This window comes from Epinephelus lanceolatus, chromosome 6 (genome assembly GCF_041903045.1).
Source record: "Epinephelus lanceolatus isolate andai-2023 chromosome 6, ASM4190304v1, whole genome shotgun sequence".
NCBI classification, from domain to species: domain Eukaryota; kingdom Metazoa; phylum Chordata; class Actinopteri; order Perciformes; family Serranidae; genus Epinephelus; species Epinephelus lanceolatus.
The window spans coordinates 23,155,149-23,277,044 of NC_135739.1; the positions used below are offsets into that span (position 1 = coordinate 23,155,149).

At 41.8% G+C, this 121,896-nt stretch overlaps 4 protein-coding genes across 6 annotated transcripts; 1 reads left to right on the forward strand and 3 right to left on the reverse strand.

Moving 5' to 3' along the window:
- Positions 1-3,610: 3,610 nt before the first annotated feature.
- On the reverse strand, positions 3,611-23,787 carry ppp1r2 (protein phosphatase 1, regulatory (inhibitor) subunit 2). Of its 2 annotated transcripts, none has more exons than XM_033622301.2 (6): positions 23,437-23,787; positions 13,224-13,331; positions 12,749-12,832; positions 9,994-10,097; positions 8,553-8,747; positions 3,611-6,132 (listed from the first exon to the last, which is right to left on the reverse strand). In XM_033622301.2, the coding sequence occupies exons 1-6, from the start codon at positions 23,565-23,567 to the stop codon at positions 6,113-6,115; spliced, it is 642 nt and encodes a 213-aa protein (XP_033478192.1). In that variant the 5' UTR covers positions 23,568-23,787; the 3' UTR covers positions 3,611-6,112. The 2 variants fall into 2 exon arrangements, with proteins under 2 accessions (XP_033478192.1, XP_078024962.1); XM_078168836.1 differs by lacking the exon at positions 23,437-23,787 and adding an exon at positions 17,444-17,571 and having other exon boundaries at positions 5,689-6,132.
- A 1,847-nt stretch (positions 23,788-25,634) lies between these two features.
- Positions 25,635-30,410, reverse strand: LOC117254356 (protein ANKUB1-like). Its single transcript, XM_033622566.2, has 6 exons — positions 30,274-30,410; positions 29,834-29,974; positions 28,167-28,383; positions 27,860-27,974; positions 26,840-27,739; positions 25,635-26,495 (listed from the first exon to the last, which is right to left on the reverse strand). The coding sequence occupies exons 1-6, from the start codon at positions 30,361-30,363 to the stop codon at positions 26,414-26,416; spliced, it is 1,545 nt and encodes a 514-aa protein (XP_033478457.2). The 5' UTR covers positions 30,364-30,410; the 3' UTR covers positions 25,635-26,413.
- Positions 30,411-33,033: 2,623 nt separating this feature from the next.
- Positions 33,034-101,651, forward strand: rnf13 (ring finger protein 13). The gene is made up of 10 exons (XM_033622372.2): positions 33,034-33,251; positions 38,122-38,368; positions 38,555-38,635; positions 53,664-53,786; positions 83,630-83,717; positions 86,170-86,260; positions 88,246-88,351; positions 88,776-88,869; positions 99,145-99,225; positions 100,186-101,651. Exons 2-10 carry the CDS (start codon positions 38,255-38,257, stop codon positions 100,554-100,556), a joined length of 1,149 nt encoding a protein of 382 aa, XP_033478263.1. The 5' UTR covers positions 33,034-33,251; positions 38,122-38,254; the 3' UTR covers positions 100,557-101,651.
- A 2,023-nt stretch (positions 101,652-103,674) lies between these two features.
- On the reverse strand, positions 103,675-115,504 carry pfn2b (profilin 2b). Of its 2 annotated transcripts, none has more exons than XM_033621576.2 (3): positions 115,181-115,504; positions 111,285-111,477; positions 103,675-105,686 (listed from the first exon to the last, which is right to left on the reverse strand). In XM_033621576.2, exons 1-3 carry the CDS (start codon positions 115,307-115,309, stop codon positions 105,589-105,591), a joined length of 420 nt encoding a protein of 139 aa, XP_033477467.1. In that variant the 5' UTR covers positions 115,310-115,504; the 3' UTR covers positions 103,675-105,588. The 2 variants fall into 2 exon arrangements, with proteins under 2 accessions (XP_033477467.1, XP_033477469.1); XM_033621578.2 differs by having other exon boundaries at positions 103,675-106,123; positions 115,181-115,484.
- Between the last annotated feature and the right edge of the window lie 6,392 nt (positions 115,505-121,896).

A 121,896-nucleotide genomic window follows, 5' to 3' on the forward strand; every position in this document is an offset into this window, starting at 1 on the left:
CGACCACTTGCGTTAAAACACAGTTATGTGTTTGAATGAAACACCAAGAGGATGTGTTCATTCTCAGGTGTGAACTCACTCTACACTAAACAAACAGATTAATCCTCACAGGAAGAGCCTCCAGCTTTATCCTATTAGAGCTACTAGAAATCCAACGGGGATGGCAGATGTGTTGTGTAACAGCGCCGTCTGCTGGTCAAACAGACACACTCCACATTGCATGTGGAGCCAAACAATTATATTTTCTGTGCAATGGAGCAGGAGGATTTGGGCTTTTTATTGCATATTTTTTATGCATAAAACTTGTTTTAGACGCATCGTGTTTAGTCTAATTCTGTAGTTGTTTTATTTTACTGGTGTATATTGTAGTTAGATTTTCACACTCACAGCCTCAGCACAGTGACGATATATATTGATTTATTGATATATATATTTTTTTATATTTAAATTTTTATATCTCAAGTACTAGTGTTAAACACGCTAGCATAATGCACATTTTATTTCTGTTTTATTTCATTTTTTATTGCTTTATACTGACACTGTTTTATTTTAATTTAATTTCTATTCATGCACTTATTTAACTTATTTTATTTTATGTCTATTTTAATACCACTGTGTTGTTGTTGATGAAGTGTGGTTGTTGTTTTTTGTCTTTTATGAGCTGCTGGACAGTTGAATATCCTTTTGAGGATGAATAAAGTTCTTTCTATTTTATTCTATAGCCTATACTTATAATTTTTGGCTGTGGTTCAGGCACTTTATAATATTTTAACAATTCTTTATTTTTATTCATTTCTGTTTGAGAGCAAATTTCCTTCGGGTTTTTGTTTGTTTGTTTGTTTGTTAGGGAGCCAGCTGACTTCAGTCGTTTCCACATAGTATGTACAACAATATGCAGGGAGTTGAAACATGTTTACCAGCTTATGGAAGATTATCTGTTTCATATTAATGTCAGAGTGTTGTTTAATTAATTTGCACTGACAGTGATGAGCATGATGTCACTTTTAAAGTCATCCATGTACAACAAATTGTAACAAATTAACAGTGTAATGGGACGGGCCATCACTTTATGAGATGGATTACTTTACACTAGCAAGGATCAAATCCCTGCTTTTTAACTTCTATGTTTTATAAAAGGCTGAAGTTACAAAAAACACATTTGAGTTTAAATTGAACTAAATGAAGATTTGTCATAGAGCATATTTCTGTTTGTTGTGGTACTTCAATTAAAAGTCCAGTGTGTAGAAATTAGGGGCATCTGTTGGCAGGAATGGTATATAATAGTCATAACTATGTTTTCATTCAGTTTATTAAAGAGACATTCATTCATTTTCTGTAACTGCTTATTATGGGGGAGCTGGAGCCTATCCCAGCTGTCATTGGGCGAGAGGCGGGGTACACCCTGGACAGGTCGCCAGACTATCACAGGGCTGACACATAGAGACAGACAACCATTCACACTCACATTCACACCTACGGACAATTTAGAGTCACCAATTAACCTGCATGTCTTTGGACTGTGGGAGGAAGCTGGAGTAGTTGGAGTATAACCTGTTAATATAAAACTACTTCCACTAATACAAAAAAATTGTAAACTCACAAAAATATTTTGCAAATATAGAACAGATCTGCAAATGCACTAATTCCAAAAATTAAAAAAGACTCTATATCTGTTTGAAAGTTGTAAATGTTTTAAAGATATTTACAAATGTTATTTGTAAATTAATTAAATGTTTTCAGATATTTTTTTTTTATTGCGTGGAATTTGTCTTTGCACACCTGTTTCATATTTGCAAAATAATTTTGTGAGTTTCAGTTTATAAATTTTTTTCTGTATTTGTGGAAGGTTTTTATATTTACAGATGACACATTGACACACAGATCATCGATCTGTTCACACAAATAATATTGAGACAAACTGATCTCATCACAGTTTGAAAGACCCAGTTTGAGTCGACTGAAACAGAGTTTAAACAGTGGGCATTTCTCCACATAGTCCACCATGTTGTTTCCACAGTAGCCTGCCCTGCGTTCCAAATCGCACTACTACTATACTTTTAGTATGTACTGCAGCTGCCCTTAAAAAGTATGTAGTGTAGTACGCAGTATGCATGCAGTATGCATACTATTGGGACACACTACATCCGCCATCACATCCGCTCCCTGCTCTCCGACCCTCTTGCTCACTTCCGCCGCCGTCCGTAGCGCCACATTAGAATATTTTGTGTTGTTGTACTTCGGAGATGCAGCAAATCTCCTCTCGTGCAGTCGTGCATACCGTCGGAGGTGCCGGAGAGCTGTGTTGCTGTTATGTCATAATGTATGTTGTTGTTTCTAATAAACTGACGTGTTCACGTAAACAGTTCCAAGCCTACTATTAGTGACCTGTCTATTGAACCAGTCACCAGTAGGCTTATTAACCCCCTTCACACACAGCTCTCTGTTGCTGGCAGATGTTTATTGTTAAATATATTTACAGCTATGCAGCTGCTGGCACTATATTCTGTCTGCAGCCTTACATTCACATTACTTTTATTTGTAGTGTAACATACTTGCACATTCTTACTACATTACTTAATATGTATTTGACTTTTACTATTTATATATTTACTAGTCTATACTGCTCATACCTGGCCCATAGTGTATTCATATATAGTCATATTCATTATTTATACCACACTTACACCACTGCCTATACTGGTAGAATCTTCTATATTGTAGTCATAGTTGAACCCTAACACTGATTATACTATAATCACAATAAAGTTCAATGTTGTAACCGTGTTCTTGCAAAACTGTATGATATGTGACAGTATATAATCAGATCATTGCAGTCCTAATATGTAGTGTCTAAGTATCTCAAATTAAATAAACCATGTATGAAAGGAAGTGTGGGCGTTGGTTGTACACGCAGCTCAGTCAGTGCGACGTAACTTCCGCTGCGCAAAGGATTGTGGGTCAGAATGACCAAAGAAGCATGCTGACATGCATACTGCGAAATATGACCGGATGTAGTAGAACATCCTGGTACTTTTGGCATACTGCATCTGACATACTATGTATTGGGACACACTAATTCTTTTTCTGGCATACTAAATAGTATGGTAGTATGGGTATTGGAACGCAGGGCTAGAGTGGACAAATCAAACTGGCTCAAGATTGAACCCTTCATGTTTTCGCGTCGGCCATCACAGTTCTCCTACACGCTCGGCACATGGGAGAAGTTGCAGTTCTAGAACGTCACCTGCAGATGCCGCTAAATCCTACACAGTAGACCTTTAAAATACAGGTACTCAAATAGACTGGCTGCATAAAACTATGTTAACATTGTGTATTTTTTTTGTTGCTGTTGTTGTTTGGCACATGATGATCACAGACTGGAGGTCAAGTTCACCTGCAGTGGCTTGTCATTTTCGTCAATGAGTGACAAGTAAAAAGAAGAAAACAAAAATCAGGTTGTTGTAAAAGAGAGAAAGTTTGTGCAAGGAGAAAAACTGTACCTCCAGTCCTCTCGAGACTTGAATCATTCAGACAGCGTCGGACAGATTTTCTGCATCATTCAGCTTTTAGGCATCCGACTCCTCAGATCAAACACACACCACGACAGATACTAGTTCTTAACAACATCTGTTTAATGATCGGAGACAAAATCAAAAGAGAATACACACAGTCTGATGGTAGAGGACATGCAAACCGGGAATACAAAAACACGTGGATGTAGCACCCACGTCATTTTTGAGACAGACACTCAGTGCTTATTTAACAGTCAGTCATCGTAAGAAAACAAACCCAACAGGGCAGAGGAGGTGCACAAACAAAAAGCCAGACAGCGGACATGTGAGGCGAAAGAAAAAAACGACATGAAGCATAGCCTGTTCATTTTACACACATGTACATAAATACATAAGAGGCACATTCGACAGGTAATAACCACCTACGGGGTGATCATGTCAGTCATGTTTGGAGGACTGTGTCCTTTTGTCTTGAGTGAAAACATTAACCGATCGTCTTAGCTTCTCTGTTCAAATTCAGTGAACACAATGTCAAATCGGTATCTCCACACACACTCCTGTTTCTCTACAATAATGTGAGCTTGTCGGTTGGTGGAAATGGCCGAAAAGGAAGTTGCTTTATCCTCTATCACGGAGAGAAAAACGCCACTGAATGCTAAACTACGAGAACAAATTAAACTGCAAAGGGACATTTGCAGAAGTCATACTGTAGGTCTTTTTGTTATCCATAATACAGAGCTCAACACTTTCAATCACAGTGAGGAATTAAAGGGTCAGAAGAAAAATTAAGAGATCACAACACAAGACATACTCAGGGTTCCCACACACCTTTCCTCGCGGTGCTTCGTTCGACTCTCCCTCGAGACGCCATACAGTGTAGCCGAGGTAAAGCCCCCAGAAACTGACAGTCAGCAACTTTCAAATCCAACATTTTTTTTAAGACTTGTTCGTCACTTCCGACACTCGCAGGAACCCCGGACATCACAAAAATCCTTGAAACACCTCCAAAAAGCCATAGTGGTTAACTCCGCTGCCAACATCTGCTTGAACTAAAGTCAGTAGCATTAGTAACAACTCTTTCTTTGACATTCCCAAGCTGCGTCGTACAGGACACTTCAGTAGATCTGACAACGTTAAATCAAGCGTGATGGAGCTAAGCGAGGAATTTAACACAAAATCAATGACTGCACCTTCCTCAGAAAGGTCTGGTGACGTTTCCATGCGCTGACAACTCGACTACACAAATCACTTGAGCGAGAGCACAGTGAGTGGTTGTTTCTTTGTCAGATCTACAGAAGCGCACGGGTGCTTGTAACCGTAACTTGTCACAGACGGGACACTGTCCTGTTAATCAGTAGCACGTGCTGCGGGACCTCAACGCCGTCCCTCCTGCTATCTTCAAGACATAAAAAGGTTAAGTGCCAATTTTCGTTACCTTACAGCCAGGAAAACTCTGACTCAGTCTTCACTAAACATTTTGAAATGTTCATTACCAACATGTCCTGCAGTCTTCCTCCACAAATGAACTTAAACTCTGATTTTTTTCAACTAATAAAAATGTCTCTTGATAGATAACTTAAACGCCAAATTCATCAGTGGATTCAATTTTTAAAAAAGGCCTACGGTCTCGATCCATGAGGTATACATGTTTTTTTTTAATTGCCAGAATTGTAAATGAGGTTTGGTGTAGTGTTCTTGCTTGTAGAGAGTAAATAAGAAGCGTAATGCTTGAAAAATCTGTTGTTGACTTGAAGCACAAAGCCATGCAGTTGACTGCAAGTGTCAGAGTGAGACACCACAGCACACGTGTCAATTCATGGTTTGCATTGTTGGTTTATGATGTCAAATTTGGAATTTAGATCACGTAGGTCCAGTTGTTTCGTACTATTCCTACCTGAATTACCAGGTAAAAAGCAAAGACAACCTAACTGGTCGTCACGGTGTCCAACTTTTATGCACTCAAGCAGGAAAGAAAAAGCAACAGAGCGGTGGGTCACGAAGCAAAACACAAATAAAAGCCGTCTTTAGTGCACCCAGTATAGTGCTGTCGTCATGTCTCAGATATGCCTTTAGTGAGGCTATGGGGTTTCCCCTGGCTGCCTCCAGGGCTGACGTACTGGCTCTGTGGCCTGCAGACGGACTATGGAGCGGCCAGACGGGAGTCCTGGTATCCAGCAGTGTTTTATTTTTTATTTTTATTTTTTTTACAAGGCCTTGATCCTTCTTTCAGGGTCAGAATCACATATTCTTCAGTGCCATGGCAGTCCAGACGAGGAAGGAGGGGGAAGTTCTTGGCAACAGGAGAAGGGAGGAGGAGGAGGAGGAGGAGGAGGAGGAGGAGGAGGAGGAGGAGGAAGGAGCAACAGTCTTCTCTTGTGTGTTGTACTGATTCAGGGAGTTAGAAACCAGAGTGAAGGTTATATTGCACAGTCCTAAGGAACAGTGGAGACAGAGACAGGTGACCGGGAGTTTATTAACTGTTGAGTGGTGAAAGCGGTGTCTGCTGTGTGGCCCGGCATTAGAGACACAGAGCGCAGTGGCATTGTCTGTCTGGATCTGGAGCCGACACACCGGGGATGAAGGTGGGAGAGAAGCCTCATCTACGAGTCCAGAGAGTCAGCTGCAGAACAAACGAGACAAAACAGAGCAGACAGACGTGAGAACAGACAGACAGAAATGTGATATTCCCCAATTTCTCCTCTGCTCTTTGTACTTTGATCCTCCAAAGAGAGTAGCTGGAGGAAACTGAACAGATTTGTGATTAAAAATGGGTTACATCTCGACATTGAGCCTCATGTCTTCAGTACTTAGTCTGCTGCAGTATCACAAAGTTTGTTTTTGCCCTCCAGTGACGTACATATGTTTCATTCAATCTATAGTCTCACGTTATTTCCCAAACTGAAAACTCAGTCGTATATTTTAACTAAGGATGTTCCTAGTGACTAGTTTTCCTGATATTAAAGCACAAGTTTGAAAGTATGAACACTCTATGAGGTCAAACATTGTCTGAAAAAATACTGTGCAAATTATATGATTTGCCATTTGAAATCGTCAGTCACAATATTTAATAACCAAACTGTATCTTAAATGCAGCTGAAATGTGTGGCAACAACAACTCACTTAAAAGCACTTAAAAAGTAATTTTTATTTACTATATATATATATATATATATATATATATATATATATATATATATATATATATATATCACGTTCCGACTCCTAGATTCAAGAACACACTCAGACTTACGCTGTAACTCATGCATGGGTGTGCACATAGCTTTTATTTTGAAGTGCTGTTCAAAAGTGAGGAAAAATCTGGACCCTGTGGCTGGACCGGTTGAGAACTACTGGTTTAAGCATTCCTCGGACAGCTGTGGATTTGTATCGATCACATGCACACAGTTCCATCCATTCAGTTAAAGAGCTCATGTGTGTCTGTGAGTGTGAAAAAGAGAGAAAGGAAAAGCTGTTGATGGTCAGAGCCACTAGTTAGTCTTGAATTTGCCCGTTTTCCTTTTGGTATCTAAATAATAACTTCAAATGACTAGTATTTCTGGTACCAACCAGCAAGGGTAGCAATGTTTAATTGTTAGGTCGACTAATAGCAGACATCCCTAAAGAACTAATTAGTGCACAAAGAGTTATTACAGGAGCCAGTCTTTATTCTGACTATTTTTTGCTATGAAATATTAGTAGACAGACATGCCCAAAGAGGATCAGGGCAGATCAGGGTGTTATTTGCACCCTATAACTATAAATATTTGAGCATTTGGTTGGACATTGATCTCTACTTCAAACGTCAAATTGGAACTCTAACGAAGAAACTCTTTGAGACATATTTCAAACTCTACCTGACTCATCACTGCACACTGTACAATCTGGTCAGATGGTGCTCACATAATAAGTGCAGGATGCAGCACTGGTGTATTTAAATGTACAAGGCCATTCTAGACAGGTTACCCATGTACTATGCTACAAGTTTAACTTGTACTTATGAGTCTGCAGGCTAGATTCAATCTAGACTCAATAATTTCTCTAATCAGTTTTAAAGCAACGTTAACCGAAGTCCTTACCACAAACTTTTACTTAACTGTTGTATGTATGTAATCGTAACTATGATGCCTTCTTGGCCGGGTCACCACTGAAAAGAGATTTTTATCCCAATTGGTTTTTGTTTGTTTTAATAAAGGATAAAATTAAAAATCAAATCAGTGCGTCATTGTTAAAGACATTTCTGGCAAGTCATTTTTTGAGTCACTTTGATGCTCCACCTGACCCAGCATTTCAGAAACCTGTAATTAAAGGTGCAAGTGTTTAAGCAAGTGTGAAGCGTGGAAGATGCTTTAGGATTACAGTCTTTAACCGCCATATTTTTGGGTAATTTTAGTTTTTATTGTTTGATGAAGTCTATTGATAGCCCACTGAAAAGTCCTGTTTATTTGGGAAATGTTTGTTTGGGGATTTTTGTCTTCATTTGTTGAACGCGACACTCAAGACAATCAGTTCATAGCGTCATCTTGCAACTCTCCACACATCCTGCAAATCAGTCAACTCTAAAACCAACTGACACACCTGGATCATCAAACAGTGAGTAAAACTAAACCGAAAACAGTGAGTTCATCATATCTCCTGTTATGGCGTCTGTGGGCGGGTATTCTGAACATATTTGGAAGCTGCAACAGTCATTAATAAAGACACATCCTTCAGTATGACCCATTGTGCTCATTACAGGATGTGATGTAACAGTACTTCATCTAAAAACACTGTGACCTCCTGATGCACAGCTTTGGGAGTAACTGAACCACAGGGCGGCACAAACCAACAGCAGCCAACTGTTTAATCCAATGACATCCACACTGATGGCGTGCATCAGTGTGCAAGCCTATTATTTCTGAACCTCTTCACTTTAGCTGTATTTTCCAAGGTGTACTACACCCACTACGCCTCTTAATGCGTACTGGAAAACTGTTGGCCTGGAAACTGTCCAAATTATTCATCTGGTCGTGCGCAGTAGCGACACAGCCTCCCTGTCCTTACCTTCCTGTGGTGGGTCAACACTGATCTCCTCCGTCTCCTCCGCGTCCTCCCTCGGCTCTTCTGTGTCGTCTGTCATCTCTTCGTCTGCGTCCTCGTCATCTTCGAGCTCTCTGGCGATGAGCTGGCGGGCCAGTTTGATGTTCATGCCCTCGTTGTAGTGCATCTTCCTCATCATCTGAAAATGCTTCTTTTTGGCTGCAGAGGGGGACAAATTTGAAATCACTTTAATATGTCAAAAGCAACATGCAGAATTTAGAGTGGTTAATTATACAGCTGCTATACTACTATGACTCTAAAAACAAAGTATTATCTGCTCAGAGTGTGCCATTCCTACATTCTCATTAACCTGAATCATCTGCAGCTCTAAAGCTGATTTTAAAATGTTCCTTTGGGTAGCACAAGTTGGCATGTCTAAAACTGCTGAGGCCACAGCTCTGCAGTTGGATTATATCGATCAGATTTGCACTTTCCTGACTGTTCTCTTGCTTCTACCTGCATAGTTTGGATATAAATGTGAAACAAAAAAAAGCACAGAAACCTGTTAAAATTCTACGTGTGTGTGTGTGGCTACGCAACTCATCTCACATTTCTGTATCAGAGACAGAGAGAAAGAGGGAAAGGTGTGCACATAAACGGGCAAGGTCAGAGTACAGTCAGAAGCATACTGTGTCTTAAAAAGAGCACACAGAACACTGGAGCCCTTTCCAAAACAGATCCCTCTCCACCAGCACTTCACTGTGGGCTGTCACTCTGCATTTAGTCACCCTCACAGCTGCAGAGGACACTTTGTGTCAAGGTGGAAGGTAAAAATAAACAGGTGAACACTGGGATATCATGATATAATTATAATGAAGGGCAAGTTTACAAAGAACGGATTACGAACACTGACAGAGCCATTAACTGGGCATCACTTGCAACTGCTATCTGCCCTGTCCCGAGGTCCTTGACTCAAGGGATGTTGCGCTTACTGATATTACAGGGCAAAAAGACGGCCATTAATTTTTGCAGCTGAGTGCAATTTGTCCCTTTTTTGTGTCTAACATTATCCATGTGGCAAGGTATAAATGTTTCCTTTGCATAAAGAACACAGTAGGCAGAACAATGACAGAGACAAATAGAAAACAGGTCCTGACCAACAAGGTGCGGAGGCATTCCTCTGACTCCATTTAGTATTTAATATTCCCATCTGTCAGTCTACTTTAGGTACCATCAACTCACTGAAGATGCTAATAATTTCACTGTAATTGCATGTAGCTATTCCTGTAGCGCTGATCTTTGTATATTCAACCGTTTTGAGGCTAAGTTGCATTAAAAGGGGATAGTTTCTGTGCGTTTCACCTTTTTAGAATTGCAGTTTCTTTTTGCGTAATTTGTGCAGTTTTAGCGACTGCAAGAGCTGCACAGTCCTTTTGTGAATTAGGAAAAGCATCTCCATGTTTACCTTGTTCTTCAGGAGTCAGCTCCTCTTCCTCCTCCTCGCTGCTCTCTTCCTCTTCTTCCTCTTGTTTCATGAAGCGAGGCTCTGAGCCCTCAGCTGCCACCAGCCTTGAAAAGACGGTAAAAAACAGACAGGAAGGGACAAGAAATAAGTTAATAGGACATTAATTTATTTAATTAATACTGACCATGATAAACGAGCATGTGAACAAATAGAAACAGGAGATCTACAACAGCTCCTCCTGAAGTCAATATTAAAAAAAAACTTCTGAAAAGGTTTTTAAGGAGGGCAGCAGGAACAGGAGAAAGACAGATGGAGAGATATTAGGAGAGGGGGAGGAGAGAGTAGGCACAGCGAGAGTGAAGAGATGCAAGCGTGTGCGAGTACTCGAGCATGAAGACAAAAATAACAAGAGTTACTATCTCCATCTCTCACACTCGCAGAGAGCGCTAACAGCAGAGGACAAAACGAATAATGGTTTACGGCTCAGCGAATGGTAGTGAATCGGTGCAACTGCCCCAGGGAGGCTCCCATTTACTGTACTACTGCTCGCCAACCAACTGGCCCGATTCACCCACAAAGGAGACAGTCGATTTCCCTACAGTTTCAAAATGCATCAGTAATGGTATCAGACACTTGAGGCGGGTATAGACGGACAGGAAGGGACGGAGAAGGTGTAAGTGATGCTGTGAGTTTGAGATGAGGGAAGTAAATCCAAGAAAAGTGATGGATGAGAGAACAGAGTAAGAGTGAGTGTTGGAGAGATTAAACAACAAGAGGACAGAGGAAAAGAGCAGCTGTTTCACTGTCTGCAGGGTTTAGCGTAAAACAATGGAAGGCACTCTGTGTGGAAGTAAACAAAGGCGGCTAATTGACTTGCAAGCCTGGAGCTGATCACTAGCCTCTCTGTGGTGCACAAACTCAAACTAGCTCATCCCATGGCTGCATCAATGCACTTACGTAAGCGTGATGGCCCACAGCAAATTCACCTCTCAAGCTCCCGCTGCCGTCCAGAAGACAGCTCTGAGTGGCAGATACACATTTCTCTACACAGGAAGAGGGTCAAGCTGCCACCCAGAAACACCCTCAAACCCATTGTTTGTCTGTGGGCTAGTGTTGCTGAGAGTAAAAATGCAGGAAGCATTTCCAGGAAAACCAACAAAAACACAGTGAGCGTACCACTAACCTCCCACAGTAACAAAGGTTGCATCATAGTTATAATGTCTCTGTGTGTCTTATGCACAACACAAAATGGAGATGTGCATGGTGTGTACAGGTGTGTTTCCTACTTAGAACAAACTGAAATTAATTCCACAATCATATTAGGACATGTCCCCATTAGTACTTTTCCCACCACTGACTGAACAGACCTGCAGTGAGCCACACGACTGTCGGCTCAGAGAGCAGTCTGAGGACACGCTAAATATAACGTAGTTTGGGGCATAGCGCTGACCTTTACCAAGGTTCTCTCAGCTTGACTCTCTTTCAGTTAAAAAAAAGGAAGAAGTTTGTCAAGATGCATTTGGTAAACCCAGCCCGGGGCACTGTCAAAGGCAGCAGTGCAGTCTGGGAGTGAGTAAACTGCCCACTGTCTGTATCCTGTGTGTGCATTTGTGTCTGTGCGTACACAACTTTCTGCCTGGACAACTCTGTCCTGGAGCCTGCAGCTGAGCAGCTGCTCTATTACACCATCACCAACTGGGAAGTTACAACTAACTATCTTCATCCCAAAATATAAAAGGTAAGAATATTAAGTCTGGGGATAAACTGATTCATGTATTTCCTGCAAAAGATGCAGTGGCCAAAAGGGCAAACATGCTACAATGGTCCAAATCATTTTCATTTAGAGAAACATGCAGAAGGTTCAGAAACAACGCCAAAACAATGAAGCTGTGCTATGTGGAACAACTTGATTTCAAGTGGAGGAGAGAGACTAGACAAGACAGTGTGTGGGGAGAAAAGTGGAACAAACAGGTGATGAAAAAAGGTACATATTCTTATATATTATATATTCTTATACGTTTTGCCTTTTACAATATTATTAATGAGTGACAGATTTAGGTAGCTAGCATTAGCATCACGCTGGCGTTCCACTTAGCGCTCCCCCTAGAGGCCTGGAGAACTCTAGTTGTGGTGACCAGATATGCAGCGTTTTTCTGACGCATTTTTGGGGTATGTGTGTTTTTGACGTTGCATCATTTTTTGAATTTGCAGTGTGTTTGCTGTTAATGTATTGTTTTGGCTTTCTGCAGCACATTTTTTTCATTTTCATTTGCAGCACCTTTCTGTTATTGAATTTTTCTTTTGCCCTTGTCGGCCACCGTAGTAAAACTATGTTCCACATCCAACAGTATTGCAACTTTTTTGGCACTGCAGTCTTATAATGTGTTGTCCAAATGTTTCTCTGTGTCATGCTGCAGTCAAGTGGTCACTGCGTGTATTAAGGACGTCAGAGGCAGCACAGTAAATCCACTCTTATCAGTTACTGTTTCGACACATTCTTGATGGAGGACAAGGAAGTTGGTGAGTGTGTTCAGGTGTGGCCTATCTGGGCTACACCTGAGAGCCTGAATGATTTCTCTCCCTTTCCCAGGTTACATTTCCACTTCACTAAAAATCTAAAAAGCTATGCACTGCACCAGGAACTACAGCGCAACAAAAAATTAAAAGGTAGCAGAGCTGTTACAGCAGCCAAACCTAATCATCTTTCTTTTCTGCCTCTGTACTTGGTTTGTTTCCTTCCATTCCCATTTCTTACTTTGATGCCAGGTCGTCAGCCGTGAGTCCACCGTGGCCGTCTGAGTCACTCAGCGCCCCTTCATCATCGTCGTCGCCCACCATCCTGAAAGACATTCATTAACTGAATAAAGATAAGCTGAAAATGAGGTAAGGGACGGAGGATCAACACGGAAAGGACGACAGGAAATAAACAAACAGATAGCCAAGGAGATAAACTGACAGAGGGGATAAAGGGTAGAGAGGAAGGAGAGTACAGAGGGAAAATGTAGACAGGAAAGGGGACCAGAGAGAGAGAGGAAAGGTCTGTGATGAGGGTGACCTTCCCTGCAGCAGCCTGGCATATTGGATTACAAACCTGCTGAGACACGCACCAACTCAACTGTCCTACATTGGCACGGGTTAGAGCTCAAACTGTCTGCGATCATTTTAAGCATAAATGATGTGGTGTTAGAAATTAGAAAGTGACAAAGGGAAATTTGACAAAAGGGTCTGACCTGTTGTAAGGTGTGCTGGGTTCATCAATCTTCATCAGGCCATAGTCTTTGTCAGGCGGATGGTATGTGGCCAGGATGTTCATCTCATCCCATTTCTGGGATTTCTTCCTGTAAAAGGATCAGAGAAAACACAGTGAGAAGAAAATGAGGGCTAAATGGACAGACGCTCCATTTGGACCACCAGCCACCCACTCACAGATTCCTCCAGGGAAACAAGCGACCAGATTTAATCTAGGACTGAACCTGCCCCACTTTGCACTCCGACTGCATATTTTGGGAACACGCAGGCGAAAAAGCCCGGAAATGTCATCTGCACCGATTTCTGAAGACTTCCAGGATTTGCTTTCGTGTCGAGGTAATCCATCACGGATGTGAGTAAGGGTCTGAGTGAGGGCTAAGGCTGATCAGCTGTCAAGGTCAAGAGTCAACAACAGTCTCATTTGATATGATTGTTTTTTTGTTTTTTTTCTAGAGTTGATTTTTGTCCCACTTCTCTGAAACACACCTGTTCCAAATCCCCCAAATGGTGTCACCTTTGGTTGCTCCCCCCAGGCTTTCTGTTCAAAATTACTGTAATCCTTGCTGCCCTTTCAAATCCTTGGAGGAAATGAACAGAAGCAAAGACTAAATCAGCACAGAATGAGACATTTGCTCGAGAGGATAAAGAGATAACACCTGCCATTATAGTTCAGGAGAGACAGAGGAAATATTTGTTGTAACATTTAGTTTCTGTGGTCCCTTCTCTTTTTAGTTTACTGTAAGCCTGGGCAGTTTTCATTGTCTCATTAGGACAATGTTTACTTCTTCTTTCACACTTTTTATCCTTTTAATTCCACACAAACTCAGCTGAAACCTAAAGCTATAAATCCAAGGGCTCATGGGAGTTATCTGGGCATGGGTTAAACCACTTCTGTTCTCCCAAGCCTCTCCTGCAAAGATGCTGTACATCAGTCCTGACCTTGTTCTGTGGAACAAAAGGTCAGGTATCAGGGGAGACAGGCAAGGGGTGGGAGATGCTAAATCCACTGCCTGCAGAGCTCCCATACGCCTCTCACTCAAAAACAGACCTGAGCCACACAGACCCTGCAAAAACACCACATCATTCTCTCTGTCCCAAAACACTAAACGGGAGGGAATCATCCTAAGGTCCCACAGCTGCAAATCAGAGGAAGTACAACAAATTAATTCTCTCAAGTTAAATGTCCTATGTGGAAAAACCCTCCGCTAAAAACAACATCTTACAAAGGAAAGTAGGGGTGTGCAGTATGGGTGTAGCCTGCACAACCTCAGTACGTGCAGGAAACAGTGACACAAAGTACACGCATAGAAGGTTTGTCAGTAAGTCAATCAATTTGGGTGTGGATGCTGAGCTAAGTAGATTTCACTGGATGCTACCCAACTCTGGTTCTCATGAGTTGCCTTTGGTATTTAGCTTTATTTAACAAGCTTGCATGTGCCTTAAGAGCTACATAAGTGGATGAAAAGCCAGATGCACACTCAGTTGCCAGTGTTTAAGGTACACCTAGCTAAAATGAATACAGTCTGATATAAGAGTCTGGCAATACATCCTACATTCATGAAGGCTGTTATGTTCAATTTTTGTTTGATAGAGGTTTATACACCTTTATACTCTTTTTACCTATTAGAAGAGTCAATTTACAATTATGTCTGCTTGCAATATGGTAAAAGGTTTGTTTAAATGACACGGTAAACACAGCTTGAACAAATTACCCTTATATTTCCATTTTATTCTCCTTAATCCCCCAAAATCCCCATTGATTCCCATGTAAAGTTTATAAGTTGAGTATTCCTGGAATTTCGCAGCCCTAGTTGAGACTGGCATCTGGAAAAAAAAAGAAAAAAAGAAATGGGGTTGAGCACCAAATAATTCAGTCGAGTTTAAAAGGATTTGGCCAAGACTCAAGCACATTAGGTGACGAGAACTGGCACTGTAATGAGCTGCTGGCCTGCTTATGAGCAGCGAGGTGGCCGAGCAGTTTGAGAAACCGCTCTGTAAACAGACGGCAAATAGGCCAGTGTTGTTCATCCTGATAAAAATGACCTTGACCAACATTCTGAACATGCACACTCATTTTATTAAATTAGCAAACTTGCTGGATGGGGTTGCGTAACTGGAACAAATGCAAAACTAGAAATGGTAAAGAGAGTGGATTCCTTTGCAAATACTCCATACAGCAGTATAGTTTTGTTCAGGGAATCATAAGAATATATAATACTGTATAATCAATGTTAGGGCTTTGTTCAAGGATGATAGTTTTCCTTTCCATCAAGACAGGAAAATAATCTCTTTTGCAGAACGTTGCCTTCAGAGTAAAATCAAAAAACACTATGACAGTCAGTTTCATCAACGTTTGCTAAAGCAACCTCAGATCTGAGAAACACACACCACTCCAGAAACATCATCAGCGCAGGGCTCTGAGTAACATCTGGAAGAGTGTGTGTGTTACGATGCTAGGCGTTAATGAGTCTGTAGAGCTTCACTCTACAGAGCGTGCGGTTACACAACACAGAGGCAGCCAGTCGTGTTCTATTTCCGCCAAACTGCAATTGCCCTTAAATCCGCTCCAGTGCCCTCACTCATTCACAGCAAATCATCACAAAAACGGAAATGAAATGATGATGCACCTGCCACCGTGAGAGGAAAAAAAAGACACAAAAACAACTACTAGCAGACACTAAATATAGAGCTGTATCTCTTATGTGATGATTATCTGTCCAGGGTGGTCAATGGCCGGCGACATAACGCTTCAGGGAAACTCATTAAATAGAGTGAGTCATCATTGAGAGCTGAGCTGTGCTATCAGGTAGCATAGCCGGAGGGTAGTGAGGAAAGGTCCAGCCCTGTGCTCTCCGTTACTGACTGAACCCACCAACAGTAACAGCCCTCCTTGTTTTACAGTCAAGACACTGGCTGGTCCAAATGCACAGAATATACTCTTTCCATATACTGTATCAAGCCTGCAAAGGATATTGGTACCAGTCACCGGGGAGGTGCTTATCAATTTTAACTGTCTCTCTTTCCCAGCCAAAGAAAGTTAACATTATTAAACTCTGTCCCCTATATTTACCAAAAATTAGTAGAATGTACCTTGTTTTTTTTTTTTGTTTTTTTTTAACTATTTCATATTTGAGGTTTTCTGCTTTTTTCTGGCGTGCAAATCACTGCTTCTTTCCTTCCTCAGGCAGCAGTGGCTAGTAGTAGATTTAGGGTTAAAAGCAGTTTCTTAAGCTCCTGTCATGAGTCCAGACATTAGAAAGTGCATCAGTGGAGATTTGAAGCAAAGTAATAAGGAGGGACTGCACACTGAATTCTCTGGCAACATCACAGGTCATGGTAAGGTCATGATGTGGATAACAGGCGGTGTCCTCTATAAAAAATGCACGGGGCTTTCCACTGTTACACTTCCAAGTTATGTTACTGTTTGGTGCAGTGAATCCAAATCTAAACTGAGTAGTGATGGGAGAGAACCGGTTCCAAATTGTGAGACCATCAGAACACTATGGCTCCGACCTCCTCAGTTCCTTTTATCAATGCCAGCATGTTATTCTGACAGCTGCATGCTCCCAAACGATGTCAATCCGACATCTACTCTGCCAGGAATTTGCAACAAGGAGTCATGACGTAGAGGAATAAACAGTCCAAAGCACTGCTTCATATTATAAACACATACAGCAACAGTGTTGCTTGTAATGTCTGTAAAATGATAATTCTATATAAGGTGGAAATGTTAGCAAAGTGCTCAAACACCTTTCTACCAAACATGGGCTTAAATTCCAGGAATGCTATGGACTCTATGCATGAGTGCCACTGCTTCCAACCATGTAACATGTTCAATACTGAAGATGAATGTCCTGTGAAAATAACAGCGGCCCCAGGCAGGTAGAATTAGCAGATTTTTACTGTGACAAAGAAAACCTAAATGAAAATGAACGCTACACAAATATTCTCTCTTATTTTGTCTGTTTTAGATAACAGACTGTTGCAGTTATGCCTTTTCTCTGTTTCTACACTGTGTTCAGACTCAGGGACAGTAAAACGGTTGGTAAAACGGTTGGATTGATGCTGAACACCAACTGTGCACAGCCTACTGTGTTCACAGTAAAAGACAACTCTAAAATTTATCACACAACGCAACATGTTGAATGTCAGGAACGTCCACCAGAGCTGTTGCCTGTGAACTGAATGTTAATTTAACTACCTTAAGCTGTCTCCAATGTTGTTTCCGTTAATTTGGCAGTACATCCAACCAACCACATATCCTCACAAGTCTTTTACAATGACAAACTGCTGTCCGGTCGAGATCATAGTGAGGATGACGAGCATGCAGATGAGCTTCCCTGAGACGGTTTCTGACGGTTTATGTAGAAATTCTTCAGTTGTGCAAACCAATCGTTGCATCAGCTGTTCAGAGGTTTGGTTTCAGACGAAGTTGCAGGTGAAGAAGCTGGTGTGGAACATGGATTTTAAAAACTTTGCTACAAAATATTGAGTGCTTAAAAATGTCTTAGATCTTTAACTTAAACCTGTGTAAAATGGGAGCAAAAACAAAAGTGTTGCATTTAAATGATTGTTCAGTGTATTGTACCCTCCTCTGTACCAAGAATACAGGAGATAATAAAGAGGGAAGTAATAAGTTTTACTGCGCTGTCCTAAAGCAGTTACTGCTCTTTATCACTGTAGACCAGAGGTGTTCAGACACCTGTTGATTCTGACTATCAGTTCCAGACATTTCTCATCACTACAGAAACTGTATTAATAATCTGAGCCCACAGTTGACCTCATCTGACCCGCACTCAGGAGGGTAAAATGTCCGAGTGGTAATTTTCTGTCCACATTATGGAAAATCTGAGATTCACTGCCTGCCAGTCAAACTGTCCATCACACAGTCAGGATAAGGCTGGCAAGACAGTGAAGGAGAGATTACATTTCATGGAAGCATCCATGAATTATATATGGCTGGGTGTGAGGCCCATACATCACTATTAACTAAATAATAGTGGGTGATTGAAGGGATAACAAAAGTGACAGTCTTAATGGGTTAAAAAAAAGTGGCCAAGACCTTACAATGCCCAACTAGGCTTTAGTTACGCTGACTTCTGCAGGTTGGGGTTGTCTCTCCACTGAATAAAAGTAGGAAACATTTCAAACAGGCATCAAGAGAGTCTTACTCTGATGACTGTAACCAATAGCAACTACTGAGTTTTATAATCTGGGTTCATGCTCTTCCTATAAATCTATGGAGGGAGTCGAACTGTTTAAACATAGACAGGTGTTTGACCAAATTTGTAGAGCTGGTTTATAATATCATCTGGGTACTGTAGAACGAGCTGGGAGGGCAATATGATTAATTACACACAATTAAAGAAGATAAGAAGGGAAACATGTTCGGCTGTTGTCAAGCGCAACGGCCCTCATTTATCACACTAACGTATAAACCAGCACAGATCTGAGCACGGAAATAATGCTACGATAGGGTAGTGTAGTGTAGTTCTGATCTCACCAGTGATAGCGTAGAAATGATCGGGTGTTGATGATTGGCCACTGAATCGTCAATTACACTGTTTTTGTGTATTTATTTCTATTACACTCACTCAAACGTGCGTACACAAGTTGAGACCCGTCATGGAATTTGAACGTAGCCTCCACTCATGACCACATGCCGAGCTTTGCGTGGAAATGACCACACGCCCAGTTTTGTGTCGTACGTTTGTTCATAAATGAGGGCCACTGTGAGCACTGCTGTCCTGAACAAGGGGAGCTATAAAGCTTGCCAATCTTAAGTTATTCTATAAAACACAGAGGACATCGAGAGAGTTCATTAGTATGTACAGAGCCAGAGCGGTCAAGACCTATCAGAGTTTTAGCATAGTAGACAAAGGATGACATTGGAAGGTCATTTTTCTATCCAAAAAATGCTGACTTACACTGACATGGGGCTTATGAAAAAAAAAAAATCACAATCAAACTGAATGCAAAGAGCTAAAAAATCTAACTAAATTTAAAAGGAAAACAATAAGTTATTAAAATATTTGTGCCATTTGTACAGATTTTAAAAGCATGTAAGCCCTGTAATCACACAGACTGATGATTGTGTATGTATTTGCTTTAAACTCAGAGCTGACAGGTGCAGCGTGGCACAGCATGGTCGGCCCTTGTTCTCCTCTCTATTCAGTGCATGCCTGCACACAGGATCCTTCCAGAAAACTCTTTTTCCTCCACTTCCTCGTCACTCAAAGAGAGACTATTTTTGTATCAACACAGAAAAAGCTCGATTGACTGTTGGGACTTGAATTCACTAATAACTGCCGTCCCATGGCCTAATTTCTCAAGCTGACACTCAGAGAGGACTGGTACTCGTGTTTAGACCTGCTGGTATATATTCAACTTAAACCAAACAAAGAATGACTGCTTACATCCCGAATTAACAAATATAACCCTAAATCTGATAATTTCTTAAAATAAAATACTGTACACTATGCCTGATATTATACATGTTGATCTCAATGTTTAGAACCATGCAATTTTTCGCATGACTCCCAATATTTTCAGGCTGGAGCTCATTTTTAAAAAGGGATTCAAATCTTTATGACTCTACTTATAGATTCAGCAGATGATAATGCCCAAGCCAACTGTTCCAGTGGGCAGACTCTCCAGTTAGCGTCAAAGATTTAGCAGCATTTGGCAAGTGGGTGGTGTCAAGTCATCACCCTGTAAATCAGACAGAATTCAGTTCATGTAAAGCCCTCATATGTACTTATTTTTAATGAGAATAGATATTGTCTTCGATTTTGGGTACCATAATATCATAAATCTTATATTTTCCTGGTCATTATATCCATATGACTGATAATTATTTATGAAAAAATTCATCTTGTGAAAGCACCAAAAGTCAACCCGACAATATCATTGTAACATCAATATCAAAATCAAGGTATTTGGCCAAAAATATCAAATATAAACATCCTTTCATTTCTTCATATTTTCCAGCTGTACTGTGTACTTCATAGCATTCTTAAGCAGCAGATGTACTTTGTAAAGGAACACTTGCTCAAAGCCACTTTGAAACGTTCAAACAAAAAGCATTGGACAACCACCTGCGCAGCCTTGTGCATTTTTTTCCCTCTGGCATTTTTAATCCAATTACTTACAGGTCTGTTCGAAGATGACATACATAGCTAAAAATATCCAGAACTGTGTTTCTTTCACATTACATTGTGCCACAGCTATACAGATAATGTAAAGTCATACATAAATGAGTTTTAGCAGGGTTTTTTTTTCTTTTTACCGATCATGCTGTGGCAAAAGGGGCTCCCTTGTGTCTGCAAATCTCCTTTAAATAGCAGCACAGCATCACTCAGGGAACACTGTGTGTCCAGAGTTTCCTGGAGGCAGAGAGGAGACTGAGAGGTGGCTGTGGGAGAGCACAGCACTGAAAGACTCAACAGGGACAGGTGATCTGAAGTGTTATGTCTCACTGCCACAGCCAAAGTGTCAGTATTAATGATATCAATGCATAGGAGGAGGCAAGGCTCCAGAAAAAGAAACCAACTTCCAAATGTTGTCAACCCGACCCTGAAGCTGAGCACCTATTGGATGGCAAAGGAGCTGATTTAGCAGTCCCAGGCCAGCTCTCACAAACTGCACCTCAGTAGTTCATCATGGAGCTGTGTCACTGCCCTTAACTGTGGGACTATTGGCAGACCCCCAACTTATTTCCCTTTTAATGTTCTTGACCTCGTCTGAGGCGTTTCCATTGCCACTGAATACGCTTGATATTTTAGTACGGTGTCCTTTACTGCAAGTGGAGTGAGCCAAACTATCATTTTGGCTACCATAAGGATGGAATGCCGAGCAAGGTCAGTGTCCTCTGACAACGCATCAAGCCTGCCCTGGGTGAACTAAAGGGCATGTGAGATGTGTTCAGGAAGCGTGAGATTTGACAGCAGTTGAGATGGTTGTTGAAGAATTAGTGCAGAGGTGGGTGTACGTTTATCAGATCAGAGTAGTCATGTTTACCACAGGCTGGTGCGTCAGTGCCAGCGAGGGTCTGTAACACAGTTGTCAGTATCAGATATAACATCAAACATTTGTTGCTAGAAATATAACTTGGGTTACACCCAGCTCTGCTTTGTCTGACACTGGTTTAGACTGATTACAATCTCAGTGACTCATAAAAAGCCTGTCAAGTCTTTATGTTACACACATTTCAGCATTTTTGGGTGAAAACATAGCAAATACACCGCAATGCCCTCAAACTTTGACTCCCAACCCGGGGGTCCCAACTACCCTAGGGGTCACCAAAGATTCACAGGGGGTCACAAGGCCTTCTAGTAGTGTGAGAGAAATTTTAAAAAATATAGAGCATGTCTATTTCCCAGAATTTGTTTCACTGGTGTGAAGAAAACTAAATGAAAGGTTTGGATTATCATCAAAGATATCTCAAAATCTCACCGGATACGGGCATGGTGAAGACCTGAACACAAACTATATTAACAGAGTATTCACTGTCTCCTAAATAGCCTTGTCCTGCATTAGAAATGTATACAGTTCAAACAACCAAAGCTAAAATAACCAGTTTTATCACACAACACATGTTGAATGTCAGGAACGTCAACCAGAGCTGTTGCTTGAGAACTAAATGTTCATTTCGCTACCTTAAGTTTTCTCCAATGTCGTTTCCGTTAATTTGGCAGTACATCCAACCGACCACACAACTGCTTAAACAATATAAAAAGCTAAAACAACAGCAAAGTATCAGGGAGAAGAAAACACTGAATTTGTAAAAAAAAAGAAAAAAAAAAAAGAAGCCTGCTAAGTATGTAAAAATATATAATAGAGAGAATCATATTAAAAAAGTCCCTACAAATAAGAGGAAAACTCATCTCTGAACCAATTTTCACCTGCTTTAAATTCAACCAAATCACTAGTTTTATGCAAACTGCAGCTGTTACATTAACTGTTTGGATACAGTTTGTCAGTTGTTCTGTATCGCTATTCAATTCAATTTTATTTATTAAGCCCAATATCACAGATCACAATTTGCCTCAGAGGGCTTCACAGCATACGACATCCCTCTAACCTTTGGACCCTCACAGCGGATGAGGAAAAACTGCCCCAAAAATACCCTTTAATGGGAAAAAAAATGTTAGACGCCACAGGAAGAGCAACTCAGGAGTGATCCCTCTTCCAGGATGGACAGATGTGCAATAGATGCTGTACATCTTATTGTTATGCATTTATTATAATATGTAATATACATTGACAACCCCTGAGCCAAGATGGGTCCCTTAAGGAAAAAGGTTAGAAACCACTGCCTTAAAATGTTGCTTTTTTGTGGCTATTTCAGAAAGTAATATGAACGCAGGAACCCAAACTCTCTAATGAATAGCAGGGGAAGGAGGACAAAAAAGCACGAAGGCATGTGATGTTTTCATTCATGATAAGTTCAATAATCATTGTGTTCTCCACATCATTTAAAGGAGCAGTGATAGCCTAGATCTCAAACACTTTACTGAGACCTGTTGCTGACAATGGACTGTACAGTACACTGTTGGTCTTACATGTAATGTCAGCAGTGTCTATCTTTTTCTGCAGAACACAAATCTTCAGTCAGTGTTTGTAACTTACAGAAAACTAAACTAGTGCTAGGTGTTAAAAGAGGGAAGCTAAAGCACCAAACTAATGATACCGTAAATGTAACGCAACGTTAACGTTATATGGAGGAGGACATGACAACACGGTTGGTGTTAATTTGCCCAATTATGGTCGTTGCTTCCTGAGGGTCGTCACTTTTAAACGTTTGTACCCATATTTTTAAATCACCACAAAGTTAAGCAAGTCGCCGGTAAGAGTTTTGAATTTGAACAATGTGTGTTACCTGTCGTGACTCTGATATTACTGGCTAGCGAACAAGCTAACCTGACAGCCGACTCATGGCGGTAAACGTTAGCTCTTGGTTACACATACCATTATGATTTTATCAGGGAGGAGAAACAATGTCACAGTCGCTGGAAACAACCAGAAAGTTTTCACACAGACAGCACACGGTGGTGACTAACATTAACGGCCGAACGGTGACTTGTCAGTTAGCCTGACAGGGGAGTAACGTTAACGTTCGAGAGGCTAACGAGTGTTTAGCTAGCTAACGTCACCTGTCTAAAAGCCTCACGACAGCCAAGCAGAAAAACTTACTGTTGGTCTTCCTCCGAGAGTACGGGGGCTTGTTCAGCGGTGTCTGGTGGTACTTCATCGGGCAGCGATTTGACGTTTGTCCCGGTGTTCTTGTTTTTCAGGATGCCTTTTATCGGCCGGGGAGCTGCCATTCCCACACGCTGACTGTCAGACCCGGCTGGCTCAACTATTTCTCTTCAACGGATATTCCGACTCTGTGATTTCGGCGACTCAGTAACAAACGGCAGGTTCGGTTTTAAGCATGCTCCCCGTCATAACTCAGTGGTCTTCCATAAAGTCGGGGCAAACCCATGCAGGATCCTATGGGCACTGGCTGTTCAGCATGTCTACTCTCCGTTTGTTGTTCCCAGGACTGGTGGGGCGACAGCACTACTAGCGGGTCGGCTATGCTTGCAATATCGCGAGATTTTGAAACGAGATTTCACACTGTCCTATAAATGCTGTCTTTGTGAGCTCGGAAATTTCAACATCGTGAAGGCGTCTTTATGCAGGTTTTCATAAACAATGTAGAATGCAACAACTGTAGTATTTTTAGAGTATTTTGTATTTTATTAAGTAATATGAATGCAGGAACCCAAACTCTGTGCTGAACAGCAGGGGAAGGAGGGCAAAATATGCATGAAGGCATATGGTGTTTTCATTCATTATAACCTCCTGAGACCTGAACTTTTGTTTTGTTTGCATTTTTAACTTCCCCTAGCTATTTGAGATGAGTAGGACCCGATAAGTATGAAAAAAATAAATATTATCAATGATATTTAAGTCTAAATGTCTTCAAATGGATAGTATGGACAGTAATAAAGTAAGTGTCTTAGCTTGTTACTGTTGCTAAAATTAGTCAAATTTGTTGCCATATCAAACTACAAATATAATTTATCATGAATGAACAAGTTTCAACCATAAAATGTGATCAGGTTTTTGGACTTTGTCCACTTTTATGTCAGGATCAGCTGCAGACTGACTTGACAGAAATGGCTGCCATCTAGTTTTTACACGGGTAAGTGTACTGCGCTCTCATAACACTAGGTGGCACAAAAAAAGTGTCCACGAATGAGGACAACAGGGCTAAATTATGTAGAATAAAGTATAAGATCAAGTAAACCCAAAAATGTAGATTGCAGATTGCAACTCACTGAAACTTATCTCTTTTGCAAAGTGTGCACCCCCAGTAAGGACTGCATTATTATTACCTCCGCCAAGGAGGTTATGTTTTGTTTGTCTGCAAAATAACTCAAAAAGTTCTGAACGGATTTTGATGAAATTTTCAGGAAAGGTTGATAATGGCACAAGGAGCAGATAATAAAATTTTGGTGGTGATCAGTTGAAGCGAAGTGGATAAAATAATAAAATGGCGGGAAATCCGAGCTGCTTGTCGGAGGTCTGCACTCTCTCTCGGAGTGCTCTAGTTCATTGTGTAAGAGATTTTTCCGGGAGCTGAATTAACCACAGAGGTCTCTTCCTTTCCAAAAGAAATGGACCAGTTGATTAAAACAGTTAAAAAAAACATAGAATAAAGCAGTTCTGTATTAAAAAAATCTGTGTTTTTACAGCCGCTGCTCGTGGCGGAGGGGCTGTAAACTACAGTGGTTGACGCGAAAACATGAATGACCCTATGTAGAGCCAGTGTTTGGTTTGTCTGTTCTGGGCTACTGTAGAAGCATGACAGTGCAACATGGCACTGTGGATGAAGACCTGCTCCCTATGTAGATATAAACTGCTTATTCTAAGGTAACAGAAACACAACAATTCTTATTTTCAGGTGAATATACACTAAAGAAAACAAGCTTGTCATTTATATTTAATTTCTGCCAATAAATCCCCCTGAATCCTACACACTGGACCTTTAGATACGAAACACTCAGCCTCTGTAGGCCTAAGAAGTGGCTGTTTCCTCTATAATAACAAGAAATCATATAAATTCAAATTTTCATAAACAAAATGTTTATCCTCTTCTTGCATTTACATTTAAAAACACTTCTCTTTTCTTTCCTGGGGTATCTGTGTATCCACAACCTATGAGCACATCAGATTTTTTAACTTCTACCGGCCTCCACCAAATTGTACTTCCTTTTTGTCCTTACTGACATCTCACTGGGGTACATTTGTAATGATTCCTTACATTCCCCCCAAAAAACTTGCTTGAACAAATACACCCAAATAAGAGGCAATATTCTTTCAATCATTAACTGTCACTTTAATTAACAAAAATGCAAAATAATCTATTATTATTCATGCCAACAACAGTATACTACAATTGATCATCTTTTACTGCATGCTCTAAACCCCTGTTTAATTCATATCTGTACAGTCTCCCACCTTGCAATGACACTGACATCATTTTTCTGATTATATTTCCCACAACACGTGAAGTCCCCATAAAATGAGTGACAGCAGACAGATGAGTCACGAGACAAGAAAGAAAGAAAGAAAGAAAGAAAGAAAGCTCAGGCTGTACCAACTTCAGTTCTGTTTAAAGAGAAAGGCTGCACAGTGAAGGTGGTTTCCACAAAGTCAGAGTGTTTGTAGGTCAGTATTAGGTAGGTCAATATTCCCAGTCTCACAAATTGCTTCCACTAAAACCTTTACTGGAAATGTGTTTAGCTTGCTGCATAGCTGCCCACCTATGCACATAGTGAGGGCAGAGGATGCAGTGTGTTAGTGCTCTTGAATTTCAACTAAAGGCAAGTCAGTCCTTACTTGGACTTTTGTCAAATATAAAAATTTCATCCATTTACCCTTCAGCTTGTTGTAAAAAATAATCACTACATGTTTATATCCTTGATGTCCGTCTCTCCTTCTGCTAAAAGCAATAAAAGGCAGAGATTCAACTGAGCACATAAAGACAGAGGACTTTAATGTCAGTTAGCCTGAGATACACTCCTCAGTTGTCACTCTGAAGGACTCTTCATCGTCAACAGTTCTTCAGGCAGCCGATAGGAGATCAACGAGCAGTTGGGCTGAGATCTGGATGAGAGTATCAGGCCATGATGTGGACACGCTTCCTGATCAGGGTCCGTGCTAAGCTCAGCTGCTTCAACCAAGGCTTCTCTGTGAAGGTACTGCAAAAGAAAGCATTATCCACAATATATTAAAGCTGTTAAAGCCGATTTGTGGTGTAACTACAGTAAAACAAAAAATAGCCAATTGATAGCATCTGTTTTATGTCTCATTACAAAAGCTCCATAAGTAATTATAGCAATGTCTTGATTTTAACATATATGCAGCACCTTGAACCTTGAAACCCAATGCTAGAGTGGTATCAAATTGGTACTCGATATCAGCCAATACCCAAGTTCAGGTATTGGAATTGGGAAGGAAAAAATGGTGTCAGAACATCTCTACCCATCATGATGTGTTTTTATTGCATATGAACACACAATATAGTACAAAAAAAAATAGAGACCTGGCTATAGTCCAGCAGTATATGGCATTTTCTCTTGGTGTTCGGCCACCGTGCTGAGAGGAGGACTTCAGAGACCCAGTCAGAATATGGTAAGATGTTGGTGATGCACCAATAAACACCTGCTTCGGAATGCCTTCTCTGATTGGTGGGAGTATGAACTTGCTCCTGAATAAGCTGCTGTCGTCCTTTCTGATTTCATTCAATAGGCCTTCTTCTCTATTTTTAACATCTTGTTTCCAGCTATTGTGCACCTCTTTACAGTCAGCAGGTCTCACTGCCTGTAGGCTGGGGAGGTGAGTTGCTGAGAGTAAGTTGTTGGTGGGAGGTAAGGGCTGCAAAGCTTTGGCCTCATTTCTTCTGCTTGGTTTGGTCACAGCTTTCCTGGATTTGGAAGACATGTTTGGCTGGTTGAAGCCGTCCACCAGCAGAGTATCCCCCACCCTGGCTTTGAAGGCAGCACTGGTGTACTGGCCTCGATTGGAGGCTGCCCTTTTCTGCCCTAAACTCACCCAGCGCTTTATCTGGAGGTAGATACGCATGGGCAGTGACATGTTTGGCAGGGATACCACTGAGCACAGCTTGTTGGCTAAGTAGCGCACACAATCCCTGTGACCACGCTGAATAGCAACTTTCAAAGTGTCACGACCTCCAGGGTCTCGACAAGCCAGGGTCAAAAGGTTGTTTGTGATGAAGAGTTTGAGGATGAGGAGCTGGCTGCTCTCTGCAGCAATGTGGATGGGACACTTTCTAGTGTCATGATGGGCAGTTTGATGGCACCACTGGCGGTACGGATGGACTCCTACTGGTTCCTCAGCATGTGCCCCCCTTTCCAGCAACCAGCCTGCCAGATCCAGGTGCCCTAAGGAGGCAGCGATATGGAGCGCTACCTGCAGCTGAAACCTGGAAAAGCAGCACAAGAACGATTCACTTTTTGTCTGTAGGATTGCACCCTGACTCATTATGGATAAGCTGCACAACAACAGACCTGTCACACTTGAATTCACATGAGGAATTTCTGACCTCATTACTGGCTTCTTCTCTGATAGGTGGCTCTGGACTGTCGATCTGTGGCCCAGGAGGCAACCCTGGAGGAACTCCACCCATCCATCCCATGTGTCCAAACGGAGAGTAGTGCCTTTGTTGTAAATAAAAGAAAAACTGTATGGATTTCAAAATAATTCTGATTCATTTATTTTTCAATTTAAGCTTCAAAATCTTGAGTGAATGGTTTTGAATAGGACAAAAAAACCTAAAAGTGTCATTGTTATGTGCTTGTTTCCTTGTTTCTTTGTTCATGTGAAGATTAAGATCTGTTAGTGGGCCATACCCACTTCAATGGCGTAGTCTTGCAGTTGGTTGCAGTCGTAGAGTTGCACACCAGCAGGTGTGCTCAGTCTGAAGGCGCTGACAGGGAGGCCACTCTGCATGGACACCACAGTTTTCAGTCTAGCAACAGACATATGCAGAAGAGCCTCACTTCCCATAATTGGTAAGGTTTCTCCTGTCACAGCATTGAACACGAGCATCACAGGCCTTTGTTCACTCTGAAAAATAATTAGAATGGTCTCGCAGTTAGGTTAATAGGACAAAAGAGTAACCGTAGACACAAGATGTAGTCACTGTCTATCTAAACAAAAAAAGGTAAATTTTAAGTTTCTTGCATTCATTTTCACTTTTCAGCTTATTAAATTGTAATCACTCATCTATTTATTTATTTTATTTTTTTTAAATTATGTTCTGTATTGCAAAAGTAATTCACAAGCAATGATCAAAGAGGAGTTTGCTGCCACTCTGTGGCTGACGTTATGTATATCACATGAAATTAAGAGCCACCTTATAGTATTTGAAAATCCTGTAGGTATTGTACGTATATAAATGCCTGATTCTTTATTGTCTGTTTGTGTTTTTAAGTTTAATGTCATTCTTGCTGGACACCTTTGTATCTATCTATCTATCTATCTATCTATCTATCTATCTATCTACCCACCTACCTACCCACCCACCCACCTACCCACCCGCCTACCTACCCACCTACCTACCTACCTACCTGGAGCCTGGAATGCTCCTTGCAAAAGCTCTGTACAAGATTTACCACTTGCATGCAAAGGATTTTGACTGAATACATACTGTATATATATATAGGTGCACATTCAAGGAGTGAAGATGACCCATTAAAGGAAGCAAAAGATGTGTCAAAGCAAAGGGACCCAGATTAAGACAAAAGTTTGGAGAGTGAAATGGGACCAGGACACTAAAAGACCAATAGAAAACAACTATTTTTATGAGAGGATGTTAAAAGGTGACAAAAGGACACACACAGGCTCACTACTGACAGCTTTTACACAAGGTTGCCTGGTGACGAGCCTGGAATGTGTCCCATTACTATAGAGTTACTAATAGGGACAAAAAACTAAAGATCTCAGACAGCCATAAAGTCATTTCCCTCCAAGCTGCCGCTCACATGGGAACATCCTGTTCCGTATCAGTGAACCAGTCTGACATGAAACTCGCTCACTGTAACAAGGATGTCTTTGATGGGAAGTAATCCCAAGTAACGAATATGTATGCAGGAAGATACTAATTTTAGCAGCTCTAAAGTGAAAAGATGAAGAATATATTGAAGTGAACTGACAGTGATAGTATGTTGTGAGAGGGGACTGCGAGTGCCTCAATGTATAGGTCCAGCATCAGAGCAGAAAAAAGAAGAAAGACTGTAGAAAGTTTGAAAGTTTTGAAACACTTTTATAAAATATTTTAACTGATTTGAATGTTGTCATAGATTGTGACAGATTTTGAACATTGTTACATTCAAAAGTAACTGCACTGTAATCATCTGTTTATGTAAAGCATTTTAAAAATAGCGTCTGAAGTGTGAGCCTACAGCAAAGATGCACCTCAGCATCCTCTCTCAATGTGCATCGCTGTAAGCTGATTGTATTTACTGCAAATCCCAATACAGCTCCAAATCTCTAAACCCTTTTCATGCTTTAATACCTTTATCAGGCATTGGATGGCACTGCCACTTGTGATGCCCACGTTGCACAGAGCCCAGCTGTCCTGCAGCACTGCACCGCCGTAGCTCAGCTCCAGGTACTGCTGCTGTTTGTCATCTGAGAGTTGCACCAGAAAGTTATCCTACAGAAAGGGACAGAGTGGGGATGTTTGGAGCTGTGGCAGAGTACAGACCAGGATTTGGATTTTTTCTTGACACATAAGATTTCACTTTAGCAAAGCATAGTATTTCACCATTACAGGCAACAAAATGTGATAAATCCGAGCCAGGGTTGCAACTGATAACTCACTTTAAGGCTCTCTTTGTTCCAGTAAGACATCTAAATCATCAGGCACATTTTCAAAATGCAGTAAAAACTTGTCAAGAAGTTAAGGTTCATTAACAGTGATGGCCCTGAGCCACTACTGTAGCTTTTTATTACCTTCACCATTTGCTTCACGGCCCCCACAGTCTGATCTGGAGGAACGTCCAAAGGCTCACAGGAGCCCGCAAAGCAGATGAAGACTCTCATGGTCGAGACATCTGTCCTCCGGCTGTTTGGCTCCTCTGTGGGGCTCTGGTCGGACAGAGGAGCGTGTGTGGTGCAGTTTGTCAGAGGCAAAGTTTTTGTAGGGAGGGGGGCAGGGGCTGGGTGGGTAGGATTTGGGAAGGCATGCTAGTCTGCAAAGTTTGATCTAGCTAGTCAACGAAAGACCATGCTTTTAAATCCAAATCATTTAATAATTGCTTTTGAAAATGATGTTTCTGATGCATCTTTTTGACTTGGTGACATGGAAACTTTTAAGTTTACCATGTGGATTTTGAAAGTTTTTTTTTTGATAGGCGCCACATTTTTCTCAACCTCAAGACAAGCTTTCAAGTAATGTTAAATAAAAACATGTTGAAATGCAAGAAATGCAGATAAAATATAGAATAAAAGGGTGAAAAATGTTGTTGGCTGTAGTGGAAACATCCCACCTTACATTATAGGTGTGTGCAAGGTTATCTCTCTCTATCTGACTTGTAATTGGGCACTTGTTAACACGCAGTTTATTCATATAGCTCTTTATTACAACATGTCTCAAATGACTTTATAGAGATAGACAAGAAACAATCATAGAACAAAATAACACAGGCCTATATAGTATATAAAGAAGGAAAAATATATCTCAGCATTTGTAGACATAACAAAATGCTGTGCTGCACGTGACAATTGTGTGACTGACTGATAAATTTAGTCTCATGTCATCTGTACACCTGATCTGCCTCTGTTTTTACAGCAGCAATTAGACTTCACCACATATGCGTGGGCTCTTAGTCACAAAGTTCAAGTGCAGGTATAGATGAAGACAGTACACAGCAATACAGGAGAGGATGCACATTAGTGCATCTGACAAGTCAACACAAGAAAAAAATCTTAGGTGTAAACTGCAACATCTTATTTGATATGCTCTTTAAACATGTTGTTACACGTTTTATATCTAAAATAACTTACAGTGCAATAAGTGTAAACTGTCCCCACTTGGACACATCCCCAACACAGTCTGACGTCAATTCTCACTCTGCCTTTTAGTGGGAAACAAAAGGACTTCTTTCACACGCTGTGTGTTGGAGGAACGTTACAGTAACTTGTAATGTTCTTTAGTTTTACAGGGGACTGCTATTTTGTGTTGACCTTTTAAAGTCTGAAGCTGTCCACAATGTTTTTGTGTTCCATCTTGGCTTGAAGCAAACAGTTACTCTGTTTCTCAAGTGCAGGACCTGCAAGTTTAATGATTTCTGTGTTTTTTCATGCATGAATCAGAACACACACAAAATCTAGATTACAGACATGTAGAAGAATGTTGTTTTAATCCATGAAAGGAAATGAAAGAAAGGCATACCACCATTAGGTTGCTTTACTCACTCCTTTTTACCACCCTCAGCTTTTAATTTTAAGACTCATCTTTCATTATTTAAACTTCAGGTCTAGTGTTTGGTAGTTTTTCATGCTATGGTTTGAATGATTATTTTATCCTTTGTTTAAATAGAAGGGAATTCCTTCACACTGTTCTGTTACTTGCAATAAACTTTACTAGAAAAATAACATTTCAGTCATTAGACCTTCATCAGGATAAGCAGAAGAACAAAGAAAATGTAAAAGAATATATAGATAATGCATACTGAGGTGAGGCCAATGAGAGACCATATTTTATACTTATATTGTTTAATATATATTTTTGAAAATGTTTCTTTGTTCTTTTACTTGACCTGATGAAAGTATGAGGACCAAAACCTTGTTTTTCTAATGAAGTTCATTGCAAGTAACAGGATAGTTTGAGGTAATGTACTCTTCCTTACCTGTGGACATTTTCCTTCTACACACCTCTATATTATGCTCTTTTATCTTTTGTGAAATATACTTTTATATTGTTGGTATCAATTGGTATCAATGGTGTTATTTTATGGGTATTTATTTCTATGTTTTGTTAGGAGAGATGATTACAATATCCTCAGAATTTTGACTTAAATAAGTGATGCAGTACGGTAAAAATAATTATGAGCAGAAATGTGTAATGAAAATTAAATTAAAAGCATGTATTAGTATGAGTGTTTCCTTTCACAATTTGGCATGTTGAACTCGCCAAAATTTAAATGACTTATCTGGTCACACTTCTCCATAATCTGCAACCTTGAGAACTTGTAGGATGTAAAGCTTTATTCTACAAAGTATCTGTTATGTACACATGTATAGCTGCATGCAGAACTCCACAACTGTAACACACTAGTACTCTAATAAATAAAGTTTTGCTGTCAGCCTCTGGTCCTTAGCTTGCACTCAACCATTAACACAAACAAACACACCACCCATTTACCATAGAGGGTGCTAGAGACTCAAAAGTGTCAACTATCTTCAGTGGGAGGGAGACAAGATTTGTGCTGATGCATTTACATTTTCCCACTTAAATCATATGGTTTCTTTATATATCCCCTTCTGCTGCCAGTTAATCTCGTAATACCCCGGTGCAACTGTAACAAAGCTGTAAATATCGGCTGCCTGCTCTGCTCAGACAGTTCATATAATGCTACTGTAAAAGGCAGCAAATGGTTGTGTGTGTCATCACGTGGATATGTTTACGTCTGGAGTCACTTCCGGAATGGAATGATTGACAGGCGGTTTGTCCAATCAGACGCGGAGAGAGGAGTGGTGCATGTGCGGTGCGGAAGTGTGCGCTCTCACATGAAAGAAGAAGCTAGCGGACGGGATTAAACGGTAACGTTTATGTTCATATTCTCTGAGCAAGCGTTCAAACAGGATGAAGTCCAGCCAAAATCTGCGCTGCTGTACATGTTCCTTGGCACAATGCACAGTGAAGGAGAGCGTTGTCACCGCCAGCTGCTAAATTCCCGGACGATATAAACCTCCAGGCAGCTATAAAGGTAAACACCCACGACAAGCCTGCTAGCTACCTCAGTTAGCATCATGCTAACGCGGGTACAGGACGCTCTGTTTTGCAGCTAGCTGCACACCTTCGTAGCTCCACACACCACACCACCCATTTATTTACGTCTATAACTACACGCTAAATCGCTACAGCTTTCTAAATTCGCTTGACATTAATACTGATGGTTATATTTGTAAAACCAGTCCGGTGTTGAAACTGTAACCCCCCTTTAGTCACTGAAATTTGGGGGGTTGAAAGTTTAACGCAATTTTCCGAAGTCTGATTATTGTTTACAATGTTGACAGCATATCTTATCATTAATATGTGTTCCTCTAATCACGTCGAGATGAAATATAGACATCTCATCATTAGCTCATAGTGTTTTTTGTGGTTCCTGTCATTTGATGTTTAGTCATCCTGTTGTCATGATGGGTGCTGCTTTCACTTCCCCTTTGATTCTTTGTTGTCAAGGGGACCCCTCTGCCTCAGACAGATTTGGTGTCAGGTCTCATGTCATAGTTTGCACGTTTAATCTAAAATTAATTTGTATAATTGGAAATTGAGCCAAAGATGTGAGGTGTTGTTTTCACAGAGAATGCACGTCGGTAACACCCAACTGCCTTTTGAAAACAGGTTTATGACATGTTGTATGACACTGACATGCAGTGCAAATAAACATCAGGGTTGGGCGATGTGACAAAAGAGAACTGTCAGAGATTTTAAGATGAAAGTTTTACAATACAACATCAGAACAACATTTATTACAATGTAGGATTCACTCACAAGAAATTTACTTTGGTCTTTGATGCATACATTAAACATAAAATAAACATATCAAAAGGAAATGTAAAAAAGGCAAAGTACTGCAACTGTTATAAATGCAGAATAAAAATATTACTTTAAAAATATGAAAAATATACTTTAAAAATACTATAAAATAACAAGTATGTGCAGTATAATGTTTGAGAGTACCGTTTTGTGCAGGATGTGCAAAAATATTAATCAGGGATTGTGCAGAAGTTCACAGTATAGCAAATATGTGCAATGTACAGCTCTCTTTGTAATATTGCAAATCATTAGGCCTGTGGCAGGATTGCATTAATGTATCAGGTATTTAATTCTGCCAAAAACACACATTTCAATTATATTATTTTAGTGGACATAGTTCCTCAATGTACTCTCTATTATCCTCAAATGATCAAGAGTTACAATTTTTAACCTTGTGTATTTTTAAACACTGCTAATGTATGCATTTTGGGATGATGTTGTCATTTTTAATGTTGTCCATGTTGTCTTCTTTGTGTAGGTTAATAATTGGAGATGTGCTTTAAGAAATTGGTTAAAATTACAGCTGCACAGTTAATCAAACTATCACTGTAATCTCAATATGGCTAACTATTTTATAAAGGCAAAGTGTGTCACAACATACCATTATAAATGAAGCACTGTGGTGCTGCTGAGATGCCCTGGCCTACAGTTTGTATTCCAGTATGTATTGGGACATGCTTATGAGGTATGTGCCCCAGCAAACATCCCATCACCATCTTTTTTTTGTCAGTGAAAATGAAATGCAACCAATGCCATTCCTATTAGAATAGTGACTGATACGGCAGTCAGTGTCTGTCAAAAAAAAAAAAGAAAGCAATATGATTTTTTTTTGCATATCATGCAGCCCCAGTTATAGTTGGACTTTACTGCACTCAAAAGAAAATATTTCCCCAACAGCTTCTCTGCAAACCTTGTAATTGTGATTATAATTAGATGGCCGGCTGCTTTTTTTTTTCTTTTCATCTTAATTGTGGAAATCAGGTTCTGCCCTCACTGAGCGACACAGTTTACTGGAATTACTCCGTGTGTAAGACCTTGTTTCGTGGGAAATGGCAGCAGCAGCATTAGTAGGACAGGAGGGATGGAAAGTTACATAACAAAGCCTCATTCCCATTTTACACAGATACACAAATTGAACCTCAGTACTTTTTAAGTGAACTTTGCAGATTGGACGGATAAAGCAGGTGTGGTTTCATTAATAGATCTGCAACTCCTTAGCTGGGGTTCAATGATATATCAGTTAATTACTAGTATGTAAATGCATGCATAAATATTAATGTTAGCAATAAAACTGTATTTTTTAATATGGCGTAGTATTTGAATGTGTAGAGTTCATTTTGAACTGTGTATTTCTAAAAGATACTTGAATATTTTTGAGGCAACAGAGTGAGTTATGGGCTGCATTTCAAGGGAAAAAGAAAACATTTGTCTGAAAATGTTTTGCAAAAATGAATCTTGACATGTTTTCCATATTTGAGTTGAAGCAATTACGTGATTCCAGCTGCTTAGACGCAGTGTAGAGATTAGTATTAAATGAGGACAGGTGCTGCTAAAGTTTTTTTTCTATGTCCCCATCTGTTTGAAGCATTTCCTGCTACAGTAAAATATATACGCTGGCATTGCACACTCATGGGGCATTGGTATAATGAGAAAAAATTCCTTGTTTTCTTCAACATATACACAACAAACTATGTAATCCTGTAGCTCACCTTCCCCACTTTGCAGCGTGATAACACAGCTTAATGGTTTAAAGCCTGGCTGTTGTTTTCTCGTGACCTGATCACATGCTGCCTTCCTTTTTGTGAACTTGCTGTGATGCTGTGATGTTAGGCCTCAAGCTTGACTCAGTTTTTATGAGGCACCTGGCCAGTTAAGAAACACAGCAGACAAGAACAGGAAGCCCTTCAGGAGCTGGCAGCAAGACAGTCCTGACACTAAGTCACACTAGCTTAATGGAGATGTACTCAAAGGACAATCAGAGTTCCCACAGTCATTAAATTCCTGGAGAAGTTATGAAAATAGAAAAGCTGTTTTCAAGGCCTGGGAATGTTTGGAATTACTAGAATGTCTTGAAAAAAGGTTTGATACACATTGCTTTGGCTATTGTTTAAAATATGTTTGTAAAAAAAAGTGTTTAAATCATGATCACATCGGCATTGTGTTATCACCAAGGCCACACCCTGTTTTGGGGAAAAGAAAAGTGCTGTCACATCATGAGATAATGCGGAAAAGCTGTTGTGTAACAGGTTAACCAAGACTGTCACATTGAGATTTGAGGCACAAAAGATTTGTGAATATTCACTGTCAGTGTGGCAAATCACTGAATGATGCTGGTGACAGTTGCTACTGATGGATAGGTAACATTAGCTTGAGTGGGAGGCTACTGCAGTACAGTCATACGGTATAACAGCATCAGACAGTCGTCTCCAACTAAACCACAGCTTATAAATCAAACAGCAGGCTATTAACAGGTTGGTTATTTACAGACAACACTCAGCCTGATGATGCCTGGTGATTTAGTCAATTATATATATTTGATTGAAACACCAGGTATTGTGATCTGGACGTGTGTACATGTATAGATAAGCAACATCCAGCCACTGTGTTGGATCACTGATCCATTCAGATGGGGGCAGACTGAAGGGACATGATGGCAATTAACCTTAATTTATCAAGGTTGCATGAACGCTCAGGTTCAGGCAAGGTTGCAAAACAGTTGTTGGACATGTCTGTAAAACAAATGTTTGTTTAACAAGACATAAATGCATACAGACTTGTCAGAATTGCAATCCAAACACTCGTCAAGTTGCATCGACATCCACATGATCGTTGTTTTTCTGTCTCCCAAAAAGGGGCGTGGTATTGATGTTTCGTGAAGTACCTGAATTTGCTGTTCTGGTCTATTGCTATATATAGCAAGTAAAGTTAGCAAACGCTAGTAGTTTGCCTATCGGCAGTGCCTGGGAAGTGTATGTATAATAATGCGTGGCTGTATTGCTGTATACGCCTACTCATTTTAACCCACTTGTGGACGGATCATTTGGCGTCAGAAGCTCAATCCATAGGGCCATAGGTTAGGAACCAGAGGGTCGCTGGTTCAATTCCCCATCAGGACTAAGTATGGACTGTGGCCTAGCAGCTGGAGAGGTGCTAGTTGGCATCCTGGGCACCTCTGAGGCACCCTTGAGCAAGGCACAGAACCCCCAATTGCTCAGGGCACCTGTCCAAGGCAGCCCGTACGCTTTGACATCTTTCCATTTAATGCCTGTATAGATCCTGTTTGTGCGTGTGTGTGTTTTTCAGCCTTTGTGTATATTACAGCAGAGTAAAAAAAATTGAATTTCGCCTTTGGGATTAATAAAGTATATCTTCTTCTTCTACTTAAAGTCATGGAAATGTGGTCGAATATTAGGGAAAAGTAAATTAGTTAATTTGTAAAAATGTGTGTGAACCCTGGACAGTTGTTGCACACTCCTGCTCAGTACTTTTCCAAGGTCTTCTGTTGTCTCCAAAAAGTCCACATTGCTTTTGCAGGGTATTTTATTTAAATGAAAAAGTAGGACAAGTAAGAAACAGCATCCAAGAGAGAGCAATGTTCTGATACTCCAGTCCAGGAGTCCAGGATATATCCACCCTGGCAGCTTCACAGCACTTCTCAGGTACTCTGTCTGTATAATTTATCAAATATGAACAGTGGAAAGAAAGATTGAGGGGAGGGGTGTCGTTGATGTGCTGAAGCTGTCGTCCAGAATATCAGCTCTGCTTTGATGCAGTTGCAGAAGATTGAATCAGTATCGAAATGTATGATCCGTGTGTTCAGCAACCTGACATTCCACTTCGCATTCACCTCCAGAGGGCGTGAACATGTGGAGTGAGATAATTGAAAAAATAGACACAGGATTGGAAAGGAGGGTGCACTGCCGCTGCGACTGGCTAACAATGGCAGACACCCAAACAAAATCACACTGCATTAATTTAAAGTTTAAATTTATGTATTTAATTCAAGAAATTTACGTAAACTTTGGTGTCTTTTCCAGGTGTGTCGACAACAGACGGTGTACAGCAGCTCCACTGCAGGCCAGTGTGCGTGGTCATTTGTGTGTGTGTTTATGGTCGTGTATGTTAATGAGTGAGTGGCACAGCAGCTGGGGGTTGTAACGTGATGCCAAGATGCTGCTGTCCCTGGGAATGCTGATGCTGTCGGCCACGCAGATTTACACCATCTTCACTGTTCAGCTCTTTGCCTTCCTCAACCTGCTGCCCGTGGAGGCTGACATTGCCGCAGTGAGTAATTCTCAGCGCACATAGGACGATACATAGAAACATACAACAATAATATGATAGTGTAATACAGTTACACCCCCACATACGCAGAAACACTTTACGTCCTCAGATTGTTTTGATGATGTGTCAGCCTTCATAAAACATCTTGAATCAAACATAATTTAAGTTAATTTTTCTATCTTTCAGTACTCATTCGACAACAAAACAGAGGCCTTCGAGGACCTGCCTGCACGGTTTGGTTATCGGCTACCCAGCGATGGACTGAAGGTGAGTGCAGAAGGGTCAGAGGTGTTTGTCTGATAACAAACAATAAGAGACAACAAACCAGCTCGATGACATGGCCAAATGCAAGTATGGCGCTGAATACACGGAACTGTGTGGACCTTGAACAAATGACTAAAGAGAAATATGGACCCCGTGGCTGGACCAGTTGGGAAGCACTGGTTTATATGATCTCTTATTTTCCAGCATGTTCCCACTTTACAGCTCCACTGAGTTAATGTTTAACTGTGAAAACATAAAAAAGAATGTGATTGTGTTTAAGTTGTTTTCACATCTTCAAAGCTACTTGCACCGTCTGTGTCCATATATGATTAAAAGGGTAGCTTCAGTATTAAGATGAAAAAGACTGGACTGGAACTTGCCATGACTTCCAAAATGATTTACAGGTCATTTAAAGACCCAGACACACAAAACCCACATCAAAGAACTAGGGCAACAAAGACCGACTGTCTCGTCACCTCACATCGCCTGTAACTTGGCCAAACTGTTGCACCTGCACACACCGCAAAGACTACAGCCAACAGCCCACTAGCACGTACGTTCTGCACCTGCGTGAGAGGAAAACTCTCCATACCAGCAGGTGGCTGTAGTCTGTATTCCTCATTTGGAGAATACTCTCAGAGAGCTCCTATCTTAGCCTAAACAATTTTTAGTAAGGAGTTGTAGCTTAGGAGTTATTTAGGAAAATTCTCAGAGCAACTTTGAGCAAGGAAGGGACAGAAACTTTTATCCTAGTGAGGAGGTGAGGTAGACCTTGTTGCTAGGTATGACACATTCCTTTAACAGATGCGATTGGTTCCCAGAGACCCGCCCTTTTGTGAGCCTGCTGGAATTGAACCGAACTGCATCACAATATGAGACTTTCAAAGTGTTGTCATTGTTAGTGTGATCACTCTGCTGATGAAAGTTTGAGACAGACACAAGTCACCACTGTTAGACCGTTGAGTGTTTCCAGTTTCAAAATATCTTAGTGTTGTGATCATTGTGTTTCTGGCGTTATAGCATTATTGCATTGGGTGGGAAATGTGTGTGTGCATCCCTCATGAGATTGACCACAAACACTATTTCTGCATGATCTTATCTGTAGCATTTCATTTACTTACTGTCATTCATTGTTTGAAGAATATTTCTCCAACCTCTTTGTCTTTCTGCCTTTTCCCCTCTCCTTAAGAAAGTCTTAAGCCTCTTAGAAGTCCTCCTCCTTACTCCTAACAGTTTTTCACCTTAGGAGCTCTTTGAAAGGCTAAGTTGCTTTGTGAGTAACTTTTGTCTTTCCCAGGATCTAGTCTTAACTTTAAGAGGAAATTCTTAGAAAACATCAATATCTTAGAATCTTAGTATTTCATCACTAGGAGCGACTCTGTACAAGGAAGCTTTGTGAATACGGCCCCAGAAGACAGATAGGATGGATTGAAGAGGCTAGTTAGCCACTTAGCACATGAACAACAAAACCCAGTGTTGGAAGATCAAAGGATATTTGCAGTGTGCTAAAAAAAATCCTCTTTCCTAATATAACAAGTTTTTTTTTTTTAATCTCATGCCTTCTTGGCTTTAGCCTTTTGTTTACTTTCCTCACTTCCTTTTCTCTTCGTATGCACTGAGCTGAACTGCCAATCAGAGTGATTTCTCTCCTTGATGCGCTCTGCTGTCTCCTGAATTAGCCAAAAACCACCAACAAGGGCCACCAAGGGCTGATTAGTGCCACCAGCGCTGGACACAAAACAAGGGAAACATGCTCACCAATGGCGGACCATCAGTTTGGTGTGTCAGGGCCCAAATACACGGACTAATAACAGGAAACAACAATAATGTAGCTAATGTTTTATAATGCTGGATTCAGTAATGTTTGTTAACACAGTGGAAATCAGGGTCAATTTTAAAAACCTTCTAAATGCTTTTCAAGTTAATACATATGCCAGTATGTGTTGCAGCAGCCAGATGCACTTGAAAATGACAGAGTACACAGTGTAGAGCTACTGTATTCAAATTACACTCTTTAATGAAGCTCAGAGTGAAATAACATGTGATGACAGTGTTTCCAGACATCACTGCTCTGTATTGAGGGATTGTAATAAATATGTGTTGTTGTGAGGTTTCTGTATGCCACCCCCCGCCCAGCAGCCCGCACACTGCTTGATCCACAAAGCTCCCAAACAGAAGGGATGATTCATGTCTGCTATCTAAGCTGGTCATTGTGGCAGTTGTTGTTGTACAGAGGCATTTTGGGGGCACAGAGGCAAGCTGATGGCAGAATACTACAGTACACGCCTTGTTTTGTGTTTGTGTACATGTGCAGGTTAAGAGCCGTATGTTAGGACACTCATAATAACTGCTACTTATCTAAATTTAAGGATGCTATGTTTAGCATCATTACACCATTATGGCGGTCCCACAGCATAATTTTGGAATCGTCACATGAGTTGTGATCCCATGGTGTGTTGTAGGAATTAAGGCTCTGGTTGAGATGATTGGTAGCATCGGTCTCACAACATGAGGTTTGAAGACATTAAAGGTGAACACACCCTTGGAGTGTTTCCTATGTGCAACTTTATTTATAAACAAAGACTTGGGAAGTGACAGCAATGGGAATACCACCTCTTTCTAAACTTTTAGGGCTCTATTTAAATGATCAAGAGCACATGGTCTAAAGCAGTGGTTCCCAAATGGTCAAACTGGTCCAGATTTCTCCTTAGTCATTAGTTTGAGGTCCCCAGTTTGATACAGTCAGCGTCATAGTTGCATTCGGCCATGTGGCTGAGCTAGTTTGCTGCTCCTCGGACAGTGACTCTGCAGCGCCACTCTACTTTCTGCTTTGTTCACATTTATGAAACATAATAAATATTTTCATTATTTATGGTGCTTTATTTCACCCACTTGCAACATATCCACACTTCCCTGTGTGTGTAACGCGCATTGTGAAGTCGCACGTCGGTGCATTTTACTGTCTGAATAGTGCGCCTTTGAAATAGCAGGAAAATACTGTGCCATTAAGTTTAGATCAGGTTTTTGTTGGTCAATGGCACAATCATTTCTGCTGCAATCGTCCAACAATGTGCCTGACCACGCCTCATTTCAAGACCTACACGCCCATGGACACACAGTTCAGTACTTAGACAGAGTTGGTGCTGGTTGTGAGTATAACATCTGAGTAGGTCTGAAACTAGCAATGACAGTTGCGCTGTGTACTGCAGAAGACCCAAATCTCACAGAAGGCGTTTTAGCAACTGGAGACTTTTAGTGATTGTTTTTAATGAGAATGAAGCTTTTTGCTAGTGGTTTTTGAATTGTGACACACCTGGCGTGTTTGCCGGAGTGCTCTGAACCCCTTGAGCTTCAAAGACTTCAACAGAGTGGAAAAGCACCCCACATCATCTCTTTTTCTTCTTTTTTTTTCCCACATTGTCCAATCGGATGATTAAAGAGGCGGGCTCACTGTGATGTCACGACAACAAGTTTACAGTTGTCATCCTAAAATATGCCTGGAAACAATCATTGACATTTTACAGTTTTAGATTTTAAGAATAAGCACTTTTTAAGGTTGCAAAGCCAGTTTACATTTCAACAGGTTAGTTGAGGTCCAGATAATTAATTCATTTTATTATTTAAGGTCATTATATCAAGTCTCAAAATATCCATTTTGAGACATCTCTAATATATTACATGTATCTGTGTTTGTTGAGCTGGGCCTCACCATAGACAGCCTGCTGTGACTGATGTGCCACCAGGCAGACAGCAGGGATTATGGCACACAGTCATGTTGCTCTCTCTCCGTGTTGGTGCATATTAGTCTTATATAAGATTCTGTGTTACGAAAGCTGAGAAATGACTGAGTCGCTCTGTCGGTGTCACTGCTCTGTGTCTTAAATTCTCATGTAATCTCTGCGTCTTATTTTCCACCTCTGCTGTCCCGCTGCTGAGAGGCCCTGTGCCATGCGGACATGCTGCCCCAGTCTCTAGGGGTTAAACTCAATCCATCCATTTTAGACTTACCCTCCTCTGCCCTGCCCATGTTGCGCCTGTCTGACTGAGCTTGGCAGGGAGTCGTTTCAGCTGTGATTTACAGCAGCACTCAGTGAGATTGTAATGTAAGAATACACCCACATTATCATTCACATTATCACAGGTTAGGAAGGAGCAGAGAAGAACTTCCCATCTTCTTTACTGGACTAACCCGTGTTTTAACTTCTCTCCATGTATACACTGCAGATATCTCTGGATATTTTCCTGTGCACTCACTGTTTGTCTGATGCTCTTTAAATCTCTATAGAACAAAGGTGAATTCACTTTTCCTCTCCCCACCACAACTTCCTTTTTAATAGACCAGCACTATTTGCACTGCTATTCAGATAATGGACCTGCAGATTGTGTGCGTTTTAGTAAGTCATGGGAATACATAATTACTCTCCTTTAACATGCATTTACTGCGTCCCCACCTACTGTTTGCCTAATTGTGTCATGAATGCATATGCAATAAGGAGAGAGCACTTTGCAAAAACTCATGCAGATGGTGTTCAGAGTCAGACTGCAAGGACTTTCCAACTAAGTAATTTATGAATATGTAATACCGTCAACTCTCACTGTACTTTAAAAGAATTCGATAACCTTTTTATTATTGTGAGGTAACCCCATTTCAAATGTTATAACCTTGCGCTGCCGCAGCTGTACGATGCCTGGAGAAACCTCTGGCATCACAAGGCAGCACAAGCCTGTTCGTCTCCGGAGGACTCCCCACAGGGAACGAGCCTTCAAACAGAGCCCTCCCTGTTTCCACTTACACAACCGGGGCTGTTTACAGTCGCCTTAGGGTCTCAAAGCAAGGCCTCTGCAAGCCTGTGTACACCCACAGTGTGCAACAGTTGTGCTTTGTTTAATATCAGAGGTGCACATTTTAGTCACTTCATTTTGGAGATCAAGGTGAGTTTAAATGCAGCATAACAAAACTTGCGGGCTTGAAGTGAAACTTCACAACTCGTTTCTTTGAAGACAGAAATGGTTTTAAACTGTGTCACAGCCAGTGTTTGAATAAATTCTGTATTGTTTGTATCATTTTTGTGGGATACATTACACCAGTAGTTCCCAACGGGTCCAGCCACAGGATCCAGATTTGCCCTTAGTTATCAGTTCAAGGTCCACACAGTTCAAAATATTCAGCGTCATACTGGCGTTTAGCCATGTTGTCGAGCTAGTTTGCTGTCTCTGTCAAGTAGTTGTCTGTTATTCACTCACTCTAGAGCAGGAAACAGCACTTTAAAATAAAAACTTTGTGCCAGAAATGCGCTGTACTTGAAAATAAAGTGTGTTTTTATACAAACTTGATGAATGGCAACTGATGGGGTTCTCTTGGTAATGGAATTTCTCTTGCGATGATTAAGGATGGCTTGGCGGTGTTATATGCTGTATTGTCGCAATTTTTTGCTGTTTACTTCATTCTTCCTGTTTTCAGTGCTTTGTAAATAAGCCTTATTGTAAGGATATTACTAGATATATTGCTAGTTTTTAAATGACAAAGATGACACAGCTCCTAAATAAATTAAATATTTGTTCATTGTTAAAAGAGCAATCAGGTGCAATTAGGGGCTCAGTGTTTTTTTAAGCTGAAACACTTTGGTTATGTCTGGTTGCAATGATGTAGAATATCTGTGGCAGTAAAATTATTATTATTTTTGTACAGTATGCAGTTTTTGTAATTGGTCTTTGCTGGCGCATGGAAGGGCAGGGAGGTTTGCTCTCTCTGCCTTAGACTTTCCTTGTTTGCACATGGAAGGACAGAGAGGTGTGCTTTCCCAGCCTTTCTACGCAGGCGCGTGGAAGGGTGGAGTAACAGTACAAGTAGATACAGTACATGAAGGTTAAGTAAGAGAGAGTAATGGCAGTGGACTTGGCTACAAACTTTGAAGACAAGGTTCAGCATTGTTAAGTTTCATTTAGATATGACCCTGGCCAAGAATCGATACTCATCTTAAAATAACCGCGTTCCCTTTTCAGGGCAAAGTCTTGGCACACCACTCCGCTCTCAGGCTTTTTGTTTTTATTCCAGTTACTTGCCCACTTTCACTTCCACAATTATAGCCTGAGAAGAAATGCTTGAGTTCCCATTTGGAAGGACTGTGGTTTGGATGGTGCAGCAACACTGGTTAAGTCTCCGAGGCACACACTTTCCCTGTAAAATATGTAAAAATAAAACATGTTCTTTTTCTCTTCTTTCATTAAAGCCTGGTTTCTATGCGAGTGTCCAGAAATTCTGCTTCAGAATATTCAAGTGTCTGACTGACTTTGAATAAATTTCCTCCTATCAGTTGGGGAATACCAAATTTTTCACAAACTTCTCTACAGTTATTTCCTATAATTGAGATCTAGATGCATTTGATTGAAGTTGTGGGCGTAAAAAGAGGTGGCAGGAAACAATCTTGCCTCAAGTATCTCTCGTTGAGCAAAATATGGAAAAAATTTGCACGAGGTCACAGTGAACTTTGAGTGGATCATTATACAGCAGGCATTTTTGCTTGTTTCCTCTGTGCTTGCGTTGCTCTAGTTTCCTCCCACAATTTAAAGATTTGCAGATAAGGTTAACTGGAGACTTGATTGTGAGCAGATGGCTGTCTAACTGTATAACCCACTGCATTTACTAATTCCAAGTGAATTGTGTGGTGATTGGATTTTAACAAAATAATCTCAACTCAGAGTTTGACTTATTAGATATTTCTTACCTTTTCACTGCAGTCATGGGTCGTCATCAGCAAATTGAGCTAGCTCAGTTGTCATCACGTGAGAATTAAGTGTGAGAATAAAAGCTCTGACGGACAATGAAAGCCCCCAAAAAGCTCATAAATGGACCTGAGATTATGAACATTATGCTGTTCCAAGGTCTAAAAATGTGCTTCCATGCTCAAATGTGGTGAAATTTGACTTTTTCAAGGAGTCCCGAAGGTCCCTGGACTCCACGTTGAGAACCAATTCTGTTTTTCTGTAAGATAAATATAGTTTTATTAGGAATGATTTACCAACCTCAAATATGTGCTTGACCCATGGTGCTTTATAAAACCCATCTAGTAGTGATGCATGGGTAGACCTACAGCCCACAGTGTGGGTTCGGGTAATCTTACTAGAAAATATTTTATTATGTTTTAGTATTAATAACTTAGTAACATTGTGTGCAATAGTCCACCTTCTCTTTCACACTTACTCTCTGAAACCCACACACACTTGGCATCACAGCGCTCTGTCCTTATCTCTGTCCTTGGCCCTGACAATTGCGCTTTCATAGCCTGATTTACACCAAGCAGTCTAGTTTAGTTGGTTACACATTGGAATGGTTATTTTTGTGCTTCCATTGTCAAAATTTCTGGATGGTAACAATAGAACCAGTCCATGCTGTGCCGTTCTTTCGTCACCCCTCTGTTGAGGTATCTAGCACACTGATCCGGTGCTAAGAGGTGGAGCTAAAAACACTAATGTCTGTTAATTGGTCAAGAGAAAATTGTCACACTTGCTCAACAACAACTCAATGCACAAACCCACTTTTTTTAAATATCCCATTGATTGCAACAGAGACTATAAACACTCCAGCCTGTTCTTTTTTGCTCTTAAAATGTCTGTGTGTATCACCGTTCCCTGGACAATTAACAAGGTGCAAATATTCCTCTGCTACTTAAGTTGTTGATGTGGCTATAACCATCTGATAACTTCCTAGCCTACGTTTAAGAGTGCGGTCTGTGGTGCAAAACAGGTCTACGGTTTAGGTTTATGTCCATATGGGTTATGTACGGGTTCTAAGGGTACTATATCAAAAGAGTTTGCTGGAAACGTGACTTATAGTGCATAAAGTTTGGGTGGCAATTAACGCATATTTTGGTGCAGATTGAATAGCTGAAACAAAATCCCGTCTTATATAAATTGAATGCAGCTTGTGCTGTCTTCATGCAAGAATAGGGTCAAACTCGTAATTTCATTTAACATTTTGTTTCATCATTTATGGTTGTAATTAGAATATTTGTATTATCATATTATAATTATTATTTGTAAGTCCAGCAGCTACAGTGTCTGGACAAATATAGTTGATGAGCCCTGCTCTAGGCTAGAGATGTGGTAACAAACTTGTTCATTCTTTTGGTTTATATAATAATCAAGCCAGTTTCTGCTTTAACATGCTCACATCCATTGTGTCAACACGCAAATAGGGAAATTTCAACTCTAAAGGAAGCTCTGAGGGTTTTTTTTTTAATCATTTAAATGAAGCACTAATGTGGTTACTTAATGCACCAGCATGAGTAATTTCTCTTGTGCCACCTGCTTCTGGTATATGTATGGTAATAAAGGGATCATAGATTTTTTTTTTACAGTAGGGATTTCCAGTCAGTGTCCAGATGACTCAGTGATGTACTTACAGCAAGTCATTGTGTCCGCTAGCTGCTTTGCTTTGTCATTCTCTTGTTCTGTTGAGGGAGTTTCAGGCACATCTTGTTCACTTTCCTCACCCACAGTTTCTCAGACAGTCTTGGATATGACCCAGAAACAAACCCACATTTTTTCACATTTAGACTGCAGCCGTCCCACTTCACCAGCATTCCTATTAAGGTCAAGCGCAGTAATGGTTTCAGTAAGAAGGTCAAAGGTCAATGCCTCAGGACTCTGGTAATCGATGTGGTAAATATTGTGATTATAGACTAACAACTTAATGATGAAAAGTGCTGGTTGCAGAAGTGCTGTAGCTTCACCTGCTTCCTGTTGTGGTCATGCATACGTTAGGGCGGGGAATGATGTGGTTCAGGCAGGTTAAAGCGGGGAATCTGAACATCGATGAATGCGAGTGTAGACTCACACAAGGTTTAATCTCCTTACGGGAAGCCCCACTCAGGCTACAGCGAGTTATTAATTCCTCCTATCTGAACCCAACGCAAATCTGCAAACAAGCCCTATAGTGAGATTGTTAGTGACGGGATTACTGTGCTGTAATTTGGAATAGTCCGCCAGAGAAATCCCTCCTCCACCTCCTCCTCCTTCTCCTCCTCCTCCCTCTTGAATTTTGTAACAACACAAAATCCCAATGAGTTTGTTTGCACTCACGCACAGTATTAGTAGAACAAGAGAGTCAAACAAGAAGAAATTAAAGGATATTTACAGCTTGACTTAAGATCATATTTCATACTGATTGTCTTGAGTCTTTTTAGAAAATGGCACTATGCAGAGTTTATGATGACGGAAGTCTATCACTGAATTCAGTTATCTTTTCAAAACCTGCATCAGAGTGTTAATATCACATCAGGTTGCAGTCAAACTGCAGTCAACATAAAGCTTTTGACTGATAATAATTCAGTCTGCAATTACACAGCTCAGTCTTAACCCATTAAAACCATAACATACACTGAGGGCTCACTGTTGGTGTCCACTTCTAAACACTTTACTAATATATAGACTTTGATTGATTCATTTTATTCCTGGATTGTCAGATACAGAAACAAAGGATAACATGTTGAAGTGAAAACACTTGTTTCCAACATGGTCCAAAGATGTTAGAGGACAAAGAAGACACAAAGAAGACATTAAACAAAAAACTAAACTAACCCAATCCTGAAATTCAAAAACACAAACCACAACTTAATAAAATAAAAACAGCTAAAATCACAATGTCATTGCACAGTTTCACTATGAATCTGCTACCCTGTTCCATAAAAAGTCTGAACCTGACTTCTATAAACCCCTCTCTCATTTAAAATCCTGGGGCCCTATTTGAACGATCAGTAGTGTGTGGTCTAAGTTGCCTTCAGGGCCAACTCCGCCTTTGTTCGTTAAACAGTACATAATCTGGTTGCAAATAAGGATGCAGAGAGCAAATGGGTTTTATTAAGTCCCTTATTTAATCACAGGTGTGTTGTGGGCATAACGCCAATCAGATTTGTATCTCCTGTCCACTTAAAAAGCTATTTACATGGCAGATTTGGCAGATAGGAGAAGCCAGACTAATGCAGAGTAAGTAAGTAAGTAATGGCATGGGACATTTAAGCAGCAAAACTAAGAACTGTAGGTATGAACTTGACAGAGGAAACAGAACTAAACTTCTAGCCTCTGAAATCATCAACAAAGTTATGCTGCTTTGCATAAGTGCACACAGTGTCTCTCTTAATAGAGTCGGACAGCAGCTCTGCAGCTCTGCTCTGCTCTCTGCTATGTTCACATTTTAGAGAATGTAATTAATACTCTCCTCATTAATGAGTTATTATGCAACCCATCCATGTGCCACTGTGTGTGTAACAAGCAGTATATGTGCGTTGTGAACCTGCCTATGGGTGCATCTTATTATGTGAATAATGCACCCTTTAACTAGCAGGAAAATACTGCGCCATCGACTTTAGATCCAGTCTTTCTGCTGCCTCAAAATAGCAATAAGCCTACCTAACCTACACACCCATGGGCAAGTGCTACTTGACAATGACAATTGCGTGAAACTAGTAATGACAGTTGTGCCAATTTGTGCCGCTTTATGCCACTTTGCACTGGGTGTCAGACAGGGCCCTTGATGTGTAGCGGAAGGCTGTTCCACAACATGGTACCAGTGTTAAAAAAAAGAGGAACTTGTGGCTACATTATTAACTCAAGGCTCTTTGTTCAGTGTAAAATGTTTGCTCAGGAGAAATGACTAAAAATAAGAAAAGATTTTGGGGTATTTCCAGATTACAGATCATTTGTCACTTTTAGTATATTATTAAGTATTTCCACTATCAGTTATATTCACTCAGTCATAGGGGACATCGACTGACTTCTAAGTGTCACAGCATGTCAAAGGATTTTACAGTGTGGTGCACAGATTTTAAATTTAGGAAAATAAGAGCACTGATATCAGGTAAATATTGCTTTGTATTGTACAAGTCATGGGATCTGAATTGGTATCTGGAAAGAAAAAAGATTGAGGTGTACCCAAGGCTGCAGTTACCGTTGACTTAACTGTCACATTTCTACCTTCGCACATCAGTCTTTCCTCTTTTCTGTGTCACTACTTAAGTTGTGCAAATGCGTCGCGATACTTCACTTTTTCAACATCACATGCTTGATGAATAATTCATCCTTTGACACTTTGGCACAAGACCAATGCAATAATGGAATATTTAGTTTGGTATCATTACGACACAAGGACTCTCAGGGAGCTGGGTTATGATATGTCTCTTTGTGTCTTTATTTCCAAGTACAATGAAGGCACAAAAATTTGTACACTGGCTGTTCATCCAAGAACATACTCACAGCTCAGGGATTCATCCTAGCACAGTAGTCCCCAGCTGGTGGGTCCCAGTCCAAAAGTGGGTCTAGAGTCCTTTCTGAATGGACCACAATTTGCAAAAAACACGCTTTAATTTTACATACAGTGCATTTCTGGCACAGAGCTTTTATTTTGAAGTTCCGTTCCCTGCTGTAGAGTGAGTGACTAACGGACAGCTACTTGGCAAAGACAGCAAACTAGCTTGACAACATGGCCAAACGCAAGTGTGACACTGAATGTATTAAACTGTGTGGACCTGGAACTAATGACTAAGGATAAATCAGGACCCTGTGGCTGGACCAGCTGGGAATCAATGTCCTGCCATACACAGATAGCAGAACCTCATGTTTGCAGTAAATAATAAACTTTATTGTCCACAAATGTGAAAATTTACCTTCGGCTTCACAGGTTGCTTAAAACACATAGTCAATCACAATACTATAAATAACACTACATGCACAGTGGAGACAACAACGAACATGGTTCTAGTATAAATGTTACGAAGTACGGCTGCAACAATTATCACCAGTAAATCACCAACTAATTTGTTAATCTATGAATCAGTTCAAGGAATTTCTTGAGAAAAAAAGTAAAAAATCTCTGATTGTAGCTTGTTAAACATGAATGAATTCTGGTTTCTTTACTCCTTTATGCCAGTAAATTGAATATCTGTGGGCTGTGGAGGACGCCATCGTGGGCACTGGGAAACACTGAAAGACTTATTCAGCATTTTCTTACATTTTATAGACTAAAAAACTAATTGAGTAATTGAGAAAATAATCAACAGATTAATCGACAATAAAAATAATAATAAATTGCAGCCTTAGTATGAATTTGGCAAAGTTATTTGGTATGAAAGACTTTTTGTAAATGTTCTTGGTTGCTGCAGTGGCACAATAGCGTCTTCCCAAGGACAATTTTATGACACTTAAAAAAGGGGATGAACAGGGTCAGACACAATATGTCATCAGGCTTTTTGTTTTCCTGCATTTTATATACATCCCAGTTGTTTCTGCTCTTTATTAATACATTTACTGGCCATGCTTGTAATTCTGGACAGTCTATTATTTGTCTTGGCTCCCAGGTGCCACTACCATCTACACGTTGAAAGTTAAAACACTCTCAACAAGATTTCAGTAAACAGTCTCTAAAATGTTCCTGCTTTTATAAATTGGGCGCTACAGGATGATGTATATTAAGATATAGTCATACAAAAGCTCCATGTCATCCAGCTTGGAGCACTGGACAGGTATGATCAGTTGAAGGTGGCATTAGATGGTGTTTGAAGTGATGTCCTCATCCAGACAGCAGTTTGTCAACGTCTCCTCTCAGTATACGTTTTCAGGATTTCCCCTCTGTCCTCAGTTATTTCCTGTTTTTCACCGGGCTCCTCTCTCTGCAGTTCTTAGTGTTTTTTAAGATGTTTTCTTCCACCCAGCAGAGGGCGCTCTTGCCATTGTTTTCAAAGTCAGGAGCAGGACTGTGAGGCAGTGGCACAGTGATGTCATAAAGCAGCAAGGCAGGACTGCACCGGAGAAGGCACCCAGAGGTGACGGCAGTGAGGGATTCGTCACACATTACTCCTCCCTGATGTGAGAGTTCACAGATCTCTCCGATCCCTGAATTTAACCTTTTGTACGTCTGGTTTTGTCAGTGTTGGGCTACAACCTGGTGCTGCATTCAGGCAGCAATTTTGTCCCGTCTGTTGTGCAGCGTGGCTCAGTTTGTTCGCAAATGTGATGTGTCACTGTGGTCGTGTTCCATATGTGGCTCAGCTGCTGTTTTGGCACCTGGCAAGATGCGCTCGCAGAGAATCAGTTTGGTGCGAGCAGACACCGGCCTTGTGTATGTGCGTGTGTGTGTGTGTGTGTGTGTGTGTCTGTGTGTCTGTGTGTCTGTGTGAGAGAAAATGCTGACTCTCCTTGATATTAAAAAGTGTTTAAGTCTTTAAGGGAGGGAGCTGAAAGTGGCTGGCAGATTCCCAGAGTCCCACAGCAGTCTACACTTCCTGTCCACCATCCTGCCTCTAACACACACACATGCACACAGACACACAGTGGTGTTAGTTACACTTGCATAAGAGCAGCAGACGTTTGGAAAAATATATCATGTTAGATCCCTCTCCCCTCATCTCTTGTGTGTCACTTCTTCTCCATGTATCTGTGCTGCTGCTTCTCTTTTCCCACATCTGCCTTTTTTGTCTTCACCTTTCTATTTTTGTCTCTCTCCATCCGTTATTTTTTTTTTCTGGCTTTCCTCCTTTTGTCTGCATCTCAGTGGCTCTCTAACTCCTCTTGCCTCCATATTTGTATCGTTTTCTTGTTTTCCGCCTTTGTTCTCCTTCCCTTTATCACTCTGTCAGCCTCTCCGTCTAACCCTCTCCCTCTCTCTTCTCACTATCGCCGTCTCATCAGTCACTTCAAAAAGCTGTTGTTGGAAATGGGACCAAGACAGGAAGCAGCAGAGAGACACTGAGAGATGGGACATATAAGGGACAAAGTGTTTCAGGGCAAACTGAGACCCTGGCAACCAAAAAACAGCTGACTTATAAAGCTATAGACTCTGATACATGCAAAAACACACAGGTTTAAAAGGACAGATAAAGACACACACACACACACACACATCATAGTCGTGTCTGCGTCACTTATATTCTTCACCCCAGTGGAAAGTTCTGTATTAATCATGAAAGCATTACCATGTTAAATTCATGTTTGATTTGCCAGTGTTACATCTGTGGCAGCAGGAGAACTGCCTCTCTGTTGTTTTTTTTATCTGTGGTTGTGATGGATGTTGTTTATCTGGGAGCAGTGTGTGGGCTGAACAAAGATGGCGCTACTCATACTTTGGGTCAGGGAGCTGACACCGAATCCTGGGATGTAACTGTGTTGTGTGTGATGTATTTAACAGTATACAGGTTCACTAAGCAGGTTGCTAAAATCTGACAAACAGTGTGATGATATCTTAGACTGCAGTTCACTCAAAAAAGGTTTTTTTTTTTGTTTGCTTATTTATAAGCAATGCTTATAAATGAGACCCCTGATGACTCTTAATTTACTGTCACAAATGACGAAGAAAATAAGCAAATTTCTCACATTTAAGAAGCTAGAAAAGCACATTTTTGACATTTTTACTTAGGTAAAGGCCTGAAATGATTATCAGAATAGTTGGCAATTAATTATCTTTCAACTGACTAAATGATTAATCGACTAATTGTTGCAGCCCTACTTCAGATGTGTAAGAAAGTCAGCTTATGAGCAGTTATTTCACTTCAAATGCACTGACATGAATCCCTTAGATGACCCTGTAGTAACCAGTAACTACCCCAGTGTATTTTTTTTAATTTATTGACACTAGAGGACACACACTGATGCAGGAATAAGTAAAAGTGAATGAATGAATGAATGGGAATCAGTGTCATTAACTTGTCAGCAATATACCAGTCAGCTATAGATGCTGGTCTTTTTGATCTGTTCTTTACATCTGAAACACACAAACTGTTTGATGTTACTTATCACTGGAATACAGAGGACCTTTTTGTTTAAGGGTTTAGAGTCTGTCAACCAAAAACAGAGTAGCAAAATAAATCAGTTGCCAGTTTTTTAGGGCTAGATAGTGCTTTTTAAATGAATGAAAGATATCTTCTTTTGGAAAATGAGTCCTCATTTGACCCCTCGCCGCCTGTTTGACTTCCAAGGAAACTTGGATAGAAGCCATTCATGTATTTATCTCACCATGTTTTGTTTGATGATGTCATCCCTGTAGGGCTTCCTGATTGGGGCACGGCCAGAAAATGCCTGCGAGCCCATCGAGCCCCCTCCGAGGGACAACCTGACGGGAGCTTTCATCGTCCTCATCAAGCGCTTCGACTGCAACTTTGACATCAAGGTACAGTGTTGACTCTGGTTGGTGTGTGTGATGCTTCCTCACTAAACCATCCCTCACCTTCAATCAAACCCAGCCACCTCTAGTTTTAATCCAGACATAACTATTTTAAGTTGATATCAGGGCACAGACTTTCTGACCAAAACGGTGTATAGCATCTTTGTAGAATAAATTATGGCCCTTGTATTTCATTAACACGCTTCCAGTGTTTTGGAGACGGTTGCTTTAATGCACAGCAACACCTGAAAGCAAATGAAAACACAATTTATTTCAGTAGCTGTTAATTATAAGGGCAAGCTGCCAAAACTGTTTGTGTGAGGTACTGTACACTGATGTGTGTTGCCTCACACTGCATTTAAAGCAGCAGGTGGTGTTTCAGAGTTAATTTCACTGAAGGAAAACAGGAAGTGGCCATTCCCCAAACATAATTTCCTGCAGGAGCATCTATCCGACTCCGCCGCCTCTTGTCGTTTTCGTCTTCTCCTGCCGCTGCAGTTTGGTGTAGGATGCTGGGTGTGTGGAGTTGAAAAGTTCTGTTTGCCTAATAAATCAGTGAAGCGGCTGAAAGACAGCGAGAGATGATCTCCATTAGTCAAGTGAGGCGTCGGGCCACGTGCAGTGCAGAGAGGACGGGGAAGGCAGCATAAGTGTGTGTGTGTGTGTGTGTGTGTGTGTGTGTGTGCTGGGAGTGTCGTCCAGTTTGACAGCAGAGGAAGAGACAATAAGATGAAGAAGAAATGAAGTAAACAAAGTGCTGTCGACTTAACTGACCAGCCAGTTTAAAGGAAGTTGAACAGAATGTGTAACCTTAGTTAAAGCTTAACTAAAATATGCAAAGTTGCCCACAGTGGCTGCAAATTAACTGAGCCTCAGTGTGTTAAAGTTCCCTCAAGCAAATACCAGGTACAACTTCACCTTAAAGATGACAACAAAATATAGAGCACATGCATTATAAATCTATGTATTTTAGGGACATGGAGATGTTGATGATACATTTCTTGTAACAGAATTTCAAGACATTTAGCGCAGAGACTTAGAACAGGGTTGGGTACGTTCACATTTGAACTGACACGGGCACACTTTCCACTGCCTTTTCTTTTTTGGTACCGGAATAACAACAAATTTTAACAAATATTTAATATTTAATTACACTAAAAAGCAATCCTGCTCCTCTGCTCTTTTGCCATCATACACAGAGCTAATCGTCTGTCTCTGTCTGCTTGCATGTGTGTGTGTGTGTATGTGTCGGCTCGTTTAGCAGGGATGCTAATCTAATACTAAAATAATATAGAAAAGACAATAGACTAGATGCTGAAATTGTTACAGCAGTGTGGTGCTGCCACAATAGTGTTTGCTCACTGGGAGGCCGATGGAGCTCTGTGGCCGACTCCCAGCTTCAGGGCGCTTCGGTCTGCTGTGTGAAGTTGAATCCGGTGGCTCGACAGAGCCCTGTTGATGGCCTCAGAGCTCAGTGGCTGTCCTACAGGCTTTGGGAGGCTCCGCAGCACCTCCGCCTCTTGTCTTAACCTGGCATTCTCACCCTTATGCGTTCTCAGGTACCAAAATCTGGCACTGACAGATTGAACGTGAATTGGTACTAATTTGGTCAGTAGAATTTCAGTACTCAGCCCTCGTAATGAACACGTTACCTTCAGCCCAGTGATTAGATATAAATTTGTCGTCAGGATGAACTGTGCCTGAAGTGAAAAGTGAAGTTTTTCAGTCACTCCTTTGCACCAAAGCAAACTAATCATGTCCAAATGCAGGAGACACTGGTAGATAAGGTCCTAAATGCACATTAAACTTCCAGTTTTTAAAGGATTCAGAATGAAAAACAGCAGACGAATAGAAAGGAGCAAGGAGGTAAGGGGAGAAAGTAGAGCCAGGGTAGAGTGAACGCAGGGATGAGTAATGGGGTGAAAGCGAGGAAAGCATGCAGCCTCTTGGCATCTTCCTCCCCGCCTCTTACTCTCATACTCCTCAGTCTTACCTTTTCACTCTGTAGCTTCTCTGTAGCTTCGTGGTCGCTCCCCCCATTCATTCACTCTCACATTTCCTGTCTGTCCCTCTTTTTCAATCTATTACCTTGGCACACACTCTCTCTCTCTCTCTCTGTTGATCTTTCCCTCCCGTTCTTAAAGCCTTAGAAGGACTTACTGCATCACACACACACACACAGGCACACACACACTCTTGCAGAAACATGTTGACAGACAGAGCAGTGAGGTGTTCCTGGCTGGAGTGTAACCAGACTCCACTCCACATAGCTGCGTGTCAGACAGACACACAGTATAAACACAATACACACACACACACACAAAGGTCTCTCTGATCTGTGTCAGATGTGACATTTAACCTCCTGCAACCCTCGAAGAAGCAGCTTTGACTTGTTGAAGTTTACTCTGATTTTGTTGTTGCTGTGATCTGGGGGCATTTTGAGTGTAACCTTACAGCATTCATTCCCCCAGTTGTGTCATGAAAAACACATTAATGCCATAATGCATTTCAAATTTTTCACATTTCATCGCTTGTCAAGTAAAAATACCAAACGCTAGGGATGCACCAAATATTCGGTAACTGAATATATTCGGCCGAATATTGCAAAAAAACCCCACACATTCTGTATTCGGTGGAATAAGTTAAAAGCAAGGCCGAATAATAGCGGCGCGGTTTTGATAACGCAATCAAACAGCGTGCCGTGACGGGCGGAATAAAATGACGGTAGTGTGGCGGTCCGCCCGTCACGGCACTCGCATTTGCGACTAAAAATAGTTTTGAGCGAGCAAAATAGGCTTAAATCATTCAGCACGCTGTGCAAGCACCCTACAGATTTCAACCAGCAGCAGAAACGAAAGGCGAATCCCACCGATTGTGGGTTGAACGGGGCTCACAGACACAGACAGTAACATTAATATATTCCTGTCAAATACGGCGGCCATCGGCTTACCGGGCGACGGAGAAGTCAGCTCCAATAATATCCTCTTCTTGGTGTCATGACTGCCCAGAAGTACCTGAACAGCCGAGCCAGCCGAACACAGGTATGTGATGTGTCAGAGGAGAAACAAGCCTTTCACATTTCTCTCTTTCTGGCAGTAACAGTCCACAAACCTCACCGCGCTTTAGGGACTGTTCATTACTTATGAAGGGACTTGTCAGGGGAGGAGGGTGGCTGGTTGATTTTTATTTTATTTATTTATTTTATTTTGATCCCCCCTATGTTAATCACTTATTGATGCTGTTTTTGAAGTATGAATAAGTCAATAAGTAATTTATTCCATTGAAATATGATATGGAATGGTATTTTGAATTATTCATACAATCACACATTGAATATTTACTCTGTCAGCTGCTAGTTAGACTGAGACTTGAGTTGTTTCTTAGCTCCTCCTTGTTTAAGAAGAAAACAAAGATGATATTTTGTGAAAGATGTACGATGCAGGAGTCAGCTACTGTTTGTAAACTGTAGGGCTGGCTATCGTTGAGAGAAATTACGATACCAGTCCCCTCAAAGTGATTTTGCAGCCAGTGGAGTACTTCATTCAATACCCATGATGTGAATGGAGCTGTGTGTAGTATAGCTATATTTTCAAACGTCTTGGAGGCATCTCTGTGCACTGACTTGTAGCTCCATCAGCTGTGCTCAACTTCACCACCCCACAGACTGTATTGGTTGTAGTGGCTGTTGTGGGAATGTGAGCTCCACTCCAGACAGTTGTGAGAGTTCACCCAGCCACACATATGCACAGTGACAGGGCTAACTGTTAGCATCACATGGCTAACGTTACCTAAAGATTATAAACGGGTTAAATGACAGAGTCGAGCTGTTTTGGTGTCAGTGTGAGTTTGTTTGGACAAAACGGTTCAGTGTTGGACGTTAGCCACTGCTGCTGTGTTGGCTCATACAAACCACGCAGACGCTGAACTGAGTGAAAGCGGCTCTGGAGACGGCAGCAAGAGAAAGTCAGTTGATCTGGTGGGGATCAGACCCCCATCAAAAAAAAAAGGATGGAACGCTGGTATTGGTTGACTGGAAAAGTTTTGATACTACTTGGTACTGGGTTATTTTGATCGATACCTGCTATCGAGTACCTATGCTAAGCCCTTGTAAACACCAGTGAAAGTTAAAGCCAACCCTAGATTCGTTATAATTGCATTTTTCAGGGCTGTTTCCACCTGGTTGCTCTGTTTTTATAAAGTTACGATCTCACCTGCCTGCTGTACCCCTAAACGTCCCGAACATAGCAAAATAAGAAGAAAATACCGGCAGAGGGCAGAGCCTCTGCAGATAAGTACAGCGCCACACACACCTAGCAGGTCATAAGTAATAATTTAAAGGGATTACTTTTGTATGAGTCTTGTTTTGGGAAAATCCTGCACAGTATACTTTTCAGAGGGCTCTGATGATTCCTGTTGCAAAGAAGATGATGCTTCTTGTCCTTCCATCTCTTCTATATTTGTTCATCATCTCTTGGCATTACTGTGACAAGTCAACACCGTCTGGTTTTGTTTTAATTGCTTCTCACTCCATCTGCTCTCGTGAGAAAGTTGATTGCAAGGTCAGTTGTTGTGAGGCAACAATTTTTAACTGCTTACTTAAAATTTAGTTGACTGTTGAGTAGAAATATTTGGTACTTGTTTCATGGTGCTTATCACTTGATGTGTTATGAGAGGCGAAAACGGCATACCTCGAGGGAACTCATTCTTTCCAGATCATATGCCAGACATTTCTCTTTTTGTTGTCTGCTTCCGCACTGTGCAAACGGCTACACACACATGTTAGTGTCTCTTCCATGGGCCGCTTGTCTCAGACTTTACATTGAGACTATTCAATGCAGGAAAAGTATCTTTTCTAGGCTGTGGGAAGGTTTAACAAATGTTAAGTCTTGATGGCCCAAAATAGGGTGTGCCCACAGGCCTGGTGGTTAAAATGCAAACCAGTTGTATGTCAGACTTGACCAGACTTCACCAGGTTTGGACCGTGCTGTATTTTCTCAGCATTTTACAATGGGAAGTCAGGTTTTTAATTGGGCTCGGGCCCAAAACTGCTGCTGTGGTTCAGACTCAGGTCAGGCTTTGACAGTAACTACGTGGGTACAGGTCTGATCATAGGTCCACAGTTTATTGGGAAAAAGCCTTTTGGCCTGCATGAAGCTTTTTTGTTGCAGTACTGTAGTTGGCCACTGGGACACATTGGCTGCAGGGTGTACTCCATGTGGTAAATATGGCTCTTTTAATACATCCATGTGTTTACCACATATTCTTAAAGTTCTTATGATTTAAAAAGGCACACTTTGAAGGTTATTACAATAAACTGGGGTGTGATTGAGGGCTGGAAACTACACCCTGTCTGAAGTTTGTGTGTTATGGAGTGTCTCTGTCTTTTCTGTATTTCTTTTTCTCCTTTTCGATCTATTCTTTGCCTCTCCCTTTCCCCTTGGTTTCTTCCCCTCTGTTCCTTCTGGCTCCCTTATATTTGTGCTCTCATGAGCCTTTATCATACACTTTCTGGCTTGGCTTGACTTGGTTTGACTGAGTTTGAGTCTGCTTAATTTACATTTCCATTACAGCAGGGCCACCCCGTTGCAGGTGTGTCTCTAACTGATGACTCCTTTGAGTAGATGAGGTTTAAAAGCAGCGGACTGATCTACAGCTAAAGTGCCCAGTGTATTTGCTTCGAGTGTTTTTTTTTACCTGTTGGAGGTGAGCACTCTCCAGTCTTATTGTATGGACTGATCAGTTATCCACCCTTCGACTCAAAACCCAGCAAACTGCTGCTGTGACGAAAACATGGGGATGGTATGGCACGGTTCTATCGGTACCATCCACAACATTTCACCATGGAAACAGAGAAATAACTGTTTTAATAAGTACTGAATTGAACCGAACTGCCTGATGGAAAGAAGGCTTAAGAGCCTGTTGTCTGCAGCTCTTCATCTAACACCTCACCGTTTCTGTTTCTGCTTGCACTCTTTCTCCCTGCAGTGTTCCCAGACTTGTTTTTATTCAAGTAAAGCTGTTAAGAAGTTCAGCTAATTTTGTGATAATCACATTTCATTTCCTATAAATACTTAAGAATAAAACACTCCTGATATTTTGTTACTCAAAAGCTTATATTGTGAAGCAGCAAAATCAGATGTGTTTTCATTGGCAGTAACTTAACACGACTCCTATACAGCTGAAAGCAAACATGAAACAGTAAAGTAACTCAGCACTACGCGCCGCGTTTAAACTGGTAACGGAAACAAAAATCACTGTGGCATAGTTTGACTCAGCGTGGCCACAAGTGCCAGTGGAAAAGCCCCATTCCTCTCTCTCACACACACACACACACACACAAACACACACACTCATAGCTTCCTCTGCTTCTCCCTTTGCCATTGGCAGTCATTGTCTCTCCATCACTCTTCTAGTTGCTTTTTCCTCTTACTGTTGTCTTCCTCTGCCCCTCTTGCACACACACTCAGTTTGTCACTAGCTTTCAGCTGTCTACCTTGAATTCCTTACACACACACACACACACACACACACACTCCCTCCCTCCCTCCCTCCTCTTAGCTGGGCTCAGTTCCCTCCAGAAGCTGCAGGGAAACAAAGGAATAATAGATTCCATCTTGACTGAGACGACACACTCGCCTGTGTGTCTCTGTGTGTGTGGTGCAGGGGTGTCACCCCCAACATGCCCGCTGTTTCGATTCATTGCCTCTCATCTCTTTCTGTTGCTGCACAGCCTCCTTGGTAGCATTTAGCCATTAGCATCCAGTCAGCAACAGCGCAGAGTTTTAATGGGTCCATGGTCGTAATGGACAATAAAACGGACACTCAGCCACTTAACCCTCCATCAAGTGTTGGCTCCTCCACCCGCAGAGCGTGTGTGCGTAAGAGAGAGTGTGTGTGATAGATACAGTGTGTGTGTGTTTGTGTGTGCGTTAAGCGATAAGACATGACAGAGAGGAGGTCGAATGTCGAGAGAGTGTGTGAGATGGTGAGGGGTTAAGGGAATCATGTGAAGGGGTGTTAATAGGCACACTCGCTCTTTGTGTGTGTGTGTGTGTGTGTGTGTGAGACAGAGGGGAAGAGAGAGAGAGAGAGAGAGAGAGAGAGGGAAGCATTCCTCTATGGCCGTTCCTTTTATAAAATAAATCTCCAGAGAGACAGGGTTTGCACTTCCTGTATACTGAGATTCTTTGAGGTGGTGGTGGTGGGGGTTGCTCACTCGTGACCTTTATGACCTCTCTGGGAGAGGAGGGGGAGTGAACAGGAAACTCAATACCATTTTCCTTCCCTCTCCACCCTCCCATGCCTCCCTTAGCAAGAGTTTTTGCAGACTGTCTCTGTGGCCCACTGCTGCCCTCCAATAACACACACACACACACACACACACACACACACACACAGCAGGTCTACATACATTGAGACATAATGTCCTAGTTATGTAACATGTACTAAGATATGCGGAGCTCTGTGGGATCACGTTGTTCCCCTCTTTCTGCTCTTTTTCTTATTTGCTGTCTATCAAGCATTAAATCTCTCTGCTGCCCTCTATCTGTCATTGTTTTCAAGAAGAAGAACAAGAATAGGGCCCCATGTCCTCCAAAGCATTTTTTCCCAGCTGAAAACACCAGGCGCTTCTCAGTAAATATCTAGCTGGGAGTGGTTGAGAACGCTTTGGAGGTGCAGCATTTTTTCAGTTGAGACTTTTTGGTTGCGTCTGGTTGCTATGATCTGGAATATCCGCGGAAGTAAAAATGTCGGCGCAAGGCAGGATACTTGCTCTGGATGAAGTGAAGGCTGGAGCACGTAGGGAGAGAGGAGTGTCCCGCCGGCCTGTGTGGTTTCATGAGAGGAAACATACCTCCATTGTTGTTGTTCAGCACTCGTACATGTAGGATGTCATGGTTGGTCTTCGTGGTATTTGTCCCGCCACTCCTCCACTGTGATTGAATGAGTGGGTAAAAATTGACAGTGATGAGCGCAGTGCTCTACCCAGAGTTGAACATTTTTAAAATCTTGTTGCGCAGAAAAAACGCCAAACATGCATCGCTCAGTAGAGATCAGACACTCAACACCTCGTCATACTGCTGACATTTGTTGCACAATGTCAATTTGTGGTGCTCCCATTGCAAAGAATTTAAAGAATATGCTGGCCTCAGGAAAAAAATTGCTTCGGTGGGCACAGCCCCTTAGGTTGCTAGTGGGGGGAAAAAAAGAAATAAACCTAATCTAATGCGACTGTGGCTACAGCTGACCAATATAGGGTCATGACAAATGCTAAAACATAGTGCAACAGTTGCAGAAATGGAGAGGGGTCACAAAGTCAACAGAGTGACTCAGTAAAGTCTGTTATTTAGCAACGTCTAGGGCACATAAAGTTTGCTGACCTTTGTTAACATTAGCCACCCATAAGGTTCTCTGTGGAGTTTTAGACCTTTATAGCAGCACTACAGAGGTTTTTTCTCAATGAGTGGGTCCCCATTTTGTTTATCTTGCCCCGTGCTTGTCTGCTGGTTGATGCTGAGCAGGTGGTGAACTGTGGGTTTTTAGTTGCCTGCTATGCAGTGCTGTGAAATGAACCAAAACAGTAAAGTTAATCTGGACCTGACAACTAAACAATGATCTGAAACTTACTGTAAAGCTTCGTTAAGCTGAAGGGAACTGCAACTTTAGCTGATAATTCTCCGCAGGTTTGTCACTACAGCTGACCCCTTTCACATTTTCATGACACATTGTTGTAAGAACATCAATTGCAGCCACTTTAAAGGAACATAAATCAGTATGATAATTGGTCGACTAGAGTATTGTGTGAAAGCACCCAGTGGATGTTAGAGATGACAGCTTTTGTCTGGTGGAAAATTCCCCATCTGAGACGAACAGTAGGTCATGCCATGAGACAATCCAAACTTTGCCTGGCACTGGGCAGCTCAGACTAAACGTCCAGTCTGCTCTAAATGCTTTTTGTCCTCTCAGGAAGCTGTGAACTTCATGTGACAGGGCAGGGATCGGTATCATACTCTAAACAATCCTCTCGTTCAAAAACATTTACCAGACGAGTTTATTGCAACACTGTACAGCTATGATACAGACTGGAGTTTGACCGATGAATATGTCAGGCTAATATAACAAGAAGTTGCATATGATATGTTTGAGATCATTTAGACACAGAGATGTCCAACAGAGAGCGCTGACCAACTGTAAAATGTTCCCTCTTCAGTATGTCTTTGTCACAGCTCTAATTTAAGGTGTCCTTATCAAAGTTTTTGTTTATATTGTGTGATTTCAGCCTGCGTCACAAGTTTACAAATAGAAGCTGGTATTCAAATACTTGAATAACAAAGGTCGGGGCAGATGATGGAGGAAGATTAGATCAGCCATGACATGAAATATAAAAGCCACTTTCCTTGAAGTCTAGTGCATCATCAACATATAAGCTTTAGGCTGTATTCCAAAGCGCTATACATATAGAGGTGGTAAAAATGTAATGTTTTGTGATGTGAATGTCTCACCTTTTGTTTTATTTTCTGTTGGCTTTGCTGACAGGCAGCCATCTGACTTTGATTAAATGTGTAAACATAGTGCCAACTGCCCATCCTCCAGTCTCCACTGGTGAGCTAACGTTAGCCTTGGCCTCTCTGCACTGTGCACTGCAGAGGTCAGGTGGGAGGTAGCTCGCGGCTCTGCTCATTCGGAGATTCCTAAACATGGTGGCCATTATGTGTTCTCCTGATAGATAAGCAGGTTCATTTTGAGCCAGAAAACCCCTTTAGCGTTGTAAACTGTCTTCGTGCCACTAGCTGTGTTGACACATCTAATGGTGCTAACAGAGCTAGCAGTGATGCTAAAGGTGGTTTGTGGCTTGAAATTGAGCCGCTTGCTCACCAGGGTGACCTGGAGGGAGAATGTAGTGTGGGCACAATGTTCTCACAGAAATGCTACTGGGTCGGCAGTGTTCCTTGAAGTAATCGCCAAATGATTAGTGCTGCTAGCAAGCTCTCATCTGTGGTGCACAGTGCAGTGAACTGAAGAGAAGCAAAATTAAAAATCTATAGACTGAAATGCGTAACCGGTTAAAAATATTCTCAGCAATTAACTGATTATGGGTTAACCATTGACATACCTAATAACAACATAGCCATGACAGAATGTACTAAATAAGCTCCTGTGTTTGATAAAGGCCTGGTTCAGGTGAGGTGAGTAATGCTGCATTCACATGGAATCAGGCAAACGGCAAACCGGATGTCATGTTAGTGGACGAGAGAAGGACGGTAAAACTTGGGCGAGGCCAGCAGAGAATACCATCCACGGCAATGGTAGACGGCAATGCCGTCCAAAGTTAAAATATTTTAACTCTTACCGTTCACCGGCCACGGAATACTCAACCGGATATGATGTCGTTCCAAAACAGAAAAGAAAACATGGCTGAATTCAACAACGAAAAAGCTAGTGCTTTTGGTGCAGCAGCACCCAGAATTATATGACCAAACTTTAAAAGCCTACCGTGATGCTTCCAAGAAGGCGTACATATGGGACGCGATTAGTGCAGAGCTGGGTGGAATACCAGGTACGTAATATGAAACGTAACGTTATGAATTGCTTTATTATCTTAGAGAGCTTAACATCGCCATAGCAACAATCACGTGTCACATGTGTCTCATTTTGCGTTCCGTCCAGGAGATGTCTCCCGTCTGCCTGATTCCATGTGAATGCGGCATAAGGCAAAAGACACTTTTTTGTGACTTCCTCTTTGATTGCTGCCTGGATCTTTACTACAGATGCAAATAAATTTCTCTAATTATTTCAAACAGGAGGGGGTGGAGAAAACCCAAAATCAAGCATGAGGCGGGCTGTGACCAGTGTTGTTAGGCTATGTGAAGCACTCATGTTAGACAGACTTGCGAACATATATTTTAGATTTTATTCATTTCTGTAATCACAACAGTTGTAGGAGCTTCATCCATGTATTTTTCTCTACACTACATTAAAGTTTATTTTATCTATTTTGAGTGGAAACAGGCTGCGGGAAGCAAAATCTGGTACGTGTGGGGATGTAATCTGCGACTGTGACAGGTTATAAAGTGCCATCGATTGACAGCCGATCCATCCAATTGAAATGTTGCTGCTGGGATCCAGCGAAGAGAAAAACAACCTGGAAAAAGATGGAGGTGAAAGTCCCTCAGCTTATCTTAAGGTGTGGCCACCAGCTCCTTCTCCTTCAGTATATATCATCAACAAATCAAACCTGTCTGAAAAGACCTCAGTGAGTCAGGAGTGGTCACAAGGACCTTATTGACTCTGTAACAGTATAATCTGTCCAGTCAGCTTCAGAGTAAGCCTAACATCGTTTAGTGTGAGTTTGCTTTTACCGGCTACAGTCTGAGTTGGTCAGCGTTGGTTCTGGTGGCTGGTAATTTCCCATCTAACCTTGCTTCCTACCTCTGCCTTTCAGTAAGTGCATTTTATTGTGTGGCCTGTTTGTGCCACGGTGACCTCACAGCCCCCGAGCCACACACACACACACACACACACACACAGGCCTCAGTCTTTATTCAAACAATGATCAAGCTTCCTGCACACGCTCACTCAGTCTTATGACAGGGTATGACTATGGCTGACTGGATGTATGACTAGCTTGAGTTTGTAAGAGGGAGAGAAACAGGGAGAGAGGGAGGGCAGCAGCCATATCTCATGAGGCTCTGTCGTTTTTCTGAGCTGTTATGTCTGTTGCAATGTGTTGTGGCAACAAACAGCTCAACCTGCTCCCTTTGGCCTATAGGGCGAACACACACAGTGGGCACCAGTAGTTTTAATTGCAGATCAAACTGTGTATGTTCTTGTAAATTTCTCCAAATACGTATCTTTAAATTATTTATCCAGTTACTCGTGAGCACAAAAGTTTCCTCGCCCTCATGCAAACAGCGGTGATTTGGCTACATATGCTATAGCAATTGGTACCACATTCATAGTTGAAAATAAGTACGTAAGACTGTATTTATACGGCACTTTCTAGAAGCAGGGTTACAAAGTGCTTCAGGACAATAATGCTTTTGTCCAAAATCAGTAAAAAACATTTGAAAACATTTTTAAAATCAAAAACATACAAAAAAAAAAGAAATTATACCAATAAATTGGGTCAAAGCAGCATCATTGAAATATGTTATCTTTATGACACCTGTAGTACAAATGTGTCTTTCATACACCAGGAAGTGGGCTGCATGAATTGCAGCTGTGCCGTGTTATCAGTATGGCCTCTCCCTGCAGTTTGCAGTTTTATTGAACTCTTTATCTAATCAGCCGTCTGGACCTTGAAACTAAAGCCCTGCTCTGCTCCGTGCAGCATTCCTCTGAAACACTGAGGAGAGAGAGAAGGGAGGGTGGGATGAAGGAGAAGGGGTGGAAATGGATGAGAAAGAGACAAGGGAGGGAGGGTGGAAATATCAGAGAAGGGGCCGGGCTGAATTATGGCGAAGTTGGCAGTCGTGGTGATATAACAAGGGTAATGAGGGCAAAGAGAGGAGAGAAGGAGGAGGTTAAATTTAGAGAAGAGGTAGGTAGGGAAGAGGAAGTGAAAGAAGGGGAGTTTGGGCCAGGAGGGGGAATTGAGAGGGGAGGAGGAATAAAAGAGGAAGGGTGGCAAGAGGAGGAAAATGGGTGGGAGGAGAAAGCTTGTGTAGAGGAAGACAGAAGGGGTGGGGGAGAGAAGACAGGAACGTGAGGAGAAATAAGAGTGAATGAGAGGATAGGAGAAGATATAAAGGTAGAAAAAATGGGAGCCAGAGGAGAGTCAGTTAAGGGAGGAGGAGAGAGGGGGAAATGAGGACCTGATTGGGAGCTGCTGTCCAAACAGAGGAGCGCAGCAGGGCTTAGCTGTATCTGATACAGTTAAGGGAGAACCTGTGGAGGTGTACTTTCACAGACCTCCAACTGCCTTGTCTATATGCAAATCAGGCGCTTCTCATGTGTTGTCAGTTTTTCCTCCTGGAGACTCGAGGTTTATTTTGAGCAGTTCACATAAAATTGATTTGATTTGCTCAGGTCTGGTGAGGAGGAGAGGGTAGAGGAGGTTGAGGAGGAGTAAAGGGATGGATACAGGGATAAAGTTGCAGGTGGAGAGGAAGGAGATAAAGAGGATGAATTAGCCTAGATGCAAGTGTTGAACCCGTGGTGGAGCGGACCAGGCTGTAATAGTGAGACATAAGCAACGGCAGCGTGATTTGCTGTCAAAAAGAGCAGCAGTATAATAATAATGTATAAAAGGCCAGATAAACCAAACTGAAAACAAAGAACTGGTAGCAACAAAGGTCTAGTGATGCGTCGCCTCATGTTGCCTGTGTCTCAGCCAAAAAGTTGGACTTGAACACATCGCAAAGACTACAGCCAGCAGCCAACTAGCACGTACATTCTGCGCCTACATGAAAGGAAATAATTCCCCATACCAGCAGGTGGCGGTGGTCTGTGTTCGTCATACAACAAAGGAAACTGAAAGACTGGCAGGGCACATTCACGATGCTAGTCAGCCAGTAGGAACATCAACAACACAACCCAATGTTGAAGGAGCAAAGAATATTTACCATGTTTATGCTAAAGAGCTAAATGAATAAACATATAACAAGTTTGTTTTGTTCTCACGCTCTTTTGACTTTCGCTGTTTGTTTACTTTCCTCACTTCCGTTTCCCTTTTCATGTGCTGAGATGAACCAGAATCAAAGTGATTTCATTCACCAATGTGCTCCGCCATCTGTGACGCTGATATAGCATGCTGAATCGGGTGAAAAAGCAGACAAGGGCCGACAAGAGTCAATTACTGGCAACTGTACTGGAAACTATTGCAACAGACACTCACCTTCAACCCAACATTAACCAATGTCTGACCCTTGGCTTGATAATGCAGAGTCCAAAGAACAAATGTAAAGTCAAAGAAACTTCATCTGAAATGTTTTTATATGCTTAAAAGACTAAAGAGTTGTTAAAGAAATAATTAGTTGACATATAGTACTATCTACTGTAATATCAATGTAATATGTGATTCAAATTCCAAAAAAGGCTGATCTTGTGTTAAAACTTGGGGACTAGTTCATCTACTTAAAACATCAGCTGTAATGTTGTGTGAGAAATGTGTGCTGTGCTGCTCGGACTCATTTACACAAAGCTGAGGTCAGTATGCAAATGTTAGACCAGTGACTGCAACAGGTTCCACACTGGTCATTTTTACTGCCTGAGCTCTGTAGGGCAGGAGTGTGGAAGAAAAATGAACTGGAAAACAGACGGTGGAGGTAAGAGGACCTAGGGCGAGAGAAAAGCAAAGGAGAGAAAGAGGAAGAGAGGGATTTGCGGACAAAGAGATGTCAGTTGTGTAAGAGGAGGGAGAGGCAGGGAAGATAAGTCGATGTGTTTTAGCTGCAGCACTGCATGAGGAGACTGTGCAGTGTTGGCAGCGGATACACACACACAGGAGTGAAGATGCAGTAGTTATTGACACACACACACACACACACACACACACACACACACAGTGGTGAATCAGCAATAATTAGTGATGCTATCAGCAGACCCTGTCCACGCCACCAGTCTCACAGACACTAGTATACAAGTGATAAGGCAGATATAACCTGTGTGTGCGGGTGTATTTAAGGTCATACGTGCTCATTTTTATCATATCTGTAGGTAGATAATGTTCATCTGTATGTAACATGTTTGCATAATGAGCTTTTAACAGATTCAGAGAGTGTGTTCTGCTCTTTTTGGGATCCAAATGGTTAAATCCAGCAGCACCAGTAAGTCAGGCAGTTCCAGGTGGCACCGTTTAGACACCTCCAGTCAACTGTGACCAATGTGAGTCAGGTCTCACACGCATAAATCTGTACACACACACACACACACGCACGCACACTGACAAGCATCAATAGTTCAGTGACCTGCGGTGGAAAACTACTTTGAAATGCTCTTTTTTCATGTCACAGTTGATTGTAAACAAGTTGTTTTTTTCCCCACAAACACCTTCCTTTACATTCATTCAGTCCCACGCATTCACAGGAAGCTGCGCCATACACATACACAGTGCAGCGCTGTTGGCCTCCAAACAGCTGCAATCTTCTTGCTGACGGCCACGTAAACTCTTCAAGGCCTCAGTGTACTTACTGCAGAATCAGAGTTCAGCAGGTTTGTACGAACAAACTAAGCTATAGACTGAATCACGGTGCTTGTTTACAATAACTTCTGGGTAGAAAATCCCTGCGTCATTAGCTACCTAAAAAAGGCCCACCCGAAAAAATTATTATCAGTTTATGAATGTGCTTTATTTAGAATATTTTTCAGTACTGTACCCTGCTGTCAGACAGCCCTTTCTGACAGGAAACTGAAGCTGTTATCTCAAAGCCACTAGACTCCATGCCTTAAACAGTCATTTTACTTAGCAGAACACGGGAGTTATCTGGTCTACAGCTGCCTCGATCAGTTAGTGTGTATAATGAAGCAGTGAAAATGTTCCAAATATAGCGTACATACACTTTTTTTTAGTCAGCTAAAATGTATTTGCTGTGGCCCCCGTCCACGGCAGTACATTGCTCAGCTTGTGCAGGAACATTTGGTTTATCAAAGACACTAGCAAAGCAAGGGTCACATTTTCCTGACCGAACCTGACCCAAGTCCGAGACAGTTATAACCAAGCCCAGCCCGACCCCGACAGACTTTCTGATTGTTAAGTCCAAATCCAACCCAAGCCTGATGCAGTTTGTTACCTGACATAGTTATTGTTATCATGAATACAGCTTATCTGTTTACTGTGATCACACATGGACAGTGTGTAAATGACCATCAAAAGGCTGCTGTTATGCACAGTCAAACATGCACGCACAGCAGCGCAGCATAGCACTGTGTTGCATTCAGGCGTTGTCACGTAAACACGCAATTCACGCACTTGAATAGACCATAGCACAACACAGCAGCATGTCAAGCAGACCGAACCTGAGCAAAATTTCCGGGTTCGGAGTCGGGTTGGGTATCCACACTCTAGTCAGATAGGTCAGACCACTGTGTTTGAGTATGTGTCTTAAAATGTTACAGTTACGGCTGAAAATGACGACAGAAACAAAAAAGTTTGCAGACTTTACATATCTCTGCAATTCAAATCAGCTGCTAGGTATCTACAGGAAAGTTATTGTTGTTAGCATAACATCACGGCAATTCAGTCTACAGCAGCAGCTCCTGCAGTGTGCATTGTCACTATCTACGCTGACTGATTTATGTGTTCACCATTGCCCCCATGTGACTTCACACTTTGCATAGAATATTACAGTCAGGTCCATAATTATTTGGACAATGATACAGTTGTCATCATTTTGGCTCTGTACACCACCACAATGGGTTTTAAATGAAACAATGAATACCTGCTTAAAGTGCAGACTCTCAGCTTTCATTTAAGGCTTTTTTCCAAAAATGTAGTATGAACCGTGTAGGAATTACAACCATTTCTTCACACAGTCCCCCAACTTTAAGGACTCATAAGTATTTGGACAAACTAACATAATCATCAATTAAACAGTCAGTTTTAATACTTGGTTGCAAATCCTTTACAGTCAATGACTGCCTGAAGTGTTGGACCCATAGACATCACCAGATGCTGGGTTTCTTCCCTGGTGATGCTCTGCCAGCCCTTTACTGCAGCCGTCTGCACTTCCTGCTTGTGTTTTGCCCTCAGTTTTAGCTTCAGCAAGAGAAACGCATGCTCAATTGGATTCAGGTCAGATGATATGACTTGGCCATTGCAGAACATTCCACTTCTTTGCCTCAAAAATGTCTTTGGTTGCTTTTGCAGTATGCTTCAGGTCAATGTCCATCTGCACTGTGAAGCATCGTCCAATGAGTTTTGAAGCATTTAATTGAATCTGAGCAGATAATGGTGCCCCAAACACTTCAGCTTTCATCCTGCTGCTCTTGTCAGCAAGACAAGACTTCACTAGAATAAATACCAAGGGTTTATCACAAGATGCAAACCATTGGTTAGCCTTAAAAATGGAAGACCAGATTAGAGTTTGTCAAAAACCATCTAAAAAGCCTGTACAGTTGTGGAACAGCATACTATGGACAGATAAAACAAAGATCAACTACCAGAATGATGGGAAGACAAGAGAAGGAAGAAGGGAAGGAACTGCTCATGATCCAAAGCACACCACCTCATCAGTGAAGCATGGTGGAGGTACTGTTATGTCATGGCCATGTATGGCTGCCAGTGGAACTGGTTCTCTTGTATTTATTGATGATGTGACTGCTGAGAAGAGCAGCAGGATGAAAGCTAAAGTGTTTGGGGCTACATTATCTGCTCAGATTCAACTAAATGTTTCAAAACTCATTGGACGATGCTTCACAGTGCAGATGGACAATGACCTGAAGCATACTGCAAAAGCAACCAAAGACATTTTTGAGGCAAAGAAGTGGAATGTTCTGCAATGGCCAAGTCATATCATCTGACCTGAATCCAATTGAGCATGCGTTTCTCTTGCTGAAGCTAAAACTGAGGGCAAAACACAAGCAGGAAGTGCAGACGGCTGCAGTAAAGGGCTGGCAGAGCATCACCAGGGAAGAAACCCAGCATCTGGTGATGTCTATGGGTCCAACACTTCAGGCAGTCATTGACTGTAAAGGATTTGCAACCAAGTATTAAAACTGACTGTTTAATTGATGATTATGTTAGTTTGTCCAAATACTTATGAGCCCTTAAAGTCGGGGGACTGTGTGAAGAAATGGTTGTCATTCCTACACGGTTCATACTACATTTTTGGAAAAAAGCCTTAAATGAAAGCTGAGAGTCTGCACTTTAAGCAGGTATTCATTGTTTCATTTAAAACCCATTGTGGTGGTGTACAGAGCCAAAATGATGACAAGTGTATCATTGTCCAAATAATTATGGACCTGACTGTATGTTTGGTTGAGTTGGGTCATTTTCCAGATCTGGGTTTCCTGCAGCATTTTTTTGTGGAGAGGCCCCACCACTTGTGGTGTTCTGTATTTAGACTTGACCTGTTGGAACCAGAAAATAAAGACATAAACATAAGGCGTTGATGAAGACATTTCTTTAAGGCCAGCAGTTCAAGTAAAGCCAGTTTAATTAAAAATATGTCTAGTTTCCATCTGCCACCACGAACACACCCTGACATGACATTTCCTGACATTTATGAGATACAGACACAGTATTAATTGATATCACAAGCCGTGTTAATTTGATGCAAATTGCTGCCTTTCTTGTCACTTTTATGTCACAGTGTGTTTTTAACCCCCTGACAGAATGCCGCCAGAGCTCGCCAAGTTCACTCGCAGGGCTCCAAAAACAACAGCCAAATAAGTTGAGCCCAATCTGTCTTTTAAAAATCCATAATTGGTCAACCTTACGAATAAAACCTACAGCGTCTGTGCTGCACGCCAAGTCAAAATTTGGTCAGCACACAGCAGGGGGGCCACGATGAGAAAACAAGCTTCACATGGTCGTTATGCTTCTGCTTTGTTTTGAATCCAAAGCATAATAATGTGGACTTTGGAAGGCGGAAAAAGAGAGTACAGAGCTAGGAGTTTCTGGAGCCAAGTAATGGCGTCACATGATGACAAAAGATGTCAAGATGCCCTTGAGAAAGGCATATAGCCACTTATTTTTCCAGTGTTGTTCCACTATGGCTGTTATGTTGGTCTGTCAGCTTTCTGAAACTAAAGAGGTTAGGAGGGTCATTTATGGCAAAAATCTACATTTTTATTTTGATGTTTTCTCACACAAAGCTATCATAATGAAGTTGGGTGTGTGCAGAGTGATGCGATATTGAAGGAGAGCAGCTTTTTCTTTGTGGTCCCACAGGGAAAACAGCAATTAAGTGGTTTAATGAAGGCTGTTAAATTGACATGGAGGATGGCGCTGCAGCTCAGCACGATTGTCTGCAGATGGTACAAAAAGCAGACCTCGGTGATGCATTCTCGTCGTAAGCTTGTGTGTGTTTGAGTGTTTGTAGCCACACGCTCACCTTCTATTGATTTTTTATTTCTAGAGGTTTCACATCTCGTATTCCCTTTTCCCTCCTCTTTTTTTTTCTGCCTCTCTGTCTCTTTTTTTCTGCCTCACTTCAGTCTCAGGAATGCATTGAATGTCCTTATCTTTGCCCATGCAAACACAAGGGTGAGCCAGCAGCAGAGGTTGAATTCCTCTGCAGATCCCATGCAGACAGACCACACCACACACTGGCATCTAGACAGCCTACAGCCAAAATGGCTCTTTACTCTAACTGTAAAATCCCCTTGCAGAGGCCCTGAACTAAACTGTTGACCAGCCAGTCTGTGGAGAGGATAGCAGACTGACCTTTTGTTTTCTGTCAGTGCCTACATTTTACCTGCAAAGTAGATTTTAGGAAGTAAAGCATGACCTCTAAATCTTGATTGGTCACAGGACAAATTTACCGGTTCACTAATGACCCGTTTTAGCCACAGCTGGCCAAAGTTTGCCTTGTGGCAGCTGTTACAGGCGTTTCCTATTTGCATGAATTGATTTCCAACAACCTGGTCTGCCAACAAGTTGACACGTAACACGATGCAAACTACACTACAGACACATAACCACATCCAAGTCAAACACTTTAATTTATCCTACATGGAGCACTAGAGAAGTCTGGTTTGACTTATCAAACAAATCAGTGCATGCCAGAAGTTGTAGCCGCCTTTAGATCAACTTAATCCCTGCCTTCTCATTGATTTGAATGCAGCCAGTCCGGTAGCGCAGTGCCCAGGCCAACACAGGCTGCTCTGGCAAAAAGTTCATCTCAACCTTTGCTGCAACATGACATCATCCAGGAAGATGCTGCACATATTCCTGGTAGAATACTTTCTAAGGTAAAAGCTGTATTTCTGCTGTTTACATCACAGTTTCATGATAATAGAGTTCATTTGCTGCCTTGGTAATTTTCTAGACTTGTAAGATACTTTCTGTGAGTATTACAGACCACTGTGATCAGCCTTTACACACATAAGTCTGTTACTCTCACTGGACTTCCTGGACTAACTTTCATGTCTAACGCCCTCATCACACAAAATTGGTGGCTAATACACAGCTGTTTAATAACTATACTGACCACTAGATGATAAGTGTCAGGATCTGTCTGATTCAGGTGACGACGTATTGATTGTTACATGGCATGTTTGCTCTGAGGAAATTAATCAGCACATCTTGAAAATGGAAAAGAAGAAAAGTCAATCAGTCACAATCAGGTTGAGATGTAAGAGGAGAGAGCAAGAGGAAAGCCAACCATCAAATTGAGCTGCAACTAGCAGTTATTTTCATAATCAATTTATCTGCCCATTATTTTGTCAATTAATCAATCAGTCAATGAAATGTCAATTTATTAAATTTATTAGAATGCCCTCAATGATGTCTGCAAATTGTATTTTTTTATCCGACTAATAGTCCAAATATCTAAATCTTTTCAGTTTATTATCATCTCTGACAAAGAAAAGCATCAAATTCCCACATTTAAGGAGCACAAAACCAGCAAATGTTTGGCTATTTTGAGTAAAAACGTATTTAAATGATTATTCGAGTGTTAAAATAGTTGTCAATTAATTTGCTGTTGATCGACCATATAATTAAATGGCTAATTGTTGCAGCTCTACAGTCAAACAACAGGCTGAAATTTGCTTTACAATCATCATCTGTACTAAAAGACGGCATTGCGACTATTTAAACTTTGCTGCAAATGGTCAAAAAATAAACTGGGATTTTTGTGGGGTGAAAAATGTAGAAATTATATCCTTTAAGTGTGAGTGCAATGATTACACTGTCTTGGATAACTGCTGGCTTTTTAAGAATACACACCCCATGAACAGATTGGACATTAAGCAGCAAAACTGTGGACTAGGTTGAACCTGAGCATGTACAGTGGCATTGCCATGGGTACAAATTCAAGGTATGGTGGCTCATAATGGGCAATGTAGCAAAATTATCTGAAAAAAATCAAATTGTTTTTTTTTTATATGCAGAGGAGGAAAAGGGAGGTTTGCTATGGTAATACAGACAGGTTTGTATTAGAGGACCACATTGGGATTGGGATCCCTCAACGCAAATCTCGTGGGAGTGGGTGGCTTAAACTTTGTTGCGGGCAGGAGCGAGCGGGCCCCAAGGAAGTGTGCCGAGCTTTGAAGCCAATTTTTGTAGTAGCAATAAAAAGTGGAATCACAACTGCCGAACTCGTCACATGATGCCATTTGGCCCAAAACGACTTTTTTCCTATTGACTTACATTGTGAAAGACACATCTGTAAATTAGTGGAGAAACTTTTTTGAGTGTTTTGAGTGAAATTCTAGAGGAGCCGTTTTATCCCCATTCAAGATGGCAGAGCTCTATACCAGAGGTAGCTGGCTTGGCCAGCGTTTTAAGTCTCTAGTGTGCTTGCTGGGCCGAGCCCCGCCTCCAACACTGTATCTGGGTCTGTTCATACCTCCATGGTAGCAGGCAGTCTGAAACACAATGTGCAGGAGCAGGCAGTCCTGGTCAGAAGTCCAGCAGGAGCAAGATTAAGAAAACAGTCCCGTGCAGGGCTCTAGTCTGCACCTGATTAATGATTAAGTCTAAAAAGTTTTACAATCACAGACAGAAATCCTTCTACCTAGCTCACTTTCCTTTCTTAAAAAACCCACACACATATGCAGACCCAGTATTTTGTGTGTGTGTGTGTCACTTATCCAGACAGTCTGCCTCAAGACGCACACAGTAGCCATTGATACCTCCACACAATACACCCTCTCAAGAAAACACATGGGATCACAATGCTGTGGCTGCCATACACGCTGCTTCACGTATGCCTGTGCATAAAATTACAATGACAAGGGGCAGACAAAAGACAGTGCTGTTCTGTATTAGCATCCATGTAGGCCACAACACACACACACACACACACACACACACACACAGTTCACCCCTCACAGGTCTAAATGGATTTCCTTGCATCACAACAGAGTACAATGCTGGTATAGAGAGGCTTGGCCGAGCTGCAGGGCTGACACACTGCACTCACACAACCCTCGGGTGCTCAGGTTAGTGCGAGCAAGGAGCGACCTGCTTCTGTTATTTAACAGAGCAGATGACTGTCACATCTTTCTGATTGTCTTTACACTGTACAGTCTCCGCTGCCGCACATCATGGTCTCACTCTCACTGTCTGGTTCTGGGTCGGGTGTTAATTTACCACAGGAGGGTCGCACATGCTCTGAGTAATAATTAACATCAGCAGCTCCTCTGTGGCTTCAGACAGCGGTGATTTAAAGGAAGATAGTCACACTTGAATTCATTCACTATGTTGAATATCATTAATTTGTAATGTTCAGTGCTTTCAGGTTAGTTTATTTGTGTGAGTCCACATGGGCCTGTTTCAATAATCACATCACCAACATGATGCCAGAATAAACAGCAGGGTTTTCCCGAACATTATAAGACTGGCCGCAGTGATTCCCCCTGTTTTTGGTCTCCACCCTCGCCTACTTGCACAAGTCTGAAGAAAAGTAAAACAACACTTTAAACACGACGCAGCGTAGTTTACTGGTAGCCTGCAGCTGCACTTTTGGAGTAGATGACGCCAAAAGGTCTGTCGTTCGTCCTTCCTCTCTGAAAATCTACCAGCAAACCACTCGACAACCAAGCCGTCCATGCCTGGGAGCACACTGACTGGTTTGTAGAGGTAACTTGGGCGTTCCTGGAGCTTCACTAAGTTTGTTTACTAGTCGCAAGGGCAGTACTTGGTTTTATTTTTGTTGGCCAGATTTGGTATTAAAGGCTACCAGTACTTTAGTTTTATATAAATTTTTTCCGTGGGGTCTTAAAAAGTCTAAAAAAGTCTTAAATCCAATAATTTGAATTTAAGGCCTTAAAATGTCTAAAATTCTCATAAAATCTCATAAAAGGTCTTAAATACGATTTTGAAAGGTCTTAAAAATCTATTGACGTTACTTTTATTTAAAACATGCATAAACTTCAGTCTCGCTTTTAAATGTTTCGATTTTTGAGGACGCTATAACGTAACTACAAAGCGGAACTGAAGTAGGCTACCTGTGCTGCCCGGTCAGAATTTATCGAACACCACCAGCTAATGTGCTGTACGCGCGCAGCGGTGTGTTGTGACAGACAGCTTAGCATAGCAGTGGAGAAAACTTGCTAACAAAAGCCCACAGCAAAGCCGAATTACTTGCATAGATGGGTAAGTGCAATTTCAGCGATTTGTGGCTTCAGAACGAACAATTTAATACATGGTTGAAGCTGGTGGATGGAAAAATATATGAAGCACACTGCACTTTCTGCAAGAAAACTTTAAAACTTGGAACATTGGGCATCAAGGCATTGGAATCCCATTGCAAATCAGAAAAACATAAAGCGGTCATAAAATGCCAGCAGCAAACGCTGTCAATCAGCCAGTATTGTTCCACATCAGGAGCTGGAGCATCGAGGTCCAGCGCGACCCAGTCTGCTGCAACTCCAGTCGACCTCCGGACAGCGTTTGGGTCTACACCCACACTAAAAGCGGAGGTGCTATGGACTTTTCATACGGTAACTAAGCACCAGTCATATACTGGTAATGAGAACATTGATGACCTGTTCCAGACTATCTTCCCGGATTCCGAGATTGTGTGCACGCATACACACACGCACACACACACACACACATACACACAATGGCCGTTGGCTGTAGAGTTTACCAATATTTTTTTTATTCTGAGTTCCAAACAAATATTAGTTCACAACAGAGAGGTTTCTGGTGTTTTTAGTTAGGTTAAGCATTTTGTATTCCAATGTGAAAGAGCTGTGAATAAATTCATATACTTTGCAAGTAATTCCGGGCCTCCAATTTTCCTTCAAGTCTTTTGTACTTTTTTGCCATTATCGATGTGAAATGGGTCTTAAATTGTATTCATTATGGTCTTAAAAAGTCTTAAAAAGTCTTAAATTTGACTTGTTGAAACCTGCAGAGACCCTGTATATATCAAAAGGCCTTTAAAAAGTATGTGTTAAATATTTTTCCATAGTCCAATGTCTGAGTGTTCTTAAGAATTAAAAGTTAATTGCTCGTTGAAAGGGTGTACTTGCATTATTATGCTATTATATTATTATATCAGTGGCATAAAATGGTCTCAGAATGACAACAGTATCATTTACTGCAATTATTTCTGGGACAATATACCTCAGGCTGCTGTACCTGCGTCTGCTCCAGTAATAATTTTCTAAGTCCTACAGAAATGGCGACCAAATGGCGGCTCTAAAAAGACTGACTTAAAAAGGTCTTGTGTTGAGCTCATTGACTGAGATTTCTTAGAGAAACAACCAAGGCTGTCACAGATTAGTAGGTGGGTCTAAAAATAGGATGGGGATGTTCTCGTTCTGTGAGGAGCCTGACGCAAAAAGGGAGGCAGATGACTACAATAAGAGCCTGTCTCCAACAGAAAGTGACCAAAATGAACACAACATGAGACAGAATAATTAAGATAATCAAATGGCAGTTCAGTCTGATAATCAGGCTGATCATGTTCTTTAGCTCTGTTTTTTTGATGCATTGTTGAAGTTTTAGGGCTGATTTTTCTTTAGTTTGGCTGTGTTGTGTCAAAACTTTGTTCTCCATATGCAATAACAAACTGAATGCATTAATTCTATATAATAGGGTTATTTTTAGTTTTGAATATGGTTTCCCCGCTGGAACTATTGTCGCTGATACTGGAGGATCGCTGCCCTCGTTCCCATTATGTTTGAGTGACATTTATGCGTCTGAAGCTCTTTGTTTCCCCCTTGAATTTCAGAGGAAACACTCACTATCTAAAGTCTATCTCTGCCTGTGTAAGAACACATAATGATTCATCCCAGGATTATATTGTCACATCCTATTTCCTCCACCACATCTGTTCTGAGCAATCGGCCACAACAATGGCTGTACAGGATACTGTAGCCTCTGTGCTGCGCTAAGCCACAAAAACAGCCTTGCAGATGGAAGATCCCCATTACATCAGTTTCCCCTGCATCCACGATGCAGCACACAAGGCCCTCTATGGCTGGAAGGAGCCCTGTTTGAATCTTACTTTAGTGTCTTCAGCAGAGCATTTTTTATTCTGAACGCACAACCTGCTGTAGATTTAAAGGTTTAGGTGAAAAAGATGCACAGTAACTTTTGCCAAATGATGTTTTAACTTTAGATTTTACAGGATTTGGACACCTGTCTTTTAACTTTTCAGATAGTGGATTTGTGTTTGCCTATAAATACCTAAAGTCAAAGTATTCTAGTCAATAAAACAGCCACACATACACTGATTAAGATTCATAAGGGCCCGCAGACACATTTAGTTTATTTCTGTTTATGCAACTTTCTTGCGAAATTGCTTTGTTAGTTACTGTGTTATATAGCATTCAATCTATGTTTCTGGGCTTCCAGCTGAGAGAATAAAAAGCTCTGGCAGCGTTTGTCCAGAATAATCGAGCCTCCACGCAGACTTTGACACATCCCCTGTCTCCTGGGTTTCGTAAATTTGAACATATAGGTGTTGACAGATATAAAAGGAAAAATAAATTGCCTTTCAGAACGACACACGCATAGTGAACGTGTAGCATCTGTTTTTATGCAGCAGCGAGAGGCTTAAGTTTTTTTTTCTGAAGAGGCGGTGGGGGGGGGGCACATCTATGATTAATGGGAGTGTGGACATAGTGGCATGTTTATGTAATAGTTTAAACACATTTAACACACACAAGTGTGCATAGGTATACACAAGACGGCACCTTTTGCCAAAATGGAAAAGTGAGTGCTATCATAGCCAGTATTTATCCTAAGAAGGCTACAAACTAAAAAGAAGAAAGTATGATGGGCCAAAACAACATGGCTTACAAACAGAGAAATCTCAGTTGTCATAAATGCAGTGTTGGTTTGTGAAAAGTGAAATAATCTTTATATGTATAAACTATAATAAACAGTATTGTAGTATTCAAATTTTTGATGATTAATGACAATGAATTAGTTTGCTTGTCAGCTGATTCAAACCAAAATGACAAACATCTGACCTTGAATTAGAAGAAGGTAAAAATGAATTGGACACATCGTTTTTTCCATGCACGAGTGAGGGTAGAATGGAGCATGAGATGGATCGGCGGTTGGCGCAGCATCTGCAGTGATGCAGGCACTGTGCCGGACAGTTGTGGTGAAGAGAGAGCTGAGCCAGAAGGTAAAGCTTTTGATTTACTGGTCCTTCTACGTCTCAACCCTCACCTGTGGTCATGAGCAGGGCTTGACGCTAACTTTTTTCCCAAGGAGCACATGTGCTCCTAAGTTGAAAAAGTAAGGGGCGCACAAAGAACTTTAGGGGCACAATGTAAATTGATCAAGTCCACATGGGCCTGTTTCAATAATCACATCACCAACATGATGCCAGAATAAACAGCAGGGTTTTCCCGAACATTATAAGACTGGCCGCAGTGATTCCCCCTGTTTTTGGTCTACACTCTCACCTACTTGCACAAGTCTGAAGAAAAGTAAAACAACACTTTAAACACAACGCAGCATAGCTTACTGGTAGCCTGCAGCTGCACTTTTGGAGTAGATGACGCCAAAAGGTCTGTCGTTCGTCCTTCCACTCTGAAAATCTACCAGCAAACCACTAAATTGATCAAATAATGTGTTTTCCATAATAAACGTGATGCAAATAGACATTTACAAGCAAAATTATTTAATGAATTTGTATACAAAACGTACAGAAAGGTAAAATCATCAAGTTTTGAAAAAGTATTGCAATTTAATTTTGTCTTTAATGTTATTATCTTATATATATTATCTTTGCAATATGATTATCTTATATAATGTTATTACTATCCTAAAACATTGTCCAGGTCCTCTGAAACTCTGCAGGATTATTTCCAGCCTGCCCAGCAGCAGTACCGTGGCAAACGGTCCCTAACTGCGGGGAGAACGGAGCAGGCCTCCCCGGAGGTCTGCCGCTTTTCCCGGTCCATCTCCTCCACACTTTGACATATTTCCACACTGCCGACAGTGGGACTTAATGGCCGGGCTCCACCGGCTGCAAACGTAAGCGTCACGTCAGCATAGCGTCGCGGCGTATTCATTGGGGCTCCACTGACTGCGTACGGAAGCGACACGTAGAGAAGCCAGCGGGGTTGTTTAATGCTGAGCCGAGAGGCTGCATGTAGGCAGAAAGAACTGTTAAAGCATTTTCCACCTAAGTTATTACATATATTTGAGTTATCTACAAGTTTACTGTACTGTTTGTCATCTACTCGCTTTCAAATGTCCGCCACGGACATTTACACAATGTCACGGATAAACATGGGTAAATGCGTGAAAAAAAAATCATCACGTATCACCTCTGATAATGGTTTATTCATTTAAAAACACATTGTGCTCGTTTAGCACACTATTTCATGTAGTTTTTATCTGCTGGAGGGTGGCGTAGGGGAGCGTAGCGCAACAAAAATAGAAGGGCCGCGTAAAATAGAGAGTTGTCGCGCGACAGATGGGGGTTGTCGGGGGGTGCCCGGTGGAGCCCGGCCGTTATATTCATTGTGCCAACAGTGGCTTGGAAAACCACCCATTACGCCAGGGCCTGCCCTGCCTGCGAAGTGCAGCGCACCAAAATTCTCCCGCGAGCCAGAGCACTTCAGTTCACATCAGACGCACATTTCTCCACACTGGTCGACAAGCGGTTCTGCTCCCCGCTGTTGTTTCCATCACATTTGGGGCTGTTTTTCCATCATGGGTAACTACCCAGCTTGACACATTCGCTCGCGGCTCGCGCAGAAAATAGACCAGACGCCGAAATGATCGCTGCAGGGCCGGTGGCGGAGCTGCGCGGCACGGCCGGTGTGGATGACACAATCGGTTAACATGGGCGCCGAAAGGAAACTGGCTTCACTTCTCGGCGCTTCGAAGCTATTCGCGGCGCTTCCGCGGGCGGTGTGGCTCTTAACCGTGTCACACGGGGAAGAGGGAAGAGGGAAGGCGGCTGGAGTTCCTCCAACATTTGCGGTTAGATTATCATATTTTTTTATTTACAAAAATATAGGCTGCTTCAGCTGATTTTTTTTATGCGCACATGTGCCCCTAAATATTCTTTACAGTTCGCACACACCTATTTTTAGTCACAAATGCGAGTGAAACGCTCGCACTGTCGAGCCCTCATGAGTTCTGGGTAGTGAGCAAAAGAATGAGATTGCGGATACAAAAGGCCGAAATGAGTTTCCTCCGTGGGGTGGCTTGGCTCAGCCTTAGAGATAGGATAAGGAGCTCTGACATCTAGCAGGAGCTCGGACTAGAGTCGCTGCTCCTCGTTAGAGTTGTTCCGGGCATGTCCTACCGGTAGGAGGCCACGGGGCAGACCCAGAACACGCTGGAGGGATTGCATATCTCATCTGGCCTGGGAACACCTCGGGGTCCCCCAGGAGGAGCTGGAAAGCATTACTGGGAAGAGGGGCGTCCGAAATACTTTGCTCGGCCTGCTGCCCCTGCAGCCCGGCTTCGGATAAGCGGTTGAAGATGGATGGATAGATTTTTCCCAGAGCTGATTTATGAGGGTAGCTAAGGAGCGAGCCATCTCGCTTCCTTCTTGTTCCTGGTAAGGGCTGCACATATACAGTACCAATCAGGAAATTGCAAGAAGATGGTGGCGGGTAAGGACAGAAAGTTTGAGCTGCAAGCAAGCATATCAGTTATCCTGGAAACAGGAGTTTAGTTGGGTGCCGTTCAAGGATGTGGGCAAAACTCTGACTATGTATTGAGCAGTTTGAGAGCAAGGTGGATAAAACAGTTGTTTATCAGGACAGTTAACTAACTTCTGACCTACTTGTCTGACCGGCCAAGTAAAAAGAAAAACAGCAGCAGCAGTTTCTAGCCTTGTTTTTGGAGTTTTAGTGGTGATGTTGCTCTTTGGTTTGTGTTTGGATTACAGGTTGTGCCTTAAATTATTCTTAGCAGATAGTCAGAGCTTGTCATGAGTAAGCAGGCTTGGCCTCAAGTGTTTTGTTTGGTTTTGCTTCTCTGTTATATAAAATAGGAACCTGCAGCACATCTAAACAATGACAGGTGACGGCAAGAAAGTCAGGAAGGTTGAAATGTGACATGTTTTTTAAACTGAGCAAAGTGTGCTGATTTTAAGCATTTTTCATACCCTCCTTTAATAGAACGCCTTTGGCCTGGCCCTGTGGCTTTTTTACCGATCATCAAAACACTTCTGTTTCGGATCTTCAGTTACAGCTCAGCCAGCTCTGATGAGCCGTCAGTGTTTATCATGGAGGAGAACAAACATGCAAACATCACGTCTCTTGAAAACCCTCTGGTAAACAGGCCGTAAACATGTTGCTGGATGCTACCGTGAAGCCACAGAGTTCCTCTCTGTGGTCTCTGCTGTCCTCTCTGACTGCTAATGCAGAAAACTGAAGTATTTATTGGCCTTTTGGGAATTCACATTGCAAGGCCAGGTCATAAATGAGTTCATATCAGCAGGAGAGAGAATCCTTTAACTGGAAGTGGTTCATTTGTAGGCTAATATTAGTGACCATGTTGTACCTTTTATTGGAGGATGACTTGTGCATTGCTAGAAGCCTCTGAGCAGAATCTGAAAGCTCTCTTTCCTAACCACAGCTGGTTTCTATGTCATGTTTAATGTGGTTTGATGCTGCTGTGTCAGATAGTGGAGATTGGAGTCGATCACATTATCTGAAACAGAGCCCCTGTTATCACACATACACCTTCACTTAGGGCTGTTTTTAGTCTTAGTTGAGGTTAGCTACTAATGATCACCAGGTGTTTGCACCAAAGAGGATCCATTTGATAATCAGAGTGTAAATATTTTGTCTCCTCACAGGTCCTCAATGCCCAGAAAGCCGGGTACAAGGCAGCCATTGTTCACAATGTGGACTCCAATGACTTAATCAGCATGGGATCCAATGATTGTAAGTTACCACCAACACCACCAGCACAGTCCTCTTTTTCTAAGCATTCAGCATCTTCCACAGCTGCCTGATTACGCGTCTTTTGACAGAGGATGTGCTTGTGTTTTTCTCTTAATCCCCAAGCCTGAGGGAAAGCCAGGCTTCTTTCATAGTTAGAAGTCCATTTCAAGTCTTAAGATGCACTCGAGAAAGGATGTGATGCCCCGCAGCAGCATAGCACCCCCTGCATATCAATCCATGTCCTCCCTGCCTCCCTCTAGCCCACATTTGTGATATGATGGTGTCTGGGGTTTTCCTTCAGTTAGGTATGATCTACTATTCCCACTTGAGGGGTTGCAGTACAGTCATAAATTATCCAGAAGGCTTCCTGCCCTGGTTATTGTTTTTAAGAGGAGTTGATCTTATAAGCTGGTGTTTTATACACTGGGTAAGGCAGTTTCTCCCATATTTTTAGGCCAATAAAACCTCTTTCCTACGGGACAAAAAAACACTAACACCCTCTAAAATTGTTATTTAGCTTTAATATGTAATGGAAAAGGTTATTATCGGCACCCATTCCCAGGACAATTGAATCTGCAGTAGTCTAAGTTATTTATCAGCTCCAGCTCCGATCAGCTCCAATCATCAGTGCTGGAAACATGACACCAGGGTGAACACACAAATTTTCCCCCTTTTGCAGTGTGATAGAATAGCCCCTTTTACACTGCCAGATTTTCGGCAAATGTTGGGCTGTTTTGCCGGCAAGCTGCGAGTGTTTAGACACACAGAGCCGGATTGGCGAGTTGATCCGAGGTGCCCAATTTTCCGCCCCGTAGGGTAGTCATATTGGCGGAACCTTTTTGGTTTATAAAGAACGAGGCGGCCTTCCACAATGGGAGGGGCTGTTGAAGACTTGTGGGAGGAGCTGTTGATGACGCCGCATGTGCGACCCACTGGCGGTGGATAAACAGGAAACAGCTGATAGCAGGAATTAGTGAGCAGCTAGTAGCAAGAGGGAAACACAAACTAGAGCTTAGATTCTCTGCCCGAGCCCGGCCCGACCCGGCCCGGCTTGGGCCCCCACCCCCCTGATGGGCCCAGGCCGGGCCCGGTCAGATATGAGAGAGAGAGAGAGAGAGAGAGAGATATGAGAGAGAGAGAAATGGCTACAGATTGGGGGTTGCAATTCACACATACAGAAAGGGGGGGGGGGGTGGTGGTGGTAGAGATAAGTGGGAGGGACAGCGGCTTTCCGTGCCTCCAAAAAAATATGCCCTATTCATTCAGTGTTTACCCAACACGCTCAATACATGGACATGCAATGACAAATTGTCATTAACTTATTACGTTACAAAAAACGATGAAAATATGGACTTACCCATGTTTAAAATGACCTGTTGAATTGAAAAAACAAGAACTGACGGGAACAGACGAGTGGAGTCGATGTTTAACGCAGGAGACGGGCCGGGCCGGATCTAAGCTCTAACGCAAACCTGACAGACACTATAAAGATGAGCAACTGGGGAGACAAGGAATTGTGTGCCCTCCTTGCCCTCGCAAACGAAGAGGCCATTAACCGTCAGATGACTGGGACGGTTAAGAACGGACCAACTTACGAGAGAATCGCCGAAGGACTGACTAGCCATGGCTTCCCTCCCACGTCACTGTTTACGTCACATGCTGAGCTACACGTTTTGTTACTTGCTCACGACCCCCATTGCCCCGAAAAAGGCACATTCTGTATAAACAAAAGTAGGTAGGCGGCATTTTGCCGCACTCCCCGATTTTGTTTTTATACTGCCAAAGCGGAAAAAGACTGATTGGGCTTTCCTGCAAATTTGCACAATTCCTATTTAAAAAGGGCTACAGATGACACATCACAACAAATTCTGTCTGTCTCAGTCCAAGCAGCACGCAATCATTGTTTCAAATTAGTTGGCAACGAGTTTTAGAGAGAGTCTGAATAAAGTAGAGATATAGAAGTAACATTTTCACTGGTTTCTACTGTTTGCTAACCCTGTTTTTACATTCCGTCTGTGACCTTCCTGTCTGTGACACACTAGTAAATACAACAGAAAGTCATACTTGTCTACTGCAGAGCCGTGTACACTGATTATTTACCAGGTTTTCTTACATTAATAAAGCCTGCGTATATGAACTAATTTATGGTGTATGGAGGTGTCATTGTGCTTCAGCTGGAGTGTTTGTCGGGTTGGTCAAACAAGGTCTTATCCCTCGCCTCCTACATTTGTCCAATGTTAGAATTAGCAAGGGGAAAAGGTTGAATGAAGCAAACTTTATCAAGTGATAAAGACTGTTAGATGTGGTTAAAACCTGTAGTTAGGAAACTACTTTAACTTAAATTTAAATTTGGTGCGATACAAACAAGCCTTATTTTACTCTTTCTCTAATAACAGGACTTTAATTTGTAATGATATATTGATACATTACTTTTCTGTGTTTCCCTTTTTAGTGGATGTCATGAAGCAGATAGATATCCCCTCTGTGTTTGTGAGCGAGGAAACTGCCAACTCTCTGAAAGAAGACTTCACGTATGACAAGGGGTAAGTCCAAACCCAGATCTCATTTTTCAGTCCTTCAATAGAAATAGAAGCAGGTTTTTTACTCCTCAGATTTTCAGTGTGAATTGTGAGGAGATGGCTGCCTTTTCAAACCTCAAACCTGTCCAGCTCCTGCCATACAAGTTAAATCTAAAGTTACAGAGTGATGCCGGCAGCGTGCACTGTGATATGTCAAGGCGCAGGGTTTGTCATGTGATGCGAATTCGCTGCTGGTGAGGTGGTAATGAAATGTCTCAGTCTGTCAGAGGAGCCCAGAGAGTCACAGCTTTAAAGTTCTCCATTTCTAAAAAAGCTGGTGTGTGTCTGTGTGTGGTGCTTGTCAGATACCATCCAAATAGACGAGGGTAATTCCCAAGTCTTTTGCTGAGGAATGAACACCAAACATGGTATTGGCAGAGTTTTGTCAGTGTGGACCAAGTTGGCTGTTACAGATTGGACTGGTTGCAGACATATTTCTGCTGTGGATGGAGTTCTGTGAAAAGAGGTCGATCCCATTAACTCATAGTGTGAAAGGTCATCATGTGAATAGAGGACCCTCTATAGATAGATACTTTATTGTCCCTGTGGGGAAATTTGACTTGGACTGCACAAAGCTAGACCTGTCAACACATATGGGCACGCACCACTAGATAAGAAAAGATACAAAAAACAACCAATACAAAAATAGGAACGATGAATTGGAGGATATATGACACACTGCAGTTTTACACTAAAAAACACACTAAAATGAATCCCTTCCACTAAAAAGCCATTTTTTTTCTCCGAGTACAAAAAAAGACGACATTCATACGAGGCCGTTTCCATGGATAATGAAATGGATAATATTTCCACTATGTCAAAGCCATTATCTGCTGTGTTTGACAGGGGTCGATGCCCTAACTTAGTATCACCTTGAAATATAGAAAATGGAAAGGCTGAGCTGTGTCAGTATTGTGGTATTTGCGGATATCCAAAAACCAGTTGCTATCCAAGCCTTTGAAGATCTTTAAAAGTAGGTATGTTTCTCCGTCTGACCAGAACTGTGGGCTTTTCTTTCGGGCGTGCATCTCTGCCCCTCAGCCTTGCAAATTTTTGGCTAGTTGATTTGTGTACAACGCATCCATGACAATGCACAGACCTAACAGAGCTAACACATGTTGTTGACACGTCCAAAGAAGGCTCCTAAAACCAGCATAATACCAGCCTATCACATGTCCTATTTGAAAAATGCTACATTCAGAAAAAGGTCTAATTCAGTATAAACCAAACAGAATATCCAATCAAATTAAATCAAGCTTATTTCTATAGCACATTTAAAAACAACAGCAGTTGACCAAAGTGCTGTGCAAAATAAAAGAATGACACACAGATATGTAGCAATATGAAATATACACAAATATAAAACAGAATAAAACCGGTAAGAAGAATTACATACACAAAAAGATTATAAAATACTGAAATATTAAAACCACTATGAGCAACCAAAGGCCATTGACAACATGTACATCTTAAGATTTGTCCTGAAAGTGTCAGTGGAGGGAGAGGTTTTTATTGGGAGCAGGAGGCTATTCCAAAGCTTTGGAGCAGCTACTGCAAAGGCACGATCTCCCTTACCCACCAGCCTCGATTATGGGACCGTTAAAAGACAGTATTCGGAGAATCTAAGCGGTCGGGAGTGCCAGCCCATGTGTGGCTTTAAAAACAAATAAAAGAGCCTTAAAATCAATCCTGAATTTGACAGAAAGCCAATGCAGGGATGCTAGCACTGGTTTAATATGCTGTTTACCTGACCTATATCAAATTCAGTATATTGTCGAATTCAGTATAACAGTGGAATATTAGCATGCATGTAAACGTGGTCAGTGTTGCAGCTGAAACGATGAGCCATTACAAACTGACGCCATAACACAGCCTCTATGGAGGTTACATGCACGTTGCACGTTTTGTCACCTTCTGACACTTGACGATGGCTCTGCTTGCTGTTCTAGGGGACACGTGGTCCTCATGCCAGACTTCAGCCTGCCGCTGGAATACTACCTGATCCCCTTCCTCATCATCGTGGGAATCTGCCTCATCCTCATTGTTGTTTTCATGGTAGGTAAATCTTTGTTTTAAACTTAAAGTTCACTTTCCTTATAAACTGTTGAGCATATTCAAAGGCAGACAGTAGTTTTATTTGACTTAAAATGTAGTTCTTTAAATCAGTTGATTGGAAATAGGTGGTATTCTGAATTATTTTTGCCTCCTGAGGACTCGCAACACTGTTAACCACTGCTTTTAAATGAGAGCACTACTCTGTTACATCAGGAAAAGTACCACACTCTGAGTCCAGATTGGCTCTTCGTCAGGTACCAGTACCATCCAGTGTGGGCACAAGATATCGCACTTTTCCTAATGTGACAGAAATTACAGTTACAGCTTTTTGGACTCAGCACTTGGACAAGAAAGATGTGGGTGTTTAGCGTACTGACTTTAAAAGGATTCTGACATGTTTCCTTTTTTTCCCCGCTGCTCATAGATTACAAAGTTTGTTCAGGATCGACACCGGGCTCGGAGGAGCCGTCTGCGCAAAGATCAGCTGAAGAAACTTCCCATCCACAAGTACAAGAAAGGTACGGAGGCAAACATCTCATTTACCTGTGACTGTGTCATTTAAACCCTAACGTAATTACAATATTCACTTTATGGAGAATGAATATCACACGTTATACTGAATGTTAAATACCATTAAGCCACTGTTAAATGACGGATCAAAAATCATTTTCATCCTAAATCTAACCTTTGACCTTAGAGCCTCTAGAGAAGGTATTTCCTCCTCTACCCCGCTGCTCTTTCTCACATGATTTGGCCCAGAGGAAAGATGTCATCAATGCATTACGACACATCATCTCTCCCTGGAGCTCTGCACCTTGGAGCTAATCGGATTAATATGGACTTGATTTTTCCACAAAGCCCTCCGTGGTAGATTAGAGCTCCTCTCTGCTGAGACCGGACACATGACTGATGGTTTGGAATGTACTCTCAGTCATGCCAGAGGCCTGACAGGGGTTGAAAGTTAAGCGTGTTTTGGTTTTCATCTTGGATGTGTTGAGCGGATGTACAGTATGTGCCGCTGGTTTGTAAAGACAGTAAGATTGATGAGATAAATACTGTATATTTGTGTGACTTTGAGTGTTTGAGTGGAAACTTGTGAAGCTTTTTCTGCCTCTGGCCTCCTCCTCTGTCCTCTCTGTACATGGGTCAAAAGAGGTCAGAACTCCAGCAACACCTGTAGTGTAAAGAACAACTTTATTGGTCGTTACATACAGTATATAAACAAGTGTTGCTTAAGTTTTGACCTCTTTAGTGGTCTGTCCCCTCTCCGTGCACCTTGGAAGTAGGTAAAGTTGTGCCAGAAACCCCCACCCTGCCTCTCAGTCCAAGGGTCAGACAGGCTATAGCATTGCTTTGCGATGCAAATCCTCTTTGTGCTATGGTCAAATAAGTTTTGTCTGTGTATTTAGAGGGTTTTCGTGCCGGCTGTATTTCCTGCGGCGGCTGTTTGTTGCAGACTGGAAATCCCCTGACTACAGTCAGCTGTGCAGGGGGACACCAGGGAGCTTTATAGACTACGGGTGGTGCATGATAAGTAGCCCCCTTGCAAAGCTGCTAATTGCGGGGGTTATGAGACGAGCTGCTCCTCCTCCGCCTGGCAGAAACAGATGCATGTGCAACACACCAGCTAAAGGCAGCATGTGTTGCTCAGATAGCTGTTTTTGTCACGTCAGGCTCTGTGGTTTGTGCGCTCTGGTGGCTGTGCCCACTCTGACTCAGGGTTTCCACCAGGCACCGCTACAGTCGACCTTGGCCGCTCCGGGGAGTTCATATGTCCAGGAAACGGCCTCCAGGGCGGCGTCTGCGCTCCTGTCAGCTGAGTCAGAGCATTTGGCTATACAGGAAGGGGACACCAAATCTCTACCTAATCACCTTTTAAGCCCTGCACTCTGGAGCAACGCGAGCTTGGCAAAGAGCCGAGTGCCCTGGTTTGAGCATAGGAGGGCTATAACAGGAGGGCCTGAGAGCAGTGGGACACTGCCTCTGTTTCCCAGAGCAGTGTGTTAGACAGTGTTTACACCAGGTCAGAGAGAGAGCTCTAATAACAGGAATAGTTTTTTGTTTTTTTTTTTAAATTAGTGAGGTGTCATCAAAATGCACCAGTCACCAAAGAGGGTTTTTTTTAGCTGAGACGGTTTGGTTGCGTCTGGTTGCTACGAATGAAGGAAGGCTAAAGATCCGTAGGTCTATGTGGGTTCATGAGAAGAAAGATATATTAATGTATATACACTATATTAAGATATTTCTCCTCCATTGTTTTTCTTGATGTTGTTCAACACTTGTACATGTAAGATTTGATGGTTGGTATTTGTGGTATTTGTCCCGCCCCTTCTCCACTGTGATTGGATGGCTGAGGAGAACGTGACAATGACAAGTGCAGTGTTTTACTCAGTGCTGAACATTTTTCACCTCTTGGTGCTCAGAAATAAAAACACCAAACATGCAGCACTCAGTGCCTCGTCACACCGCTGGTGTTTGTAGCGTAGCAAAAATGTGCAGCACTGGTATTGCAAAGAATTTTAAAAATGCGCTGTCCTCAGGAAAAGCGCTTCAGTGGACACAGGCCCTAATGTTGGCACTAGGTTTTGACAGGAAAGAAGAGTGTGTGGTATTATAAAGACGATACCTCTTATTCTGGAGTCCGACAACATTATAGAAGCGCAGTGTGTTATTAGTGAAGAAGTCTTTAAAACGTGGACTGGCGTGGCCTTATGGAAACAAAATAATACCACAGGCTCACTGTATGTCTGTATAGAGACAATGACAAGCTAGAATCACAAAGCTGCTGTTACATCAGCTCATCAGGACGCCAGTGGTCATTGTTTACAGCATGATGATTGTTTTTTCCTTATAAGCCTCATGTTGTGAGGATTTTTCAGCTGTAGCATTTTTTAGAAATGGCTCAGTGCCACACAAGTCACTGTGACACTCAAGACTCGCTGCTGTTCCAAGCCCCATCGAGAAGTTTTTGGGCAGTGTGTGTGGTGGGTGTGTGTGTGTGTGTGTGTGTGTGTGTGTGTGTGTGTGCTTATGCTGCACAGAGTGGGAAGGATGCCTAATGGCGCCCTTGGCCTCTGCTGCAACAGATAATGCTGAGCTTGGACTCTGGGGGCTTTGAGCAGATGCAGCCACAGTGAACAGGAACACTGTGATGCTGCTGTGTTAGTGTTGCTGTTAAAGCTGCAGTCTGCAGCTTTGCACGGTGGAGCCACTGTGCAAATGTTTGAAGCTGCAGTTTCCACAGTGGCCACTAGGTGCTGGCTCCAAGAACCAGACTGAAGTCCCAGAGGAGACTCCTAACTTCTCTTGAAATACAATGACAAAACATTCTTAGTGGCATTGTGAACTTAAATAGTTCATTTCACTAGGGATTATAATTAAAAAAAAAAATGTGACCGATCATTACCGATAAAACGATAAGAAAGGGTAGAGCTAACATAACATTTTCTTTTTGATATTTGAAATATTTGATATTTACTTTCTGTCTCTTTTTATTATGATACTACTACTGCGGGAGTGTGAGCTCAACATAAGTCCACATGACCCACACAGTGACTGGGCTAACTGCTTGCATCAAACAGCTAACATTACCTGACGGGTCAAGCCACTCTAGTCTCGGTGTGAGTTTGTTGGGACCGTAAAACGGCTCTGTGTTGGATGTAGGGTTGCAGCGGTATACCGTAAAACCATATATCTTGGTTTGAAAATTACTGTGTACATTTGCTTGTCTACTGTATTTAAAAAAAAATGCAACCAGACGGAAAAAATTCTTCTCCTTCATGACTTCTTGTCAGACTTTTTTACACATTCCTCCATTTAAAAAAAAATGGTTCCAGTTAAAATGAAGTATTTGTTCAGCTAAAAAAATCCTGTTTTTGTTCATACAGTTGCAACCCTAGTTGGATGTTAGCCGCTACTGCAGTGTTAGCTCATGCTAACCGGGCAGACGTTGAACTGAGCGCTCTGATATAGGTGTCCAACTCTGCCTCTGGGTCATTAGCTTGTTGAAGGGTGCTGTAGTCATTTGCCTGAGGTGACATCATGGCTTTGCTTCAGCAGACTTTGCTTTCTCATTATCTCCCCCTGTAGCATCAGTTTATTAAGTTTATTACATATTTTTTTGGGATGTACGATAACGTCTGCATGTCGTCTGTATCGGCTGATATTGGCTTCAAAATTAAACGGAATAGACCAACATGCTTTTTCCTGTTTTGGGCCATCACATTAAGAGTATTCTGCATAATATGATATTAATTCCACTACAGAAGGGACTTGATGATCACTAAAATTAGGTGGGGAAAAAGTGTATATATCAACCTTGGTATCGGTCAAATGAGTTGTTACATGTTGGCATATCGGATATCAGCAAAGAGTATCAGCCCCTATGGCAGCAGTGGGTAAACCCAAATCCATGCGTCAAAACTTCCCATTATAAACCAATAAGCGGCCTTACAGAGACCACTTCAGTGCCTCTCTTTACAGTCTGTTATTCAGATACCACTGTACTGCACTGGTTCATTTCAGAGGCAGGAGAGTTTCTAGATGCAGCATGGTGCGAAGTCTTTTCTGGGTAAGTGAAGTCACCTCGGGAAGATGTTAACCAGCTGATCAGCCACAGCCTCAGCCGTTGCTGTGCTGGCAGGATGCCTTTCTGCTGATGAGTGTATCAGCCCACCATCTACCATCTCTGGCAGAGGAGCTCAGACTGGCACACTCCGACATCTATCTATTCACTCTGCAAACACTTTGTCAGACGTGCTCCTGTCGAGTTGTTTTTTCACATCCTTTTCACATGTTTCTTGCTGCTGCTGTTGCTGTTACATTTATACCTTTAATATTCGCTGGTGATGTTTTTTTATTATATTTAGCCACCTGACAATTCATGTATAGATTTGGTAGGCATTGGATAATGTCAGACCTGCACGTATGGAAAAGGGAGTGCACAGGCTGAAATGAATAGCAGCTGACACAAAGGGTGTCTGTATGGACGGTGCACAATGCCTTAATGAAAACCATGGTACCCATGTAATTAGTGCACAATACCAGTCTGAGCAGTAGCATGCAACATAAGATCTATGTCAATGTACAGGATTATGTAATCACAGCTGTCAGTGTGCAGCGTCGCTCTGCCATTAGCTTGACTTGCGCTCTGGTTTTATTGCAGAGCCTTGCGTCATCCCCACTTAGGCTGAAAGCCTGACATTTGACAGTGAGTTTTGGCCCTCTGGGTGGCGAGTTTCACCAGCAACCGTCGTCTAACAGACGTCAAAGCCAGAAATTGACGACACACAGGCTCATAGTTGACTGTAAACTGGCTGAGGAAATGAGGGGGGGATTGTTTTAGACCCTTCATTAGACTGAGAGAGGCTGGACTCTCCCTCTGACCCCTGAACTCCAGTCTGATCCCTCCTTGCGTATGATGAGTCACATCACCCCTCCCTTCCACGGCTTTCCGCTTCCAAACCATAGGCGGGGAGCTGAGCACGAACACACACACACACACACGCACACACACACACACATGCACACACTGAACAGAGCAGCTGCAGTGTCTCAGCCGTCGGTGTGTGAGGCATGTTGATGTCAGTACAGAGGAGCTCTCTCTGTCTCTCAGTTCACTGGCCTCAGTGCCAGTTGCCCTTGTCTGGTTGGCTCAACCAGTGTCGAACCGTGCAGAGGATTCTTCTTTTTATTTATTTATTTTTTTCTAACTAGGTTATTCTGTCACCCTCTCTTTCATCCGCTCACTCGCTCTCGTTCTGCTACGCACATTCGCTGCTCATCTGAAGTTCAGTAGGACAGCGTGGTTCCTCTGAGAGCCAGGAATGCTGGCAGGCGGACTGATTAATGAAAAATAGAGGGGAGAAGAGCTGCACTGGCTCAAGAGTCCTTTTAAGATGTGCTACTGGCCCCAAAACGTAAATGTAAGGGATTCCCAGCAATTGAAAAGTGTGCACGTTGCCAAAATCTTGAACTAGATGTTTTGGATCGGCCAAATTCAAAGCTGACTCAACTGAAAACACACAATATATTAAGACTTGTGTCTTGTCACCTCAGCAAACACTTTGGTAAGAATGGTTTTATTGAGTTGTTTTTCACATGTCTTGGTGTTGCTGAGCATTTATTTAAAGGTGGAGTAGGTGATTGTAGAAAAAGACAGTTTATTCCCAGCTCATCAAACATGTACGCTTTTGATTGGTGGTTTGGTCTGAATACCAACCCAAAACATCTGTATTTGACGACCTTGGAATGAGACTCAACAATCAAATGTCGTCCTCCAGAATTGCCTACACCACCTTAATTAATACATGTTTTTATTATGTGCCTAATTCTCTCTAAAACATTTTATTGTTATTGCATTTTTCTCTTGCAACACTTCCTCTGGACACACGTACTGTACCTGTGAGACTCACAAATCTCAGCTCACATGTGCAGGTCACAGTAATGACATTACTGAAGCTGATTCCTGGTGGGAGCGCCTAGACATGAGGAGTGGGTAACGTCCACAGCGGGCTCTTTGATCAGCAGGAGTGGTGTAATTTGTTCCGTGAGGGGGGATGAGTGGATCAGGCTGTGAATTATGTTCTGCTGCAGAACACTCACTCACTGGACAGAGTCCTGGGCTGCTTTGAGTCATCTCACAGGCTTTAGAGTTTAATTCTTTTTACTGTATTTAAAAATAACTATGTGGAGTTAAGAGTTAAAGGATAATTCAGGCTTATTACTACTCTAGTAATTTATGTAGCTTTGGCCATGATTTAATCAGTTATGATAGCATTGTACTCACCAAAGACACTGCTGAAATCTGGGCACATGGTACCATCGCTACAACTGGACAAATAAAGACACAAACTGTCAGATGATCAGCCAGATTGTAAACAAGCCAACAGTTCAGTCAGATTAATTTAAACCACTAAACTTTAAAGGAGTACTTCACCCACAAAAGGACCACTTGTAAATCAATTAGACGTGCTGTGTTACCTTGGAATCATGACGAAAACCTCGTTTTTCTCACGAGCCTCCAAAGTGAGAGTTTGTAAAGAGATGTCTTGTATTTTTTTGTCTGTTGTTAAAGGGCCAGTGTGTAATATTTGGCATGGTTTATTGTCAATCTGAATCTGAATCTGAATATTCTACCCATTAATATGTTTATACAAGTGTATGATCGCTATAAAATAAAATTCGTTTGGTTTTCGTAGCCTTATAATTATGCTTTTATATATATATATAGCAAGAGCCTTGCTTTAGAGAGGTCGCCATCTTGCGCCGCCATGTATATACGGCAGACCGAGCGGACAATCCAGCCAGCCAGAGAACGCGTTTCGCGTGTATAAATGAACCAACGAAGACAGTGGAAGGAAGGAAGAAGGAGGAGGAAACAGCAGAGAGTGTTAGTAGTTCGTCGATAGAGAGTAGTGAAAAGTTTTTTTAGTTATAAAGTTTGCGAATGGACCACACTTACCACGCAACAGGAGAGAATGAACCCGAACCGTCATCTGCGAGGAAAAGAAGACGCAACTTCACTCCTTGTGATGCACTCTCTGCAGTGCTTTTCCTCCTGGTGATATATTTCCCCAACAATGGTAGCAGTAGCACCGAATCCCATTCTGTGCATTCAGCCTCTCTTCTCACCCGCTCAGCATCCAACACATGGAGTTCCTCATCTGTATGCTCCGGCTCAAACAGGTATGGCTCTGGGTCTGTGTCCGCTACAAGAAACTCTTCAAAATCTCATTCAAAGTCGTTCATTGCAGCTACTATAGTCCGGAGATATTGCTAGGCTAAATAAACAGCTGAGCTCTGTTTACCGGCTACGCTGTCAGTCAGTGTGCGGGCTGGAGACTGGTGGAGCAGAGAGGGGAGGGGGTCCCCACTTGGTATGGTAAACGAGTATGTGTGTAAAGTTATGAAGTGTGTCTGTTACGCTAGAAGAGTCAGAGTTTGGGACGGAGTGGAGTGTTACCAGAGTTTCTGGAGTGCTCAAATAAACGGGCCTTTTTCCCGAACGCTCCTCTGGTCTCCTGCTTGTGAGTGATTCATTGCAATATCGTAACATGGCTTAGATTTCTAAATAAACATTCACCTCGTCCTAGATAGACCTACTCCTGAAAAAATCGTGCGCAAGGCTTTTTGTCCCTACGAGGCCACCGTCATTTACCAGACAGGAGGGGTGAGCGAGTGAGCCCTGCAATCTAGAATTTGACCACTGATGTCACTGTTTTCAACCCATTTTACACACTGGCCCTTTAAATGTGGTCCCCAATCAATCAACAAATCAATATGTTGGCAGCTTTCCTTGGAGGCATGCGAGAAAAACAAAGCGTTCTTCACAAATTTAAGGTAACAGGGCATGACTAACTGATTTACAATTGGTCATTTTGTGGGTTAAGTATTAAGTTAGTGGACCAAGAAAGTCAGTTGCCAAATGAACTCCGCCCATGCCATTGACAGTGGGTCATCCACCATTCGGAAGACCGGCCGTTCAATCCTCAGCTCCTCCATGTATCGAAGCATCCTTGGGCAAGACACCAAACCCCAAATAGCTCCCGATGGCTGTTCCATCAGTGTGTGAGAGCGTGTGAATAGTTACTGAGTTGCAAGCGGCATGTATGGCCACCAGTGTGTGACCGTGTGTGAATGGGTGAATGTGACATGTAGTGTAAAAGCAGTAGACTAGAAAAGCGCTGTATAAGTGCATTCTATTTACCATTTACCTGTCTTTAAGATCTGAAAATAAAGAGTACCTCCAAAGTTGTGACCAGGTGTTAGCTCGCCAGGCTAATGTAACGCATTAGCTACACTCTTTCTCTTTTGCTCTTCCCACTGGACAATGTGCATCTTCTTGCGACTCATTTCACAAATGGATTGCGATGATTTGCACAGCCAGAGACAAAAGAGAGATTTTTTTTTTATCGATGACATTTGAAAAGATCTAAACCCAAACCTGAAGCTTTTCACAACAAAACCGCAAGTACACTAAGAGCCCTTTCACACCTGCCGCGTTTGGTCCAGACTTTCCGACTTTTCAGTTTGATCCAAAACAGATTTGAAACCTTCCCCCAGCTCATACAGCCAACCCTTGGTCTGATGCAAAGAGGTGGTCTCGGGCAGAATCAAACTGAACCATGGTCCAGTTCATTTGTAGTGTGAAAGCATTATTTTGGAATGATCAGACTTTTGGACCAGTTAGAGGCTGTTGGCAGGCAACCGTCATGTAGCGCCTCAATGTGTAGTGTGCATGTGGTTGAGTGACAGAGAGAGTGATGGTGCTCGCAGTCTGAGCAGGAAGACGTTAGTGATCAGAGCAGAGGAGGACTTTAGAGTAAATGTGTCAAGTACAGTGTAGTTTCAGTTTGTCCATGAGCAATGCAACATAACAAAATGAGCTGCGGTAGCACATGAGGAGAGGAGGAGACGACTTTATAAAGAGTCAGTTCAATCATTTTCTGAGAGGATAAGAGAGAGGGGATACGAGAGGATTGGGGAGCAGCTCACATAGGCGTTGACGACAGGATGTAGGTGTGTTATGTGTAGTTCTGTAATGTGCTAACAGGTGTAAAGGCCGTAAGTCAAAGTTTAACCGTGAAGTTGGTCAGTGAACTGTGATGGCTGTTTATTACAAATTGCAGGGCTGATAACCTTTTGCCAGCCTGCGGGTTTGTTGTCCGTTCATGTGACCGCCGGTGTTTCCCGCCCTTGTATTAATTCATTTTAGTGATGCTGCTGCATCACCAAGTTTTAAAAAGACAACAATAGAGCCTTGTTCATTATCTCCTCAGAGCCGTCTCTGAGTTCAGAAAGCCACTGAACCTTTTCTCTCTGCTTCACTTAGAATAGCTCAGTGCCACAGTTCAGCATTTCCTGAGTGTACGCTGGATCCAAGCCTGCACAAAGCTTCCCTCTCCCTCAACCCCAGCCGTCCAGCACCGGCCTGGGAGAGTGAGGAAGAGAGGAAAAGATGGAGGCTTGCTTGGGATTATGTTTAAAAAAAAAGGACAAGTGTTGGGGATGATAGTGAGGTTGAAGTTTTGGAGAGGAAGAACCAGAGTTATAAGTGTGAAGAGGAAGAAGGAGCAGAGCTGAAAACACTGCCTTGAGTTAAAGTTGCTGACGCTCAGAGAGCAAAGGAAGAGGAGGAGGAGAAGGAGGAGGAGGACGGGGGCCCTGGTCGATGTGACTCCCCATCCTTATACGGTCACATGCAGCCTTGGCATGGACACAGAGAGCCCAGTCGGGGAAAACATGCTCATTTAGAGCTTACATAAACACACCGACCCAGAGCCCTGCTCCCCCCCCTCCCTCCCTGCAGACCCAGCAGAGAAAAGGAAGGGAAGGAAAATGAGAAGAACGCTGTGGAATTTGAAAGGGAGTGCGTTGATAAATTCCTGAGCTTTTAGTGCACAGAGAGACTTTGCACCTCCTGTAACGTCAGAAAAATGCAGCACTGGCGGTTTAGCAGTGATTCTCCCTGCAGGCCGGGGATTGGACGGGTGGATGCCGGGACATATTTGGAAAAGTGACACAATTTAGGGAAATGAAGGAAATTAGGGTCGTGAAGCAGCGGGAGTTCCTAATTGCCAAACACGTCATGGACCCCCCTGACGTCAGTGACCTTCAGGAAAACATGAAAAACAATTAATCTTAGTGCACTAGTAATAAACTGAACAGACACTCACACCCTGTCTCCCAAACCTGCATCACTCCTGTCAACAATGCACGTCCACCAGCCAATACGTAAAATGTGTTCAGTTTAAAGCAGTCAGAGGATTTATGTCTCGTCTCTTTGTACACAGGGGACAACTATGATGTGTGTGCCATCTGCCTGGACGAATATGAAGAAGGTGACAAACTCCGAGTCCTTCCGTGTTCTCATGGTGAGTTTTAACATGAACCATTTACATGTCTTAGGAATGTAACACAAAAATGAAATGCTTTACATGAAATGTCACAGATTTTTACATCGCTTTTCTCATCTTAAGGAATGTTTTGCAAATACAAAATGTCCAAGGATCATAATTCATAATAAACAAGTCATAATTGACCTTGTTTGCAGTCCACGGTGTCCTGTCAACAGTTTTACAGGATGTTTCTTTTAGAATGAAGGCCTATGGGTAAAATGCTTTTGGGCCTCTGGGGATTTTTTTTGCTGTAATACCGCCAGTGGCCACTAGGAAAAATCGGAAGCTTGGCTTAGCAGTATTCCTGGGGGCCTGATGATTGTAGACAACATGCTGGCCTTCTGGAAGCAAACGAGGCGTGATGAGCATAACGTGTTACACCACAGCGTCGGCTTCTAGTGTGACATATAACATACGTGTCAGCAGCGCTTTTTAAATGACGTGAACAATCATTTACCGTCCCTGCTATATGGCGGCTGATCTCGCCCTCTGCTTAGAGAGTAAGGAGCTTCCGGCCCCTGTTCTCTCCCCAGGTTACAGACATTTTTAGTTGCTGTTCTTCTTCTTTGAGTTAGCTGCTAACTGCTTTTAAAATCTCCCAGTGGTAGGTCGCAAACATATCTTTAAAACATTACACTCGTCCTGTTCTTCCGGTTGCCCCTTTTACGCAGATGTTGATTTGCCATTGTTACTACCTCCGTTGCCACCTGATAGGCAAGACAACTCTGTCCCCCCATTCCCTTATCGTACCTTTTAAACAGAATTACGCAGCATAGTCACTGCACGCTGTTTAAACAATGTTAGTTTTGGTCTTTCCATTGAATTTGTTGACAGTAAGAAAAATGAATGCCTGGATTTATCCTTCAAGTATGAGAAAACATGGTGTCTGTTCAAGCGTAAACAGAATGATTAACGAATTACCTCTGTTGTCCGCAGCCTACCACAGTAAGTGTGTGGACCCCTGGCTGACCAAAACTAAGAAGACCTGTCCGGTGTGCAAGCAGAAAGTGGTACCCTCGCACGGCGACTCCGACTCCGACTCGGATGAAGGGGAGAGCGGCCCCGACGAGAACGAGGAGGCGTCGGAGAGCACCCCACTGCTGCGCTCCCTGGCCTCCACCAGCGCCCACTCCTTTGGCACCATGTCAGGAGCGTCGCGCTCGGAGCAGGACCAGGAGTCCTCCGACTACGAGGACGACGAGCTGGACAGCAGCGACAGCGAGGAGGAGGTCACCGTGGAGACTGTGGTGGTGCAGATGCAGCAGCCCTGCTCTGAAGGCCACGAGCACGACCTGCCCCGAGCTTGACTTGACTGCCGGCTGGTCGCTGAATCCCCGCCCTCCCCGACCTCACAGCTGCAGAGACTTTCGTTGGGGGAGGCGGGGGGGTCACGAAAACAGATTCATCTTTAAAGTTTTTCTGTCACTGCTTACAAGACGTTGTAATGTATCCTCTTTACAAGTTAAAAAACAAATCTTAAGTTTTATTTTTAACATGATTTATGGAGAAAGTGCTGATTTCCAACTGTGTGACAGAGCGTCAGTAGCATATCTTGGGGGCCGACGGCTGATTTGACTGGATTAGCGACAGTGACGTACAGTAGGCTTTTATACTGTACTCTATTTAGTCCTAATAAAAGGATGATACATGACTGGAAAAGTCCCAGACACAAGATCACACTTGTTCAGTGAAAGTACTGTGTATATATAAAAGTATAAATCACAATAAGTTACTTCTTCTTTACCTTTGATTATCTCCTATCCTACATGTTCCAGACGACGAGGACGTTTCATGACTGTACATACATGTCTGCGCTACACTGACACTCCTATGCAGCACCCTTTTTGTAAAAATGAAAGTAACATTCAGCAAGTATAGAAACATTTAAAGCCACAGCAATATGGTTTTGCCAATTTATTTTCTAGCCTGATGTACGCAGGAGCCTAGGTGCTCCTGTCTGTGTCTTGTGCCATGGTTTATCTGTTACAACGGTTCACACTAAGACAAACTGAAGCCAAACCAGTTTGAGAAACAAATTCGAAAGTGAAGAATGTGCTCTACATGTGACGCCACGTTAAAAGCGTGGAGGGACACTCGAGTGGAAACGATGTCCACGTTGCCTGTGGTAAACTTCTTTCAGCTGCTCCGGACCTGTCACTCCATTTAACACATGCAGTTATTGGTTGATGGGTCTTGTAATACACATTTAACTGACCTTATCTCGTTTTAATACAGTTTATAGTAAATAATCTTTTGTTTTCATAACATGGCTTGATTTTTTTTTTTGTTCATTAAACCTGTTGCCTTTTTCAGTTGATGTATTTTGTCTTGTTTGTGTTTTCCTGCTCATGTATGTCTCTTCTCAATATGAATTCACTTCAATAAAATGAAATGACACTTGACAAGGAAACTTTTCACAGTCAGTAATTAAAATTCACTCAGTTTTCATGACACTGATAATGTGATGTAATATAGCCTTGTGTCAGCACATTTTGTCTCAACATGTAGCTGCAACGTTCATCTGAGGCTTTAACAAGAAAAATCCAGTAAACCTGAGCAGTGTAATGAGCTGATTATCTGATACAAATCAGCCTGTATTAGTCGGCATGGCTCATTAGTAAGTGGAAGTTACGGGGCCTCTACACTTCTGTCACAAATTTCTCTGTTCAAGAGTGCAATTTTACCCCAAGATGAGGGTTTTCCGGCGAGGGCGGAGGGTTTTAAGTGCCACCCATAGACCGCATCCTCCCTGGTGAGTGTCTGACAGGAACCTCTGTCACGTCATTTACTATTTCTCAATTTCCTTTTCTTCTTCTATAAAACACTAAAACATAATTAAAATGATATTCAATAATAAATGGCAGTCTCACCTCAGGGTCCGTTTAGTAGACTCTGGAACTTTCAATATCACATGATCCTAAATCAGCAGATTGTTACACTTGCCAGCTCTACCGATTTTCACTGCCCTCTCAAGGTTTCCTCCCAGGGTCACAATTTCTCGCACGTATAACCCAAGCCTGCAACTCTCTTTTTTTTCACCCAAAAATATAGTTAAAAATAGCCTCTAAAAAGCTTCCTAGCATGACAAGGTATATATGTCTGTTTCAATACTGAGAGGGAAACATTTGAAACGGGGGGCTGGGGATCTTCCGCATTTTGGTGATTTTTTTCTTATGCTCCATTTTGTGCATTTTCTGCAACAATTTTTGGTGTAAATTACTTTAATTTTGTCAGAGTAAAAGTCCTCTGCTACTTTTAATGTTTTTAATGTGGTAAGAAGGGGGTTGGGACAAATGCATATTCTAAATATTGAGGGGGAGATGTCCCCGTGTCCACCCCCAAAATCTACGCTTATTTTCACGTGGCCCGGAAGATAGCTGATGGCACTTTGTGCTCTCCATCTCTCACATGCTGGGGACTAAGAAACAGATATACTCAAGCAAATTTTAGACATCCTGGGAAGAATAATTCTCATTTCTTGAGCAAACATTTTTATAAAAGGCACACATTTTGTATAAACTACGTTGATTTTTCCATTCAGCATTGAGGTAGCATGGTGTGATTAAAAATGCCAGAGGGGTGAAATCTTTTCTGAGAATCCAAAGTATGATTAAAAGTACTTCACAAAAAAATTACATTACAGTGTCCTTAATTTTCATTTAATTTTAAGTGCAGGAAACAAAGTGTGGAGTACCCCCAGACCCTCCACTTTAGTTTCCAAATCCTCACTATTTTTTAAGTGTCAAGGTTGACAGGAACGCAGATGGTTTGCCCAGTTGCCATGGAAATGCAGATGTTCAAATTACCATTTTTCTTATGAAGATTCTGTCTATGCAGGCTTTTAAAGTTGAGATGATTGATGGCTTCAGAACAGCTACTTGAAAACCCCTCAGGTTGAGATATAAGGGTGTTTGTATATTGAGCTTTAAAGTTCAGTCTTGACCTTAAACAGCTCACAAACTCTGAAATAGTTTGTAGTGTTCTTTGTTCTATGACTCAAATCAGCTATAAATAAATAAATAAATAAATAAATAAATAAATATGACTTTGGGAATAATAAGTGTTTGTCCTGAGGCCTGTCTCGTTAAACAGGATTACTGACCGGGCTGAGAAACTGCGCTGCTCTGTAAACCTTCAGACGGCTCAAATTATTACTCATGCAAACTCGTTGATGATCCAGTTTTGAGAAACTTTAACATTTTGTCTTTAGTTTGATAAGAAGCCTTAATCCACGTCGTGAGAAGACTTGCTGTTGGCTTTTTGGAAAGAGCCAGGCGAGCAGTTTGTGCTAAGCTAACCGGCTGCAGCTTCATGTTCAGCGAACATACACAAGTATGGTATCCATATTCTCATCTGACTCTTGGCAAAATATTCCTTTGAAAGAGAGGCAGCGTTCAGTGTGATAAAGGACAGCAAACACTGATCTGGTTGGAATAAATTTATTTGATCTGTCTGTAAACAAGGTGATAAATCAATTTATGGCATTTCTTGGTTTATGCATATGAAATCAGATGCATTAAAGAGACTGTATCCCAGATGTAAGAAAAAAAAGTGGTGAGGAAAAAGGAAATTAACATAAATCAGCAAACAGGACTTGAAACAGGTTTCTTTTTTATGAGTACACATATCCCACAAGGCCTAAACAGTGGAGCTGAAGCTAAAAAAAAAAAAAAAAAAAAAGTGCCAATGAAATGACTCTTTAGTGGACAGTGGGTAAAATCCATCTTACAACAGCAACAGATCTCTCTATATTTATGGCACAGGATACACAGGTTCTGCAGTTAAGTTTCAACAAGACAACCAGAAGCGTCTTTGTTCCAACCAATCCCATCTCCCATTGAGTGTCATTTCTACTTTTGTAAGTGTTTTTTTTTTTTGTTTTTTCAGTTGGACGTTACAGTTAGCAGTACTGAGCGAGGACAGACCATGTGATACCCCAGAGCTCAGCTGACTATAGAGTAAAAGGCAATTTATTCCACAGTTTTGTAGTTGTCAACACAGCATGGGTTTGTACAAATGCAGTCGTTTCTTTTCTAAACAATAAAAGAAAAAAAAAAAAAAACAATGAAGTGAGAATTTTCTTCAAATACTCCCACCCTTACCTCCCCTGTAGCTTCATATTTTTTTAACCATGGTAAGTGTTACTGTCTGGTTAGCGTTTTCCTTCATCAAAAAAGTTAGTGTCATCCTTCACATGTTTTAGAGCAATTGTATAAACACCCGAGCTTCGACTACACTTGGTCCTATAAAAAAGAAAAAAAAAAAAGAAAAAAAAAAAAAATTAAACTGGACATGCTCCAGATGGTTATATGCTGGGATATCTACTGTCCAAAAATGGCAGCCTTTCAAAAAAAAAAAAAAAAAAAAAAAGAAAGAAAGAAAAGAAAATATATTACAGGAGCTGGCAAACAAAAACAGTATTAAGTGCCTGAGCCATTGTTACTGTGGAATGTCCATGGGGTTTTCGTGTAGTCGGGGGAGTGAGTGGTGGGAGGCGAGGCTACCAGCATCTGGACGACACCAATGCTTGCGAATCCTGAGCCCATCTGAGCACCCCCCAAACACACCTTCCCCCCCTTTTAGAAAATGTATTCAGGACAAAGTAGTGGATCTGAAAGGAGAGGGGGTTAGGGGACTGGTTGGTTGAGTGTTTGATGAAGAGGAGAATCTCCTGTGAGGTTTGTAGTCGCCTGTTTTGGGCAAACAGGATGGGGAAACAGGGTAAGGGGGAGGAACTAAACATTTTGGCAGGAAGAAGTGCGAGAAGGAGGGGGAGGGTGGGCAGTAGTGTGTGGGCGTGAGAGGGAAACAGTGGACTGCCATATGCACGCAGTCTGCCCTCCCGGACATGACTGGGGAAATTAAAGAGGAAGACATGACGAGCTTGGTTACCGCTCAAGTGCTCCAAAGGCATCGGCTGCTCAGGGAGGGAGTGTGTATGATCGGGTTCGGGAGGGATTAAGGAATGGGCACTATGACAGAAAGAAAAAGAAATATCTACTTCAAACTGACGCTCGAGCTTTCGTTGTCCAAGTGTTTGGCCAGATTTTTTTTTGTTTTGTTTTGCTGGTCTTGGTTAAGTACAGATTTGTCATGACATCCTGTTAGCAACATGCTCGTCTTTGCTATGGATCAACTTATAGTGCTTAAGGGGGTAAGAGTACACAGCGCAAGTGTGTTGAAGGGAGAGGATAACAAAATATGGGATAACAAATGGGGAGGAGAGAAGGCAGAGAAAGGAAAAAAAAAAACAAAGTAACTACCAACTAGGACTGGAAGTAGTGTGAAATGCAACAGGGTGGTAAGGGTGAGCTGCTAGGTGGCTGGGTACAGGCTGCTTTAGTATCCGGACTTCCTCAGGTATTCAGCCATCTGAAATGCTTTCTTGTTGAGCTGCCCTCCATGGACACCTTCCTTCCCCATGACAAAAACCAATGCTGGAGTACACAAGGAAAAAAAAAACAACAAAATAAATGAACAGACATGGTGATAGCAGGACTGGAAAATAAATAATATACTTTTAAATTTTTTTTATTGCCGCTTTGCTAAATGTGGGGCTACATTGTTGAGGACAGAGCCTGAACCCTGGGCTTTGATAGAAATGATGCTGGGATTTTGTTTAATGGGACTGTTTGCGGGGAAACATAGGCTTGACAGTAATTTGGGGGGTTATTTTTTTGGTCCATTTTTCAGTGTTTTATGATTTTTGTTTTCCTTTTCATTTGTTTTCTTTTTCTCTCCCTCAACTACACCGCATAAGCTACATCAAAACTAAACTAAAACCCTGAATCCCTCAAGTATTTTGCCATCGAGTATGCCTTCTTATTCAATCCGCCTCCATGGACCCCTTCTTTGCCCATTACCAAGACCAAGACTGAAAGAAAAGAGACAGAGAAGGGACATTTAGAGAAGGTGTGGAGATCACACAAGTGAAAAGAGAGGAGCACAGAGCCAAAAGCAGCAGGCAGACAAGACAGCTACAGAGGAGGACAATGGCACAAAAACCATAGCAGCGCTTTGGTCTGAAGGCTGTGTTGAGCCTAAACATTCATTTTCTTATCAGTGCTGCTGGTGGTGAAACAACAAAGACATCACACATTACAACTGGGAGGACAGAGTGAGTACAGTGGGAGAATAAATGTAGAGGACGCATGCAAAGCTGCTGGTCAGTCTATAAACTTGTGATGACCAAGTCATTGCTCCAGTGTTTACTTCTCTTTAACGTCTGGTGACTTACACTGAGAGTGAAAGCAATGTTTGAGTTGTCATGACCTGGTGATTAAAAAGGAACCAGTTTTCCACATGATCATGCTCTGGCCTCATGGTAAGGATCAGCATTGGATTGGTGCCAAACCAAGTCTCAATTTGAAAGTATGCCTAATTGAGTTATGCTATCCACATTTTTATAAAGGTCATGTTTAGGCAGGCATCACTGCATCTCAGTTCTCAGTGCTAATGTCTGAATTAGGGCTGAACAATTAATGGAAACTGCAACACAGCTAAGTGCAACATCCAAATCTCAGGGGCTACAAAAAGTAAAATGTGTTACAACATACCATTATAAATAAGCCACTGTTGTGCTACACAGATGCCTGGGCCTACAAATCATATTCCAGACTAACAATGGTTAACCATCAATCAGTTAACCTCCTGGGATTGTTTTTTTTTGTTTTTTTTTTAAATGCATGTTGGCCTACTGGTTAATTTAGCTACTCTTCAGTTCAGTGGTAGCACTAGAACTAAACTGTATCACAACAAAAGCTAATAGGATGTTCATGCTACACTGGTTAGCTAGCTGCCGCTGCTCTGTATTGCTCACAAGTGGGAGCGTATTAGCCACACCACTCATTTGACGGGACAGCATTGCCACAAAAACATTGTGCCCGCTGTCCGGTCTCCCCCCAAGTCACCCTAGTGAGCACGGTTAGCAGCATCAGCATGGCTACTGGTGCCAACATCAATGTCAAAGAAGATTTACAACTCAAAATTAATCCACACACTAACCAGGGCGACCTGGGGGAGACCAGAGGTTGGGGACAATGTTTCTGCAGCAACAATGTCACACCACCCACCATGGGTTGGGACACCGTTACCAGTGGTAATCGCTCAAAGTGGCTAGCTGACCAATGGAGACTTCAACGGTGAGCAGTGGGCACTGCGTTTCCACATGTTAACGTGGCTAGCTGCCTGCCTGATGGCAAAGCCAATAACAAAAACAAGGTGAGACATTTACATCACAAAACATTAAAATTGTACAACATGTACATGGATGGCACTTTGAAATGTGGTGCTAAAACTGACTCAGTCAATGAAGTGCTGGACTAAAAGGAAAGCCCCACTTTGAAAATTAACCTGTCACATCCCAGGTAATGTGTGTCCGACTAACCAAAGCATAATTAACCAAAACTGACATCCTATTCCAAACATAAGGGAACAGACCCCAGAAATACTTGCATCATCAATAATCGCCATATTTTTTTAGAATATCGTTCAGCCCTAGCCTGAATATACTTTGCTGCTTTTAAAGGAAAAGCAATTGTGCATTGAATTTACTTTTGCATGAATGTGTTTAAGAATACACACCCACGTGGCTGCCAAATCAGCTTCTTTCCAATTTTAGCTCAACAAGACACCAGGTATTGTTTGGATGCGATACTAACTCAATTGGCTTGGTGTTCATCTCCCTCTCAGTTCTTCCAAGTTTACTGCACTCCACTTGGAGACTAGTCTTTGTTTCACCTGTAATTAATCCACACCATGCCAGCAGCAAAGAAAAGGAAAGTGAAGCTTCTACTGGATACTAACAACCATGTCTAATGCGGCACACATGCAGATACAACAGCATGCTTGTGGTACCTCTCCTCAATACATGTAAGAGCCCTGAAGTGCCTGAGTAAGTATTTTACCAGAAACAGAGTGGAAGCATGTGAGCAGGGGAACAGATTCAGACTGTTGAGGGTAGGGAGTGTGTTAACCAGGAAAGGGGAAGACACATGCAGTTTAGAGAGTTCTTAGGAAATCCCAGCCACTAAGGTGGGCTCAGTATGTGGAGAATTGGGTCCCGTTACCTGCAAGTTTTCGGAATGTCTGGGAATAGTGGGAGGATAGGGCATCGGGGCCCATACAGGAAACATGAAAACCGGCACAACTCTTAGGCAAGCCCCTAAAAAGGGACTTAACTGGTCTTTGTGTCAAACAAAAATTAGTAACAACAAATTAACCGTTGTTGTTGTAAAGAGCTGTTGCCTCCTTCAAAATATTAAATGTTACCCTCCTGACAGTTAAGTGTATTTTAAGCTATAGGCATCTATGGCTTTCATTCTCAAAAGATTTCATACAGTTTATATATCAGGTCATAATTTTCATGTGCAAGGACTGCCCAGAAATTACGTTAATTTTTTTTTACATATTTGCTTTACACGTTTTAAATAAATTAGCCTTCAAACAGAGATCTGTGAGTGAGTCGTGACCTTCATGGTGAAGTGTCTCAGCTATGCAGAGCTGCACAAATCACATGCCAGCTTCACTGCTGTTGTGGCTGAAAGGCATCCAACTTGTGGCCAACTAATATAATTTTAATCTGACTGAAGTTTAGGGGGTAAACAGTACCCCAATATGATTAAAATTTCATCTATTTCAATTATGCAACCATTTCTGCAAAGGATATAATGCAATTAAAGTTTTATCATAGATCTTGCTGTAGTGCATGGCAGTTCGGTGAAAACCTGGACTAATGGAATCGAGTCAGAGGGGCAATTAATGTGTCAGAAGAAAGGAAACATAAAATACCCTTTGACAACATATAAGACACCAAAGAGGGGAAACTGTGAGAGATATGTAATTAATTATTCAGGATTGTTTTTAGTTCATCTCAAAGAGGTCTAGTCTTCCTTACCAATGCTACTGAAACATAAATCATCCAAAATATTAAACTGCAACAGATATAATTGACAAAACTATTAGCATGGAAAACTATCACAGTTTAAAGTCTGGGTAAAGTCAAATCATACATTTGCCTCTAAACATATTGGGTAATTGTGGAAAAGTGACAGGCTTAAATAGCGTCAAAAATATTGACTTAAATACATATTTATTCCGAAGGCTTGAAATGGTTTCAATATTCATTTTCTACAGGTAGTGATACACTGGGACCTGCTGTGCTTTCTTGCTTCATTATTTAGGTTTACTACACACTACGTTTAGTACAATTTTATGTCCTGTGGTATAGAATATTAATTGATTGATATGGAATATTGATATTATTGAGGGTGCATCAAAGTTAGAAAGTCTAGTATCATGACAGCACTGCTAAACACTGTATAGTACTGAATTGTGGAGTTAAGTTTTTCCAACATTTTTGTGTCAAAGTATTTTGGGTGGGTCTAAAATCATGGCTCAATGATGCACTGGAGCCATTCTTATAACTCCTTGCGTGCGCTTTAAAAACACAAGAGCATCAGTCATTTTCCTGTTTAATCGCAAGTTAGAACACCAACTAAACTTGCACAAACCCAGCCCATTATGAGAGCCAATCGGCCCCATCAACTCTCAAACATTTGCGTTAAATCACTTGAACCCGACCAACAAATCAGAGCTTAAAGTTTTTGGTAATGTCAATCGCTAATAACAACCTACTTGCTATTGGATATATTTTATGATGTTTCCAGTAAATATCACAATATAAAATTGTTCTGTTCAAAAAGTAAAAAGGAAGCAAGTTCTCTCCTCTCTTTTCAGTGATTACATGTTAACTATGAAACACCTGAAACACCCCACCCATGGGTCAACCCACAGGAGTCGTGGGTTGTAGGTTGACCTGTGCATCACTGCTAGCTAGCTAGCTATTATTAATACCTGCAGGCCGTGTGTATTATAGTGCTGAAATTTCTGGTCGATGTGCTCGTCCTTCCAAATTCTCATTAGTCGGACAGTTGCTGGTGTTACTTCAATAAGGCAACTTGGACCAGCAACTCACATCCAAAGCCTCTTTTCCCGGCTGAAAACTGCAGCTGTTCAGCACTTGAATTTGTCTGCTGTGACAAATACAGTGAATACAGGCCTAGTGTATCGAAACCTGTATTAAAGGAATACCTCATCCACAAAATGACCATTTGTAAATCTATTACTCAAGCTATAACTACAGACATGTGTTTACAAACTCTCACACAACTCGTACCGTATAAGCCCGGTGCTTCCCAAACATGCATTTCCGTTAAAAAACTTCAGTATCAGAGTCTGGCTTTGAAGAGAGCATAAGTAAGGTTCACTTTCAGTTCAGTTTTAAATAGTAAAGTTTTAATGAAAATGCATGTTTGGGAGGTACTTTCTCTCTTGGGAAGAGAAAAAGAGAGACAAAATGGAAATGAAAGTTGATGACTATTGTACGCAAGGTTTCTTAAAGTTATTAATAACTTTCTCACAACGCTGCTTTTTCACTTTGTCACACAAAGGTCACATTGACTGCTTAGGCTGCTTGGTGAAATACATCAGTGTTGCCACCATATAGACTGTCAACACTGGCCTGCAGCGTACACGCCCACAGCATTTCAGAGCAGAGAATACTGCTTTTTTTTTTAAATTCTAGTTTGTTTTTTTATTGTTCAAATTTGGCTAGGTAGTTCACACACATTTTTCAGTAGTTTGACAAACTCAGAAAACATTTATTTGTACTTTACCCAGACCTTAAGGGAGTTTCCCTTTTGCCTTGACCCAATGAGCTTTGTGATATGAACTTGCCTCCTAGCTCTAAAACAAACTTCATATTCCTACAGATTACATTTATCTTGGACGCAGTTGTTCCCCCATTATAATCAGATAACATTCACTGGTAATAACCTGTGATTCACAGACATTTTAACACCTGTGTACGTCATATATTGAGGAAAGGTGCATTCAAGATCTATCCCACATGCACGGACAACACAGAGGTTTTATAAGTGTAACTAAACTAAAGGCACTATATCAAAGCAGGCTACGCTGCCACGATCACTACTAAAATGTTTGCGATTAACAACAACACTGAACACAGTGCTCACCTTTGGCGGCTCTGCCTACAGTAACGTTGTATGTTGGCTCTCCTCCTTGACTCTTTGTCCGGATGTCCATTGTCCAGTCGCCTTCAATCGGGAGGCTGTCTCTGATTACGGAGCACTTTTTATTGCCTAAGGTCAGCCCACCTGTGAAGAATCCCTCGCGGTCCTTTCCTATTAACACGTCGATTTCTTCAGGCTTAAGGGGAACAAAAAAAAAAAATAGTAAGTCCGGTTCATCTCTGTCAATCATAAATGCAAAGTGTTGATTAATACAAACAGACTCTTGAGTCTTCTGTTTTTCCTTTGTGGTGATTTGTAGGTGTTTTTTTCCATTGCTCTCAAACATAATTCTCATTTATTGCACCATAGTGTGGGCGCTGTGAAGCCTTTTGAGACTGATTAAGTGCTATACAAATAAACAGTTTAATTCCTCTGCTTCTCAGCTCCTGGTTTTCTGCTTCCTCTATCAGCAATGCCTTACGGTGCCATTATAAGGACTGGTCACCCCCTGGGTTTTGCATACTTTAATAAATTGTACATTTTTTCAGTATTTGCCCAAAGAAAATTCTAATGCTGTTGAGAACCAATACTCATGTTTTTTGTAGATTTTGAACATTGATGGTCAGAAGAAGGGGTAAGTCTCATTTTAGTTAACTATTAAAAACTCAGTGTGAAAACATGGAAAGTCAAGTGCACTTACAGGTAAACAGAGCTAGCTCCCTCAGTTAATCTCACCATAGACACTACAGCACCACACTCCTACACAGCATAAAACTACTCACCTGCAGCCCTCCAGCGTAGCTTTAAAAGACATTAAGAGCCAATACACCATCATAGGTTTTATACACCATGCAGTTTTTAAAAGACATGCACTACAGGTTTGGAAATGAACTTTTTTGTTCACCTGTCACTGTGACTAGTGGATTTCTCAATCTACCAGCTAGCTAGCTTTTTGGCTAGTGAGTGAGCACACTCACAGCCCCTTGCATATTTTACCAGCATTTGGCTGGTCGCTGGTGCCAATTTACAACCTTGACTGCAGTGTATATGTTGGATTCAAATTCAGAAAATGAGCACTGAGAGGATGGATTATGGGGTTTGATCATGAATGGCTTTGGGGTGCAAGTCTACAAATAGAGGAAATATTTGCTTCTCTCTGATAAAAAATGCAAAATACTATGTCTTGAGGTTGTAGGTATCTGAGGATTTCACTGAAATCACATCATTGCAGAACAAATGTGGAGTAAAGTGATGCTTCAGAAAGCCTCTAGTAAACAGGAATATTACTTGCGGGCCTTCTTTCAATGTTTCACGCCTTGTACTTGTTCCATGCAATTCTGGTAATCTGGGATTTAAAGCATGTCCTCTGCTGCACATGTTTCTGACACTCTACATTAGTGCAGCAGCTAAATAACTTTCATTAAGGCTTCTTTTACACTAGAACATCACAGGGTTCTGTGTAAAAGAAATAGGCACTAATTGCAAATGCAGATTTAAGTGATTAAATTCTTGGAGAAAAATGTACAAAACCTAAATCTTTTAAGACCTTTAAGTCTCATTTATAGGATTACATTTCATATATTATCCAAAAAAAAGTGAAGTACTTCTATTTAGACAGAATATGTGAGTGTAAAATGCAGCATGGGACCACTTCTGCAACTGGCCAAGATGGCTAAGTACAAGTGTGATTAATTTCAATCAAGAAACAGGGCTGCACTGTTCATGATTAAGGGCTCAGGTTATCATTGAGTAATGTTAATTGCTGATGATTTTCTCAAGTCCTTGGTTTGATAAATTGCCTTTGGTTTACCAAAACAATCCAAACTTCTCAAATGCAATTATGCTGATATCAGAGCTATCAATAACCTTACCCAAATTGGTACATAAAGTTAAACTGATACAAGCAAAAAATTAAGGAACAAGTCACAGTAATTTAAAAATAGTTTTTGCAAATGTTGAGAAATGTAAAGCTTTTTCTCTTTTTTTTCTTTAATAAACCGTGCCAAGTTGGTCAAGAGAGGAGCTAGCACTTAAGTATTGAGAAGGATATCCAACCCCCACAGATGAGGAAAAGTGCATGGTCTGTTGAAAGGCACAGCTGACTCCGTTATACTGTAGCCGGCAGGTCCTGAAATCTCAGAGGCCCACTGCAGCTGGCAAAAACATATTGCTGAGAAGAAAAAAAGGTCTGACTACTATTAATATTCCATGTTTTTATGACCGCTACCGCTTACATGTGCAAAAATGTATTTCACCGCACTTTCGTTATGAACACGTTTATTAAACCGGGTTAAATCTATGAACCAAACTGCAGAACAAAAGGCGTCGCCCCTTAACTCCAGAACTGCAGAGTCATGGCACACACGAAACCCTTCAGGAGAAAAACGGGAAACTCAAAGGATTTCTACAGGCTCGGATAGCGTTAGCATGGTGGCTAACTACATGTTTAGGGCCCGGTCAGCTAATCACATTCACCGCCTTTCCCCATTGTCCGGTGCTCTATTCCCGCAAACTTGCACCGCTATTTCACACATTCTGGTTTAGCCTACAGCGTTCCTGCAGCCGCTTCTGGTTAGCACATTTAATCAGCACGTCTGGGGAAAAAACAGGCTGGCTAACCCTGGTAGCTAATAGCTGTGGCTTCACGTGTGCTTTTTAACACGGGCAAGGAAACACGATAATGTCACATTTATTAAATTTGAGTCTTTAGAGGATACCGTTACCCTGCCCCGGTGGCCGGGGCGGACACTCCCCAGTAACAGCGGCACGTGCGTTCATAGTTCACTTTTCTGTAGCATGGGTTATCATTTTACAGCTAACATGCTCGTCAAAATGACCAACGGTCGTCTGACTCGCATTACGCCTCATTATGAATTCACCTGCACAAATATTTAAATCACTGACCAATAATTTAGTTAACAGACAAAATGGAGGCTCGAGGAAGCACCGGAGACGATTGTTTAGCCAAATTAGATTCACATAAATGCTTTAACATATTCAGGCCTACGTAAGATCATTTACAAGTGTGAAAAATCTACCGTATAAAAATGTGGACCGCTGCCGCAAATGTTAACCGAAACGTCTCGATTAGCTTCCATAGGCAAAATGAATAAGAAACTGGGAGTGTATCCGCCATCTTGGAAAATAAGGGGCGGTAGCGGCAGTGTGATTCACATAAGCCGAATACGGGAAAACGAGAGACACTAACGGCACGCCAGCGCGTCAAGAGCGCGTGTGAGCACCGCTAACTTTGCGCTATTAGCGTTAGCCATTAATGATTTTCCAATGGGGATGACCGGCCTGATTTGAGCTAACCGCCAGCGGTATTTTGCTAATCAATGTTAATGTTACACTGCTAGGCAATACTGCTGGTAGACGGTGTTGTATTCTTAAGTTTTACATCACCGTGCAGCTCAAAGGACAAAAACCACTGATATAAAATAAAATCTTAAAATTGGTTATGCTTTGTCCGACATGCTCATCTTATCTGACCAGTATCACAAGCAAACACGGCTAGTCAGAGCTAGCTAGCTTGCTAGCGTTGCTAAGTTAGCCCTTTTAGCTTGAGTTCGCGGTACCGTTAGTCGCTGGCTTGGGGGATCTCCCGCTGGTCCGCTAGCTATTTTTAAAAACAAAATAATGTAAACGTTGCGAATACTAAGTTTGTCAAATGTACCACTAAAAGGACAAAAACGACAAAGACTGGCTGCGGGTTGAAAAGCAACGGTGCATACGTGCCAATGCATCTTGATTGTGACCACCGGATACCATGTGTACCACACACTGCTCGCCTTATCCTCATTCAACAAGGCCTGGCTATGCAGACAAACACACCGGCACACAAAATGTACATTTTCCTCCCGTGTAACCCTAGATACTGACACACAGAGTATACTAACCGTTATGTTGGCAAAGGTGCCGCCGACAAATGATGCCCAGACGTATTTGGCGTCCGCGTACCCAACAATGGCCGCGTCCTGGCAGCTGCCATCAGCCATCAGGTTGTCCACGTAGCTTTGCCAGGACATGTTTGTGAAATTAGTTCTAAGATGAAAAAAAGACGAAGGGTCAAGTTAGGTCACAAACGTCTCTTCAGCGACGAAGAAGCAGTGAGGAAGCTGTATTTATCGGTGGTTTAGCGGGCCTCCAGCAAGCAGAACCCCCCCGGCTCCGTCACGTCCCGGCTTTCTTCTGGTCTAGGCAACGAAGAGAAGCCGCTGCAATCGGGTAGGCGCTTGGGTGTAGTCCTCACTAAATCACTCCGCCCAGGTCGTTGTTCGCCCTGCTGCCTCATTGCATAATATACTGCGCGGCGGATGGATATATCGTGACAAAAAGCAAGACAGACTATTTTTTTCTCCACTACAACAGAGATTTGTTTTCAGCTTTTGGATTTATTAAAAGGTTAAACCAGTAAAAATGAACATTTACACAGATTTAAATCTACAAAGCAGGGTTTAGTCCTGGTTTCTGGTAGATTTAGACTTCTGAGATTTAATTTCCAAAGCAAACTAGTGCAACAAATGTCATTGCAAAATGTGTATCAGTTTATTTTAACATTAGTTTTTACCTAATGATGATCACTGAGGCCACATTATCTACCACCTCTGGTCATTTACAATATCTTCATGTCACAAGGACGTTTATCTAGTTCTTGATTAAATATTAATGTGAAAGCTACTCTTTTTTCAGCTAGGCAGATGAACACATGGGCACAACTAACAGGTTTACCCAAATCCATATAGTTTATGCTTTATTTATTATTTTTTTCTATCATCATTAAGTCATTTGAGTCCCTCATCACACACTGAAAGAAAGGAAAACATCCTTAAAGGGCCACTAGGTCATCATGTTAAAACATTGAATACCAATCACACACTCTTTCAATGCTAATGAGCAACTTTGGACCTCCAATACACGTCGTGCATACCTCTGGATGACTGGTGATGTCCTGCTGTAACTAAGCTAACACTTTGGACAGCATGAAAACTATACTTGTATGTTATATTCCTCAAAGAACAGTCATAATGTGGGAGACTCTCCAGGGCTGCCACCCTCAGCGCTGTGTTTGAGAGCAAAGTTGTATTTCCATATATGTGTGTACGTTTACATTCTAGGCATAGTTTACACTGCAGAATGTCTTCCAGTGATTTAGTGGCAGGGATGGTATGTGGTTTAATCACAGTTTTTTTTCTTCTTCTGTGAGTTCTCCGCCATTTTAGTTTGGGGATACATCCTCACAATGCAAAATCCTACTACTATTCCAAGTGTCACTAAACTGGTGAATAATTTGGCTCATTCAAATTTCAGAATTCAGTACTTTATTGTGATTTTAATAGACATAAAACAAGAGGAAATTCAGGACATCACATACAGTAGATACACTGAGGCCTGAAACGTGGCAAAAACATAAAACAATAAAACCTTTATGCATTAAAGAAAAATACAAATAAATGCAATCAAGCAAAAGAAGTACCACAAACTATGACTAACTATCTACTATTGTATTCATGCACAGTGTTTCTGACTGTAAAAACTTAAGAGTTAAAGGTGCAAACATCCTCTCACCTAATGCCTAGGCTCTGACACATCATCATCATCATCATCACAACCATCAGTGATGAGAGCAGGTTGAACTTGTACAAGTGCAGTTATGAACTTTTGTCAGGCTTATGTCTCACATCCTTTTCTATATCATTATGCAACATATTACACTATTCTCTGTCAATATTTACATTGACTTTTGCATTATACTCTATTATATGAATAAATACAAACACAAAGTGCCATAACTTAATCACTTTATTAGTATAGTGTACTCTGTTTGCGGACACTTGTTGAATCTGCTGCAGTAAATTACACAGCTGTCACTTTACTATGTCATTTTGTCACCAAATGCTCTTGTATAATTTCTATTTTTATTCTCTTTCTATTTTAGTGTATGTATCTCTTATTAATTTCTGCTACTTTCTATACTTATCTTAATGTTTTTCTGTCCCTCTACTGCTGCAATAACCAAATTTCCCCGCTGCAGATCAATAAAGGTGAACCTAATCTTATCTTAGGCTGCCATGTACTGTATGTATCTGTTTGTTTTTGCTCCATGGAAACCATTAATAAGGTGATCCCATGACTTTTTATGATCTTTCTCCATTTTACCCTCATCGGTGCAGACTAAGTGTAAAATTAGCAGAACACACACTGTAAGCTGCAGTTTCTCAACTGAAAAGATAAACTGATTAATAGTTTATCTCATACTGTATATCTGAAAAGCTTTTTTTATTTAGGGAATTGACATCCATAAGGTTCATCCAGGGAAGTTGCTCCCTACTTCAGAGTGTTTTCAACACCACACACCCTGTTTCACGCTTACATAGCAGCACAAGTTCGCACCTGGGAGCTACTTCTTTTGAGCAGGTGCACAAGAGCATATAGGCACCTTGTCCGAATCAACCACAGTTTCGGTGTGAGTAGAGAGCATTTATCACCGCTCAGAAAAACCTGACTCTGAACAATCTTAAGTGACAACGCTTAACTTCACTGAGCTGAGGTCATACAGTGCTGCACACTGCACAGATACTGCAAGGTTTACAATCTGCCTCATGTGACAATTTTATCTTTATCTAGAAACTTCCAGTGAATTCCTTCTCTCCTCTCTCCCTCCCTGTGGAAGAATGAGTGCAGAAAAAGTTATTAATTGACCAGACAGAAGGAAGTGAGCAGGACTTGTCAATCAGCCAGCCACACCCATGTCCTAGTCTCCTATTGGATGCTGTCAGTTTCCATGGCCACCTCTGTTTTGCACTTCTGCTCTGTCAAAATAGTACCACTCACAGCCAAACCACTCAGGCTGTGCATGAGTCATGAGGACACAGAAAGGAGCTAACTTGTTTGCTTTAGAAAAAGGCTTGGTTTTGGACAAGGCCATTGACATGGAGTCTTGTCACAGTGTAACAGCTGGATAATAATACAGAGATAAACACAGCAAGTAGCACTTCTCCGGTTTTCCTGGATCTCAGATTTGTTTGTTTTTTCCTTTTTGCATGCTGTTTATATTTTCATGCATGGCAGAAGTTTGAGCGTATGACTTTAATGTACTGTGAAGTCATAAAAACAAACCGGATTGTTTTCAGTGTTGAAGAGAACAGGTCAGTGTCATGCACACTTGGTCTCTGACACCCGGCGCTGTGGTGTCCTGTGGGCTCACCAAGCAGATGCATATATCATGTGTCTGAAACTGATTTACAACTTAACACACTGCTATTTTCTCCGTCTTTCTTGCCCCTACATAGAACACCTTAAAGGTCTAGTGTAGGGGGCGTCGGTGGCTTAGTGGTGGAGCAGGCGCCCCATGTGCAGGGCTGTTGCCGCAGCGGCCAGGTTCGAGTCCAGCCTGTGGCCCTTTGCTGCATGTCATTCCCCCTTCTCTCTCTCTCCCTCTCTCACGCTTACCTGTCCTGTCCATTTAAGGCAAAATGCCCCAAAAAAAATCTTAAAAAAAAGGTCTAGTGTAGGATTTAGTGGCATCTAGCTGTGAGGTTGCAGAGCTGAAACTTCAACTGTGGCTGACGCGAAAACATGAATAGCCTTTTTTAGGGCCAGTGTTTAATATGTCCGTTCTGAGCTTCTATAGAACAATACAGTGGAAGAGGACTTGCTACATATGTAGATATAAACAGCTCATTTTTAAGTAACGAAAACACAGCTATTTATATTTCCAGGTGATTGTAAACTAATGAAAACATAGTTATGACCATTCAATACAAATGTCTGCCAAAAGATGCCCCTAAATCCTGCACACTGGCTCTTTAAAACTAGTAGGAATTTAAAGTAAAGGTTTTGGAGAAACACCAATACTTAGCACTGAAGCTGCTGACAGCCAGCACTGTGTGCATTTATGGCCTGCCACCCCATAAAATAAGGAAATGCACCCTGTAACCAGCTGCATATGCAGAGTGGTGAACAGTACAGCAAACAGTCTCCCCTTTTATTTTTAGGTAGTTTCGTTTGAGAAATAACTGGAGAAGGACACAAGGCTGAAAAGTGTTTTCACAATTTTGGGACAAGGTTGAAAAATGTGTGTGTGTCTGACCCCTACATGTTTAAAACTGGTAAGCTTAATCATAAATCATAAGTTAAAAACAGAAGGATTTTATTTGTTTTTATATGCTCACTGTTTTTAAAGGATAAGACAATGAGTGGTGCAGGAATGAGTCGTAAAACCCAGAAATGAGTTAGCGTTTTAGCACTCTTGGTTCCCTTGTCAAGTCAGTGGGTTTTTGGTTAGATGCCTGAAATAAAGTCTGTGGTTAATGCAAGCTCAAGAGACTTTCACATTTTGTTATACAACATAAAATATGTCAGGAGATATCTCACACATGAATCTTGAGGCTTTTAGGTGTCTTTAAAAAGGTGGTTGCTAACAAGTTGCAAACTGCAACTACAGAGCTGCATTACACACTGAACGCAAGCGACGCGGGCGACACTTCAAATGCAATACATCGCTCGCGCAGTAGGGGGTAGCAGAGTCACTGGTACATTCCGGCTAGCTAGTACTGCTGTAGCTAGCTAGTACTGCTATTTTATTAGAGCGCAGGGCACTAGAACTGTCATATAAATGGGGGTGTGCCCGTACGAGTTCGCAAAGTTTTTCCTCCTCATACCTGCTTCTTCTGTAAATAACAAAAAGTGGTTACTTTCAAGTACGTCGCTTGCATTATCACCCCTGCTGGCAACGCATGGTATTGCACGCATCGCTGCGTCGCATATCAAAAAAGATGGACAACACATTTTGATGCATCCCATTGCGTTCGTGTCTGCGTGCCTTTGCGTCGACTTTGAAATGGCCCTAAGTCGTGCAACCATGGCGTAGTTTGTTTATGGCCTAATGTGAACTTTTTACTTCTGGCAATTGCATTCACGCTTTAAGAGGATGAAGAAGATGATCTTCAGTCAGATGATTCTCAGATGAAGATGATTCTCAGTCATCCTGGTAATCTTAAGTGCTATATTGCAGGCAACTGGATTTTAAAGTTTCTTCTTCGTCTTCTTTCTTCTTCACCTCTCATCCAAGAGGCTTCCTCAGTTCTAATGGACTGGTGTGGAGTTGCAGGCTTTAATCCGCGTGTGGGTGTGAGCCCTTACAGAGTCCCTGGGGTCACATGTGAGCTCTGAGTTTCAGAGTTAAGGTCACAAAATGTGTATCAAGAATTTTGTTGGCCAACAAGCTAACTTTCTTCAATGATCCAAATCCAATTAAAAAAATCCCATAGGCTTTTTGATGAGGGAACCAGGGCGATGCTTACCTCTGCGTCGAACCTACAGAAATACGTCATCCCTGGAGCACCATTCTGTATTTTTGTTAGTGTCAACAGATCTCACAAAAAGACAGTCAAAATACTTCCTGGCTATTCTTAGTTTCTCTCCTCAAAAAAAGGCAAAATGATTTCCTTAAACAGCCGGGCTACTATAGCTTTCAACTAACATTACTCAAACATGAGGAGACGGTGCATTTGTTGGGGACTATTTTCAGTAGAGGATTAATACTAAGTTGCTGCTCCATTGAGTGTTTCCAGCAGCAGGACAGTCTATGTGGGCTTGACTAAAAATAAACTAGCATTATGTTTATTGTAATGAGGGAACATGTCACCCTGTGCAACAGCGTGGCTCATTAATGGGTTTTAAATAGCTTTTGGACAAGAAGTACAAGAGCAGTGCAAGCTTTTATTCTTACAACCAGTTGATCAACAGAAAAGAGGTCAAAGGTCAGAGCCACAGCTGCCTGACAGGGTTTGAAGTCATCAGCCTGCAGTCCTTACTTTAACTATGACTCTGCAAGAGGCTCTGCTTTGCCTCGTATAGTTTGAACACAATTCAGGCCATTTTTTCACCTCAATTGGACAAAATAATTTATTCATGACCCCAGTTCACTCTTTGTCCTGCGTAGCAGTAGAAGAAGTAGACCTATTTTTAACTCACACAGATGAACACTCTCAAAGGTCGATATGCTTTGGTGTATTTTTAATAAGGCGTATCACTAAATAAATAATTCTCACTCCATGACACATGATTGCCTGATCTTGGGATTTGAGCTCAAATCACACTGTTATGACATGTATTTTTCATTTTCATCAATTTTTAACTCATTTGAGAACTCGCTATGACAAAACAAGGTGAGTGACGCTGCTTTAAATTGGAAATATAGAGGACTTCCACATACTTATCCTTACAGGGTGTGAGTGTAGGTTTCCTAAAACAAGTGTCAACACAATGACCATAATCCAAAAGTAGCCAAGCTTTCCGTTGTCATTCCTTTCCTGACTGGCTCAGCAGTGCAGGGCATTAAATATTGAGTAGCAGCAGGTAGGGAAGATGGAGCATTGGCGCTGCTCTGTTCCTAGAAAATGTCTCTTCTCTGCTTACTAGGTCCCAGGCCTGTCACACACAAAGGAAATCAATAGCCAAGGATCAGGGGGGTGGAGACAAAGGATGTACACGTCCTCGCCATTTCAGAGATACACTGGAAAGCACAAGCTTTGATGGATGAGTTGTCAGAGGCAGTTTCATGTGATGAGTGTTCCTTCAAGAATGTGCACAAAGGGCATTTACTCAACAA

What these genes read in the sequence shown, in the direction of transcription:
- pfn2b (XM_033621576.2), bottom strand. Translation starts at nt 115,309, where the DNA reads ATGTCCTGGCAAAGCTACGTGGACAACCTGATGGCTGATGGCAGCTGC. An exon ending in GCACCTTTGCCAACATAACG is followed by an intron (nt 111,478 to 115,180) that starts GTTAGTATACTC and finishes GTTCCCCTTAAG; the next exon opens with CCTGAAGAAATCGACGTGTT. An exon ending in TGTAGGCAGAGCCGCCAAAG is followed by an intron (nt 105,687 to 111,284) that starts GTGAGCACTGTG and finishes TGTGTACTCCAG; the next exon opens with CATTGGTTTTTGTCATGGGG.
- rnf13 (XM_033622372.2), top strand. Translation starts at nt 38,255, where the DNA reads ATGCTGCTGTCCCTGGGAATGCTGATGCTGTCGGCCACGCAGATTTAC. An exon ending in TACCCAGCGATGGACTGAAG is followed by an intron (nt 38,636 to 53,663) that starts GTGAGTGCAGAA and finishes TCATCCCTGTAG; the next exon opens with GGCTTCCTGATTGGGGCACG. An exon ending in GACTTCACGTATGACAAGGG is followed by an intron (nt 86,261 to 88,245) that starts GTAAGTCCAAAC and finishes TTGCTGTTCTAG; the next exon opens with GGGACACGTGGTCCTCATGC.
- LOC117254356 (XM_033622566.2), bottom strand. Translation starts at nt 30,363, where the DNA reads ATGAGAGTCTTCATCTGCTTTGCGGGCTCCTGTGAGCCTTTGGACGTT. An exon ending in CCGTGAAGCAAATGGTGAAG is followed by an intron (nt 29,975 to 30,273) that starts GTAATAAAAAGC and finishes CCCTTTCTGTAG; the next exon opens with GATAACTTTCTGGTGCAACT. An exon ending in GAGAAGAAGCCAGTAATGAG is followed by an intron (nt 27,740 to 27,859) that starts GTCAGAAATTCC and finishes CTGCTTTTCCAG; the next exon opens with GTTTCAGCTGCAGGTAGCGC.
- ppp1r2 (XM_033622301.2), bottom strand. Translation starts at nt 23,567, where the DNA reads ATGGCAGCTCCCCGGCCGATAAAAGGCATCCTGAAAAACAAGAACACC. An exon ending in CTCTCGGAGGAAGACCAACA is followed by an intron (nt 13,332 to 23,436) that starts GTAAGTTTTTCT and finishes ATCCTTTTACAG; the next exon opens with GAAGAAATCCCAGAAATGGG. An exon ending in TGTTGACCCACCACAGGAAG is followed by an intron (nt 6,133 to 8,552) that starts GTAAGGACAGGG and finishes TTTGTTCTGCAG; the next exon opens with CTGACTCTCTGGACTCGTAG.